General features: G+C 50.7%; 1 protein-coding gene across 2 annotated transcripts; it reads right to left on the bottom strand.

Moving 5' to 3' along the window:
• Positions 1-33,120: 33,120 nt before the first annotated feature.
• Positions 33,121-140,109, bottom strand: THBS1 (thrombospondin 1). 2 transcript variants are annotated; one of them, XM_085627474.1, is made up of 22 exons: positions 139,719-140,109; positions 128,930-129,023; positions 122,595-123,172; positions 117,949-118,024; positions 112,642-112,838; positions 102,633-102,758; positions 100,511-100,604; positions 81,734-81,907; positions 78,449-78,625; positions 75,212-75,385; positions 74,914-75,041; positions 65,749-65,901; positions 62,826-63,044; positions 57,105-57,212; positions 53,493-53,652; positions 49,839-49,957; positions 43,706-43,940; positions 43,013-43,240; positions 42,238-42,509; positions 39,991-40,088; positions 39,406-39,545; positions 33,121-36,208 (listed from the first exon to the last, which is right to left on the bottom strand). In XM_085627474.1, exons 2-22 carry the CDS (start codon positions 128,994-128,996, stop codon positions 36,201-36,203), a joined length of 3,531 nt encoding a protein of 1,176 aa, XP_085483600.1. In that variant the 5' UTR covers positions 128,997-129,023; positions 139,719-140,109; the 3' UTR covers positions 33,121-36,200. The 2 variants fall into 2 exon arrangements, with proteins under 2 accessions (XP_085483600.1, XP_085483601.1); XM_085627475.1 differs by having other exon boundaries at positions 128,930-129,020.
• Positions 140,110-144,179: the final 4,070 nt, after the last annotated feature.

Raw genomic sequence — 144,179 nt, 5'->3', positions numbered from 1 at the left:
TTTGTGTAGACTACAGGGGTCTCGATGCAGTCACTAGAACTGATGCCCATCCCATCCCATCCCCAGGACAGATGAGCTGATAGATACTTTGGCCTCAATCAAGTTTCTACGCACATTCGACCTAACAGCTGGCTACTGGCAGATCAGACTAGCTGATGATGCAAAGCCAAAGACAGCATTTTCTACCCCTAGTGGGCACTATCAATTTGTGGTGATGCCCTTTGGTTTGAAGAATGCACCTGCCACTTTCCAAAGGTTGGTGAATCAAGTCCTTACAGGCCTGGAAGACTTTAGTGCAGCATATCTAGATGATATTGCTGTCTTTAGCTCCACCTGGGAGGATCACCTGGTCCACCTGAGGAATGTTTTGGAGGCCCTGCAAAGGGCAGGCCTCACTCTCAAGGCTACTAAGTGCCAGATAGGGCAGAGTCAGGTTGTGTACCTGGGCCACCTTGTAGGTGGAGGCCAGGTTCAACCATTGCAGAGAAAAATCTAGACCATAATAGAATGGGTTGCTACAACTACCCAGACTTAGGTGAGAGCCTTCTTAGGCCTGACTGGGTACTACAGGAGATTTGTCAAAGGGTATGGATCAATAGTGACTCCCTTGAATGACTTAACTTCTAAAAAGATGCCCAAAAAGGTTCAGTGGAAATCTAGCTGTCAAAAGGCATTTGATGACCTGAAGCAGGCCATGTGCACTGCTCCCATTCTGCAGAGTCCTGACTACTCCAAGAAGTTAATTGTACAAACAGATGCATCTGAATTGGGGGTAGGGGCTGTACTGTCACAATTGAATGATGGTCAGGATCAGCCAGTAGCCTTCATAAGCAGAAAGCTGACCCCTAGAGAGAAACGTTGGTCAGCCATTGAGAGGGAGGCCTTTGCTGTGGTTTGGGCTCTGAAGAAGTTGAGGCCATACTTGTTTGGTACTCACATCCTTGTTCAGACAGACCATAAGCCCCTCTTATGGCTAAAGCAAATGAAGGGTGAAACCCCCAAAGTGCTTAGGTGGTCCATTTACCTACAGGGGATGGACTTTACAGTGGAACATAGACCTGGGAGCAACCATGCCAATGCAGATGGACTCTCTAGGTATTTCCACTTAGAACATGAAGACTCAACTGGTCAAGGCTAGTTTAATGTCCCTGCGTTTGGGGGGGGGGGGTTGTGTAGGAGAGTAGGATCTGCTTCACATGGGTAACCCAACTTTTTGCTGGTGCTTCACTGTTTTACGACCTTAGTCTGGCTGTGGCCCTGCTAATCAGGACCACAGCCTAGCTGCTTCCTCTCTAAAATGGTTTGCAAGTACAGTAGGTACATATCTAATTGGATTCTGGAGTGCCTTATACGCCCCTAGTATATGATATACTATGTACCTAGGGCATAGGTACCACAGAGGCCTACCAGGGGCTGAAGCATGTATTGTGCCACCCCTGGGAAGCACTCCAAAATGGCACCACAGGTCTGCTACTGCAGCCTGGGTAAGGGTGTGCTAGCACCCCTTACTGTGGTATAGGCTACCTATAGCCACATATATATATACAGACACATATAAACCTATAAGTCACTCCTATGACATGCCTTTACAATCCTGAAGGCAGAGTGCTTGGTTTTGTGTGAGAGGGTGCCCAAGCATGAGCTGAGCCCCTCTGCAGCTTTCAGAAATCCTTCCATATGGCTGTTCTGTGATACAGCCATACCATATACTCTTAAGTGCATTATAACCTCGCGGTAAATGCTAACTTTGGAATGGCTGCATCAAAACATGTTGTGTTTGGTGTCAACTGCTTTGGAATACTACCCCCCCCCCTGCCAGTTTTGGGGGGGTAGCATTCCACTCTTCTAGAGGGAGAGACATGTTCACACTGGTCAAACCCGGTAGGACTTTCCTGAGCCCTGGCATCACAAAATGGATGCCTCTGCCACAGACACGGGTCTGGCCTCCTGCTGCTGACCAAAACTCTGGCAGGGGAGGCCTGGACAATAGGTTTCCTGTTGAAGGGAGATGTAACCACCTCCCCAGACAGGCAGATGTGTATTGGGGCTGGGCAGGAGCACTTTCTGGTGCTTTGAAGTCCTGCACTGGGGGCACACTTGATGTCCCTGTGCATAGTTCAGTTCAAACCAGTTGCAGGGGCTACCTGCCCCTGCTCTGGCGCGAAACTGGACAAAGGAAATGGGTGTAACCACCCCTCTTTCCAAGCCCACCCATAGGTGGGGCCTTAGAGTTAGTCCATCCCTTAAACTCAGAATAAGTATAGCAATCCAGTCGCTAGGACTTTAGATTACCCTGGATGAAACTCTGCAACATATATCCTGGACCTTCGACTTTCTATCACGACTAGAAGATGGAAGAAATCTCCCTTGGGGTCAAGGAGTGACTCCCCTGCTTGGCAGGCACCAAAGAAGCAACTGACCGGTCTGCAACGCTGAAGCTCCCGCCGGACGCCAAAGTCTTTGCATCACCAGAGGTGGATTTCCAAACTTCCCCGAGGCTACCCTGAGTCCACAGCAAAGCTGAGGCCCGTGGCTATCGTGGGGGACGTGGAACTGTGACCTCTGGGCACCATGATCTTTTGCAGCAACAGCATCTTCCTGGGCTTCCTCGAAGTTGTGCTTGGGGCTCCCAGTAGCCCCAGCCTTGAGCACCTCCTGCACCGAAGATTGCTGGCCTCCACTCCACGAGTGACCCGTGGGCCAGTTTCAAGTGCGATCGCTCGAGGCTCCTTCGCGATCACTAGCCCGTTGGCTAACAGGTCCCCACGAAGGCAACTCCTTTTCTACTTGGGCTTTCCTGGTTGCTCCAGACGTGCCTGACTTGCTGTCACTGGGTGAGTCCCTCAGACTTTGCTAGTCTGCACCGCAGTCCTTTCTCTGAATTCCTGTGACTTGCCGTTGCCAAGGCTTGTTGGGTCCATTCTGGTCACCGACACCGCAGAACTCTACAGACTTTGTGGGACAGCTCGAATCTGGCTCGTGGACTTTGTTGACACCTCCTGGACCTCGTGGCTGAAGAGTCAAGAAACCCATCAACTCCCCTGACGCACCCGACATCTGTGGGCATTGGTCCATCCTGCCCTTGGGCATTGGCAAGTGACCCAGACTCTGTCCCCTCTGCTTTCAGGTTCCTTCCATTCTAGATCCAGGCTTGGATCTCTTCAGACACTTCTCCTCTTCAAGGCAGCAGCAGTACTTTGCAGGCTTACATTGCAATCGACGACGCGACACGACACCAAAAGACACCTATGCACCCGGCTTCGCTGGGTGAGGTAATTCGAGTACTCCGGTTTGGTCCTGACTCGATTAGAAGTGTCCCTAATCTTTAAATTTCCAACCGCGACATTGCCCATAGAAGATAACGGGAACCCGCGGTTGTGTTTACACACTACATACAGTCCCCGTGGGTCCCTTGTTCCACTACCTTGGGTGGGTCCTGGGGTCCCAGCGATTCTAGAGGCTATAGGCCCAGTGTCTATTCCAGTCGTGGTTCTTATACCACTTGGTATATGGTTTGGTTCGCCCCTAGGGTCCAAACGTGTATTTGTGCTATTACTGATAATTGCTGACTTGTAAACAAAGTACTTCGAACTCCAGTCTCATAAAGAGACTAGAGGGGTGTGTGTTAACTTAAATACATATATTTTAAATGTATACCTGGTGTGGTTGTCCTTTCATTTGATCATTCAAGAGATTATAGGCCGGTAAAACAAGCTGCTTTCCTTCAAGACTTAGCCTGAAGGCTGCTCTCCATAGCTACCACTAGGATAGCTTTCAATAAAGGTTGCCTTTTACCTATCACCATAAGGGGTTGTTTGGACTGATACAAGGTGCCCACTAGAACTATTGGACAGCATATATCAGGCCACCTTCTCACAGTGGTCTCTTAAGAAGGCACCGCTATCCAGATATCACCGATGGATGTGTGGGCCCCTCATAGATCTTTGATATCCCTGAGACCTCCGAGAGTACAGGAGACCAGCAAACTAGTCCTTGGGAGCCCACTACAGGGTGCTGCATATCAGCAGGTTGTAGGACCAACCCATCCACTATTCAGGAAGGCAAGCAGTCCTTTCCACAGGGAGTTATCTTCCATTTGCATAACAGAGTCCTCTGGCAATGTGCACTATGCAGACCAGGTACTCCGGTCCTGCATCCCCACACACAAATCTCTCTTCTTAGTGGGGTGGCACTGGATAGTTATACTCCATTGGGCATTTGAAGTTGGGGGAAGGTTCCAAGGGTATTCCTTTGAACCACATAATCCAAAGTGCTCTATTTGTGGTAGTGTGGTCTGTAGGAAAATGGGTCTGTTGCAGTACCCCCCACCTTTTGCCCGGTACGTGATGCAACCTTGACAAAAAATGTACTGGGTCTCTGCTAACCAGGTTCCCAGTACCCGTGTGCACAAATTCAGCCCCCTTGTAATTCCCTAGTAAACAGTACCCCTGGTAACTAGGGCATTGAAACTGAAGAAGAAACACCAGGGCAGCAACACAAATTGTGCCACCCTTGGGACCCCTCACCAAGGCCATGCACTCGGTCATTACAGCCTGCATGTTTGGTGCAGACAAATCCGAAGAGTCGACATGGCACACAGCCGTGTGCCCTGTCTCCCATACACTGCTTGAGATATATGCAAGACACCTCTAGTGCAGGCCTTACAGCCCTAAGGCAGGGTGGACTATATCCCATATTAGGACATATCGTCATGAGCAAATGTGACCCTGCCATATCAAAGTCTATTCTTTTTTTAATTTTATTTATTTATTTATTTTTTTCAACTGAACAATTGGCGAAATACAGTCATGGCAGGATATGTCCACAAAAATTAAACGTCTGTGACAGGAAACAATCTCTTTTATTACATAGCCACTCTCCCTTCCCCTTGCTGATACATGAAACAGTATAAACACCACCCTTGTTTCCAACTGACCACCATGCAAGTGTATTAGAGGTCTAGAGGTGGCCTCATATATCCATTCATGATTTTCCTAACATTAGGTCTCATCCTGACCCTGCCATGGGAGTTCCTTGTGTGGAATGCATTGCGGACCGTTGTGTGTCGTCCCCAATATCGAGCCCAAAGTAACGTCTCCATGGGTCCAAATATCCTATGACATTTTTTGGGACATCCCCTGCAGTGATATGTGACACGTTCAGCCGCCATATATAAGTCCATTCCTCTCGTCCATTCCTGTATGGTAGGTTTGTCTGCCACCCCCCATTCTATCGCCACGTCCCGTTTAGCAACCACTAACCCCAAGAAAGCGAAAATCAGTTGCGCTCTGGTGATATCTATGTTGTTTGGTATCCCCAGTATCACAAAATGGGGCTCCATGGGTAGCGTCACTCCCAAAACGTCTCCCATTAATTTGAGTATCTGCGTCCAGTATATCTGCAATTCAGGGCATAGCCAAACCAAGTGGAAAAAGTCATTATTAACCCCGGAGCAAGTCAGGCAGGATGATGAGTCAGCCCTCCCCATTCTGTGCAGCCAATTTCGATCGTAATATATGCGATGTAGGGGCATATCATCAAGGACCGGCGATAATTATCTCTAAGCGCACTTAGCGCTAGGATAATTATCGCAGGGTAACGTGGAATTTTATCGCTGAGATAGCGTGCTATTAGCAACGCTTATCTCAAAAGCGATAAAATTCCAAGCGCTAACTGCCAAATGTGAGATTATCGCTGGAAATCCAGCGATAATCTCACAAAGTTTGGCGATAGCTTGATGATAGGGCAAGTCACACTTAGCCATGATATCCACCTTCCTTAGGATATCACGGCTAAGTCAGTCTTCAAACAGGCGTAAGGAAAGTAGCGATAACAGAGGTTATCACTACTTTGCTTGTCGCTCTGCAGGTTAGCGTGCCCATTGATAATTGGAGAAATGTCGCTTAGCTACATTTCTCCAGTTATGTCAGGGCAGGAACGCCCACTTTGTATCTCATTAGAGATGCAAAGCTGGGCGTTCAGAATACAGGTGCTAATGCAAGGTTTCACGCGATAGGTTTAGTCCGAAAACAGACGCAAAAGCGGCGATAATTTTTTATCGCCTTGTTGATGATATGCCCCGTAGTATCTTAAACTGGATAAGACGAAGTCTCGCCTTTATGGCTACTTCTCTGGGGTGCATTAACGCCGCGTCCCAGTCTATGTCCTCCAGGGGTCCCACCTCTCCTTCCCATCTTGCTCTAAGCCCCACCAATCCATCCGGGATGTTGTTGTTAATAGTTTTATAAGTAAAAGAGACCTCCTTGCACATTAGCTCCTCTTGCAGAAGCCTAGAAGCCTGCCCTCGAAAGGAGCATAATCCGGAAGTTGATCGTTTGGAAAAGTCTCTTTCTGCCAGGCATAGTACAATTGCACTTATTTAAGAAATTGAGAGTCATTCAACTCATACTCCTGTCTGAGCTTTGTCCATGTTATTAGGTCGCCATTTTCTATGACATCTCCTACTGTGGAGATCCCATGATCCAAATCCTCTGAGCTTCCCTAACTCTTTAAACCATGCCCACTCCCAGAGCGGCGTGCTACTCGTGACCCCAGCCGTCCAACCCATAATTGTAGTCGCCCTTGCCCGTGCCGATAGTCACTCGAGTTGCTGGTAGCAGTCGGGAGCTGCCCTTTCCTCCATAAAGATAATGTAAATGCGTGTGCAGCAGCATCTCTGCCCTTTCCAGACGATAAGTGGGGTGGAGTCTATTCTTATGGATCCACTCATTTATGGGTATCAGGTGTGAGGCCCAATAATAGGCTTCTATATCTGGGAGTGCAATCCCTCTGTTATATGGATTGCTTTGTAGTGTCTTAAGCGCTATTCTAGGGTGTCCACCCTGCCATAATAAGGTGCGGGTTTTACTAGCAATTTCAGTAAAGGTGCCTGTAGATAGGGGATGGTACGAGTTTTGAAGAACACAACGCAGTTGAGGTAGGGTAATCATTTTCAAGAGTGCCGCCCGCCCAAGTAAGGTGAGGGGGAGGTCTCTCCATCTTTCAATGTCCGATTTGAAATTAGTCAGGATAGTCTCCAGGTTCTTCTTCCTGCATATTTCGGGATGGAGCGTAACAAAGATACCCGAGTATTTAAAACCTGGCTGTGCGACTTGCAGTTCCCCGGGCAGTGGCCAGCCCGTCTGGGAGTCATTTGGGCAATAGAACGTCGACTTATTCCAGTTGGTTTTGTAACCCGAGTAGAAGCCATATTCGACTATTGTTTTGAACAAGGCCGGCAAGGTCGTGAACGGGTGAGAGATGTATAATAAAATGTTGTCGGCATACAAAGACATTTTTTCTTCTTCGGTGTCTGTGGAAGTACCGCAGAATCCCCTAATGGAGGGAGGGGATCTGATTTTACATGCCAGGTATTCGAGGGTCAGCATAAAGAGTAAAGGTGAGAGGGGCAACCCTGTCGTGTCCTTCTCTCAATTGGGAAAGACGCCAAGCCTGTACCATTAACACGCACCGTGGCCACTGGTTGATTATAGAAAAGTGTCGCCCAGCTTCGAAATTTCGGTCCGGACTCAAATGTAGTCAAAGCGGCATCTAGAAACATCCAGTCTACGGCATCAAACTCCTTTTCTGCGTCCAAGTACAGGAACGCCTGTGGATTTGTTTGGGACTGTGTTTTCATAAGCCAATTATGAGTTCATTGAAGATTGAGTCGAGTAGAACGATCCGGCATGAATCCCGACTGGTCTTCATGAACCAGGGTTGTAACAACCCTAAGGAGTTGGGTGGCCAAGACGGTGGCTAATATTTTGGCTTCCGAGTTAAGGAGTGATATGGGCCTGTAGGAGCCGCTGTGATCACGGGGCTTACCCTCTTTATAAATAACGACAATAGTAGCTATCCTAAGATCTGGTGGCAAAATGCCCTCTTTACCGGAGTCAATAAAAAGCCTAAGCAGATGGGGGCTCAGGATACTGGAGTACCTCTTGTAGAATTCCGCTGGCAGTCCTTTGGCGCCAGGGCTCTTCCCAGGGCGAAATTTTGCCACTGCGTCTTGGATTTCTTTTGAGGACAGGTCACCCTCCAAGTCCCGGGCGTCATCCTCTCCTAAAACTGGAGTGGGAATCTTCACCAGGTAGTCCCCAATCTCATCAAAGGACTTAGATATCCGGGCTCGGTACAAGTCTTTGTAGTATTAGGCGAAGGCATGTGCTATTCCCTCATCTGTGGAGTGGGTGATTCCCTGAGGGTCCATCACCTCCCTCACCCATCTATCCTGGACCTACCGTCTACTAATCCAGGCCAGGAGCTTACCTGCCTTATCCCCAACCTCGTAAAGTCGGTGCAGAGTCGCCAAATGTTGCTTTTCAGCACTCTCCGTACCCATCTCCTTATATTCAATCCTGAGGGCATCCAGCCTACGCATGGAGTCTAGGTCGCTGCCATGGGCGATGTTAACTTCCAGCGCCTCTATTTTACGTTCCAGCACCACCATATTTCTATCCCACTCTTTTTTGTCCCAGGCTACACGACTTTGGGCCCTATCCTGCAGCACAGTCTTGTATGCCTCCCAGACTGTCCCCCCAGAAGGGACCGAGTCCTTATTTTCTTCAAAGTACACCTTCGTGTCTGCCCATCGAAGTCCATTCTTGGTTATTGTAAGTGCACAGTGCAGCCATAGAGTACATGGGCTGTATACTCGACATTAAGTTCCATGATTAATCCATTGAAAATACAGACGTTTGGTACCAAACATCTTGTCTAGGTAAATCTACACTGATGCCGGTGCTGGATTTAATAATAGATGCACAGAGAGGGCCCCTTAGAGCGGTCCCTTGAAAACCTACCAACTACTTATGTGTTTCTGACTGGCCTCCACCAGCCTGCCACCACTGGACACCCTTCTGGCCTCATTGGGTGAGAGGCTTTTGCACTCAGAGGTCGACAACAATACCTGCTCTGGGCGGAGGTGTTTCACTCCTCCTCCAGGCCAGAACAACATTCCAGGGTTGAAAACTTCAAAAGCAACGCTGCCTTTGTAATGCGACCCAAGCCACTCCTGCTAGCAGCAGATGGCAACACCCCTGTCCTGCCCTCACTTTTGGCAGGAGGACAGGTGGGAAAAATAGTGAGAATAGGAGGTGGGCCCACACTCAGCAAGCACCACCCCAAAGATGGAGCCGGTGATGTGGACCCCACTTTTCACTTCCCTCCATCTTGAAATGGAGAGAACTAATGTGTCAGGATTATGCCCACTCCCCGCATTGGATGAGCATATAGAGGGTGTCATCACCCTAAAGATAGGCGGCAAATTGGCTACTACCTGGCACTCCTTTTAAAGCCCCTAAATGTATTATTTAGGTGGCACCCCTGAGCCCTGAACATTCAGATCCTGATGACCTAAGAAAAAACGAAGTCTGCAGAGCTGCCACAGCAAGAACAGAAGATCCAGTGGCTGACTTGGTGCCAACCCTGCTGGCCTGCCTGCTGCCTTTGAAAATTGCACCAAAATGTGACTTGTCCTGCAGTCCAGCAACCTCCAAATCCCTGGGAGGACTGCCTGCCTTCGACAAAGACCAAGCCCTTACGAGAACAGCGGAGCTGTTCAAAAGCAACAACATCCAAGCAAGGACTCCGGGATCTGAAAAACCATGAAACTCAACTCCTGGATCCACATCTACGCCCGTCGCCTCCGGCCTGAGTCGAAGTGGTCCACCTGCACCAACAAGATTCCCCAGTGCTCCAGAGCCCGAGTAGCTCATGGGCTGACCCCTCCTGGACTCCCTGACGTTGTCTGCAGCCTCTGTACGGAGACCCCTTTAATCATGACCTGCTCTGGTAAGCTATTTCAGATGCCAAAAGACACTCCTGCACTAGTTGGCCCTGGGCCTTGGTGGAGTGGACCAAGAGTGTCCTTATGTCCCCAGGCTATGTACCATGCCTCTCCAGCTCTTGGTTTTCTCCGACCGGTCTCCTAGCCTTTCTCCATTGGTTTGCATTGGGTGCCCGACGCTGTATTTCCCCCCTGCACCCAGCCGCCCCATGCCGCTAGGAGTGTTCTGTCTGCGGTATGCTGAATGTTTCCTCCTCCCATAGGCTAACATTGCCGAGCTCAGGAAGTGTCCACTCTTTGTATTGAGAAATATTTACCTGAAACAAAGTTCTTTGGTTCTACAAAATGAATATAACCAAGTGCTATTTTTATAAATTGGTCTTGGATTTATTAATTGAGTGCGTCTCATTTATTGCCACTGCGTGTACAACAAATGCTCAACACGACCAATAAACATGAGACACATTCAAGAGGATGATCCAAGACCAGTTTGGAAAAATAACAGATTTTTATTTAATTTTAGACACCAGAGCATAGGAATCAGGGAAGTACTTTCGGAGTTATAGATTTTTGTAGAAATTGAAAATACAGTTGAATAATGGTTTTGAGGTATGTGCCTGGAATGCAGTCATGTTATCCTGTGGCAGAAACATACACTGCATACATATACTTGCAAATGTTTGGGGAGGGTGCCTTTTAGGACTTAGGGTGCTTAGGGGCCAAGGTCCAAGAAACCACCAACAGCTTGATTTTACCTTCCCTGATTTGTCGGGGTGCAGAGGTGCAGAGGTGCTGGTCGTGTTGGTAGCCCCGAGCGCCATGCATTAAAGTCAATAGCAGAAGTAGTTGCGAAAGAATGGCTACAAGTGATGACTTAGGAACCCAAAGGGGGGCTAAGCTCTTGAGGGTCTCTGGAGAACAGGGACACAGTCGGTTTAGGTGGACCCAAGCTGGGGGCTCATGTGCAGATGGGCTTTGAAGCAGATTGCTGCAGTTACATTCTCTCACTTGGCTTTGGCAACCTGGAGAGAGAGAAAACAGGGAAGCAGGGAAGCCGGGCCACTCTTGCTGAATTCCCCAGACAAGTCATTCCATATATACATTACAGAAATTGTGTGGATTATGGCTGAACAAAACCCAGAGTCATTTTGGGCTCAGGGGCTAATCTAAAGGGGCATGTGTTCTTCGGTTTTACTTTCAATGTTGAATTTTTCAGTTAGGCTTTATTGAGACCACATTGTCCAGAAATCTGTGCTGCCTCACAGGGCACACAGTTTGGGCCACTGACTCAAAGCCCGAACAGTTTCCTGCCATTGTAATGGAGGACTCATAGGAAGTTACACTGTGTTGCCCCAGTGATAAATGACTCTCTGAATATGTTCTCAGTGAATGGCTTTCTGCTACAGAGAAATTATCACAGACAGTGCCCTGATGAAGGTTGTTGACATCGAATTCTAACTTCCGAAACGCGTGTCGCCACAATTCTGTTCATTTGTTCTAATACACATTACACCAGTACCATCATCATTGTACTAGAACCGTTATTACAATGAGTAACAATTTTTAGAACCTTAAGATTTTGTTTGTTTTTGATGGCTGTTATGTGAATATTGTTACGTAATTACATGGTGTGAGTTTTCTGTTTTTATTGTTCTTCAATTGGTCATGTATCTTTTCTGTGCCGTATTTGTATTTAGATCGAATATTTTTATTGTTCGTTCTTTCATGTGGTGCTCACTGATTATGTGTATATAGATGTTAATTTAATATCACAACAATATGTGCGATCATACTTTATTTTTTTTTAAAGGGATATAAAATACTTTTGTACTCAAAATGAATAAATTATAAACTCAACTGGTCTGACTTATGGTATTTGTAGATCATAAACATAGTTTTGCTACATGTAGATTTGGAGAAATATTTATTTTTGTTTGCTTTGTGTATCTTTCCCTGCTCTCTTCTCCAAATATATCCAGTTATTCAGGGACCCTCTATGTGCTTTTGAAGTTTTTGCAACATCAGGCAGGGCAATTACCGCCTTATCGGCAATACGACTGCCAGATTGACTTGATTCCCGGGTCCGTAGTACCTTGCGGAAGGATCTATGATTCATATGAAACATAGAATGTACATTTGAGACAATATTTGGATACATACTTGGCTAATGGGTTTATCCAATGATGAGGGAGTGGACTATGCGCACCTCACTTATGTATTTAATCACTGAATTATAACTTTTCACTGATCTGTGCGCACCTCCCGCACAAATGTGAACAAAACAAAGGGCCACAGCCAACTGGCCGGCTGGACACAGGTGCGCACAACCTGAATGAGATACAGTAAATCAAACATTCAATACATTACGCTCTTGATTTTTAATCTCATAACATTAAATCATAACCATGAGCATGTTCGATCTCCTGTAATGCCAATACAGACAAATCACTGTACTATTGGTGCTAAACGAACAATTCAAGCGAAATGCCAATACATCACAAAATTATCACAGAGTTAATGACTTGGCCCAATGCATTTCGGGACTGACGTCCCTTCTTCAGGGGTATTTCTGTCAAACAAAGAAATTAACATTACATTACTATAAAATGTACATAAAGAGGATCAATAAACAGCCTACACTCCCACTTACATGAAGAAATAAGTCTATTGTGTCTATGTGTATTGTGCACAATAGATATTATTGCACTACACACCTCTATAGCACATTCAGAAGGATTGGAGGCTATTGAGCGGTCGTTACTTCGACAGGACACCGTTGGAACAAATACAATCTTTTTACTTTAAATTAATACACTTTTGTCTTTACCACAGCTATTTCTTATGGAACAATAATTTCTATCTGCAACTAAGCAGGACTTCAACGGGGTTCGCGGGAACCCCTTCGTATGCCAATACTTTTATGGCAAAGTTTGAGGCAGACTACATACTTGCAGAACCAGAGTGGACTAAGCATTTTCTTTTTTTCTGTTGCTACATAGACGACATGTTACTGATTTCGTCTGGATCAGAATCTCAACTTGTGAAAAACCTCAGTCTTCTAAATTCAAGAAATCCTGGGATTCAAGTTACGTATACTGTGAGTAAGAAAGCTGTTTCATTCCTAGATGTCTGGGTAGAAATCACTGAGCACGGTTTGTGCACCAGTTTGTACCAAAAACCAACTGACCGAAACAGTGCGTTTCTATTTTAGAGTTTTCATCCTCCAACTCTACTAAAGAATCTTCCATATTCGCAATTTTTACGAGTACGGCGATTAGTTTCTGACAGCACACTATGCGATGCTACTATCCAAGATTTGAAGACGGAATACGCAAAACGGGGATACCCCAAAGAGATTCTCGATGTCCAAGCACTAAGAGCATCATCACAAACACGAGGGGATTTACTTATGAAAAAACAAAAGTCAGAAACTAAACAAATGGTGTTTGTTTCCAAATGTTCAACTAACTCATTCAAGATTCGCAAATTCATCCTAAGGAGATGGGAACTTCTTCAACAGGAGCATGATTTCATGAACATCTTTGCATCTAAACCTTTATTTGCTTACACAAGGTCGAAAAACATCAAGGAATTGCTGGTAACTAAAACCACGTGCAAAAAGGACAGTGTTAGAATACGCAAATGTCAGAGCTGCATACATTGCAATAATGTTACAGTGGTAAATATTATTACTCATCCCCACACAGGTCAAAGTATCAAGTTATCTTTCAAAGGGGATTGCAATTCTAGCAATGTAATTTACGCAATTAAATGCCCTTGCGGCATGCTTTATGTAGGCAAGACAGAACGCAAACTCAAGATTCAGATTTCTGAACACAAAAGTCTTATACGTAACAAAAGTATCACATCTAGCTTGGCTACGCATTGGGAAGAGAGTCATCATACTATCGCCCAAATGAAATTCCAGATCATAGAGATGGTAGCTGAGTACCCTGGATTGGATCTGAACCAACGGTTGCTACAAAGGGAGATTTTCTGGATGAAACGGTTGGATACAGTAAAGCCACGAGGACTCAACGATAGACTCGAAATGATTTTATAGTGTTATAGTGGTTACCAACAGCTTTACACGTTGAGCAGCTTTGTTATCCCGGGTCCTTTTTTTAGAAGACATCACTAAAACCATGTTTCGTCAGGATCATATCATATTCATGTTCTTTCCTTTTCTGACGGTAGATCTAACGTTAGTTTAGTTTTTGGGAATTTGGTTTTACTCAGTGTCTTAGGAGGTTTGATTTTGCTTGCAATTTGTTTAGACATAGAAAACTTTTTTTGCATTGATTTCAGAATATAGCACAGTTAGGAGCATACAGTGCTATGTAAGGTTGCGCATTATGGGAGGTATTCTATTTATTTGTTTATTGGATTACTTTTAGTGTGAGACAGACCTGTCTCCAGTTGATTTATATGACTTTCCGCCAACATTTCTCTGTTATCTGTAGTATACACCATTTCTAGATGTCTGCCTCCTGGCAATCATATCAGTCTAATGCTGTAGTTTAGAATGAATTAATTGTGGTATTGGATTAAATACGGGTTTTTTTGTGTTTGGGTCCCCGCGATTTGAATATTATGGATTACACTAATGAGCATGTTTTATTAATGCTGCGTTTAAGTGCGTGCAGTGCTCAGAAGGATACTCCAAGAGGGCGCTGATGGATGTACACTAATACACCCCCATCACATGATGGGGCCGGTTTCCTTCATTAACGGTATGGCGGCATTGTTGTAATCATCGCGTTTTGCTCAGGTGGAGTTGGGTTTCCGGCTAGTACGGTGAGCAAATAGTTGGGGAAGCTATCCGCTTGTATACACAGGTAATTTAGTTTTTAGGGTTATTGTTTTACTATTATTTTGTTCGTTGCTGGGAACTTATTTCATGGCGTAAAAGATTCTGGGGTATAGTCACCAGAACGTGTGATAACTACTGCAAGAGTAGTGTAACGCAACTTTCAATATTGCAGCCCATCGTGGTAAAATAACCCCTTGTCAACGTGGAATTCACAACAAGGCAGTACCATGCGATAGACACCAGATAACGCGTCAAATGACAGCGTGCAAATCAACACCATGCCGCAAAAATGCGAAACACGGACGCGTAAATTCATGCGATGAGGCCAATCGCTGCACAAATATAGCAAAAACCAGCCACAGGCCTGCAAATCCCACGCGTCTTGCGGGAAAATGCACCATAAAAACCACAGAAACAACACACCAGAAACAAGCCTAAGCACGGAGCAACATGGATGCACTCTGACCCAGCGCAGAGGACAGCGTGAACCCCACAACCCCCACAGACCACCAGCAAGGAACAACGGGCATGAGGAAGGCCAAGGAGAAAAGGGAGAGGAAGACGGGGTGCAGACCGCAGAAAAACAAAACCAGCGTCACGGAGGTGACAGAACACTACCAGCAACTGACCCATAAGCAGACTACCATGAATGCAGCCAGAGTGTCGAGGAGGCCAACTGAGGAGGCCATGAGGCGCCGGCAGGATGTGACAACCTAAACCAGGTACAAACCACCTGCCAACAGGAAGGCAGCAATGGCGACAGGAGGTGGCAGTCCAGCGCCACCGGAGACGTTGGAGGAAACCCAGGCCACAGTCATCAGTGTGGAGACGGTGCAAAGAGTAGGGAGTACGGACACAGCTCGAGAGGACCTGACAACATCAAGAGGGAAAGTAACGGACAGGGACTGGGTGGCCAGGGGGAGATGGGCACAATGACACACATGCACCACGAGGCGTAGCACACTGCACACCCACAATTACTCAGGATCATGTCCCACATCCCCTTGGCACACTGCAGCACACACATAGCAAGAACAGCACACCCACATCGACAACGTGGTACAATGCGCATAGCTGACACTGCAGAACAGAGGACACAAATGGCTCCGCACATGCACAGAAACATTCCTACCACATCTGACAGAGCAGGAAACTGTGAAATGGAAATGTACGCGAACGACCTCGTATCCATCATGTAGTCCAAATCCACACTGTCCTGCAGAAGAATCCGGCACCTCACAAACAGTCACAATGTACACTGCCAAACAGTCTGCATGTAAACCAGAACAATGCGCCAACATACATGTCAACACAATGTCAACATGCATCTCCCCTTCACATTGCAGAGGGGCACACAACTCCTCCAGCAGAGCACAGAAGACAACACATCTGTGATGCCGGAGAGGACCACCACACCTTTGACACCGATGCCCTACAACAGCCCATGGATATTAAACGCAAACCACCATGAAGACCAGGGCAGACAAGCTACTCAGAGGAGACCACAGCCCCTGCAACAGACCACACAGTAGGAAGCACACGCAAGCACAGCTGGCCCACAACACTTCACCTACCCACACATGACACCCCAATGCCATTTGTCAGCACGCCAAAAGGAGGTGGCCGAACAGGTGTGGGTGGGATCCCAACCCATGGAAGGTGAGCTAGGACACATACGTTGGTTTCTATAACCCTCAGGGACCACCCACACCCCACAAAGGGGACCCACTCTGCCATAGAGACACATGTAGATGCACATTCACAGAACACAACCACGCCCAGGGGCACGCACATAGTCAAACACCCACGTTGGCGCATCGTATGAAGGCCCTGGCCACTCCCCTTATGAATTGAGTAGGTGATGACATAGCTACATGTCCAAGCTCCAACCCGCTGCCTGCGGTGACATGTCTGCATCCGATGTACACAGCACACTGTAATGTCCTAGGGCCCAGGGCCCTCATGCATACAAGACCACAGGGACACACGTAGATATCATGTCGAACTGGCTACGGGCACATGTGTCCGGACCCTTTGTTGGCAGGGCCACATGTACAGTGACGCCTGTGCTGGATGTGTGTGGGGTGAGTGTAAGCCAGCCTTCAAGGAATGCTTGTGCTGGCAACAATTTGAACATTGGACACCAGTGCAACGGAAACAGAAAACACATGCATAACAGAGTCAACTGCACAGAAACATGGAGGAAGCCGGAGTAAGGACAGAGGTCACCCGAAATTCAGTCAGGAGGTTCCGTGAGTTGCGGTGCACTGAGGTAGGGGCACTAGAGATGAGCGCGCTCATGTGAAGGAATTGCTAGGATTGTGTCCCTTGGGGTTAGTCCTGATGCAGATGCCGTGGGGTGTGTTACACCTGCATCAACTTCCTCATCAACGTCCCGGGTCTCCCACACTGCATGAGGTGACATAGCTGCGCAACATCTCCACAGCACAAAACTCAATCACTAACGGACAATGGCTTGCGGTGCACTGAGTCACTGGCACCTGGCATGCTGAGCAGGGTATCAGGCCGATGATGGCATCCACAACAGGTCTGAGCAACTCTGTAGGTCTGTCAGTTGACTGGGGGTGAGTGTTTGATTTGCTCAAACGCTCCGTCCATCATCCCCTTTGGTATCGCTTTGTTCGCCCTAAGTTGGCAGGGTATGCCCAGACGTGGGTCCCTTGCTCACTTTGCCACTGGATTCAAGATAGCCTGGCTGATGAGGGTTATGAACCCGAAACCGGTCCCAGGATGCTTGTTTCCGGTCCAGGGCAGACATGGCTTGGCAGTTCGGGCTGGACTGTTCCCATGAGGCACAGGGTCAGACTGATTTGCATATGGCCATGTCTGAACTGGGGTAGTGGAGTGAGCTAAAGAATGATGATGGATTCAACCCAGATCAGTTGACTGGGGGTGATTTTTTGATTTGCTCAAACACTCCGTCCATCATCCTCTTTGGTATCAATCTGTCAGGACCACCGTATCAACTCTGGCAGATGGCAGTTGGAGGTGGTCCTTGAAGTGGTGGCATGTGCCTCCTTCGGTGATGCGACGTCCGGGCCGGTCAGGACCTGAATCTATGTATGGGGCCTGGTGGGCCGCAGTCGAGTCCGGAGGCTGCGGACAGCGCAGGGCCTCAGACACATGGCGTTGATGATCCCAAGGCCAACGCTTCAGGGGCCATCCAATATCTCAGAAGAAGGGGTCCCGGACCTGACAAGTATACAGTTAGTGGCCCCGGAGGCACAGCGGCTGGCACGGGCCCCCAGCCATGGGACGGTCACTTGCGGTGCAGTCAGATGGGCCATGCGACCTGAGCGGGTCACCATCAATGTCCGAGGTGTATGTTGCGGAGGGTTTCGGGGTACAGTGGAAGGTGTCCTCCAGGGCATGACGCCGAAAGGTTTGATTTTATCCGGAAGCAGCAAATGAAGGAGTGGATTGCGACAGCCTCGTTGCCACCACCAATTCGGTTTCAGCTAAATAAGGATGAAAAATGCCCCCTAGTCCATAGACTCAGACGCCACCAAAGTTCGACCAGAGAGTGTCCATGATTGTCGGGGAACAGGCTTAGCGGCACCGGGGCTGAGAGGGGATGCTGTCTGCGATGATGCCGGTACGCTGATATGAACTCAGCCATTGCAAAATGAAGAGTCTGTGACCTACTGGACCGCAGTGTAGGCCGGAGGCAGCGGTCAGCATTTGCCCACAGCCACATGTCATTGGCTGGCGAGGCACAGAGTTAATGACACAAGGGCAGTTGTCGGAAGTGTTTGATCACCTCTGTAACGATGATCTTGCTCCCTCTGGACTGCAACGCATCATCCTCTTACGCCTCTCCGTGCGTGCGATGACATGTATGCTGCCTTTTGAATAACCAATGTTCAGTTTCAAATCTGTGACCCACTCGTGCGCAGCGTAGGCCGAGGGCAGTAGTCCGCGTAGGGCCACAAACACGTGTGGTTGTGATACCATGCACAGACTTGTTGGCACCACATCGAAGTGAGTATAGTGACTTGTCCCATGCCTTAAGTGGTGTTCACTGCCATGGTGTAATCAAGACTCAGTTCCAAATGTGTGACCTACCTGACTGTGGTGTAGGCCTGAGGCAGCGGTTAGCACGGGCCATTCACAGAGTGTCGCCGGCATGGGTTGGATGGCCCCACTGGCCTGAGTTGTTCAGGTTCAGTGGCAACACGTGTCGCCGGTTGGCGTTGAACAGGGTTAGTGGCACCCGGTGTCACTGGCTGGCGTTGAACAGGATTAGTGGCACCAGGTGTCGCCGGATGGTGTTGAACAGGGTTAGTGGCACCACGTGTCGCCGGCTGGTGTTGAACAGGGTTAGTGACAACAGGTGTCACCGGCTGGCGTTGAACAGGGTTAGTGGCACCAGGTGTCACCGGCTGGCGTTGAACACGGTTAGTGGCACCACGTGTCGCAAGAAGCCCATATGGAACTATGCCTCACTGAGTGGGTGGGGCCTGGTGCTGTTGCCGCTGGCCCGGTTTTGGGGTCACTGCCATTCATGACTCAGGACACAGTTTCACACATGGAACCTACTGGGCCGAGGAGTAGGCCTGAGGTGGCACTAGAGTACGTCAACGTAAAAGGACTAAAGCGGGCCCGTGTCGTGGAGGCCGTGATGGTCTGAGGAGGCTGCCAAGGTCGCGGGACTCGGGCCTGGAGCTTGCGCCGGAACGTGGTGGGCCCTCCTTGACACACGCCGGTGTTGGCAGGTGATCAGTGAGGCCTGGCTGCGCAGGGGCGGGCCTGACAGGTTCATGGTCCAGTGTGCCGGAGTCCAGCAGCAGCAGCCCAGCGTCGCAGGCAACTCCGCTCTAGAGGATGCCGTCTGCCTCGTGGCGGGGTGAGAGGCGCTGCCCTGGCAGAGATGTTGGGCTTTCCGGAAGAGGACCATGCCCAGGGCTACTTGCTTCTTATTCACACCCTTACGCTGGCGTGGCGTACGCCGGGCCATCCCACTCCGGTCACGCTTGGGGGGCGTAACAGGAAAGATTTCCGCAAGGTCCCCCACTGGCTGTGGTGACATGGTTGTGTCCACTGTCCACTACACTCCATTCACCAGCGGTGTATGTCGCCATGGATATGGGTGTGTGCTGCATACTGCGGTCTGTCCAGCACATCCCTGCCACTCTTGGCATTGTGTACTTTCCCAATCATGGTACTACTGCATCCTTCACACATGCCTGTTTGCTACCTCTCCCCACCTTCGGCTGTTGTGTGGCTGAGGTGTCGTGCTACTGATGCCTCAAATTCATTGCTTGGCCAGGTAACCATTGTGAGTTGTTCTGTCGTGTCTGGTGGGTGGGCATGTTGTTGTGCATGTTGGTTGTGATTTTGTGACGTGTGCATTGCCAAAGTTGTGAGATGCTTGGTTGTGGAGTTGAGGTTTGTGGGATGTTCTTTTGGAACTTGCCAAGGGGCTGTGGATATCCTTTGTTGCCATCCTGGGTGCGCTGGTTGGTGATGGACTCTCGGAGGATGGAGGAATCATGCACACTGGCTGTGTATTTGAAGGCGACATTGTTGGAGGTTCCACGGTGTTCTGTTGTTGTCTGCACATTGGGGTGGGACGTGTGCTTTCTGTTGATGTGATTGTGTGCTGTGTCACCAGGGGGCACAGGTGCGATATGTGTGCTGTGGATTGCCCCCAACACATGCTTGCATCCTTCTATGGCGTATGGTCCTTGCTTGGTCTCCAGCGTGACCTGCGTATTGTGTTGGACGTATGGGGACTGGGGTACCAGGGTGATGGTAATGTCAGGACAGGTGTGAGGGACTTGGATGTGGCTGGCAGTGAGACTCCTCCGACTCTGGCGGGTGTTGGTTGGGGAGTGCCAGGGGCCAACAGGTGCAGCCAAGCCAGCAGCTTGGTGTGGGGTGAGATGTTGGTTGTCCGCTGTGTTGGTGCCGTAGGCCTGTTGGGCGATGATGGTCAGGATGCGTGGGATGGTTGTCCCTTTCAGTCTGTGGTGGACAGTGACATTGTCAGAGGTTGGGTCTGTGCAGCTGGTACGCTTCCTGGGGGTCCGCTGTCTTTGTTCTGCGTCTGTGGTGGTCCAGGGGGATGGGGGGTGTCGTTGGTTGTTGTGGCCCCCTTGGGTGTCCAGGCCACATGATAAGTGGCTCAATGCCATCTGTTGCCCGACCGATGTGGCCCTGGGCTGGGCTCCCTTTTGTGGTGCAGGCTGCCGTCTGACTTTACACCAGGTCAGAGCAGGTGTAGATTTCCTAGTGCTAACGCGCCTTATCACCTGTTTTGTGTTTTTATCGCAGTTCTATCTGGTCGTTGAGAATGTGGAGGTGTGATGTTGTCACGGCTTTTGGCAAGGGAACGCCCACTCTGCATCTCATTAGCAATAGTTGCGAGGGGCCTCTGTGGCGATGTTTTTCGTGGCTGCTATCGCCGGTAAACTGGTGCTGTGGGCTGTTTACACCAGCTTGGGATTGGGGCGCTAGATTTATTGCAACTTTGGCTGCGATAAAGTGCCGTTGACTCGGCGATAGCTCCTTGTGAATATGCCCCTCTGTTTTTGGGTAAGTCAGAGTTAGTTATTTATTAACACTATGCCGTTTTTTTGGTCTAAGGGTTCGTCTTTAATAGAGTTTGGTTTGATAGTAGCAGTGAACACGCGGTGATTGGTATCTTAATTTGATTTCTTTGCAGAGGAAAAGTGTGTCTTGGTTACAGAAACTGACAAATGTTTTTACGTCAGGAATTGGATATATCTTTTCTGTTTTTGAGGAGATATGAGTTCTTCTTATTTTCGTTTGGAATGGGCAGATCTTTGTGCATAAACCAATATAAGGTTCATTTGTTTTTTAGTTCATGTCATCAGAGTGGACCGGTTCGACTTTTTAATCCAAATAATCACAATAAATAATCCATCAAGTGAGTATGGTTTGCAGCATATGGCAGTGACTTGACTCAGCAAGGGGACTGGTTTTTTTTTCGCAAGTTCGGTTCTATCTCTTACTTTCACTTTCTGGATATTTTTGCGAACATAGGGGCAGATTTATGTTAACTGGCGCATCCCTGCATATCAGCAGGGATGCGCCAATTATTATGCGCCACAGCTGCGCCACCATGGATGCGCCGCATTTATAATGCGGCGCACCATGGGGCAAAAACGGCACAGATGCGTCACGCATCTGTGCCGTAAAAGTGGCGCATTGCTGGAGTTGCGTCGCAAGCGCGATGCAGCTCCAGCAATGTTCTGGGGGGCCCTATCTGTACAATGCTGCGTCAATCCTTACGCCTGCTTCAAGCAGGCGCAGGGTTTTGACGCAGCATGGGCCTAAAAGTGACTAAGTGAAATCTTGTAGATTTCACTCAGCCACTTTTAGGAGGCGTTCCTGCGCCGGAACGCCCCCACCTGCCCTGGAACGCCTACATGTGGCGCAGGGCTTTACAACGTGACGCATTTCCCAGATGCGTCACGTTGTAAATACCCCGCACCATGGCGCAGGATTTGCGCCGCTGCTGCGTCACAAAAGTGACGCAACGGCCGCGCAAAAGTGGCGCAAGTGCAACATAAATCTGCCCCATGGTTTCCATATCAGTCAAATGAGGGTTAGATGTCTCAGAAAAAGATGACTTATTTCTTCATGTAAGTGGGAGTGTAAGCTGTTTATTGATCCTCTTTATGTACATTTTATAGTAATGTAATTTTATTTCTTTGTTTTACAGAAATCCCCCTGAAGAAGGAATGTCAGTCCCGAAATGCATTGGGCTATGTCATTAACTCTGTGATAATTTTGTGATGTATTGGCATTTCGCTTGAATTGTTTGTTTAGTATCAATAGTACAGTGATTTGTATGTATTAGCATTACAAGAGATCCAAAATGTTCATGGTTATGATTTAATGTTATGAGATTAAAAATCAAGAGAGTAATGTATTGAATGTTATGTTTTCATGTTCGATTTACTGCACATCATTTAATGGGTTTATTCAGCTATCTAAATCTCTAGCAGCGTCACCCCTGTTTTTCATCTCTAGGGCCAATGGTGAACTTAGAACTTGCATTGATTATCACGCCTTAAATAATGTGACTGTAAAAAATCGTTATCCTTTGCCATTAATACCTTTGCTTCTGGATCAAGTCAAAAAGGCAGTCTTTTATACAAAGTAGATCTAAAAGGAGCTTACCATCTGGTTCGTATTCGAGAAGGCGACAAGTGGAAAACCGCCTTACGAACTTGCTATGGATTTTTTTAATATAGGGTTATGCCTTTTGGATTATGTAACACTCCAGCTGTGTTTCAATTCTTCCTAAACAATGTCTTATGTGAATTCGTAGGTTTATTAGTCATAGTTTAAATAAATTACATTTTAATCTTTACCCCTTTTGTAAATGAACATTACCAACATGTCTGTACTGAGTTACAAACACTTTGAAACCACCATTTGCTCTGTAAGATCACAAAATGTGACTTTCACATGACCAAGGTAGAGTTTCTGGGAGTAATTCTGCCAGCAAGCAGCAGTTGGGAAGATTGGGAGTTGTACCCACTTGAGTGTCGCCTTCATCCTGAGGAGTTCATCTGGCTGACACCTGAAGTCCTTCGATGGCAGGTTTGTGTTCGCATCAGTGGTGTCCAGACTGGAGACGCAACAATCCTTGGTAGTTGCAAGGGTGCCGGTACCCAGGGTATTGGTGCCAAGAGGCTCCTGGAGGGGTCAGCATTTCAAGACTTTGTGAAAGCAATGGGGCTGACCTTCTGGACTCACGACATCCTCTTCTTGGCGAGCTGCTCCCTTGGTGGGCCCGATGGTCAGCAAGACGAAGTACTGGGTCAATGCGGTTGGTACCTGCAGATGCAGGGGGATGGGCCCTCCACCTCAATAGAGAGGCTGCTTGATTGTTGAAGGGTAGAAATGTCCTCCGAGGGTTTGGGGAGGCAGTTCAGCTTTTGGACGAGTCAGTCTTTGTGATTGTCCCTGGGCAAGCAGCCAGGCAGGGTTTGGCGCCAATTTCAGTGTAGGGCCTCTGTTCTCACGACCATGGCTCTTCTTTCTCTTTCCTTCAGTTCTCAGTAGATGATGAGCTACTTACCCCTGGGGTGACTACATCTCCTCTATGACCACTTTCTGGGGGAGTGGGAATAAACCTGACCCAGAGTTCCTAGCTTCACCAAAAAGACGATGGTGATACCCTTTCTTGACTGTCCACCTCCGGTGGTCCACTTTAGGGGTGTGCCTAGTTGAAAGTGTGACCCGCCTTCTGATCATCTAATTTTCCCACCTGCTGTGGTGCCAAATGGTCTTCAGGCCAGGGGTTGGCATTCCCCAGGCCTGACGGAAGCCAGGGTGGCATATCAAAGTCAGCAGAGGCTTTGAAACCTCTGACCCAGATATGCTAAGTCACTAGCGCTCTGGCTGGAGGTGTTACCACATTCCTCCAAAGCAGGAATTGTTGCTGGCCTCTGAGAGCATGGGCTCTCACCTAAAGGGGGTCAGAAACTTGTCTGTGGTGGCAGGATGGACAATACCAGTCAGCCAGCACACTAGAGGACTAGTAGTTTTTTAGGGGGCACATCTAAGGAGCCCTCTAGGTGTATTGTCACAATAAATCCAATACTGGCATTGGTATAGATTTACTGAGACAAGGTACTTAATACCAAACACTATTATTTTTAGAGCAGCCATAATGTAGCTGGGTAGCTAGTAAAGGCCAGTGCCCAGGTTTACAAGGACTTGTAAACCTAGGTTTGTGTTAAGATGGTGTGCTTACCCAGCAAAAGTGTAACAAGACGAAATAGCTTTCTCCTCGTTACTTCCTTGTTCCATGTGTGCTGCATTCTGCAGCACTTATACAAAGAGAAATAATCCTCTAAGGATTGTTTTTGTGCAGGAAGGTCTTTCTTCCTGCACAAAAACATTCCTGTCTGTAATGCAGCCACCCAGCCACCCTTGCACTATTGTGCACAGGTGCCTGTGTTGCCACTATGCCATTTATGCCAGTGTGGCAGTGCAAGGAGGGAGCAGAAGTGATCCATAGCCTTGTAAATATGGAGCATTTCTGCTCTCTCCCTTTCATGCAACACAGCGCAGCAAGTTCCCTTGCTGCGACTTGTTTCCATTCAATAATAGTAAATGTCTTCAGACATGTGCCCCAGAAGCCTTTGGGTCTCAAAGCAAAAGCTGAAGCTTCATGGATTCTAAAGGTTATTCGTTTATGGATGACGCTTCACCCTTTCACGGAAGGACAATGCTATCTACCCAGTATGCATCTGTTCTTGGCAAATGGAGCTGTAGATTCATATGCGTTTGTATAGATTGCCATCTGGTGTTGGGCCTGGATGTTTGCACTTTGTTTTTCTTCGAGGAAGTCTTTGTAGTCCTGAGGTAGGTGACTCCTTTTGGTGATAGTGTACCTAGGCATCGTCTCCATCCTTAGATTGTTTTGCCATAACGGTGATGATGGAGTTAGTGAGAGTAGTAAAGAGATGTCCATGTAGAATGTACCTAAAAAGATATTACTGCAACAGATTGAGGTCCCCGGGAAGGCGGGTGGGTGCATATGAATCTACAGCTCTATATGCCAACAACAGATGCATACTGGGTAAGTAGCATTTTCCGTTCGAGGCATATGAGCTGTAGATCATATGCGTTAGCATAGACTACTCAGCAGTTATTCCCCAAGCGATAGTTAACCTCTATCTGTTGCAGTGGTTTGAAATAGTGTTCTCAAAACTACTTGGCCCACACTAGCTTGTTGTTTTGCTAACACATCTACACAATAGTGCTTTGTGAATGTGTTGGTGTGGACCATGTTGCTGCCTTGCAGATGTCATCCAAGGGTATGTTCCCTAAGATTGCCATAAAAGCCCCTAGTGTGCGTGTAGAATGTGCTTTAGGGGGAATTGTTAAGGTGCGTTTAGCTTTAAGATAGCATATTTGGATCCACTGTGCAATACCTGCTTTTGAAATGCAATTGCCTTTATGTGGTGGTGAAAAAGCAATGAAGAGTTGTTTAGTTTTCCTGAAAGATTTGGTTCTTTCAATGTAATAAAGTATTGCTCTTTTCACATCTAAAGTGTGAAGAGTATGCTCTGCTACCGAGTCTGGTTGAGGAAAAAGGTGTTATTTTCCTGGTGCTAACGTGCCTTATCACCTGTTTTGTGTTCTTATCGCAGTTCTGGCTGGTCGTTGTGAATGTTTTGGAGTGGTGTTGTCGCAGCTTTTTGGCACGGGAACGCCTACTCTGCATCTCATTAGCGATAGTTGCGGGGGTCATCTATGGCGATGTTTTTTGCGGCTGCTATCGCCAGTAAACTGGTGCTGTGGGCTGTTAACACCAGATTGTGATTGGGCGATAAGTTTATCGCAACTTTGGCTGCAATAAAATGGCGTTAACTCGGGATGGATTATGCAATAAAAGAGGGACCCCTGAAGGGACTACAGAACTCCTAGGGCAGGGTAAATAACAAATATGAATTTAAACACCTAGCCAGTCAAAAATGATGAGCAGCTATGTAATACATTAGACATTTTCAATATTGCAGAAAGAAACACAGTGTACATAATATTAATAAAAAAATATATTCAATTTTTGATGTGTGTAGATTGCACAAAAATATAAATTGATAATAAGCAATTCTACATTGAAATATATGATTTAACAGATATCAAACAATATAGACAATGCAATACATATAGTGAAACAAATCGTATGTATAGTGCAATAGACAACAGATACAAATACAAAAAGGCGAGCAAAGTGGCTGAGGCTGAGATGTTCTCAACGCGCGTTTCGACGCTAGCAGAGCGTCTTCATCAGGAGAGCCACAGTCTTTTGTATCATAAATGGTTGTCAGGAGAAAAAGGATAAATAAATAGGGTCCAGCCAGGACCTAATGCCAATAAAAGTACTCCAAATATAATGAGATGAAGTAGTCAAAGAGGAAATGCCTTGAGGTCCAATAAAGACTCTTGGATTCACAATGAGTTCAGAGAATTACTGCAGCATAGTTCCGGCAGATACATGGAATGATTAATGACGTCAAACCAATGAAAATCGTTCGAATGCAACACAACGGAGGCAAGGAGCAGTACTAGAACTCGGGACGAGCATAGACGTAGTTTGATATATTAAGGTTGCAAACATTGGATGATTAGAAAATCCGACATGGTGACCGATGTGAACCACAGGCAATATTGAAAATGTCTAATGTATTACATAACTGCTCATCATTTTTGACTGCCTAGGTGTTTAAATTCATGTTAACTCGGGATGAATCCTTGTGAACATCCCCCTCTGGGTGCTGTAGTTATCCGAACAGGAGAACTTTGAATTGGTAGTGATGTCCGTCCACCACCAACCTGAGATATTTCCTGTGAGCCGGGTGAATGGAAATATGTAAGTAGGCGTCCTTTAAATCTAGAGTGGAAAGGAACTTGTCTTGTTGAAGCAGTGGGATCCAGTGGGCACTTATATTGACACTATGCACTGACAGTCTATTTACATTTAAGTTTTACTGTCCTTCTTTCCCTTTATTTCATTGGGTTACAGATTTTCACGATGAAATACACACTTCTTTTTAGGTCTCGCCTTGCTATCGCGTAAGCGATCGCAAGGCGAGACTATTGTAAGCGGGATTTAAAACTGCTCCCAAAAAGCGGATTGCATGGCTAGCACGCGCACAATCACGCGCATCGTGCCGCCATGCAATCTGCTTTTTGGGAGCACTTCAAAGGGTCCGCTCCCCCGCCTGGAATGTGTTCCCCGCCCCCAAGCGCGCGCGCGCCACGCTCCGCGGGGCTTGTCTTGTTTACCATCTCCTGTTCTATTTTCTCTTTCGTCTTTCTTGTTTTTGTTTTATACTCAGTCTTTGGAAGGGCATGGAGAATGGAGTATTTCATCATTCACTGAGAGGCCAAGTATCAAATGGGCAAGAGTTCTGTACTCTTTACTCCACCTGAATGCCACGTAAATTCCATAAGAGCTAAATTAGAGGCGCCTTCGCACTTATGTGGTTAATGTTGACATCTCGCTTAATAGGATTCCGGTTTTTGGATCCATATAATTTTGCCACACTACAACAACATACACAAAACCTGTCAGAAACGTCATGCGTTCCTCCATCATTAAAGTAGTCCAATTTGGTTCAGATTGCTAACACCAATCAAAATGTATAAGGGAGGGGCACAAAAACGTGACTTTCTAAAATAACTTGTTTCGTCCAGTGCTTTTTTTTTTTTTTTTTGTAGGTGTAAGCGAATGTGCGGCCGGTCAATGAGCCATGCACAAGTCTCAATCGCTGCCATCACTCCTCGCTCAAATTATTGAGCTTTGTCAAAGCCCCGTAACTAATCCTTAGCCGGACTTCCCCGCAACAATAATTTGTCATTTAACCACACTGCTTGCGGATCCCAACCAAAAGCTGTACTATACACCCCGTAACTACTACACAGATAATCGAGTTTTCCCACCACATACCAGCCTCACGCTCAATTTACCCATCAGTACTCCTTCGCTTGCTGCCCCTCAAAATGTCATCTAAGTCTTCCAAATACCTCACCTCTACTCGCCCCTATTGTCTTACTTAAACCTTAATCCATGTTGTCTCAGACATCGCTGTCACGTCTATCCCGCTGATTAAGGACCCGATTTTACCAGAACCCGTCACAGATATTTCCCTTTCCCTACTAAACTACCTTTTTACGATCCTCTCGTTCTCCCAGATATTCACGCTTTTCTGTGTCCAGTCACATACCCCTTAAGCTCCGATCCCCACCGGCCCCTCTCGCAGAACCCGACCAGCCCACGGCTCCCACTTCTGACGTTCATTGGCTGAGTATGCCTCGTGTCAGCAACATCATAGGCCGAAGATCCTGTCACTCAACCCTCTGTGTCCCACAACAAACAGTGTAAGCCAGCGTCCAATGGCAGCAGTACATCAGCCATTGGACGCTGGCGACGCAATGTTTGTTGTGCTTTTTTTACAGGCCCTGCCCAACACTCTCCACCATTGGTCCATTTTACGCCATTCCTCCTATTCCCTTGGTCCGTTTGGCTGAGAAGTGACGGCTGACAGTTTCCTTTTGCGCTCTCCTGATTGGCCCGTCTACTACAACGGCTATCTCGGTTCCTCATTGGACGTGGTATTTGCTATTTTAAACTTCCATGGCAGGTTGTGCCCGTAACTGATTGGCAGCGGAAGTGCAGAGACTTAAGTTGATGCCGTGGGCAAGTTCATTCAGGACTTTACTTGGCTACTTTATCCAAAGTAAAAAATCTGAACCGGAAATGTTAGTGTGACTAAGCCACTTCCGGGTGCATGGGTGTAGTAGTTGTGTTTTTTTCCTTACTATCACACAGTAGTTGACCTTTGCCGGCAATCCTATAGTACAATACAGCACTGGCTTGTTTGCCTAGTGTTTGCCCAGAGGTGTTAGAGCGCGTTACAGTAGTATTCTAGCGTTACATAAGGCACATTTATTGCAGTATTATACCTCTACTTGTACTTTGTACGTTTTTGTAACATGCACTCGTGTCACTTTTTCCTTTTGTAACGTATCGTTTGCTACCTCTTGTATGTTGTTTGCTCTTGATACTTGCACAATTGTCACTATTGCCTCATGTAACGTAACGTTTGCTTTTGTAACATGCTCACTTGTAATTTTCTCCTCATGTATCAGTACTGTTCCTATTGTGAAGCGCTCTTACACCTTCGGGTAAAGTCCGCGCTATATAAAAACGCATAAAAAAAAAAAAAAAACGATTAACTGATGCGTAGCTGAACGAAAGTGCAAGCCTAGGAGGTTGCCAAATAGTATCAAGGTAGACCCAAAGCTCACAGGGAACAGATGATCATTGCAGGCATTTCCACTTGTTCGAGGGCTTTATGTGGCAAGTACAGCTTTGCATTTTTCACATACATTGCATAGTCAGCAATATTGAATGATAGACCTAAAGTCTGCAGTGTTAGGAGGGAGGCTTCATATCGAGATAGACAGTTAATACTCTGGGCTTGTAACAGTGTGGAACGTCGGGCGAGGCGAGGAGGGAAGAGTAACATTAGCCAGCCCTGCCAAGTACCACGCATCACGGGTTAGACAAATGGATTTTAGTGTTGGTGGCCGCATCACCACACTAAAATGCATTAGTGACGCATATCAAAGCTCCTGGGACCAACACGTGCCCTTGGGCACTGCAGCATTCTTTTGAACAGTGCAATTTGTTTTGGATAGCTCTATGCTGCTGGTTGCACAGCCGCAATGTCATCGTAAGCCAGGCCACGAGGGGTGAGCATTGCTGGGCTATGGTCTCGCATTTTCAAGAGTTTGAGCTATTAGCATTGTAAATGACAATGCCTTTTATTTGTTTTGAAAACCTGCAAGCGGTGCGTTAACGCGCACTTTGGGTTTATAGTCCTTGCTTACGAGAAGCAAGGCTGGCAGTAAAAGAGGCGCAGTTACTGCCAGCCTTGCTTCTCATAAACAATGACTAGAAGTACAAAGTGTGTGCTTACGCTACGCTTGCAGGTTTTCAAAACACATTAATAAAAGGTATTGTCATTTATAATGCCAATAGCTCAAACTCTAGCAAATGCGAGACCTATTGCATTGCAAATGCTTGTTTCTAGTTGGGGAGAAAGTAACCTATGATGATACGTGGGTGTGCTGGTGAGTACCATCCAGCAACCCCCTAGTTGTTACGACCGTGAGGTGCTTTCTCTCCTTCCTCACACTTTATCTTTGGGTGGGAGAATGATGGTATTTTGACGTTTTTGGTTATAAATTGACACACCACGACACTTTGACTATCAATAGGGAGTACACGTGTGAGAGGGTTGAAAAGTATGGGAAACCCCTCCAGTGTCAAAGGAGTAGTATAAGGTGTGTTCCCGTCAGGCCATTTATAGTTGATCGAAGCAGTGGGAGCACCTGTTGAAGAGTGACCATGTGGAAGTGACCTGATTGAATATGGAGGTTTAGCTTTCTGAGGTCTAATGTAGGCCTGAGAGAGCCGTCCTTTTTTAGAATCAAAAAGTATAGGGAGTACACCCCCGTCCCCCGAAGCTGTAATGGAACTGGTTCTATTGCATGTTTTTGTAACAGGGAGAGAACCTCTTGTTTTAAGAGGGTGAAATGTTCTGGTGACATTGCACGCTCTTTTGGAAGGAGAGTTGGGGGAGTTTATGTAAGTTCCAGGCAATAACCATACTGCATAATCTGTAAGACACACGTCTGTGGTGATTGAATTCCAGACAGGTAGGAACTGTGAGAGACGTCCCCCGCCAGGTGTTAAATGATCAGGGGGTAGTGGAGGGAAGTCACTGCTTATTGGCAGGGAAAGTGCGGGTGGAGTTACCTCTGCCTCGTCCTTTGTTATTATTTCCCCAGTAGCCTCAGCGAAAATAACCTCTGGAGGTGGATTGGTTGTTTTTATAAGAGGAGGAGGGAGACTCCGACGCCATTGTTTTTGAGCCACCTCTATACAAGGAGCGGTGAAAGGAACCCCTGCTGGAGAACAATTGTAAGGCAACCATGGACTTAGCAGTTTCGGTGTCCTTTTTCATCTTTTCAAGTGAAGCGTCGACTGTTGGCCCAAAAAGATGCTCTTTCTCAAAGGGCTGATTGAGTGTGTAGGATTGGACCTCCAGCTTGAATCCAGAGATTCGAAGCCAAGTGTGCTTGACGTGATGCTGTCTGCTGCATCCAGTGCACATTTTATGGAAGTATTGGTGATAAGCTTCCCTTCTTGTATGAGGTTGTTTGCCTTTGTCTTGTATTCATCCGGCAAGTGTTGGATGAGTTTTTCTAACTCATCATGGTGAGCTCTGTCGTAGTGTGCTAACAGGGCCTGAGCATTGGCGATTCTCCAATGGTTAGCAGCATGTGAGGCCAATCGTTTGCCTGATGCATCTATCAATTTAGACTCCTTATCAGGAGGAGGGGCGTCGCCTGTAGTTTGAGAATTAGCTCTCTTGCGGGCATTAGATACGACAAGAGAGTCTAAAGGCAACTGTCCCCCAATATATGCAGGGTCTGTAGGAGCGGGCTTGTACTTCTTATCCACTCTAGGGGTCAGTATTCTGGCTCAGACTGTGTCCTTAAATACCTCATCTATGTGTTTTATCATGCCCTTGAGTATGGACAAAGTATTAGTGGACTTTTGTGAATGAGTAAATGTCTCCACAGGTAATCCTCCTCTATTGGGTCTGAGTGTCGCTCCACCCGTGGTATTGAGCAGCCCTGTTAATAAGCTGTGCAAAGCCTATATTGTCATCAGGTGGGGAGGGTCTGGGGGGATACAGGTCAGAATCATTGTTGTGATCTGGTTTCTTATTGTAATCTCCCCATGGATCAGCGTCATGTGGAATGTCCTGGTCTTGTGGTATGTCCTGATCCTCGTCCCCATCCCCATAATCGTCATCATATTGTAGTTCAGGTGAAAATGTGGGTGGCGGTGAATTTGATGGTGTAATTAGAAAATTTGGGTTAGGTGGAGAAGAAGGAGGTATGTAAGGGGAAAAAGGGTTAGTATCAATGTCCTTCTTCAGAGGAATAGAAGAGTCCTCTGAGAAATCCAACTTCCGTTTTTGGGGAAGAGTGGCTGTAAGGTGTCCAGTATTGGGATCAATACTGCGTCTCTTCTGTTTTGGGTCCAAAACTGTGTCTTCGGATGGAAGTTCCTTGAAAGGAGTGTCTTTCTCCTTAGGAGCGGGTTTCGGCATGGAAGACTTATGAGGGTCTTTGTGCGCCGACTGTTCCGAGTCCGAATATTTACTTTTGGTGTGTTTAGAATCTGAATCTTTCATAGCGGGATGTTTCAGCCCCGAATGTTTCGGTGCGGAGTGTGTCGGCTCCAAGCTTTTATGTGCCGAGGATTTCAGTGTGGACGATTTCGGCTCTGAAGCCTTTTTCGGATCCGCGGTCTGCGTTGCCAAAGGTGTCTTCTATGCCGGCGGATTAGGGGGTGGCACATGAGGCGATTTATGTTTTGGTACTGAAGGTGTTGTTTCGGTACCGGAATGGAGAAGAGTCTTCTTCGATCTGAACGATCGACACACTTTGCAGTCCTTCTCGTCGTGTTACGGGTGCAGGTCAGTGCGTGGGAACTTAGCACGACACTGGAGACATAGTTTAAATGGAGTCCGTTCCATCGACTGCTGGCGTGGTCGGCACGGGTAGGCCCACCGGCCTGCCTCGAAGTTCCTGATCGAAGGTTTTCACAAATTATATGATGCGCGTTGAATGGAAAACCACGATCAAAAGACAATACCGTCGAGGGTAGAGGATTGCGCATCAAAGGGGTTCGGAAATGATACCGAACCGGAACGCAGCAATACACATCCGAACCGGATGGCAGAAGCCTTTGAGTCTCAAAGCAAAAGCAGGAGCTTCATGGATTCCAAAGGTTATTCATTTATGGATGGAGCTTCACCCTTTGCACGGAAATTATATTCTCTACCCTTATTCACCATGGATTTGCTTTTTTAGATGTTATCAATTTGACTCAAGTCACATTTAGAAAGCTGAAAAATTGTACAATTTCCTTATTGGTTTATTGTTGATTTTTGTACTTAAACTTCACTGTACAATTTGCATCACTTTCAAAACTGAAAAGGTTAAAAATGCATGTATATAAAAAAGGCACATCTCTTAATTTCTCTTACAAAAAGTATATGCTAAAAACATGGAAAAGGCAAATAGCCATTCGGTGTGCAAACATTTTCTACAAACAGAAATGCCCTGTGTGCAGCATCTCAAGATAAATTATTTAAATAGCAACATTTACTCCAGTCTGAGTGAACGTAATGCAGGAAGGAGAAAAACACAACCATTTATGAAAAATACAAAAGAATTATGTTTATAAGATGACCACAAAAGTATCAAAACAACTTGGAAAACGGTGCAACGTCTTTCACAAGCAGTGTCCGTTGTTGCGAGTCGCGGCTGTTCAGCGTCAGTAACACAACAGCACGTGGACGTGTCGAAGGCTTCCCGGAATCTCTGCTTCTTTCAAAGGCCTCCTTTTGTCTCACTCACACAACAATGAGGTAATATTTGTACATTTAACTTTCACCTTTGTCCTGGTCTCTGTCGGTGGGACAGGGCAGTGACAGGGCTATTCACTGGGCAGAGTGAGGGTCTCTGCACAGGCAGTGTTTGCTGAGGCCAATGATCAATAGCTTTCGTAATCTGTTAGCCACTTGCAGTGGCCAAACTGACTAACTGCTATTTGGCCGTATACTGTGTTGATTTAAACCCAGGGAAACTAGAACAGAAATAGTATGCAGACTAGCTAGATAGAAATTTGACTTGTTCACCTCACCTAGAGAGACCTTTTGAGTTTTCCCCTTGCAGTACACCGGCTGTTTAACCACAATTAAACACTGTGGTCTTCATCTACTATCACTGCCTGTGTGCACTCTTAGTCAGACTGGTCTAACCCCCTGTCTTCCTGTGTGCACTCTCAGTCAGTCTGGTCTAACCCTCTGTCTTCCTGTGTTTATTCTCAGCCTTCTTTGTCTAACCCAGTCTTCCTGTGCACTGTCTCAGTCTGCTGGGTCTAACCCCTCTCTTCCTGTGTTCGCTCTCAGTCTACCGGGTCTAACCGCTTGTCTTCCTGTGCGCTGTCTCAGTCTGCTGGGTCTAAACCCTCCCTTCCTGTGTGCAGTCTCAGTCTGTCTGTTCTGACCCTCTCTTCCTGTGTACAGTCTCAGTCTGCCTGTTCTGACCCTCTCTGATCTGCTGTGTTTGCTCTTCCAGTCTGCCGGGTCTAATACGCTGTGATTTTATGTGTTATTACAGTGAGCTGGGTCTAATCCTGTGACTTCCTTACGTAAGTACAGTCAGCAGGGTCTAATACGCTGTGACTTACTGTGTTCTGTTACAGTGTGCCGGATCTTATCCTGTGACTTTCAGTCCGCTAGTACAGTGTGCCAGGTCTAATTGCTGTGACTTCCTGTGTTCTGTTACAGTGTGCCGAGTCTAATCCTGTGACTTCCTGTATGCTGTAACAGTCTGCAGGGTCTAATCGCTGTGACTTCTTGTGTTCTGTTACAGTGAGCTGGGTCAAATCCTGTGACCTCCTGTACGCTAGTACAGTCTGCCGGGTCTAATCGCTGTGACTTCCTGTGTTCTGTTACAGTGTGCCTGGTCTAATCCTGTGACTTCCTGTACATTAGTACAGTCTGCCGGGTCTAATCGCTGTGACTTCCTGTGTTCTGTTACAGTGTGCCGGGTCTAATCCTGTGACTTTCTGTATGCTATTGCAGTCTGCCGGGTCTAATCCCCTGACTTCTGGTGTGGTTGTACAGTCTGACAGATCTTAATCAGTGACATCCTGTGCTTTCTTAATGCTTGCTGGGTTTATCTCCTGGCCAAATCTTGTGAATTGATGAAGTCCCTTAGATCTTCCACTTTGCACAGAGACCCCCTAACAACATCCTTCCTGCTTGCATTGCCCTGGCAGTTTTCTGTAACTTCCTTCTGCACTTCCTGCCTGGCCAGGTGACCAATGGAAGGCCCTTGTGACGTCACCCACCCCCCACTTACAGCAGAGGTCCTGCTAGCCTCTCCACCAGCTGGCCGATTAAAGAAAAATACTATTATGAACGAAATCTCACTGCTGGATAAAAGCAGGTTAATAAATAATGTGTATTTACAATCTTCCAGTCGCAGACCGGACTTGGGTTTCTGCTCTGTATTTGGCCCATTGGCTCTTGGGTAGCTCTCTGTGTGCCATGACGCCGGAGTGCAGGTCTCAATGCGCTACCTTGCCTCTCTCTGCTTCACAATGGACTCTTCTGGGGAGGTGCAGGAAGGGAGTGATTGTCCAGGTTAAATTTCATCTTTCAAGTTTTTATATTTAGCCACAAAGAAATTTGTTGACAAGTGCTACCTAGGAAGGTCCGGGTTCCACACCTGCCTCTTCCGGCTGCGTCACGGCCAACACAAACCTGGAAGTCAGCCAGGTGTAGCGAAAGCTAGACTGATGCAGCTAGCCTGTCCTAAGCCGTGTAAACATCTGTCCTAGGGCGGCCGTGGCGGTCCACCCGCTCTCAAGAGAAGCAGTGGTCCCAGCGCAGCCATTCAATAACACACAGTGTGACAAACTTTACATCTGAAAAGAGTCTGGATGTTTGACTCCCTAGAGACACAGCATGCCATCACCAATGAGTCTCCAAGAGGCTTCGGGGTCAGGAGGACGAGCCCAGGGGCTTCAGACATCTGTCACTTCAGCTCGCCCTTCCCCACTGGGTGAGTGTCTTTTTCCCTCTGATCGCCCCCATTGTGTTCGGTGTCTGGGTGTCTGTCGGACAGCGGGACGGGGGGAGGTAGGTGTCTGTCTCTCCAAGACAGCACTTCTGCCTGAGCTTTACCATTCCAGGATGTCCCGCCAAGGAAAATAAAAACACCGGTTTCAGTTGAGGTACAAATACTGCTGAAGCGTCGTCCCAGCCCTTCCGAGCTCTCCCTGGGGCTGGGCCTGGGGGCGTGTCCTGCTGACAGAAGAGAAGAGGGAAAGAGGGCTCCCAGGGTGGCAATAAAAACAAGAAACTGTTCTGAAGGTGCAAAATCAGCTAGGTAACCACCTCTGCATCACTGCAGCTCCGATTATGTATCTGGAAAAGAAAGAGGAAGCATGTGAGATCTCCTGTCGTGATCACTACAGGGAGTGACTCAATGAGTGCCGGCTCACTCGCCCCCTCCACAGACACCTCACCCACCTGTCTCCCACCACAGACACCACACCCACCTGGCTCCCACCACAGACACACTCCTCACCCACCTGGCTCCCACCACAGACACCTCACCCACCTGGCTCCCACCACAGACACCACACCCACCGGGCACCCACCACAGACACCACACCCACCTGGCTCCCACCACAGAAACACTCCTCACCCACCAGGCTCCAACCACAGACACCACACCCACCGGGCTCCCACCACAGACACCACTCCCACTTGGCTCCCACCACAGACACCACACCCACCCGGCTCCTACCACAGACACCACATCCACCTGGCTCCCACCACAAACACCACACCCACCTGGCTCCCACCACAGACACACTCCTCATCCACATGGCTCCCTCCACAAACACCACACCCACCTGGTTCCCACCACAGCCAAACTCCTCACCAACCTGGCTCCCACCACAGCCTCACTCCTCACCCACCTGGCTCCCACCACAGCCAAACTCCTCACCCAACTGAATCTCACCACAGCCTCACTCCTCACACACCTGGCCCCCACCGCAGCCACACTTCTCACTCACCTGGCTCCCACTGCAGCCACTCTACTCACCCACCTGGCTCCCACTGCAGCCACTCTACTCACCCATCAGGCTCTCACTGCAGCCACATTCCTCACCCACTTGGCTCCCACCACAGCCGCATTCCTCACACACCTGTCTCCCACCGCAGCCACACTCCTCACCCACCTGGCTCCCACCGTAGCCACTCTACTCTCCCACTTGGCTCCCACCTCAGCCACACTCCTCACCCACCTGGCTCCCACCACAGCCACACTCACTCACCCACCTGGCTCCCACTACAGCCACTCTACTCACCCACGTTGCTCCCACCACAGCCACATTCCTCACCCACCTGGCTCCCACCACAGCCACACTCCTCACCCACCTGGCTCCCACTACAGCCACTCTACTCTCCCACCTGGCCCCCACCACAGCCACACTCCTCACCCACCTGGCTCCCACCACAGCCACACTCCTCACCCACCTGGCTCCCACTACAGCCACTCTACTCACCCACCTGGCTCCCATCATAGCTACATTACTCACCCACCTGGCTGCCACTGCAGCCACACTCCTCACCCACCTAGCTCCCACCACAGCCACACTCCTCACCCACTTGGCTCCCACCACAGTTACATTCCTCACCCACCAGGCTCCCACTGCAGCCACACTCCTCACCCACCTGGCTACCACCACAGCCACACTCCTCACCCACCTGGCTCCCACTACAGCCACACTCCCCACCCATCTGGCTCCCACCACAGCCACTCTACTCTCCCACCTCAGCCACACTCCTCACCTACCTGGCTCCCACCACAGCCACACTTGCATGGTCTACAAGTCCAAACCAGATAGCGAACCATCAGGGTAGGAAGGCGTGATGGAGCTCAGGCCAGCAACAGACTAGTGCCATCAAAGCTGAAAAGAGCAATCCTCCCTATGTTCAAGGGATAGATCAGGGCACCTAATCTTCAGTATTCTAGTAAAGAAAAGCCACATTTCTTCCTCCCAATCACACTCACCGCACCATTGTCACTCACAATCTCTTCCTTAGATCTTAGTAAGGGTCAGTGGGTCTGTGACTATGCCTTCAGGGTGAGCTATGGCAAGACTCCAGAATTGTTGTTCTTGATCTTTCCGGACAGTAGCACCACATCTGGCAGGAGTTAGGTGGATGGTCACAAGACCTGAGCCCCCACAGTGACATCCAACACAGACAACCCACAACCTACATCATTCCCGTAGGAGTTAGAGTGGTCCATGCTGGCCCCCTCCCTCCATAGATTGTACTACGGAGGACGCCCATCACTCCACAGAGCTCTGTGGTCCATCAGTTGAACAAGGGCTGCAAGAAGGACCCCCCCACATGGAACCCTTCATGGGTTTACTCTACACGCACTCTGAACTGTGACGGTTACTGGGGAGCACACACAATATCAAAGTGGATCACACCGGATCTGTGTACAACCACTGACCCTCTGCCTCTGCCTCCGCCACACAACCACATACTGAACAACCACTGACCCTCTGCTTTCACCACACAACCACATACTGAACAACCACTGACCCTCTGCCTCTGCCACACAACCACATACTGAACAACCACTGGCCCTCTGCCTCCGCCACACAACCACATACTGAACAACCACTGACCCTCTGCCTCAGCCACACAACCACATACTGAACAACCACTGACCTTCTGCCTCCTCCACACAACCACATACTGAACAACCACTAACCCTCTGCCTCCTGCACACAACCACATACTGAACAACCACTGACCCTCTGCCTCCTACACACAACCACATACTGAACAACCACTGACCCTCTGCCCTGCCACACAACCACATACTGAACAACAACTGACCCTCTGCTACCCAACCACATACTGAACAACCACTGACCCTCTGCCTCCGCAACACAACCACAAACCGAACAACCACTGACCCTCTGCCTCCACCACACATCCACATACTGCATTGACGGGTCACGCGCTGCATTGACGGTTCGCGCGCCGCATTGATGGGTCACGCGCTGCATTGACGGTTCGCGCGCTGCATTGACGGGTCACGCGCTGCATTGATGGATCACTTGCTGCATTGACGAGTTGCGTGCTGCATTGACGAGTCACACACTGCGTTGAGGGGTCGTGTGCTACGTTGAGGGGCCATGTGCTACATTGGGGGGCCTTGTGCTACGTTGAGGGGCCGTGTGCTGCGTTGCTGGGTCGCACGCTGCGTTGATGGTTCGCGAGCTGCATTGATGGGTCACGCGCTGCATTGATGGGTCGCGTGCTGCATTGATGGGTCGCGTGCTGCATTGACGGGTCGCGTGCTGCATTGACGGGTCACACACTGCGTTGAGAGGTCGTGTGCTGCGTTGAGGGGCCATGTGTCACATTGACGGGTCGCACGCTGCGCTGACGGGTCGTGTGCTGCGTTGACAGGTCGCACACTGCGTTGGTAGGCCGTGTGCTGCGTTGGTGCGCCGTGTGCTGAGTTGACTGGTCGCACGCTGTGTTGACAGGTCACACACTGCGTTGATGAGTCCCACACTTACCTCTACATTCATACTTGAGATCAGAAAAGAAGACCATCTCCTGCGAGAAGACGAAGAGCCCAAGTCGGCCCCCAGCGTAGGTTTTATCGTAGACGGGACCAGAATCTGCCATGATCTTCTTCCCCTCGTGCATCACCACCCTGGAATAATAATAATAATAATAAATAATCCATATTTGGAAAGCATAAACATATCACACCTTAAGGTTTCAAGGCGCTGGGGGCCGTGGAGGAGATTAAGTGAGCTATTGCCCGGAGTCACATGGTGCTGAGCTGAGTTGCTGCCAGCGCCGGGGATCGAATCTTGAGCCCGTGCTCTGGAGGCAGCCCTCTTGCTGATGCAGTACACCTCTCCCACAAAGTACCATCAGCGAACAACACTCAGCCATGCCCTTCCTTCTGTACTTTCCACTTCCCGACCGCACCACCCCAATCCTCCCGCATTAGAGGAGTCTCGTGAGTCGCTATGGACAAAACAAGGGGTCAATTCTGCGAGGTCACTTTCTCCACCCCTTGCATTTGGTACATTGATGTCGTTGCTGAAGGACATAGGCCTCGAGCACACCCCTAGTGCCACAGTGCTTACCGGATGAAGCCAGTCTTTGGCCTGTGGGTGAGGTGCCATCTGTAGGCAGTGAAGTCCTTCCAGCCGGTGTGCCGAGGGTCATGCCACAAGGTGCGAACCTGAGGAGCGCAAGAACTTGGTTAGTAACACGGTGTGTGCGAATCGCGAAGTCATCAGTACTCTGGATCCAGTGCTCCACGAAGGAAGAAGTTTCGCTATCTTGTGTCAGGTACTTTACTCTGCCCCTTACAAACAATAAATTGGTGATTGCAGATGACAAGGGAACGGGTGACGCTTTTAGCCACTGCCATCATAACCATAATGAGAGCTGCTTATTTTAGAGGGAAAATACATTCTCAGAAATGCCCCACTCACTACTGACCAGTGAACTTGCTCTAAAGAGAGCCCAAAAATGGGCTGCTACATTGCATTATATGAATCCCCCAAAACCCACCGTTGCTGTTGTGCCCACAGACCACCGATCTGTAGGACTGCTGTGTGGCAGACATCAGCAGGGCAGGTTAAACATGCTCTCTAGCGCAAGAGGGGAGACATAGCATGGTGAGTATTTCCTCTAAGATGGGGGTGGCTTACACCTTGTGACAAGAAACAGCCCCACTCTGGTCTCTAGCCACCACCTCATACCAGGCTCGCATGTGAAGATCGCCGGCTCGCTGAAGGAGTTGATCTCAGGAATGGTTGACAAGGGGCAGCGCACCCAACGCCTGCGAATGTATCCCTGTAACATGACGCGGCTTGTAGAGCTCCCACAATGGGACAGTTGTACTGGAAAACACTCTAGCATCAGCCACTCTGCTCACTTGTGACGACCAGAGTAAAGGTCTACACCACTAGTCATGGTCAGTTCTCCCACATCCCCAACACTTAGGAGCACATACATCAAAGGTTTTTGCGATCGCAAATGGTGCGATTCGCAAAAATCGGCCGTTTGCGATCGCAAATTAGCCTTTGGAGATGCATGAAAGTGTTTCCTATGCGCAATTTAAGAATTCGCAATTATTTGTGAATTCCTAAATTGCGATTGCATTTAAGAAATCGCAATCTGCGATTCCTTAAATGGAATGCTAGAAGCACTTTCAAATAGCAATTTCGCTATTTGAGACCGCAAATTACAGACAAATCAAACTTGTCTGTAATCTGCCAAAACTTTGAAAAATGCACTAAAATGCATTTTTTAAAGTTTTAGGTTACATACACATATGCCCTTGGGGCATGTGTGTGCGCATCATGGGTGCACCTCACAATTTCAGGGGTGCAACAGGGTGTCATTTTGACACCCTTGCACCCTTGAAATTGCATGAGCAATTTGCGAGTACCTACTGGTACTCGCAAATTGCGCATGCAATCTCCCATTCATTCCTATGGGCCTGTAGGCCCATAGGAATGAATAGGAAGGCATTCCTTAATTGTGACTCGCAATTTGCGAGTCGCAATTAAGGAATGTTTAGGAATCGCTATTTTTATAGCGATTCCTACATGCATAGGCTTTTGCGATTCCTTAATTGCGATTCCTTAATAATCGCAATTAAGGAATCGCAAAAGCCTTCCTTGATGCATGTGCCGGATAGGCCCTTATTTATGGGGATTTGCCATAGGACAGCACCGCAGTCCCCTTCCTGCGCAGGCCTGCACCGAAGTGGAAGGGCAGAGATGCACCGTATTTATGCAAAACGGTGCATTCCTGTCCTTTCTCCCTGTGCTGGCACCATTTCACCACCCAGCGCCAACACAGGCATCCTTGCAACATCGTGCAAGGGTGCCTCTGTTGCAGGCAGGATTGTCTCTGTGCAGGAAGGTGGCCCTTCCTGCACAGAAACAATCCTAAGAGGCGTTTTCCTCCTTCCGTGTGTGCTGCAGAATACAGTACACATGAAAAGAGGAAATAATTGGGAGAAATAAAGAATTTCTCCTTGTTACACCTCACCTTGGAAGGCGTAAGGATTTAGCACTTCTCCAGGTTTACATGCTCTTGTAAATCTGTGGCAGCGTAAAAATCCATGGGTGTAACACTGGGGAACACACTGCAACGCCCATGGAATGTGTCCCTGATGCAGAGTAAGCAAACCCCACGCATAGTGGCTTTGCGTAGCCTCATAAATATAATTTTTTAATTTACGCCTCCAGAGCGTAACAAAAAGTGATGCTCCGGCAATGCAGGGGGCTCATAAATATCCCCTTCATGCCTTACTAGACTCTACCTCCTCGGACCAATCATCACAATATGAAAGAGGCTTTGGCGCTCTTTACCTGGCCAGCAGTGTTGCCTGTGTGCCACAGGGCGTTGCGCAGGTGTTCGCCAGGGCCACTGGTGGAGTTCACCACTTTTATGGAGAGGCCGGAATAGCCCTGAGCCTTGGTCGGTGTGGTGTCCCAGTACGTCTGTGTGATCTGCTTCCACATCACAACGTAAAAGCGACTGCTGGACTGATAGCCAAACACGAAGCCAGCGTAGTCATCATCGCGCTCCGTGTTGATGAAGAAGGTGCCACTGAAGTCAACAGCATTGAACTCATCAAACCCTGAGGGACAAAACAATGTGTGTGAGACCGATGCTACCTGTGTTTGCTTTATTTTGCAGAAAGACACTCCGCATTCTTTAATAAGTAAATAACCACTTTTAGCTCAAATTATAATTACTAGCTGGCCTAGTTTAGTAAGATACACACTTTGCTAAAATATGGAGCTTTAGATACTACTTAACTCCATCTGTAATCTTGAGAACATTGTAAGGAATTACAAAAGATTCAGAGTCAGAAGTTACAGTAAAACTTCCAATTGAAGCATGAGCTAGTGCGGAAATCTACAGATCCACGAATTAGGCAAGCACTTCCTCGTCTCTGGTTGGTACCGATAGACACAGCGATTACTCTCTGACTCTGAAAGACACTGATAACTGGTCTCTGCTGACGTCCCAGTGTCCTGTGTGCGAGGCCAAGAGCTTCACCAAGTTCATCTTATACATTATAATGGCTCCTGCACAACCCAAGAGTCCTTCTCACATCCACCTACGGCTTCTACTCACCAACAGCAATGCCAGGATCACAGTTCACCGTCTGAACCAGCTCCTTCCCTTGGTGCCGGACAACCCAGTTGGGGTCAATCTGCGATGTTCCCTTGGGATCGAGAGGTACCATTTGGAACTTGCGGAAATCCGTCTCGCTGATTTCATAATTCTCAGGGCAGACATCATCGATATCCAGAACATTGTCCTTGTCAAAATCATCCTGGCAGACATCGCCACGACCGTCCGCTAACAAGAAAGAAATTTCACACGGAAGAACAATTGGTGAGACTGATGAAATTTAAGAGATTACATTCCTCAACCATGTGACTCTCAACTTAGGCTGAGCTTGGAGAATGTGATGAACCTCTTTGTAAACACGGCGCTACTCAACAGCCACTAACGCCACATTGTACAAGCTTTGGCGTCTGCCTTGTTCCCCACTTCTATACTTGGATGACTGCATGTAATGGATGAGTTTCTGAAAGGCGCTGCGCCACCACTCACAGCCGATGCAAAGAAAACCTTCCAAGCAACCAACCCCACTGGGGATTAAAGACAATTGTAATGTTGAAAACTATTCCACCGCCCAAATCAGAATGTGGCTCTTGGCCACTCGTTGAGTCTGTGCTTGAACGCATCTCATCCTGGAGACAGGCATGCTGGAGTGCCACGGCCTCTCAGAGTTTGTTCCAATAGAACCATCTCACTCACCATTAGTGTCCTTCTGATCGGGATTGAAGACCAGTCTACAGTTGTCCTTCTCATCTGGAATGCCGTCATTATCGTCGTCATGGTCACAGGCGTCCCCTTTGCCGTCCTTGTCATGATCAACCTGGTTGGCGTTGGGCACATAGGGACAATTGTCCAGGTTATTCTGGTGACCGTCTTCATCAATGTCTTCGTTGCTGTCGCACTTGTCGCCGATGAGATCAGAATCTGAATCCGTCTGCAGGAAAATATTTAGAATGTTATTAAAGTTGAAAGACTTCTTTCAATCTGATTTTGTACAGCAGAATATGAAATAGAAGAATATTGTGCTCTTTATACGAGGGGTGCTAGAAAACACCATTGACTTTAAGAGGAAGCTCATTTCATAAGGCACTGACTTGCTTCGGAGCTAGGTTCATGCTGTGACTTGGAGACCCCTAGACACCTGTACATCCCCCGTCTGATGTACATGTTCTTGTCGACCGTCTCCCAGTCCTCCAGGTAATGTATGGCACTCTGTTGCTTTCTAGCTATGTTCACGCTATCTAAAATACAAATATGTACATACAAGCAGGATCCATACAAACAAGCAGTATCCATACACACAAGCACGAGCCATACACACAAGCATGATCCATGCACACAAGCACGATCCATACATACAAGCAGGATCCAAACATACAATCAGGATCCAAACATACAAGCAGGATCCATACATGCAAACAAGCAAAGGGTACTATTGAGAAATGCATGCCCACCAAAATCTGACCGATGTATTGATTTCTAAAGAGCGATGGATGGTAAATAGTTGTTTCATTTTCAGGTCATAGCAGTGCAAACTCATCAGTGTACAGCAGACACTGCTCCACTCTTCAAGTTCTAACACCACATTTACTCCCGTACTAAGGCTTGTTTGTCCTGACGGACGCACTGGGTGGCAGAAGGCTCTCCTGCCCTGCTCCCAGTGCAAGTCTAGTCTCTAGGCATCTTGTTGTAGCCGTCCTACTAGTTCACGTCCTCCATGCAGGAATTTATGCCAACTAGCTAAAAGACAAGGTTTGTTTTGGCAGAACGATCTGATGCCTATGGTAAGAAATTATGGCTTCTTGATGAACGAGCTAACAGCAGAAAATTCTGACGCTCACTGGGGAAGGATATGAATCTGATTGGCTTAAGGATCTGAAGACAATTTACGGATCTGATGTTATCTGGTGGAAGTTCTTATGCTGATTGGCTGAAAGATCTGAAGTTCATTGGCTGAAGGATCTGAAGTTCATTGTCCGAAGGATCTGAAGTTCATTGGCCAAAGGATCTGAAGTTCATTGGCCAAAGGATCTGAAGTTCATTGGCTGAAGGATCTGAAGTTCATTGGCTGAAGGATCTGAAGCTCATTGGTTGAAGGATCTGAAGTTCATTGGTTGAAGGATCTGAAGTTTATTGGCCGAAGGATCTGAAGTTCATTGGCTGAAGAATCTGAAGCTCATTGGTTGAAGGATCTGAAGTTCATTGGCTGAAGGATCTGAAGCTCGTTGGTTGAAGGATCTGAAGTTCATTGGCTGAAGGATCTGAAGTTCATTGGCTGAAGAATCTGAAGCTCATTGGTTGAAGGATCTGAAGTTCATTGGCTGAAGGATCTGAAGCTCGTTCGTTGAAGGATCTGAAGTTCATTGGCTGAAGGATCTGAAATTCGTTGGCCGAAGGATCTGAAATTCGTTGGCCGAAGGATCTGAAGTTCATTTGTTGAACGATCTGAAGTTCATTGGCTGAACGATCTGAAGCTCATTGGTTGAAGGATCTGAAGTTCATTGGCTAAAGGATCCGAAGCCGATTGGCTGAAGGATCTGAAGCTCATTAGCTAAAGGATCTGAAGCTCATTGGTTGAAGGATCTGAAGTTCATTGGCTGAAGGATCTGAAGTTCATTGGCCGAAGGATCTGAAGTTCATTGGCCAAAGGATCTGAAGTTCATTGTCCGAATGATCTGAAGTTTCGTTGGTCGAAGGATCTAAAATTTATTGGCTGAAGGATCTGAAGCTGATTTGGCTAAAACCTATGAATTCCCATTGTTTTTATTTGGTGAGAAGAAATTGATCAACCGAAATATGACCAATAGGCTCAGAGTTTGCCATATTGATTAGTGGGTCTGAAAGTGTAGGTGAAGGAGAGTAGCCCTCAAGGCACGCGGATACAGAGTCTTTGAAGTCACGGTTTTACTCCTGCCCGAGGGATGATCCCACTGTAACCCACTCCACTCCGACATGAGAGACAAAGATGGGGGTATAACCTCAGCCCACTCCCAGGCAGATGCAACAGACGTGTCTTCACTGTTTATAAACCTCTGCACTTCTTCTTTTCACAATCTTTACTTCTGATTTACAAGTCTGCATTTACCAGTGCTTACTCACTGTAGCCAAAAGGCAGAGTCCCACCAGACAGACATAGTGGAGGAGAGTACCTCCAGACACGAGGCAGATGATGTAGAGTAGAGTAGAGTACCTCCAGACAACAGACAAAGTTCATCCAGGCAGAGGATGTAGAGTAGAGTAGAGTAGAGTACCTCTAGGCAAGAGGCAGGCATAGGGGAGACGGAAGGACAGAGTGAGGTGAAAGACATAGGGGAGATGGAAGGACACAGTGAGGTGGAAGGAAGGAGTGAGGTGGAAGGACAGAATGAGGTGGAAGGACAGAGTGAGGTGGAAGGACAGAGTGAGGTGGAAGGCATAGATGAGATGGAACGACAAAGTGAGGTGGAAAGACGGAGTGAGGTGGAAGGACAGAGTGAGGTGAAAGGACAGAGTGAGGTGAAAGGACAGAGTGAGGTGGAAGGCATAGGGAAGAGGGAAGGATGGAGTGAGGTGGAAGGCATAGGGGAGATGGAAGGATGGAGTGAGGTGGAAGTAGAGAGTGAGGTGAAAGGCATAGGGGAGACGGAAGGATGGAGTGAGGTGGAAGGACAGAGTGAGGTGGAAGGACAGAGTGAGGTGGAAGGATACAGTGAGGCGGAAGGACAGAGTGCGGTGGAAGGACAGAGTAAGGTAGAAGGACAGAGTGAGGTGGAAGGACAGAGTACGGTGGAAGGACAGAGTACGGTGGAAGGACAGAGTGCGGTGGAAGGACAGAGTGAGGTGGAAATACAGAGTGCGGTGGAAGGACAGAGTGCGGTGGTAGGACAGAGTGAGGTGGAAGGAATAGGGGAGATGAAAGGACGGAGTGAGGTGAAAGGACGGAGTGAGGTGAAAGGACAGAGTGAGGTGGAAGGACAGAGTGAGGTGGAAGAACAGAGTGGGGTGGAAGAACAGAGTGGGGTGGAAGAACAGAGTGGGGTGGAAGGACAGAGTGAGGTGGAAGGGATAGGGGAGATGGAAGGACAGAGTGAGGTAGAAGGACAGAGTGAGGCAGAACAACAGAGTGAGGTGGACGAACAGAGTGAGGCGGAAGGACAGAGTGAGGCGGAAGGCATAGTGGAGATGGAAGGACGGATTGATGTGAAAGGATGGAGTGAGGTGAAAGGATGGAGTGAGGTGAAAGGATGGAGTGAGGTGGATTGACAGAGTGAGATGGAAGAACAGAGTGAGGCGGAGGGACAGAGTGAGGTGGAAGGCATAGTGGAGATGGAAGGACATTGTGATGTGAATGGACAGAGTGAGTTGAAAGGATGGAGTGAGGTGAATGGACAGAGTGAGTTGAAAGGATGGAGTGCAGTGAAAGGACGGAGTGAGGTGGAAGAACGGAGTGAGGTTGATGGCATGGGGCGGTGGAAAGACACAAGAAGGTGGAAGGCACATGGGAGCCCATGGCTGGTGGCGTGTAGACTCGGCAAACAGGCCTGATGGACAGCATTGACTTACATTCATACCAGAGACGGGAACATTCCAGTGGTAATGGGCCGGGAAGCCCCTCCAGCCCTGCAGGCTGGCGCAGGCCTCCCCAAGCTACTTCTAACCTGAGAGTGGCACAGGTGGCGGGAGCCAGCTCAGGGAGGGGGTGGAATTAATGGGGAGGGCCAAGGTTAGTGAGGGAGAGGAGGGTGGTGTCTAGGATTCTGCACTCAAGTCAGACCACCCTTATGGACATAGTTACAATAAATTGGCGTAGGGCAGCGCTGCAAGTCATTTTGCTGTGCTTCCCTACACCAATTGGAAAGGACAGAAACGCAGCAGATTTACAAGATGCGGTGCATTCCTGTCCGTTCAGCCAGTGCCGGCACAAACATTGCAGCTGTGCGCCAACGCAGGCACCCTTGCACCATGGCGCGAGGGTGCCTGTGTTGGTTGCACATATATTTTTTTTGCGCAGGAAGACACCTTCGTGTACAAAAAATAATGAGAGGTACTTTCTGCTTTTCACAGGTGCTGCAATACGAGGAGAAATGTAAGCATTTCTCCATGTTACGCCTGCTCTGGGGGTGTACGTTTTTGGCGCTGCCGCAGATACATGCTATGTTGTAAATCTGGGGCAGTGTCAAAAACCATGGGTGTTGCGTGGGAACACCCACAGTAACACCTATGGCAGACCTCCCTGCCATAATGTAAAGCAAACCAACTATGTGGCCTCACACCTCACCTACAAGGCCATGTAAAGCCACGCAGGCTGGCTATGCGAGACCTCGTACAGTGTGCCACCGGAGCGTCAAAAAAAGTGAAGCTCCCATGGTGCAGGGACTTGTAAATCTGCCCCTTAGTCTTTGTACATGTGAGCTAGTGTTAGAGGTGAGCCAGCCACTGAGAGGTCAAGCCAGATGCCTGGTTCAGCTCAAGGTCTCTTGGAACCTCGAGCTAGAGGCCGGGATCAGCTCGAGGTCTCTTGGAACCTCTTCTAACCTCGAGCCAGAGCCTGGTTCAGCTCGAGGTCTCTTGGAACCTTGAGCCAGAGCCTGGTCCAGCTCGAGGTCTCTTGGAACCTTGAGCCAGAGCCTGGTTCAGCTCAAGGTCTCTTGGAACCTTGAGCCAGAGCCTGGTCCAGCTCGAGGTCGCTTGGAACCTCAAGCCAGAGCCTGGCTCAGCTCGAGGTCTCTTGGAACCTCTTGGAACCTTGAGCCAAAGCCTGGTTCAGCTGGCGATCTCTTGGAACCTTGAGCCAGAGCCTGGTTCAGCTCGAGGTCTCTTGGAACCTTGAGCCAGAGCCTGGTTCAGCTTGAGGTCTCTTGGAACCTCGAGCCAGAGCCTGGTCCAGCTCGAGGTCTCTTGGAACCTCGAGCTAGAGCCTGGTTCAGCTCGAGGTCTCTTGGAACTTCTTGGAACCTTGAGCCAGAGCCTGGTTCAGCTTGAGGTCTCTTGGAACCTCGAGCCAGAGCCTGGTCCAGCTCGAGGTCTCTTGGAACCTCAAGCCAGAGCCTGGTCCAGCTCGAGGTCTCTTGGAACCTCTTGGAACCTTGAGCCACAGCCTGGTTCAGCTCAAGGACTCTAGATACCTCGAGCCAGACCCTGGTTCAGCTCGAGGTCTCTTGGAACCTCGAGCCAGACCCTGGTTCAGCTCGAGGTCTCTTGGAACCTTGAGCAAGAGCCTGGTCCAGCTCGAGGTCTCTCGGCACCTTGAGCCAGAGCCTGGTTCAGCTCGAGGTCTCTTGGAACCTTGAGCCAGAGCCTGGTTCAGCTCGAGGTCTCTTGGAACCACTTGAAACCTTGAGCCAGAGCCTGGTTCAGCTCGAGGTCTCTTGGAACCTCGAGCCAGAGCCTGGTCCATCTCGAGGTCTCTTGGAACCTCGAGCCAGAGCCTGTTCCAGCTCGAGGTCTCTTGGAACCTCGAGCCAGAGCCTGGTTCGGCTTGAGGTCTCTTGGAACCTCTTGGTACCTCGAGCTAGAGCCTGGTTCAGCTCGAGGTCTCTTGGAACCTCGAGCCAGAGCCTGGTTCAGCTCAAGGTCTCTTGGAACCTCGAGCCAGAGCCTGGTTCAGCTCAAGGTCTCTTGGAACCTCGAGCCAGAGCCTGGTTAAGCTCAAGGTCTCTTGTAACCTCTTGGAACCTCGAGCCAGAGACCTGCCACATGATCACCCTGTGTGATCCTAAGCAAATACTTTCACGAAGCCTCTTATTGTTTCATTATAAAATTTGAGAGTAACTTCCACCGGTTCTAAACAAGACCCTTGGAAGCAGACTACATGCCCGGAAGGAACCCTACCATCGATGCATGAGCCACTCACCTGCTCCGGGTTGTGCTCTAGGGGGCAGTTGTCACACTGGTCTCCAACTCCATCGCGATCAGTGTCCTTCTGGTCCACGTTGTACACATAGGGGCAGTTGTCTCTCTCGTTGAGGATTCCTGTGGAAGGACATGAAGGGGAAGGCTGTCAGCTCAATGACTGCCACTAGTGACTGCACAACAGCCCACATCAACCACACACAGCCAGGACTGAGGCAGGCGACCACCACACATATCCATGACGCAGCCAAAACCAACCACACACAACCAGGACAGAGGCAGGCGACCACCACACACAACCAGGATGCAGTCACACACCGACCACACACAACCAGGACAGAGGCAGGCGACTACCACACACAACCAGGACGCAGTCACACTCCGACCACACACAACCAGGACAGAGGCATCCGACCACCACACACAGCCACACACAACCAAGACAGAGAGAGGCGACCACCACATACAGCCAGGATGCAGCCACACATCAACCACATACAGCCAGGACTGAGGCAGGCGACCACCACACACAACCAGGACGTGGTCACATCGACCAAACACAACCAGGACAGAGGCATGCGACCACCACACACAGCCAGGACATGGCCACACCGACCAAACACAACCAGGACAGAGGCATGCGACCACCACACACAGCCAGGACACGGCCACACTGACCACACACAACCAGGACTGAGGCAGGTGACCACCACACACAACCATGACACAGTCACACACCGACCACACACAGCCAGGACTAAGGCAGGCGACCACCACACACATCCATGACGCAGTCACACACCGACCACACACAACCAGGACGTAGCCATACCGACCACACACAACAAGGACTGAGGCAGGCGACCACCGCACACAACCAGGACGTGACCACACCGACCACACACAGCCAGGACTGAGGCAGGCGACCACCACAAACAACCAGGACGTGGCCACACCGACCACACACAACCAGGACAGAGGCAGGCGACCACCACACACATCCAGGACAGAGGCAGGCGACCACCACACACATCCATGACGCAGTAATACACCAACCGCACACAACCAGGACTGAGGCGGCGACCACCACACACAACCAGGACACAGTCACACACCGACCACACACAACCAGGACAGAGGCAGGCAACCACCACACACAGCCAAGACAGAGAGAGCCGACCACCACACACAGCCAGGATGCAGCCACACATCAACCACACACAGCCAGGACTGAGGCAGGCGACCACCACACACAACCAGGACGTGGCCACACCAGCCCCACACAACCAGGACAGAGGCAGGCGACCACCACACACAGCCACACACAGCCAAGACAGAGAGAGGCGACCACCACCCACAGCCAGGATGCAGCCACACATCAACCACACACAGCCAGGACTGAGGCAGGCGACCACCACACACAACCAGGACGCGGCCACACCAACCACACACAACCAGGACAGAGGCAGGCGACCACCACACACAGCCAGGACGCGGCCACACTGACCACACACAGACAGGACTGAGGCAGGCGACCACCACACACATCCATGACGCAGTCACACACCGACCGACCACACACAACCAGGACACAGCCACACCGACGACACACAACTAGGACTGAGGCAGGCGACCACCACACACATCCATGACACAGCCACACCGGCCACACACAGCCAGGACAGAGGCAGGTGACCACCACACACTACTAGGACGGAGGCAGGCGACCACCACACACAACCAGGACGCGCCACAGCGACCATACACAATCAGGACAAAGGCAGGCGACCACCACACACAACCAGGAAGCAGCCACACACTGACCACACACAACCAGGACAGAGGCAGGCAACCACCACACACATGCATGACGCAGCCACACCGACCACACACAACCAGGACAGAGGCAGGTGACCACCACACACAACCAGGACACAGCCACATATCGACCACACAGAGCCAGGACAGAGGCAGGTGACCACCACACACAACCAGGACGTGGCCACACCGACCACACACAACCAGGACTCGGCCACACTGACCACACACAACCAGGATGCAGCCACTTCAACCACACACAGCCAGGACTGAGGCAGGCGACCACCACACACAACCAGGACTGAGACAGGCGATCACCACACACAGCCACACACAGCCAAGACAGAGAGAGGCGACCACCACACACACCCAGGACGAGGCCACACCGACCACACACAACCAGGACTGAGGCAGGCGACCACACACACAACCAGGACGCAGTCACACACCGACCACACACAGCCAGGACTGTGGCAGGTGACCACCACACACAACCAGGACATAGCCACACCAACCACACACAACCAGGACAGAGGCAGGCGACCCCCACACACAACCAGGACGCGGCCATGCTGACCACACACAACCAGGACTGAGGGAGGCGACCACCACACACAGCCAGGTCGCAGCCACACATCGACACATAGCCAAGACAGAGAGAGGCAACCACCACACACAACCAGGACGGGGCCACACCGACCACACACAACCCGCACTGAGGCAGGCGACTACCACACACAACCAGGACGCAGTCACACACCGACCACACACAACCAGGACAGAGGCAGGTGACTACTACACACAGCCACACACAGCCAAGACAGAGAGGCGACCACCCCACACAGCCAGGATGCGGCCACACCGACCACACACAACCAGGACAGAGGCAGTCAACCACCACACACAGCCAAGACTGAGGCAGGGGACAATCACACACAACCAGGACACGGCCACACCAACCACACACAACCAGGTCAGAGGCAGGTGACCACCACACACAACCAGGACGTGGCCACACCGACCACACACAGCCAGGACTGAGGCAGGTGACCACCACACACATCCATGACACGGCCACATCAGCCACACACAAACAGGACTGAGACAGGCGACCGCCACACACAACCACACACAGCCAAGGCAGAGAGAGGTGACCACCACACAACCAGAATGCGGCCACACCGACCACACACATCCAGGACTGAGGCAGGTGACCACCACACACAGCCAAGACAGAGAGAGGCGACCACCACACACAGCCAGGACATGGCCACACCGACCACACACAACCAGGACTGAGGCAGGTGACCACCACACACAGCCACACACAGCCAAGACAGAGAGAGGCGACCACCACACACAGCCAGGACATGGCCACACCGACCACACACAACCCGGACTGAGGCAGGTGACCACCACACACAGCCACACACAGCCAAGACAGAGAGAGGCGACCACCACACACAGCCAGGACGCAGCCACACATCGACCACACAGAGCCAGGACAGAGGCAGGGGACCACCACACACAGCCAGGACGCCTCCACACATTGACCACACACAGCAAGGACTGATGCACAACATCCAGACAAAGGCATACAACAACCACACACAGCCAGTACAGGTGCACAGACACACCACACATGAGGACGTGCACACACAATCACCACATACATCAATGAAAGAGGCACAGATCCAGCACATGCACCCAGGACAGCTGCAGAGACAGAGACCACCACTAACACAGTCACGTGAACATTGCAGCAAGGATGCATGCATGTTCAGTTTTACACTGACATCCTGCTGAGCGAAAGAGAGAGGGCGCGGGCGTGGCCTACCATCGCCATCAATGTCCACGGCGCAGGCGTCGCCTTCTCCGTTGCTGTCCGTGTCCATCTGGTCTGGGTTGTGGTTGTAGGGGCAGTTGTCACAGCGGTCACCCACGTCATCGCGGTCGTAGTCGTACTGCTCAGGGTTGTAGATGAACGGGCAGTTATCCTGCAACGGGAAGGAGGGTTTGTGTTTATGTGTATTAGTGTAAGGGAGGGCTTGTGTTAATGTGTGTGGGTGCAAGGGAGGGTTTGTGTTAATGTGTACTAGTGCAAGGGAGGGCTTGTGTTAATGTGTATTAGTGCAAGGGAGGGTTTGTGTTAATGAGCGTGGGTGCAAGGGAGGGTTTGTGTTAATGTGCATGGGTGCAAGGGAGGGTTTGTGTTAATGTGTGTGGGTGCAAGGGAGGGTTTGTGTTAATGTGTGTGGGTGGAAGGGAGGGTTTGTGTTAATGTGTATTAGTGTAAGGGAGGGTTTGTGTTAATGTGCATGGGTGCAAGGGCGGGTTTGTGTTAATGTGCGTGGGAGCAAGGGAGGGCTTGTGTTAATGTGTGTGGGTGCAAGGGAGGGTTTGTGTTAATGTGTGTGGGGGCAAGGGAGGGTTTGTGTTAATGTGCGTGGGTGCAAGGGAGGGTTTGTGTTAATGTGTACTAGTGTAAGGGAGGGCTTGTGTTAATGTGTGTGGGTGCAAGGGAGGGTTTGTGTTAATGTTTATTAGTGTAAGGGAGGGTTTGTGTTAATGTGCGTGGGTGCAAGGGCGGGTTTGTGTTAATGTGCGTGGGAGCAAGGGAGGGCTTGTGTTAATGTGTGTGGGTGCAAGGGAGGGTTTGTGTTAATGTGTGTGGGGGCAAGGGAGGGTTTGTGTTAATGTGTGTGGGGGCAAGGGAGGGTTTGTGTTAATGTGCGTGGGTGCAAGGGAGGGTTTGTGTTATGTGTACTAGTGTAAGGGAGGGCTTGTGTTAATGTGTGTGGGTGCAAGGGAGGGTTTGTGTTAATGTGTATTAGTGTAAAGGAGGGTTTGTGTTAATGTGTGTGGGTACAAGGGAGGGTTTGTGTTAATGTGCGTGGGAGCAAGGGAGGGCTTGTGTTAATGTGTGTGGGTGCATGGGAGGGTTTGTGTTAATGTGCGTGGGTGCAAAGGAGGGTTTGTGTTAATGTGTGTGGGTGCATGGGAGGGTTTGTGTTAATGTGTGTGGGTGCAAGGGAGGGTTTGTGTTAATGTGTGTGGGTGCAAGGGAGGGCTTGTGTTAATGTGTGTGGGTGCATGGGAGGGTTTGTGTTAATGTGCGTGGGTGCAAAGGAGGGTTTGTGTTAATGTGTGTGGGTGCATGGGAGGGTTTGTGTTAATGTGTGTGGGTGCAAGGGAGGGTTTGTGTTAATGTGTGTGGGTGCAATGGAGGGTTTGTGTTAATGTGCATGGGGCAAGGGGCAAGGGAGGGTTTGTGTTAATGTCTATTAGTGTAAGGGAGGGTTTGTGTTAATGTGCGTGAGTGCAAGGGCGGGTTTGTGTTAATGTGCGTGGGAGCAAGGGAGGGCTTGTGTTAATGTGTGGGTGCATGGGAGGGTTTGTGTTAATGTGTGTGGGTGCAAGGGAGGGTTTGTGTTAATGTGTGTGGGTGCAAGGGAGGGTTTGTGTTAATGTGTGTGGGTGGAAGGGAGGGTTTGTGTTAATGTGTATTAGTGTAAGGGAGGGTTTGTGTTAATGTGCATGGGTGCAAGGGCGGGTTTGTGTTAATGTGCGTGGGAGCAAGGGAGGGCTTGTGTTAATGTTGTGGGTGCAAGGGAGGGTTTGTGTTAATGTGTGTGGGGGCAAGGGAGGGTTTGTGTTAATGTGTGTGGGGGCAAGGGAGGGTTTGTGTTAATGTGCGTGGGTGCAAGGGAGGGTTTGTGTTAATTGTACTAGTGTAAGGGAGGGCTTGTGTTAATGTGTGTGGGTGCAAGGGAGGGTTTGTGTTAATGTTTATTAGTGTAAGGGAGGGTTTGTGTTAATGTGCGTGGGTGCAAGGGCGGGTTTGTGTTAATGTGTGTGGGTGCAAGGGAGGGTTTGTGTTAATGTGTGTGGGGGCAAGGGAGGGTTTGTGTTAATTTGTGTGGGGGCAAGGGAGGGTTTGTGTTAATGTGCGTGGGTGCAAGGGAGGGTTTGTGTTATGTGTACTAGTGTAAGGGAGGGCTTGTGTTAATGTGTGTGGGTGCAAGGGAGGGTTTGTGTTAATGTGTATTAGTGTAAAGGAGGGTTTGTGTTAATGTGTGTGGGTGCAAGGGAGGGTTTGTGTTAATGTGCGTGGGAGCAAGGGAGGGCTTGTGTTAATGTGTGTGGGTGCATGGGAGGGTTTGTGTTAATGTGTGTGGGTGGAAGGGAGGGTTTGTGTTAATGTGTATTAGTGTAAAGGAGGGTTTGTGTTAATGTGTGTGGGTGCAAGGGAGGGTTTGTGTTAATGTGCGTGGGAGCAAGGGAGGGCTTGTGTTAATGTGTGTGGGTGCAAGGGAGGGTTTGTGTTAATGAGTATTAGTGTAAGGGAGGCTGTGTGTTAACCTGCGTGTGGGAGCAAAAGTGTGGCCTAGTGTGTGTAGGTGCAAGTGAGGCTGTGTGTTAACCTGCGTGTGGGTGCAGGCGAGAGAGGCTGCCTGGTAATTTGCCATGCGTTGGGGCATGCACACAGCAAGGGTGTGCACCACCAGACCAACCTGCTTAGAGGCCCTGTGTCCATACGGCCAGCGTGTGCACACCTGACACAGTCCCACACACACGGTGTCTGCCCATGTGTCCCAGGGGTGCGGAGTCTGTGCCCGCAGCTCTCTACCACCCTCCTGGTGCAGGGGGGCAGTGCCACCCATGTGCTAGAATGCCTTCACCGGAGCCCAGGAAGGCAATGTTTGCGTGTGTAACTCCGCACCCACCCGCCATGTCCAGCTCACACGCAGCCACGAGTCGTGAAAGGAGAGGCAAGGAATTGTTGAAAAAGTTCAAAGGTCATTCAAAGTGCCCCCAAATCCCCAGAGAAGCAACCTCTTCAACCAGCTGCGTTGGCACCATCTCAGCGAAGGATGCGCTGCGGCCGGACACACAAGCTCTCTTTTCAGACGGTGTGAGGGGCCCCAGAGCACACACAGAGCAGAGACTCGCTTCAAGGCGCTGGGAGTGGCTGAAGACCCTGCCTGAGACAGGGGCCGAGAGTCCTGGGGACAGTGGGCTCTGTCTGCCCACAGCAGCCCCGAGCAGGGGCCCCACACGTGGGGCAGGGATGAGGGGCCCCAGAGCACACACAGAGCAGAGACTCGCTTCAAGGCGCTGGGAGTGGCTGAAGACCCTGCCTGAGACAGGGGCCGAGAGTTCTGGGGACAGAGGCATCTGTCTGCGCAGAGCAGCTCCGAGCAGGGGCCCCACACCAGGAGCAGAGAGATGAGGTGTCTAGGGGGTGGCGGGGGAGCGAAGCCCCCCAAGGAGCCGTACCGTGGACGAAGCCCCCTGGGCTGCAATGTGTGTGGAAGGTCGAGAGTCTCAGGGACAGTGAACTCTGCGCAGAGGAGAGGGTGTGTGGGGGAGGATGAGAGGACCCTTGGGGAGCATGCTCAGGGTCGGGTGACTCGGGTCAGAGGTCAGGGAAGAGGTCCCGACTTACCCTGTCATCGGGAATACCGTCGTTGTCGTCATCGCTGTCGCAGGCGTCGCCGATGCCGTCTTTGTCGTAGTCCTCTTGCCCCGAGTTGGGCAGGTTGGGGCAGTTGTCCTGGAGAGAGATGGGGAGAAGTCAACAAGAGGAGCCACAAACCACGCCCCCGCGCCCCAGCACCCGCGCCCCAGCAGCGTCATAGGAGGATCTTGGCCCTGGGGACCATGGGCCAGTCTGTGGGACTCGCCCCCGGGCCAGCAGCTTGGGTTAGTGAGTGGCCACATCACACTCCATCACAGCCAGCATCACTGCACGTCACTTCCGGAGCTCAGACCACCTCTGACCCAAGCCCTCACCCCACAAAAAGCTCTCAAGCAGCTGTGGCCGAGGGGGCTTCACTGGTCTGTGGCAACAACGCCTACTGTGGCGGTGTTTACCCTCTCCTGCTCTACGTCACTTTACCCTCTCCTGCTCTACGAACCTTCATTGGGGCAGATTTACAAGACCCTAGCGCCGACTTTACGACGCCGTTGCGTCACTTCTGTGACGCAGCGGCATCCTAAACAATGCGCCACGTTGCGACATATTTACAACGTGACGTGTCTAGGGAGATGCGTCACGTTGTAAAGCCCTGCGCTACATTATACCTGCGTCAGGTATCATGTATGCAGGGTGGGCGTTCCGTCGCAAGGAAGCGTCGTATAAGTGAGATTTCACGGAGTCACTTTTATGACACCACTGCGCCAAAACCTAACGCCTGCTTGAAGCAGGCGTAAGGTGTGACGCAGCATGGTCGGAATAGGCCTGCCTGACCATTTCTGGAGTTGCGTTGTGCTTACGACATGACTCCAGCAATGCGTTGCCTTTCCGACAAAAGGTGCATCACGCATCTGTCTGTCCACGGTGCTCCGCATTGTGAATGCAACACATCCATGGTGGCGCAAGGCTATGTTTCCGTCACGCACATGAACTGGCGCATCTCTTCAAATATGCAGAGATGCGCCAGTTCTTGTAAATCTGCCCCATCGTCTCTAAGGGGCATATGTACAAGCCCTTATTGCCACAGGAACGTCACAACGTCACTTTTAGTGACGTTATGGTGGCGAAAGGGGCTTCGCCTTATTAACAAGGCAGCATTATAAGGCCCCCTTCCACGCTATACTGAGTGTGAAAGGGGAGGGCAATGGGTGCTGCGGTTGGCGTTGTGCCGCAACACCCATTGAATTTGATGCTGCCCCATATTTACAAGGGTGGCATAAATATGGGGCACCGCCAGAATTAAGACCAAAAAAAACCCAGGCTGTTTCCATGTGTGCTGCGTTGTGCAGCACATATAAAAACAGCAAATTGCCATTGATTGCTCATGTGCAGGAAGGTGACCCTTTCTGCACATAAACAATGAATACAAAAATGCAATTTTGCAACTTGTATGTGTGCTGCATTAAGCAGCACACATAGAAGTGACAAAACACCATTTAAAGATTGTTTATGTGCAGGAAGGTAGACCTTTCTGCGCATAAACAATCTTCCTGTCAACGCAGACACCCTGGCACTATGGTGCAAGGGTGCCTGCGTTGGCGCTAGGCTACTATGTTTAGTGCCAGCGCAGGGGGAAACGCAGGGCTGCACCATATTGTTGTAAATATGGTACAGCCCTGCAAGCCCTGCGTTTCTGAAGTGGCGGAGTGCGGCGGTAAGCCAGGAAGGCTAACGCCGCACTCAGTCACTTGGTTGTGAATATGCCCCAAGTGTCTTTACTGTCGCCTCTTTTAAGTGCCTTACCGTCTCCTGCTCTACGTCACTTTACCATCTCCTACTCCAAGCACCTTTACTGTCTCCTGCTCTACATGACTTTACCGTCTCCTGCTCTATGTGACTTTACTGTCTCCTGCTCTACGTCACTGTACCGTCTCCTGCTCTAAGCACCCTTACCATCTCCTGCTCTACATGATTTTACCGTCTCCTGCTCTACGTCACTTTACCGTCTTTTGTCTTACGTGTCTTTAGCGGCTCCTGCTCTAAGTGTCTTGAGAGGCTCATGCTGTTGGTGCCTTTACCAGCTCATGCTGTACTCTCTTTATGAGCGGCTGCTGTACTCTCTTTACGAGCGGCTGCTGTACTCTTTTTACCGGCTCCTGCTGTACTGACTTTACCGGCTCCTGCTGCACTGACTTTAACGGCTCTGGCTGTACTGTCCTTACCGACTCCTGCTGTACTCTCTTTACCAACTCCTGCTGTATGCGTGTTTACCAGCTCCTGCTGTACTCTCTTTACCGGCTCCTGCTGTACTGATTTTACTGGCTCCTGCTGTACTGACTTTACCGGCTCTTGCTGTACTGACGTGGCTCCTGCTGTACTGACTTTACTTGCTTCTGCTGTACTTACTTTACCGACTCCTGCTGTACTGTCTTTAACGGCTCCGGCTGTACTGTCTTTACTGACTCCTGCTGTACTTACTTTAGCGGCTCCTGCTGTACTGACTTTAGCGGCTCCTGCTTTACGTGTCATTAGCGGCTCCTGCTCTACATGTCGTTGGGGCTCCTGCTCTACTCATCTTTAGCAGCACCTGCTCTACGTGTCTTTAGCGGCTCCTGCTCTACATGTCGTTGGGGCTCCTGCCCTACTCATCTTTAGCGGATCCTGCTCTACATGTCTTTAGCGGCTCCTGCTCTACATGTCTTTAGCTGCTCCTGCTCTACTCGTCTTTAGCGGCTTCTGCTCTACTCGTCTTTGGCGGCTCCTACTCTACGTGTCTTTAATGGCTCCTGTTCTACGTGTCTTTGGCGGCTCCTGCTCTAGGTGTCTTTGGTGGCTCCTGCTCTACGTGACTTTAGCGGCCATGCTCTACGTGTTTTTGGTGGCATCTACTCTACGTGTCTTTGGCAGCTCCTGCTTTACTTATCTTAGGCGGCTCCAGCTCTACGTGTCTTTGGCGGCTCCTGCTCTACATGTCGTTGGCAGATCCTGCTCTACATGTCTTTGGCAGATCCTGCTCTACTCGTCTTTAGCGGCTCCTGCTCTACTCGTCTTTAGCGGCTCCTGCTCTACGTTTCTTTGGAGGCTCCTGCTCTACTCGTCTTTAGCAGCTCCTGTTTAGCGGCTCCTGCTCTACTCGTCTTTAGCGGATCCTGCTCGACTCGTTTTTAGCAGCTCATGCTCTACTCGTCTTTAGCAGCTCCTGCTCTACTCGTCTTTAGCGGCTCCAGTTTAGCGGCTCCTGCTCTAATTGTCTTTAGCGGCTCCTGCTCTACTAGTCTTTAGCGGTTCTTGCTCTACTTGCCTTTGGTAGCACCTACTCTACGTGTCTTTAGCGGCACCTGCTCTACATGACTTTAGTGGCTCCTGCTCTAGGTGTCTTTAGCGGCTCCTGCTCTACTCCTCTTTAGCGGCTCCTGCTCTACTCATCTTAAGCGACTCCAGTTTAGCGGATCCTGCTCTAATTGTCTTTAGGGCTCCTGCTCTACTTGTCTTTAGCGGTTCTCACTCTACTTGGCTTTGGTGGCTCCTACTCTACGTGTCTTTAGTGGCACCTGCTCTACATGACTTTAGCGACTCCTGCTCCGCATATCTTTAGCGGCTCCTGCTCTACATGTCTTTAGCGGCTACTGCTCTAAATGTGTTTGGCAGCTACTGCTCTACTAGTCTTTGGCGGCTCTTACTCTACGTGTCTTTGGCGGGTCCTGCTCTACGTGTCTTTAGTGGCTCCTACTCTACGTGCCTTTGGCGTCACTTTCTCTACTTGTCTTTACTAGCTCCTGCTCTACTCGTCTTTAGCGGCTCCTGCTCTACCTGTCTTTAGCGGCTCCTGCTCTACTCGTCTTTAGCTGCTCCTGCTCTACTCGTTTTTAGCCGCTCCTGCTCTACTTGTCTTTAGCGGCTCCTGCTCTACCCATCTTTAGCGGCTCCTACTCTACTCGTCTTTAGCAGCTTCTGCTCTACTCGTCTTTTAGTGGCTCTTACTCTACTTGTCTTTAGCGGCCCCTGCACTACTCGTATATAGCAGCTCCTGTTTAGTGGCCTCTGCTCTACTCGTCTTTAGCGGCTCCTGCTTGACTCGTCTTTAGTGCCTCATGCTCGACTCGTCTTTAGCAGCTCCTGCTCGACTCGTCTTTTGCGGCTCCAGTTTAGCGGCTCTTGCTCTAATTGTCTTTAGCGGCTCCTGATCTACTCACCTTTAGCGGTTCTTGCTCTACTTGTCTTTGGCGGCTCCTACTCTATGTGTCTTTAGCGGCACCTGCTCTACATGACTTTAGCGGCTCCTGCTCTACGTGTCTTTAGCGGCTCCTGCTCTACATGTCTTCAGCGGCAACTGCTCTACTTGCCTTTGGAGGCTCCTGCTCTACTTGTCTTTGGTGGCTCCTGCTCTACTTGTCTTTGGCGGCTCCTGCTCTATGTGTCTTTAGCGACTCCTGCTCTACGTGTCTTTGGTGGCTCCTGCTCTACGTGTCTTTGGCGGCTCCTGCTCTACGTGCCTTTGGTGGCACCTTCTCTACTTGTCTTTGGCAGCTCCTCCTCTACTTGTCTTTGGTGGCTCATGCTCTACGTGTCTTTGGCGGCTCCTGTTCTACGTGTCTTTGGCAGCTCCTGCTCTACTCATCTTTAGAAGCTCCTGGTTTACTCGTCTTTAGCGGCTCCTGTTCTACCCATCTTGTGCAGTTCTACTCTACTCGTTTTTTGCGGCACCTGCTCTACCCGTCTTCAGCGGCTCCTACTCTACTCGTCTTTAGCAGCTCCTGCTCGACTCGTCTTTAGCGGTTCCTGCTCAACTTGTCTTTAGCAGCTCCTGCTCTGTCATTAGAGGCTCCTTTGGTCCCTGTCTTTAGCATCTCCTACTGAGCTGTACTTCAGTGGCTCTGCTGTCATTTTCTTGCCCATCCGTTTTCTTTATCGACCGTATAGCTCCTGCTTCATGTCTCTGTAACACTGCGTACTGTTCATTTAATTAGGAGGCTGTGCAGGTCTCTGATTCTCCACCCCATGCTGTATCTCATTTAAGGCCCCTACTGCACGGTTCTTTAACTGCCCCTGCTGCGCGGTTCTTTAACTACGCCTGTTGCGCGGTTCTTTACCTGCCCCTGCTGCACAGTTCTTTAACCGCCCCTGCTGCAACGCTCTTCAGTTGCCCCTGCTGCACCGCTCTTCAGTTGCCCCTGCTGCACCGCTCTTCAGTTGCCCCTGCTGCACCGCTCTTCAGTTGCCCCTCTGCTGTTCTGTTGCCCCTGCTATATGTCCTCGGAGTGCTTCTGCTACAGTCTCTTACACACCTTGTTGTCCTTTGATTGAATTTACAGTATTTGTAAATGCCCAGCTGTTCTTTTCTGTAAAAGTTCCAGCTCATTGCTCACAAGGTTGTACGTTGCATCTTTCACACCAAGACAGACGTACCTTTTTGTTTTTGAGTGCTTAATTTGAGCCGGTGGTTTCCGGTGCTCAGCACTGGCACTTATGACAGTCTGCCACATGGTGGTGCTGTCTGTCTAATTTAGAGGTGAACACAACAACAGTTATTTATGACTTCAGTATACATTAAAATGACACACCTGACGCCCCAGCCATCCTTATAGCTTCGGGGGCCCAGAATGGTCTTAATTGGCACACCTGTAGCAGTGTGATAGTAGTGGTGTTGGTGCTGTCATTGGCAGCGCTGGCAGGGGTACGGCTAGCGCGAGCTGCAGTGACCTCCTGATGAAGGTCCTGGCACTTACTTTTGTTTACAAATTAAGCACTGACCTTTTTGCAGTGGTAGGTGGCATTGGCCACGCAGACGAGGTCCTCGTTTGGCCAGCCGTCCAAGTCGGTGTCCTCGCCACAAATGATGCCATTGCCAGCGTAGCCAGGCTTGCACTCGCACCGGTAGGTGGGCTCGGTGTAGGGGCCCAGGTAGTTGCAGCGGGCGTTCTTGTTGCAGTCATGGGTGCCATCCGTGCAGGGGTTGCGGGGTTTACAAAGCTAAAGAAGGAAAAATTAGAACCACTCAGTGCTTGGAGGGGTAAGACGAGGTCACTTCCTGTTTTATGGGCATCCTACAAACTAAACATACATGTTCTGGCGCTTGACAGCTTCATGGGTGGGATCAGAAGGCTACCATATGTAAACCATGGACCATTCACCGTGATTAAAATATCTACACCTAACTGTAGCAGTGACCCTTCGCGCAGCAGTGACCCCTCCCCGCAGCAGTGACCCTTCCCCACAGCATTGACCCTTCCCCGCAGCAGTGACCCCTCCCTACAGCAGTGACCCCTCCCCACAGCAGTAACCCCACTCTGCAGCAGTGACCCTTCCCCACAGCAGTAACCCCTTCCCGCAGCAGTAACCCATCCCTGCAGCAGTGACCCCTCCCCGCAGCAGTGACCCCTCTCTTCAGCAGTGACCCTTCCCCGCAGCAGTGACCCCTCCCCACAGCAGGGATCCTTCCCCGCAGCAGTGACCCCACTTTGCTGCAGTGACCCTTCCCCACAGCAGTAACCCCTCCCGGCAGCAGTGACCCCTCCCCGCAGCAGTGACCCCGCTCTTCAGCAGTGACCCTTCCCCGAGCAGTGACCCTTCCCCGCAGCAGTGACCCCTCCCCGCAGCAGGGACCCCTCCCCGCAGCAGGGACCCTTCCACGCAGAATTGACCCTTCCCCGCAGCAGTGACCCCACTCTGCAGCAGTGACCCTTCCCCATAGCAGTAACCCCTCCCTGCAGCAGTGACCCTTCCCTGCAGCAGTGACCCTTCCCTGCAGCAGTGACCCCTCCCTGCAGCAGTGACCCTTCGAGCAGTGACCCCTCCCCGCAGCAGTAACCCCTCTCTAAAGCAGTTACCCTTCCCTGCACCAGTGACCCCTCCCTGCAGCAGTGACCCCTCTCTTCAGCAGTGACCCCTCCCCGCAGCAGTAACCCCTCTCTAAAGCAGTTACCCTTCCCCGCACCAGTGACCCTTCCCTGCAGCAGTGACCCCTCCCCACAGCAGTGACCCTTCCCTACTGTGACCTGATTTGTGGTTCATGTATGCAGGGTCCATGCATGCGTGGTCCATGTATGCAGGGTCCATGTATGCAGAGTCAGTCTATTCTGGGTTAGTGAATGCAGGGTCTGTGAATTTGGGGTACGTGTGTTGGGTTCTGTCTGTGTGGGGTCCATATGTGCGGGGTCAATGTATGCAGAGTCCATGTATGCAATATGCAGAGTCATTCTATGCGGGGTGAGGGAATGCGGGGTCTGTGAGTGAGGGTACCCTGTATGCGGGGCCCGTGAATATGGGGTAGGTGTGTTGGGGACTATCTGTGCAGAGTCTATGTATGTGGGGTCCATGCATGCAGAGTCAGTCTATGTAGAGTGAGTGAATGCAGGGTCTGTGAGTGAGGGTACGTGTGTTGGGTTCTGTCTGTGTGTGGTCCATGTATGCGGGGGTACATGTGTGTAGAGTCCATGTGTGCGGCGTTCATGTATGTGGGGTACATGAATACAGAGTCAGTCTAGGCGGGGCGAGTGAATGCGGGGTCTGTGAGTGAGGGGACCCTCTATGCAGGATCTCTGTATGTGGGGGAGGTGTGTTGGGGACTATCTGTGCAGAGTCTGTGTGCGGTGGGTCCATGTGAACAGTCAGTCTATGCGGTCTGTGAGTGAAGTGACTCTGTATGCGGGGTCAAGGAATGCAGGGACACTGTATGTGGCGTCCATGAATGCGGGGACCCTCTATGCGGGTCCATGAATGCGGGGACCCTGTATGCGGGGTCCATGAATGCGGGGACCCTGTATGCGGGGTCCGTGAATGCGGGGACCCTGTATGCGGGGTCAAGGAATGCAGCGACTCTGTATGCGGGGTCCATGAATGCGGGGACCCTGTATGCGGGGTTCATGAATGCGGGGACCCTGTATGCTGGGTCCATGAATGCGGGGACCCTGTATGCGGGGTCCATGAATGCGGGGACCCTGTATGGGGGTCCATGAATGCGGGGACCCTGTATGCAGGGTCCCTGTATGCGGGGACCCTGTGTGCGGAGTCCATGAATGCGTAGACCCTGTATGGGGGGACCATGAATGCTGGGACTCTGTATGCGGGGTCCATGAATGCGGGGACCCTGTATGCGGGGTCCATGAATGCAGAGACCCTGTATGGGGGGTCCATGAATGTGGGGACCCTGTATGCGGGGACTCTGTATTCAGAGACCCTTTATTGGGAGTTGTACATGAATGCGGGGACTCTGTATGCGGGGTCCATGGATGCGGGTACTCTGTATGCGGGGTCCATGAATGCGGGTACTCTGTATGTGGGGTCCATGAATGCGGAGACCCTGTATGAGGAGACCCTGTATGTGGGGTCAGTGAATGCGGAGACCCTGTATGAGGAAACCCTGTATGCACGGTCCATGAATGCAGAGACCCTGTATGAGGAGACCCTGTATGAGGAGACGCTGTATGCGGGGTCCATGAATGCGGTGACTCTGTATGCGGGGACCCTATATGCGGGGACCCTGTATGCGGAGCCCATGAATGCGGGGACCCTGTATGCGGGGACCCTGTATGCGGGATCCATAAATGCGGGAACCCTGTATGTGGGGTTTCCGGCTCTCCTCCCTACCACCTCCACAGCTCTGACCTGCCACAGGCCTTTCATTCTGCCGGAGGCCTCCATGGGCTGGGGCACTGAGTGAGTCAAGGGTCGGTACCTGCTTATGTTCTGTCGCATACTCCACGCCTTGGCCGAAAGGCTGAGTTCCGGTGAATCGTGGGGGGCAGGGCAGGCAGTTGTACCCCGGATCCGTGTTCTCACATCGGTGGATCCCATTGAAGACGAAGCAGGCGTCGGGCACCTCTGTGCACTGCGGAGGTAAACAAGAGCCGTGAACAACAGCCACATTTCATCATCAGAATGACTGAGCCGCCATCCGCAGGAGCGCCTTGTGTGCTCTTGGCACCATCGGCCAGCACAGTCCAAGGAAGCAAGAATGTGTTGTGGCGCAGACCCAGCTGGGAGATAGGGGAGTCCTGGTGCACGTGCCCTGAGGGTACCTGTTCACACAGGGAGCCGCACACACATATGTAATGTGTGTTCTTAGAGCCCAGCCGTCCACAAGACATCAGTGCACACAGAGGAAGAGAGCAGATGTGCGGGGGGACGACGTACCCCTTATAGCTCGTTCATGCCAAAATGAAGTGAACAGAGACCCCCTGACCCCTAAGCGCCACTCACACCAGGAGAGCACACATGCACAGAGACAGCCTACTCATCAAGCCACACTCACACCAGGGCAGCACATGTGCACAAAGACAGCCTACCCATCAAGGCACACTCATAGCAGGAGAGCATACGTGCACAGAGACCACCTACCCATCAAGGCATACTCACACCAGGGGAGCACACGTGCACAGAGACCACCTACCCATCAAGGCATACTCACACCAGGGGAGCACACGTGCACAGAGACCGCCTACCCTTCAAGGCATACTCACACCAGGGGAGCACACGTGCACAGAGACCACCTACCCATCAAGGCATACTCACACCAGGGGAGCACACGTGCACAGAGACCGCCTACCCATCAAGGCATACTCACACCAGGAGAGCACACGTGCACAGAGACAGCCTACCCATCAAGGCAGACTCACACCAGGGGAGCACACGTGCACAGAGACCACCTACCCATCAAGGCAGACTCACACCAGGGGAGCACACGTGCACAGAGACAGCCTACCCATCAAGGCACACTCACACCAGGGGAGCACACGTGCACAGAGACAGCCTACCCATCAAGGCAGACTCACACCAGGAGAGCACACGTGCACAGACACTGCCTACCCATCAAGGCAGACTCACACCAGGGGAGCACACGTGCACAGAGACCGCCTACCCATCAAGGCACACTCACACCAGGAGAGCACACGTTCACAGAGACAGCCTACCCATCAAGGCAGACTCACAGCAGGAGAGCACACGTGCACAGAGACCGCCTACCCATCAAGGCAGACTCACACCAGGAGAGCACACGTGCACAGAGACCACCTACCCATCAAGGCATACTCACACCAGGGGAGCACATGTGCACAAAGACAGCCTACCCATCAAGGCATACTCACACCAGGGGAGCACACGTGCACAGAGACCGCCTACCCATCAAGGCATACTCACACCAGGGGAGCACACGTGCACAGAGACCACCTACCCATCAAGGCAGACTCACAGCAGGAGAGCACACGTGCACAGAGACCGCCTACCCATCAAGGCAGACTCACACCAGGAGAGCACACGTGCACAGAGACCTCTGAAGCCCTAAGACACACTCACCCAAAGATACCGCATCGACATGATGCGACAACCTTCAAGCTCCGCACACTCACTACAACATGTTTACACCAGTGAGACGTTAAGCGAGAGCTCATTCACTACAACACATTTAGAACATGAAGGAATTGCGAGAGTGCTCAGCGCACTCACTACAACGGGCCCGATCCACAGAAGTAACTTAAGACAAAATCCTAAACTGACTACCATTTTGGTATTCACAGAAGGCACTTACTCATTTTGGTATTCACAGAAGGCACTTACTCATTTCGGTATTCACAGAAGGCACTTACTCATTTTGGTATTCACAGAAGGCACTTACTCATTTCGGTATTATCAGAAGGCACTTACTCATTTTGGTATTCACAGAAGGCACTTACTCATTTTGGTATTCACAGAAGGCACTTACTCATTTTGGTATTCACAGAAGGCACTAACTCATGGATGAGTAAGTGCCTTCTCTGAATACCAAAATGAGTAAATGGTAGTAAGTTTAGGATTTTGTCCTAAGTTAGTTCTGTGAATCGGGCCCAACATGTTTACATCAGTAAGTCATTAAGGCGCATACTTACAAGCCCCTATCGCCATCACAAGGTCACTTTTCGTGACGTTTGATGGCAATAGGAACTTTGCTTTTTGTACAAGGCAGCGTTAAGCTGCTTAACGTGGCTCAGCGCTGCCTTGTAAATAAGGCCCCCTTTCACGCTGTACGTAGCATGAAACGCTGTGTTAGCGTAGTGCCTCACACTTGAAAACAGCAAAAGACCAATGATTGTTTTTGTGCAGGAAGGCGTCCCTTCCTGCACATAAAAAATCATTAAAACATTTTTTTTTGCAACTTCTATGTGTGCTGCATTAAGCAGCACATATAGTTACAAAACGTAATTTTAAGACTGTTTATGTGCAGGAAGGGACACCTTCCTGCACATAAACAATCTTCCCTTCAACATATGGTACAAGGGTGCCTGCGTAGGTGCTAGGCTGATGAAGTTATCACCAGCGTAGGGGGAAACGCAGGGCTGCACCATATTCTTGTGAATATGGTGCAGCCCTGCGTTTCTAAAGTGACGGAGTGTGTTGTTAGCCTTCTACGCCTTACGACACGCTACGCCACTTTCTTTGCAAATATGCCCCTAAAAGAGACATGTTTACAGCAGTAAGAAGTTAAGGGAGAGCTTAACACATTCACTATAGCACGTTTACACCAGTAACACAATAATTTGCATATTTTCAAGAAGTTAACGCCACCACAACCTCACATTTTTTTCAACGTTCTGGTGTTGTTTTTTTAATTACATTTTTTAACAGAGTTTTATATAGCGTACTTGACACGAATCGGGTATCAGATCGCTTTACAAAGCACCAGTTGCGTTACATGAGGACACATTCATTTTTTTTCTTTTGTTTGTTAGGCACGAGGAGATTAAGTGATTTGCCCAGAATCACAGGATGTTCAGCGTCATTGCCGAGACTCAAACCCAGTTCCCCAGTTTCGAAGTCGTTAACTCCTGTGCCTTATTTACAAGGCGACCTTAAGCCTCTTAACGTGGCTTAACGCCGCCGTGTAAGTAATGTCCCTATTCACGCAGCACTTAATGTGTTCCGCCACAACACCCATTGTTTTTTTATGCTGCCCCATTGTTACAAGCTATGGGGCAGCGCCAAAACTACTGCCAGGGACTACCTGGTCTTAGGCAATATGAGGAGAAATGTTTTATTTCTCCTCGTATTTTGCTTTTTTCAGGTGTGCTGCATTCTGCAGCACACATAGATGCAGCAAATCATTAAAGTTAAAGTGCAGGAAGGTGTCCATTCCTGCATATAAAAAACTGCCCCTGCAGTGCAGACACCCTAGAAAACTGGAGCTAGGGTGCCTGCGGTGGCACTAGGCAGCTTTCTTTGCATTAGTGCTAGGGGTAATGCAGGGTTGCACCGCATTCTTGTGACTACGGTGCATCCCTGCGTTTTGAAACTGTTGGAACGCAGCATTACCAATGTTGGCGTAACACCATACTCCGCCAGTTTCTGCAAATATGCCTTCAAGAGAGAGCTTAACACACTCACTACAACATGCGAACAACGTGAAGACCTGGCAAGCAAGATCAGTGCACTCACTACGACATGTTTACACCAGAAGGAGGCTACGGGAGAGCTCAGTGCACTCACTACAACACGTTTACACCAGTAGGAGGTTAAGGGAAAGCTAAGTGCACTCACTACAACACGTTTACACCAGTCAGACATTAAGGAAGAGCTCAGTGCACTCACTACAACACGTTTACACCTGTAGGAGGTTAAGGGAAAGCTAAGTGCACTCACTACAACACGTTTACACCAGTCAGACATTAAGGAGGAGCTCAGTGCACTCACTACAACACGTTTACACCTGTAGGAGGTTAAGGGAAAGCTCAGTGCACTCACTACAACATGTTTACACCTGTAGGAGGTTAAGGGAGAGCTCAGTGCACTCACTACAACATGTTTAAACCAGCGAGACGTTAAGGGAGAGCTCAGTGCACGCACTACAACACGTTTACACCTGTAGGAGGTTAAGGGAAAGCTCAGTGCACTCAGTACAACATGTTTACACCAGTCAGACATTAAGGGAGAGCTCAGTGCACGCACTACAACACGTTTACACCTGTAGGAGGTTAAGGGAAAGCTCAGTGCACTCACTACAACATGTTTACACCAGTCAGACATTAAGGGAGAGCTCAGTGCACTCACTACAACACGTTTACACCTGTAGGAGGTTAAGGGAAAGCTCAGTGCACTCACTACAACATGTTTACACCAGTCAGGCATTAAGGGAGAGCTCAGTGCACTCACTACAACAGGTTTACACCAGTAGGATGTTAAGGGAGAGCTCAGTGCACTCACTACAACACGTTTACACCAGTCAGATATTAAGGCAGACCTCAGTGCACTCCCTACAACACGTTTACACCAGTCAGACATTAAGGGAGAGCTCAGTGCACTCACTACAACATGCTTACACCAGTCAGACATTAAGGGAGAGCTCAGTGCACTTACTAAAACACGTTTACACCAGTCAGACATTAAGGGAGAGCTCAGTGCACTCACTACAACACGTTTAAATTAGTCAGATATTAAGGGAGAGCTCAGTGCACTCACTACATTATGTTTACACCAGTAGGATGTTAAGGGAGAGCTCAGTGCACTCACTACAACACGTTTACACCAGTCAGATATTAAGGCAGAGCTCAGTGCACTCAATACAACACGTTTACACCAGTCAGACATTAAGGCAGAGCTCAGTGCACTCACTACAACACGTTTACACCAGTCAGACATTAAGGGAGAGCTCAGTGCACTCACTACAACAGGTTTACACCAGTCAGACATTAAGGGAGAGCTCAGTGCACTCACTACAACACGTTTACACCTGTAGGAGGTTAAGGGAGAGCTCAGTGCACTCACTACAACACGTTTACACTAGTAGGATGTTAAGGGAGAGCTCAGTGCACTCACTACAACATGTTTACACCTGTAGGAGGTTAAGGGAGAGTTCAGTGCACTCACTACAACACGTTTACACCTGTAGGAGGTTAAGGGAGAGCTCAGTGCACTCACTACAACACATTTACACCAGTAGGATGTTAAGGGAGAACGCAGTGCACTCACTACAACACGTTTACACCAGTCAGACATTAAGGGAGAGCTCAGTGCACTCACTACAACAGGTTTACACCAGTCAGACATTAAGGGAGAGCTCAGTGCACTCACTACAACACATTTACACCTGTAGGAGGTTAAGGGAGAGCTCAGTGCACTCACTACAACACGTTTACACCCGTAGGATGTTAAGGGAGAGCTCAGTGCACTCAATGCAACACGTTTACACCTGTAGGAGGTTGGGGGAGAGCTCAGTGCACTCACTACAACACGTTTACACCTGTAGGATGTTAAGGGAGAGCTCAATGCACTCACTACAACACGTTTACACCTGTAGGAGGTAAAGGGAGAGCTCAGGGCACTCACTACAACACGTTTACACCTGTAGGATGTTAAGGGAGAGCTCAGTGCACGCACTACAACACGTTTACACCTGTAGGAGGTTAAGGGAAAGCTCAGTGCACTCACTACAACATGTTTACACCAGTCAGACATTAAGGGAGAGCTCAGTGCACTCACTACAACACGTTTACACCTGTAGGAGGTTAAGGGAAAGCTCAGTGCACTCACTACAACATGTTTACACCAGTCAGGCATTAAGGGAGAGCTCAGTGCACTCACTACAACATGTTTACACCAGTAGGATGTTAAGGGAGAGCTCAGTGCACTCACTACAACACGTTTACACCAGTCAGATATTAAGGCAGACCTCAGTGCACTCCCTACAACACGTTTACACCAGTCAGACATTAAGGGAGAGCTCAGTGCACTCACTACAACATGCTTACACCAGTCAGACATTAAGGGAGAGCTCAGTGCACTTACTAAAACACGTTTACACCAGTCAGACATTAAGGGAGAGCTCAGTGCACTCACTACAACACGTTTAAATTAGTCAGATATTAAGGGAGAGCTCAGTGCACTCACTACATTATGTTTACACCAGTAGGATGTTAAGGGAGAGCTCAGTGCACTCACTACAACACGTTTACACCAGTCAGATATTAAGGCAGAGCTCAGTGCACTCACTACAACACGTTTACACCAGTCAGACATTAAGGCAGAGCTCAGTGCACTCACTACAACACGTTTACACCAGTCAGACATTAAGGGAGAGCTCAGTGCACTCACTACAACAGGTTTACACCAGTCAGACATTAAGGGAGAGCTCAGTGCACTCACTACAACACGTTTACACCTGTAGGTGGTTAAGGGAGAGCTCAGTGCACTCACTACAACACGTTTACACTAGTAGGATGTTAAGGGAGAGCTCAGTGCACTCACTACAACATGTTTACACCTGTAGGAGGTTAAGGGAGAGTTCAGTGCACTCACTACAACACGTTTACACCTGTAGGAGGTTAAGGGAGAGCTCAGTGCACTCACTACAACACATTTACACCAGTAGGATGTTAAGGGAGAACGCAGTGCACTCACTACAACACGTTTACACCAGTCAGACATTAAGGGAGAGCTCAGTGCACTCACTACAACAGGTTTACACCAGTCAGACATTAAGGGAGAGCTCAGTGCACTCACTACAACACATTTACACCTGTAGGAGGTTAAGGGAGAGCTCAGTGCACTCACTACAACACGTTTACACCCGTAGGATGTTAAGGGAGAGCTCAGTGCACTCAATGCAACACGTTTACACCTGTAGGAGGTTGGGGGAGAGCTCAGTGCACTCACTACAACACGTTTACACCTGTAGGATGTTAAGGGAGAGCTCAGTGCACTCACTACAACACGTTTACACCTGTAGGAGGTTAAGGGAGAGCTCAGGGCACTCACTACAACACGTTTACACCTGTAGGATGTTAAGGGAGAGCTCAGTGCACTCACTACAACACGTTTACACCAGTAGGATGTTAAGGGAGAACGCAGTGCACTCGCTACAACACGTTTACACCAGTCAGACATTAAGGGAGAGCTCAGTGCACTCACTACAACAGGTTTACACCAGTCAGACATTAAGGGAGAGCTCAGTGCACTCACTATAACACGTTTACACCTGTAGGAGGTTAAGGGAGAGCTCAGTGCACTCACTACAACACGTTTACACCCGTAGGATGTTAAGGGAGAGCTCAGTGCACTCACTGCAACACGTTTACACCTGTAGGAGGTTAAGGGAGAGCTCAGTGCACTCACTACAACACGTTTACACCTGTATGATGTTAAGGGAGAGCTCAGTGCACTCACTACAACAGGTTTACACCTGTAGGAGGTTAAGGGAGCGCTCAGTGCACTCACTGCATCCTGGCAGATTTACAAGCCCCCTGCGCCACCAGTACATTACTTTTCGTGACGTACTGGTGGCGCAGGGTGCTCCTTCATATTTACAAGGACAGGAAAAGCCACCCTGCGTGACTTTTCCTCTCCTTGTAAATACGGCCTCTTCACATGCAGCACTTTGCGTGAAAGGGGCGTTCCATGGGTGTTGCTGAGGGTTACCATGCATCAACCATGGAACCAGATACATTTCCAGATTTACGAGAAATCGTAAATCTAATGATGCATCTGAATGCTACGCCACCCTAGAGGTGGCGTAGCGAGGTGCAACGAGGAGAAATGTTTTAATTTTTCCTTGTTTTTTCCTCTTCAATGCGCGCTGCATTCTACAGCGCGCATTGAAAGAGGAAAATGCCTGTAGTGATTGTTTTTGTGCAGGGAGGTCCCCCTTCCTGCACAAAAACAATCTCCCCTTGACGCAGGCATCCTTGAACCATGGTGCAAGGGTGTGTGCATTGCCGCATGACAGCAGTTTGTGCTCCAGCGCAGGGGGAAGCACAGAGATGCGACATATTCTTGTAAATATGTCGTATCCCTATGCTCTGAAAGTGCGGCAGGTTGGCGCAGCCAAAGGGCTTGCGGTGCGGCGCTGGGGCACTTCCTTGTAGATCTGCCCCTAGGACTGGGGACCTCACAGGAGCAATGATCGGGTGGATATCTATCCTCACGTCGCACTGGTGTAAACATGGTGCGGCAGATCTACAAGGAAGTGCCGCAGCGCGGCACCGCAAGCCCTCCGGCTGCGCCACGCTGCGGCACTTCCGAAGCCCAGGGATGCGACTTATTTACAAGAATATGTCGTATCCTTGTGCTTCCCCCTGCGCTGGCGCAGGCACCCTTGCACCATGGTAGAAGGATGCCGGTGTCGTGTGGAGATTGTTTTGTGCAGGAAGGGGCACCTTCCTGCACAAAAACAATCACTAGAGGCATTTTCCTCTTTTAACGCGTGCTGTAGAATGCAGCACGCACTGAAAGATAAAAAAACGAGGAGAAATGAAACATTTCTCGTAAATCTGGAAATGTGTCTGATTCCACGGGTGTTGCGAGAACACCCACAGCAACACCCATGAAACGCCCCTTCCACGCAAAGTGCTGCGTGTGAAGGGGCCGTATTTACAAGGAGAGGAAAGGTCACGCAGGGTGGCTTTTCCTGTCCTTGTAAATATGGAGGAGCCCCCTGCGCCACCAGTACGTCATGAAAAGTGACGCACAGGCGGCCCAAGGGGCTTTTAAATCTGCCCCTAGTACTTAAGACCCCTGGGAAGGAAGCAAAGCGCCCCCCTCACCCCACCTCTTGACCTCTAGAGTCCAATAAGGGAATGGGTAAACTGAGGACACAGAAGCCATGGACCCAGCCTGGGCCGACAGCGAGCTCTCAATGATGGACTCAGGCGGCCCTTGTGGTGTGAAGTTCGTACTGTTCAGCCCTGCGTTCACCACTTCCTTGGCCTCTTGGCGCTTTACCTTGTCTGCCACTGTGGGTTTGACCAGCAGAGGGTCTGTGTGGGGGAAAGCATGGCACTGCCTCCCTGCTGGTCTTAGGTTCTGAGCTGACCTCTCCCCCCCACAGGTCAAAGGTCTCATCAGTGGCGTTGGGGCTGAAGAATGAAGCGCCTCGACTCACCTCATCGATGTCGGAGCACTGGATCCCGTCGCCTCGGTAGCCGGCAGGGCAGGCCCCGCACTTCCAGGAGCCGTCGATGAAACTGGTGCACTTGGTTCCCGCGAAGCAGGGGTTTGAGAGGCATCCGTCTGAGAGGGAAGCGGGGAGAGGGTGTTTAGGGGGGGGCTGCTCCTTCCTGCAAACTCTTACAGGCTAAAGCTCGTTCAGTCTGCTCGGAGCGTTGCGAGCAGTCGCACCGTGTGCTCTGCGGCACACCAGTACAGGTGAGTCTGTGGTGGCGAAAAGCAGCCGCACTTACCGATAGGGCAGTCTTGCTTGTTGCAGAGCTGACTCTCCGAAGCGTCCCCCTGACACTCCTTGCCGCCATACTGGGGCTCCGGGTTGTTGCAGAGCCGGCCTCGCTTCTGAACGCCTCCCCCGCAGGTGACGCTGCACGTGTCCCACAGTGACCAGGGGCCCCACTGTCCATTAACTGCAAATAGAAAATGCATGTATCTTTCAGATGTGTTGGGTGTCGAGGATCACACGTGTCCGTTGATGATGCGCTGATGCGCGCCTGCACCTTTGGTGGCATGCATTGATGGGGCGCGGGACTCTAGGCTGCTGTGAACCACACGTGATCTCCAGCGGCAGCAAGGGGCAAGAGAGGGCAGAACGTGGACACACCCTCCCGACTAGACATTAATTACCAAAAGGCGTCCAGAGCCATGAAGCTCAAGGACTAAAAATAGACAAGACATTCGGTGGCGCGCAGTCTGCGGAGAGGAGGCTATGCCTAAACCTCACACACCCGATGGGTGTCACGCTTCACCATCGGGTCCACCCGGACTCCTAAAGGCCAGGGTGGTCTCCACCATATTTCAGGGAGCACTTAGAAGATGTAGGCCAGGGGGTTTAAAGATAAAAATCCTACCCTGTTCCCATTCACGGGGACGTAGCGGATATTAAAAAATTTTTTTAAAAAACGGGTCCTATGACCCTAATAATCAGCCAACATGTTTCAGCCCCCAAAAAATGGCCTGCTCGGTCCTAGGCTTTCATCAGGGCAAAACAAACATTCCCTCCCTGGTGTTGATTGAATTTTTTTTCTACATATATTTTTTTGAGGAAACAGAAAGCTTGTTAGGGTGGGAGTGACACGTGTGCAGTAATACTCAGGCACGGGTGATGTGAGAGTGGCGTGTGTGCAGTAGTATTCAGGCACAGGTTATGGTGGGAGCAACACATGTGCAGTAATACTTCGACACGGGTTAGGGTGGGAGTGACACATGTGAAGTAATACTCGGGCAGGGGCTATGATAGGAATGTCATGTGTGCAGTAATACTCATATGCGGGTTATGGTGGGAGTGTTCTGTGCAGTTATATGGGTTATGGTTGGATTGACGTGTCTTCAGTAACACACAGGCTATAGAGGGAGGCACGTGTGCACTAATACTCGAGCACAGGTAATGGTTGGAGTGACACATGTGCAGTAATACTCGGACGCGGGTTATGATTGGAGTGACGTGTGTGCAGCAAAGGTCAGGGCATAGGTTATGGAGGGATACACGTGCGCAATAATACTCAAGCACAGGTTATAGTGGAAGTGACACATGTGCATTAATACTCGGGTGAGGGTTATGATGGGAGTGATGTGTGCAGTAATGCTCAGGCACAGGTTATGGTGGGAGTGACGTATGTGCAGTAATACTCGGGCACGGGTTATGATGAGAGTGTCATGTGTGCAGTAATTCTCGGGCACGGGTTATGATGAGAGTGTCATGTGTGCATTAATACTAGGGCACGGGTTATGATGAGAGTGTCATGTGTGCATTAATACTCGGGTGAGGGTTATGATGGGAGTGATGCGTGCAGTAATGCTCAGGCACAGGTTATGGTGGGAGTGACGTATGTGCAGTAATACTCGGGCACGGGTTATGATGAGAGTGTCATGTGTGCATTAATTCTCAGGTGAGGGTTATGATGGGAGTGATGCGTGCAGTAATGCTCAGGCACAGGGGTATGGTGGGAGTGACGTTTGTGCAGTAATACTCGGGCACGGGTTACGAAGAGAGTATCATGTGTGCATTAATACTCGGGTGAGGGTTATGAAGAGAGTGTCATGTGTGCATTAATACTCAGGTGAGGGTTATGAAGAGAGTCATGTGTGCATTAATACTCGGGTGAGGGTTATGAAGAGAGTCATGTGTGCATTAATACTCGGGTGAGGGTTATGAAGAGAGTGTCATGTGTGCATTATTACTCGGGTGAGGGTTATGAAGAGAGTGTCATGTGTGCATTAATACTCGGGCACGGGTTATGAAGAGAGTGTCATGTGTGCATTAATACTCGGGCACGGGTTATGAAGAGAGTGTCATGTGTGCATTAATACTCGGGCACGGGTTATGAAGAGAATGTCATGTGTGCATTAATACTCGGGCACAGGTTATGGTGAGAGTGTCATGTGTGCATTAATACTCGGGCACGGGTTATGAAGAGAGTGTCATGTGTGCATTAATACTCAGGCACGGGTTATGAAGAGAGTGTCATGTGTACATTAATACTCGGGTGAGGGTTATGTTGGAAATTACACGTGCTGCAGTTCTCAGGCATGGGTTACAAGTGGCGTGTGCTGTGATTCTCAGACGTGGGTTTTGATGATAGTGTCATATGCAGTAATACTCACGGGCGGCTTATGGTGGGATTGACGTGTGCAGCAGTACTTGGGTACCGGTTACGAGTGACTTGTGCAGTGATACCCGGGCACGGGTTACGAGTGATGTGTGCACCAATACTTGGGTACGGGTTACGAGTGATGTGTGCAGCAATACTCGGGCACGGGTTACAAGTGATGTGTGCAGCAGTACTTAGGCACGGGTTATGAGTGACGCGGGTAGCAATACTCGGGCACAGGTTATGTGGGAGTGGCGTGTGCAGCAATACTCAGGCACAGGTTACAAGTGATGTGTGCAGCAGTACTTGGGCACGGGTTACGAGTGACATGTGCAGCAATACTCGGGTTATAAGCGACGTGTGCAGAAATACTCGGGTATGGGTTATAAGCGACGTGTGCAGCAATACTCGGGCACAGGTTACAAGTGATGTGTGCAGCAATACTTGGGCACAGGGTACAAGTGACGTGTGCAGCAATACTTGGGCATGGGTTACGAGTGACGTATGCAGCAATACTTGGGCACAGGTTACGAGTGACATGTGCAGCAATACTCGGGTACGGGTTATAAGTGACGTGTGCAGAAATACTCGGGTATGGGTTATAAGCGACGTGTGCAGCAATACTTGGGCACAGGTTACAAGAGACATGTGCAGCAATACTCGGGCACAGGTTACAAGTGACGTGTGCAGCAATACTCGGACACAGATTACAAGTGACATGTGCGTCAATACTCGGGCACGGGTTACGAGTGACGTGTGCAGCAATACTCGGGCACAGATTACAAGTGACATGTGCAGCAATACTTGGGCATGGGTTACGAGTGACGTGTGCAGCAATACTCGGGCACGGGTTACGAGTGGCATGTGTACTGTAATACTTACTCGGGCACGGGTCCTTCTGGCAGGGCTTGTTCTCTCGTGCCACGCCGTCACACTGCTTGCCGTTCATCTGTGGAGTGGGCGAGTTGCACAGCCGGATCCTGGTGATCTGACCGCTGCCGCAGGTGACAGAGCAGCTAGACCAGGGGGACCAGTGGCTCCAGCCGCCATCCTGCTTAACTGCAAGAAAAGGATGCATTGAATAAGTATGAGAGACAGCTCTGCTGTCACAGCACTCTGAGGATAGCGTTGGATATGAGATCTCTATAGAGCTAACCTCGCTAACAGGCAACTCTCGCATTAACAGCCAAGAAGAGTGAAGTAACCTGATATGTGGCCCTGCTTTTACAATGAAAGCTAGGAAGCCGGGTGCGAGGGATAGCTTTGCTATTTAGGACCTGCAATATCAGGTTTGTGAACCCTTAGGGTATCACGGGCTGAGCCTGGGACACCCCTGCCTGAGCCCGGCGCACCTCTGCCTGAGCCTGGGGCAACCCTGCCTGAGACCGAGGCACCCCTGCCTGAGCATGGGGCACCTCTGCCTGAGCCCGGAGCACCCTGCCTGAGCCCGGAGCACCCCTGCCTGATCCCTGAGCACCCCTGCCTGAGCCCGGGCCACCCCTTCCTTGAGCCCGGGGCACCCCTGCCTGAGCCTCAGCCACCCCTGCCTGAGCCCAGGCCACCCTGCCTGAGCCTGGAGCACCCCTGCCTGAGCCTGGGGCAACCCTGCCTGAGCCCAGGGCACCCTTGTCTGAGACTGGGGCACCCCTGCCTGAGCCAGGGGAACCTCTGCCTGAGCCTGTGGCACCCCTGCCCTAGCCCGAGTCACCCCTGCGTGAGCCCAGGGTACCCCCGCCTGAGTCCGGGGCACCCCTGCCTGAGCCTGGGTCACCCCTGCATGAGCCTGAGGCACCACTACACGAGCCCGGGGCACCCCCGCACTCCCCCTGAGCCTGGGACACCCCTTCCTGAGCCCAGAGCACCCCTGCCTGAGCCCGGGGCACTCCTGCCTGAGCCTGGGACAACCATTCCTGAGCCCAGAGCACTCCTGCCTGAGCCCAGGGCACCCCTGCCTGAGCCTGGGACACCCTTTCCTGAGCCTGGGACACCCCTTCCTGAGCCCAGAGCATACCTGCCTGAGCCCGGGGCACCCCTGCCTGAGCCCGGGGCACCCCTGCCTGAGCCCGGGGCACACCTGCCTGAGCCCGGGGCACACCTGCTTAAGCCCGGGACACCCCTGCATAAGCTCGGGGCACCCCTGCCTAAGCCCGGGGCACCCCTGACTGAGCCCAGGCCACCTCTTCTTTGAGCCTGGGGCACCCCTGCCTGAGCCTGGGCCAACCCTGCCTGAGCCCAGGCCACCCTGCCTGAGCCTGGAGCACCCTGCCTGAGCCCTGGCACCCCTGCCTGAGCCCGGGGCACCCCTGCCTGAGCCTGTGGCACCCCTGCCTGAGCCCTGGCACCCCTGCCTGAGCCCTGGGCACCCCTGCCTGAGCCCTGGCACCCCTGCCTGAGCCCGGGGCACCCCTGCCTGAGCCCGGGGCACCCCTGCCTGAGCCCGGGGCACTCCTGCCTTTGCCCTGGCATGCCTGCCTGAGCCCGGGGCACCCCTGCCTGAGCCTGTGGCACCCCCACCTGAGCCGCAGGCACTCATGTAATCTCTCTGTCTCTAAATGACTACACATCGAAAGCCTCTACGATCTATGTTCTATAAGGCTTGTCTCTGCTGTTCGATGTTTCAATCTTTCCGTATGTTTAACCTGAGTGACAGCGCTGCTGTGCAAGCTGACCATGTAATGTCCGTGTCATTGTCAGTGGTGTAACAAAGGTCCCCGCAGCCCCAACATTGCAGGGGGGGGGGGGGGCGAGCTCCAGGAGGTCACCTCAGCACAGTACACTCGCCAGAGAGCTCTTGAGTGAGTCCGGGGCGGGGGGGGGGGCCTGTATGCATTAGATTGTTGCCGTATTTAAAATACAGATCTCCAGATTAAGTCGACCTCTGGGATCTGAGGAACCAGAGGGATAGCTCTGCAGTCTATGGCCTGAGCCTGCTGTAAAGATATCTATCTATCTATCTATCTATCTATCTATCTATCTATCTATCTATCTATCTATCTAGCTATCATCTATCTATCTATCTATCTAGCTATCTAGCTATCTCTCATCTATCTATCTATCTATCTATCTAGCTATCTCTCATCTATCTATCTATCTATCTATCTATCTAGCTATCATCTATCTATCTATCTATCTATCTATCTATCTATCTATCTAGCTATCTCTCTATCTATCTATCTATCTATCTATCTATCTATCTAGCTATCATCTATCTATCTATCTATCTAGCTATCATCTATCTATCTATCTATCTATCTATCTATCTATCTATCGATAGACACGGGGGTATTTACTACCACCTGGCTTTAAATGACGTTGTAATTCTCTACATGGCATGCAGCTCACTAAACAAGCATTGGCATAGCCAATAGGGCTCGCTTTCGGGACCTTATAAGTATTTAGTTATGCAGCACAATATCCTTGGTGCAACAACGCCAACCATTGCATGGCTAAACACTTATAAGGTTCCAAAGGCGAGACCTATTGGCTATGCCAATGCTTGTTACTTTCAGGGGTGAGTTTCTGTGAAGGACCCGAATGTTTCTGTGGGTGAACATGACTAGCTCCGCACTCTGGAGGCTGGAGTGATGCCCTAGTCCAGGCTTTCCCTATGTAATTGCCAGGGTTGGATTGGTAAGGCGGGCCCTCGGGTAATGGCTGAGGGGCCGGTATGCGAGTTCCAGCTGTGAGCGGCGCATTGGGAGCCTGAGTAGCCTTTCTGGAGTCAGATGGGCGTCCATTGCCTCCCTTTTATTAACAGGCAGAGGTGTCACTCTCTGTCTCTGGCTGGGCCGGCCATTAATGTATTCACATTCAGATGGGGCAGGGGGTCTGTGCAGAAGTGGCCTCACTTGTGTTCACGTGTGGTGCACCAGGGTGAACTTATCCGTGCATTTTTTAAATCTAAGTGAAGTTAAGAAAACATGCCTCTGTCTGAGACACCCCGCCCCCTTCTTTTCATAAAACTTCGCCAAAGCAGTGTTTTGCGGAAAGGCAATCCGCAAATGTTGCCGCTTCTTTAGCGTGCCCGGGCCGATTTTTGATCCCAGTCCAATCCTGGTGATGCTCTGTCACCCTACAGAGCTGTGTGCGGCGGGAGTACCCCTGGCATGGCTTCACGGCGCTTCCATCTTTGGAAGGTGGCGGCTCACAGGCCGGGCGCATACTTACACCGCTTGTCACAGTCCTGCATGTGGCAGGTCCGCGTCTGCACCGAGGAGCCGTCGCAGCGGTTGTTCAGGCTGTCGCAGCTGCGACCCCTCTGCTGGATCCCGTTCCCACAGGAGGCAGAACAGGGGGTCCACTCGGACCAGGGGGACCAGCCATCTTCAGGGGAGTCACTGGCTGCAAGGGAAAAAGGCTTCTCGTTACATGGGGTCGGAGGGCATCAGTGACAGGGTCAGGTAAGGCACTGACCGACAAAGAAAGGCTGGAGAAAGGCACTGATGGACACAGACCAAGAGTAAGATAAGCCACCGATGCACACGGAAGATGGGCGCAGTCAAAGGGTGAGGGAAGGCACCGACGGACACCAAGGATGGACTGAGACAGAGTGAGGTAAGGCACTGACGGACACCGAGGATGGACTGAGACAGAGTGAGGTAAGGCACTGACGGACACCGAGGATGGACTGAGACAGAGTGAGGTAAGGCACTGACGGACACCGAGGATGGACTGAGACAGAGTGAGGTAAGGCACTGACGGACACCAAGGATGGACTGAGACAGAGTGAGGTAAGGCACTGACGGACACCGAGGATGGACTGAGACAGAGTGAGGTAAGGCACTGACGGACACCGAGGATGGACTGAGACAGAGTGAGGTAAGGCACTGACGGACACCGAGGATGGACTGAGACAGAGTGAGGTAAGGCACTGACGGACACCGAGGATGGACTGAGACAGAGTGAGGTAAGGCACTGACGGACACCGAGGATGGACTGAGACAGAGTGAGGTAAGGCACTGACTGGCACTGAGGATGGACTGAGACAGAGTGAGGTAAGGCACTGACTGGCACTGAGGATGGACTGAGACAGAGTGAGGTAAGGCACTGACGGACACCGAGGATGGACTGAGACAGAGTGAGGTAAGGCACTGACGGACACCGAGGATGGACTGAGACAGAGTGAGGTAAGGCACTGACTGCCACTGAGGATGGACTGAGACAGAGTGAGGTAAGGCACTGACGGACACCGAGGATGGACTGAGACAGAGTGAGGTAAGGCACTGACGGACACCGAGGATGGACTGAGACAGAGTGAGGTAAGGCACTGACGGACACCGAGGATGGACTGAGACAGAGTGAGGTAAGGCACTGACGGACACCGAGGATGGACTGAGACAGAGTGAGGTAAGGCACTGACGGACACCGAGGATGGACTGAGACAGAGTGAGGTAAGGCACTGACGGACACCGAGGATGGACTGAGACAGAGTGAGGTAAGGCACTGACGGACACCGAGGATGGACTGAGACAAAGTGAGGTAAGGCACTGACGGACACCGAGGATGGACTGAGACAGAGTGAGGTAAGGCACTGACGGACACCGAGGATGGACTGAGACAGAGTGAGGTAAGGCACTGACGGACACCGAGGATGGACTGAGACAGAGTGAGGTAAGGCACTGACGGACACCGAGGATGGACTGAGACAGAGTGAGGTAAGGCACTGACGGACACCGAGGATGGACTGAGACAGAGTGAGGTAAGGCACTGACGGACACCGAGGATGGACTGAGACAGAGTGAGGTAAGGCACTGACGGACACCGAGGATGGACTGAGACAGAGTGAGGTAAGGCACTGACGGACACCGAGGATGGACTGAGACAGAGTGAGGTAAGGCACTGACGGACACCGAGGATGGACTGAGACAGAGTGAGGTAAGGCACTGACGGACACCGAGGATGGACTGAGACAGAGTGAGGTAAGGCACTGACGGACACCGAGGATGGACTGAGACAGAGTGAGGTAAGGCACTGACGGACACCGAGGATGGACTGAGACAGAGTGAGGTAAGGCACTGACGGACACCGAGGATGGACTGAGACAGAGTGAGGTAAGGCACTGACGGACACCGAGGATGGACTGAGACAGAGTGAGGTAAGGCACTGACGGACACCGAGGATGGACTGAGACAGAGTGAGGTAAGGCACTGACGGACACCGAGGATGGACTGAGACAGAGTGAGGTAAGGCACTGACGGACACCGAGGATGGACTGAGACAGAGTGAGGTAAGGCACTGACGGACACCGAGGATGGACTGAGACAGAGTGAGGTAAGGCACTGACGGACACCGAGGATGGACTGAGACAGAGTGAGGTAAGGCACTGACGGACACCGAGGATGGACTGAGACAGAGTGAGGGAAGGCACTGACGGACACCGAGGATGGACTGAGACAGAGTGAGGTAAGGCACTGACGGACACCGAGGATGGACTGAGACAGAGTGAGGTAAGGCACTGACGGACACCGAGGATGGACTGAGACAGAGTGAGGTAAGGCTCTGACGGACACCGAGGATGGACTGAGACAGAGTGAGGTAAGGCTCTGACGGACACCGAGGATGGACTGAGACAGAGTGAGGTAAGGCACTGACAGACACCGAGGATGGACTGAGACAGAGTGAGGTAAGGCACTGACGGACACCGAGGATGGACTGAGACAGAGTGAGGTAAGGCACTGACGGACACCGAGGATGGACTGAGACAGAGTGAGGTGAGGCACTGACGGACACCGAGGATGGACTGAGACAGAGTGAGGTGAGGCACTGACGGACACCGAGGATGGACTGAGACAGAGTGAGGTGAGGCACTGACGGACACCGAGGATGGACTGAGACAGAGTGAGGTAAGGCACTGACGGACACCGAGGATGGACTGAGACAGAGTGAGGTAAGGCACTGACGGACACCGAGGATGGACTGAGACAGAGTGAGGTAAGGCACTGACGGACACCGAGGATGGACTGAGACAGAGTGAGGTAAGGCACTGACGGACACCGAGGATGGACTGAGACAGAGTGAGGTAAGGCACTGACGGACACCGAGGATGGACTGAGACAGAGTGAGGTAAGGCACTGACGGACACCGAGGATGGACTGAGACAGAGAGAGGTAAGGCACTGACGGACACCGAGGATGGACTGAGACAGAGAGAGGTAAGGCACTGACGGACACCGAGGATGGACTGAGACAGAGTGAGGTAAGGCACTGACGGACACCGAGGATGGACTGAGACAGAGTGAGGTAAGGCACTGACGGACACCGAGGATGGACTGAGACAGAGTGAGGTAAGGCACTGACGGACACCGAGGATGGACTGAGACAGAGTGAGGTAAGGCACTGACGGACACCGAGGATGGACTGAGACAGAGGGAGGTAAGGCACTGACAGACACCGAGGATGGACTGAGACAGAGTGAGGTAAGGCACTGACGGACACCGAGGATGGACTGAGACAGAGTGAGGTAAGGCACTGACGGACACCGAGGATGGACTGAGACAGAGTGAGGTGAGACACTGACGGACACCGAGGATGGACTGAGACAGAGTGAGGTAAGGCACTGACGGACACAGAGGATGGACTGAGACAGAGTGAGGTAAGGCACTGACGGACACAGAGGATGGACTGAGACAGAGTGAGGTAAGGCACTGACGGACACCGAGGATGGACTGAGACAGAGTGAGGTAAGGCACTGACGGACACCGAGGATGGACTGAGACAGAGTGAGGTAAGGCACTGACGGACACCGAGGATGGACTGAGACAGAGTGAGGTAAGGCACTGACGGACACCGAGGATGGACTGAGACAGAGTGAGGTAAGGCACTGACGGACACCGAGGATGGACTGAGACAGAGTGAGGTAAGGCACTGACTGGCACTGAGGATGGACTGAGACAGAGTGAGGTAAGGCACTGACGGACACCGAGGATGGACTGAGACAGAGTGAGGTAAGGCACTGACGGACACCGAGGATGGACTGAGACAGAGTGAGGTAAGGCACTGACGGACACCGAGGATGGACTGAGACAGAGTGAGGTAAGACACTGACGGACACCGAGGATGGACTGAGACAGAGTGAGGTGAGACACTGACGGACACCGAGGATGGACTGAGACAGAGTGAGGTAAGGCACTGACGGACACCGAGGATGGACTGAGACAGAGTGAGGTAAGGCACTGACGGACACCGAGGATGGACTGAGACAGAGTGAGGTAAGGCACTGACGGACACCAAGGATGGACTGAGACAGAGTGAGGTAAGGCACTGACGGACACCAAGGATGGACTGAGACAGAGTGAGGTAAGGCACTGACGGACACCGAGGATGGACTGAGACAGAGTGAGGTAAGGCACTGACGGACACCGAGGATGGACTGAGACAGAGTGAGGTAAGGCACTGACGGACACCGAGGATGGACTGAGACAGAGTGAGGTGAGACACTGACGGACACCGAGGATGGACTGAGACAGAGTGAGGTAAGGCACTGACGGACACCGAGGATGGACTGAGACAGAGTGAGGTAAGGCACTGACGGACACCGAGGATGGACTGAGACAGAGTGAGGTAAGGCACTGACGGACACCGAGGATGGACTGAGACAGAGTGAGGGAAGGCACTGACGGACACCGAGGATGGACTGAGACAGAGTGAGGGAAGGCACTGACGGACACCGAGGATGGACTGAGACAGAGTGAGGTAAGGCACTGACGGACACCGAGGATGGACTGAGACAGAGTGAGGTAAGGCACTGACGGACACCGAGGATGGACTGAGACAGAGTGAGGTAAGGCACTGACGGACACCGAGGATGGACTGAGACAGAGTGAGGTAAGGCACTGACGGACACCGAGGATGGACTGAGACAGAGTGAGGTAAGGCACTGACGGACACCGAGGATGGACTGAGACAGAGTGAGGTAAGGCACTGACGGACACCGAGGATGGACTGAGACAGAGTGAGGTAAGGCACTGACGGACACCGAGGATGGACTGAGACAGAGTGAGGTAAGGCACTGACGGACACCGAGGATGGACTGAGACAGAGTGAGGTAAGGCACTGACGGACACCGAGGATGGACTGAGACAGAGTGAGGTAAGGCACTGACGGACACCGAGGATGGACTGAGACAGAGTGAGGTAAGGCACTGACGGACACCGAGGATGGACTGAGACAGAGTGAGGTAAGGCACTGAGGGACACCGAGGATGGACTGAGACAGAGTGAGGTAAGACACTGACGGACACCGAGGATGGACTGAGACAGAGTGAGGTAAGGCACTGACGGACACCGAGGATGGACTGAGACAGAGTGAGGTAAGGCACTGACTGGCACCGAGGATGGACTGAGACAGAGTGAGGTAAGGCACTGACGGACACCGAGGATGGACTGAGACAGAGTGAGGTAAGGCACTGACGGACACCGAGGATGGACTGAGACAGAGTGAGGTAAGGCACTGACGGACACCGAGGATGGACTGAGACAGAGTGAGGTAAGACACTGACGGACACCGAGGATGGACTGAGACAGAGTGAGGTAAGGCACTGACGGACACCGAGGATGGACTGAGACAGAGTGAGGTAAGGCACTGACGGACACCGAGGATGGACTGAGACAGAGTGAGGTAAGACACTGACGGACACCGAGGATGGACTGAGACAGAGTGAGGTAAGGCACTGACGGACACCGAGGATGGACTGAGACAGAGTGAGGTAAGGCACTGACGGACACCGAGGATGGACTGAGACAGAGTGAGGTAAGACACTGACGGACACCGAGGATGGACTGAGACAGAGTGAGGTAAGGCACTGACGGACACCGAGGATGGACTGAGACAGAGTGAGGTGAGACACTGACGGACACCGAGGATGGACTGAGACAGAGTGAGGTAAGGCACTGACGGACACCGAGGATGGACTGAGACAGAGTGAGGTAAGGCACTGACGGACACCGAGGATGGACTGAGACAGAGTGAGGTAAGGCACTGACGGACACCGAGGATGGACTGAGACAGAGTGAGGTAAGGCACTGACGGACACCAAGGATGGACTGAGACAGAGTGAGGTAAGGCACTGACGGACACCGAGGATGGACTGAGACAGAGTGAGGTAAGGCACTGACGGACACCGAGGATGGACTGAGACAGAGTGAGGTGAGACACTGACGGACACCGAAGATGGACTGAGACAGATGGACTGAGACAGAGTGAGGTAAGGCACTGACGGACACCAAGGATGGACTGAGACAGAGTGAGGTAAGGCACTGACGGACACCAAGGATGGACTGAGACAGAGTGAGGGAAGGCACTGACGGACACCAAGGATGGACTGAGACAGAGTGAGGTAAGGCACTGACGGACACCAAGGATGGACTGAGACAGAGTGAGGGAAGGGACTGACGGACACCAAGGATGGACTGAGACAGAGTGAGGTAAGGCACTGACGGACACCGAGGATGGACTGAGACAGAGTGAGGTAAGGCACTGACGGACACCGAGGATGGACTGAGACAGAGTGAGGTAAGGCACTGACGGACACCAAGGATGGACTGAGACAGAGTGAGGTAAGGCAATGACGGACACCGAGGATGGACTGAGACAGAGTGAGGTAAGGCACTGACGGACACCGAGGATGGACTGAGACAGAGTGAGGTAAGGCACTGACGGACACCGAGGATGGACTGAGACAGAGTGAGGTAAGGCACTGACGGACACCAAGGATGGACTGAGACAGAGTGAGGTAAGGCACTGACGGACACCGAGGATGGACTGAGACAGAGTGAGGTAAGGCACTGACGGACACCGAGGATGGACTGAGACAGAGTGAGGTAAGGCACTGACGGACACCGAGGATGGACTGAGACAGAGTGAGGTAAGGCACTGACGGACACCGAGGATGGACTGAGACAGAGTGAGGTAAGGCACTGACGGACACCGAGGATGGACTGAGACAGAGTGAGGTAAGGCACTGACGGACACCGAGGATGGACTGAGACAGAGTGAGGTAAGACACTGACGGACACCAAGGATGGACTGAGACAGAGTGAGGTAAGGCACTGACGGACACCGAGGATGGACTGAGACAGAGTGAGGTAAGGCACTGACGGACACCGAGGATGGACTGAGACAGAGTGAGGTAAGGCACTGACGGACACCGAGGATGGACTGTGACAGAGTGAGGTAAGGCACTGACGGACACCGAGGATGGACTGAGACAGAGTGAGGTAAGGCACTGACGGACACCGAGGATGGACTGAGACAGAGTGAGGTAAGACACTGACGGACACCGAGGATGGACTGAGACAGAGTGAGGTAAGGCACTGACGGACACCGAGGATGGACTGAGACAGAGTGAGGTAAGGCACTGACGGACACCGAGGATGGACTGAGACAGAGTGAGGTAAGGCACTGACGGACACCAAGGATGGACTGAGACAGAGTGAGGTAAGGCACTGACGGACACCAAGGATGGACTGAGACAGAGTGAGGTAAGGCACTGACGGACACCGAGGATGGACTGAGACAGAGTGAGGTAAGGCACTGACGGACACCGAGGATGGACTGAGACAGAGTGAGGTAAGGCACTGACGGACACCGAGGATGGACTGAGACAGAGTGAGGTAAGGCACTGACAGACACCGAGGATGGACTGAGACAGAGTGAGGTGAGACACTGACGGACACCGAGGATGGACTGAGACAGAGTGAGGTAAGGCACTGACGGACACCGAGGATGGACTGAGACAGAGTGAGGTAAGGCACTGACGGACACCAAGGATGGACTGAGACAGAGTGAGGGAAGGCACTGACGGACACCAAGGATGGACTGAGACAGAGTGAGGTAAGGCACTGACGGACACCAAGGATGGACTGAGACAGAGTGAGGTAAGGCACTGACGGACACCGAGGATGGACTGAGACAGAGTGAGGTAAGGCACTGACAGACACCGAGGATGGACTGAGACAGAGTGAGGTAAGGCACTGACGGACACCGAGGATGGACTGAGACAGAGTGAGGTAAGGCACTGACGGACACCGAGGATGGACTGAGACAGAGTGAGGTAAGGCACTGACGGACACCGAGGATGGACTGAGACAGAGTGAGGTAAGGCACTGACGGACACCGAGGATGGACTGAGACAGAGTGAGGTAAGGCACTGACGGACACCGAGGATGGACTGAGACAGAGTGAGGTAAGGCACTGACGGACACCGAGGATGGACTGAGACAGAGTGAGGTAAGGCACTGACGGACACCGAGGATGGACTGAGACAGAGTGAGGTAAGGCACTGACGGACACCGAGGATGGACTGAGACAGAGTGAGGTAAGGCACTGACGGACACCGAGGATGGACTGAGACAGAGTGAGGTAAGGCACTGACGGACACCGAGGATGGACTGAGACAGAGTGAGGTAAGGCACTGACGGACACCGAGGATGGACTGAGACAGAGTGAGGTAAGGCACTGACGGACACCGAGGATGGACTGAGACAGAGTGAGGTAAGGCACTGACGGACACCGAGTATGGACTGAGACAGAGTGAGGTAAGGCACTGACGGACACCGAGTATGGACTGAGACAGAGTGAGGTAAGGCACTGACGGACACCGAGGATGGACTGAGACAGAGTGAGGTAAGGCACTGACGGACACCGAGGATGGACTGAGACAGAGTGAGGTAAGACACTGACGGACACCGAGGATGGACTGAGACAGAGTGAGGTAAGGCACTGACGGACACCGAGGATGGACTGAGACAGAGTGAGGTAAGGCACTGACGGACACCGAGGATGGACTGAGACAGAGTGAGGTGAGACACTGACGGACACCGAGGATGGACTGAGACAGAGTGAGGTAAGGCACTGACGGACACCGAGGATGGACTGAGACAGAGTGAGGTAAGGCACTGACGGACACCGAGGATGGACTGAGACAGAGTGAGGTAAGGCACTGACGGACACCGAGGATGGACTGAGACAGAGTGAGGTAAGGCACTGACGGACACCGAGGATGGACTGAGACAGAGTGAGGTGAGACACTGACGGACACCGAGGATGGACTGAGACAGAGTGAGGTAAGGCACTGATGAGGTAAGGCACTGACGGACACCGAGGATGGACTGAGACAGAGTGAGGTAAGGCACTGACGGACACCGAGGATGGACTGAGACAGAGTGAGGTAAGGCACTGACGGACACCGAGGATGGACTGAGACAGAGTGAGGTAAGGCACTGACGGACACCGAGGATGGACTGAGACAGAGTGAGGTAAGGCACTGACGGACACCGAGGATGGACTGAGACAGAGTGAGGTAAGGCACTGACGGACACCGAGGATGGACTGAGACAGAGTGAGGTAAGGCACTGACGGACACCGAGGATGGACTGAGACAGAGTGAGGTAAGGCACTGACGGACACCGAGGATGGACTGAGACAGAGTGAGGTAAGGCACTGACGGACACCGAGGATGGACTGAGACAGAGTGAGGTAAGGCACTGACGGACACCGAGGATGGACTGAGACAGAGTGAGGTAAGGCACTGACGGACACCGAGGATGGACTGAGACAGAGTGAGGTAAGGCACTGACGGACACCGAGGATGGACTGAGACAGAGTGAGGTAAGGCACTGACGGACACCGAGGATGGACTGAGACAGAGTGAGGTAAGGCACTGACGGACACCGAGGATGGACTGAGACAGAGTGAGGTAAGGCACTGACGGACACCGAGGATGGACTGAGACAGAGTGAGGTAAGGCACTGACGGACACCGAGGATGGACTGAGACAGAGTGAGGTAAGGCACTGACGGACACCGAGGATGGACTGAGACAGAGTGAGGTAAGGCACTGACGGACACCGAGGATGGACTGAGACAGAGTGAGGTAAGGCACTGACGGACACCGAGGATGGACTGAGACAGAGTGAGGTAAGGCACTGACGGACACCGAGGATGGACTGAGACAGAGTGAGGTAAGGCACTGACGGACACCGAGGATGGACTGAGACAGAGTGAGGTAAGGCACTGACGGACACCGAGGATGGACTGAGACAGAGTGAGGTAAGGCACTGACGGACTCCAAGGATGGACTGAGACAGAGTGAGGTAAGGCACTGACGGACTCCAAGGATGGACTGAGAGACACCGAGGATGGACTGAGACAGAGTGAGGTAAGGCACTGACGGACACCGAGGATGGACTGAGACAGAGTGAGGTAAGGCACTGACTGGCACCGAGGATGGACTGAGACAGAGTGAGGTAAGGCACTGACGGACACCGAGGATGGACTGAGACAGAGTGAGGTAAGGCACTGACGGACACCGAGGATGGACTGAGACAGAGTGAGGTAAGGCACTGACGGACACCGAGGATGGACTGAGACAGAGTGAGGTAAGGCACTGACGGACACCGAGGATGGACTGAGACAGAGTGAGGTAAGGCACTGACGGACACCGAGGATGGACTGAGACAGAGTGAGGTAAGGCACTGACGGACACCGAGGATGGACTGAGACAGAGTGAGGTAAGGCACTGACGGACACCGAGGATGGACTGAGACAGAGTGAGGTAAGGCACTGACGGACACCGAGGATGGACTGAGACAGAGTGAGGTAAGGCACTGACGGACACCGAGGATGGACTGAGACAGAGTGAGGTAAGGCACTGACGGACACCGAGGATGGACTGAGACAGAGTGAGGTAAGGCACTGACAGACACCGAGGATGGACTGAGACAGAGTGAGGTAAGGCACTGACGGACACCGAGGATGGACTGAGACAGAGTGAGGTAAGGCACTGACGGACACCGAGGATGGACTGAGACAGAGTGAGGTAAGGCACTGACGGACACCGAGGATGGACTGAGACAGAGTGAGGTAAGGCACTGACGGACACCGAGGATGGACTGAGACAGAGTGAGGTAAGGCACTGACGGACACCGAGGATGGACTGAGACAGAGTGAGGTAAGGCACTGACGGACACCGAGGATGGACTGAGACAGAGTGAGGTAAGGCACTGACGGACACCGAGGATGGACTGAGACAGAGTGAGGTAAGGCACTGACGGACACCGAGGATGGACTGAGACAGAGTGAGGTAAGGCACTGACGGACACCGAGGATGGACTGAGACAGAGTGAGGTAAGACACTGACGGACACCGAGGATGGACTGAGACAGAGTGAGGTAAGGCACTGACGGACACCGAGGATGGACTGAGACAGAGTGAGGTAAGGCACTGACGGACACCGAGGATGGACTGAGACAGAGTGAGGTAAGACACTGACGGACACCGAGGATGGACTGAGACAGAGTGAGGTAAGGCACTGACGGACACCGAGGATGGACTGAGACAGAGTGAGGTAAGGCACTGACGGACACCGAGGATGGACTGAGACAGAGTGAGGTAAGGCACTGACGGACACCGAGGATGGACTGAGACAGAGTGAGGTAAGGCACTGACGGACACCAAGGATGGACTGAGACAGAGTGAGGTAAGACACTGACGGACACCGAGGATGGACTGAGACAGAGTGAGGTAAGGCACTGACGGACACCGAGGATGGACTGAGACAGAGTGAGGTAAGACACTGACGGACACCGAGGATGGACTGAGACAGAGTGAGGTAAGGCACTGACGGACACCGAGGATGGACTGAGACAGAGTGAGGTAAGGCACTGACGGACACCGAGGATGGACTGAGACAGAGTGAGGTAAGGCACTGACGGACACCAAGGATGGACTGAGACAGAGTGAGGTAAGACACTGACGGACACCGAGGATGGACTGAGACAGAGTGAGGTAAGGCACTGACGGACACCAAGGATGGACTGAGACAGAGTGAGGTAAGGCACTGACGGACACCGAGGATGGACTGAGACAGAGTGAGGTAAGGCACTGACGGACACCGAGGATGGACTGAGACAGAGTGAGGTAAGGCACTGACGGACACCGAGGATGGACTGAGACAGAGTGAGGTAAGACACTGACGGACACCGAGGATGGACTGAGACAGAGTGAGGTAAGGCACTGACGGACACCAAGGATGGACTGAGACAGAGTGAGGTAAGGCACTGACGGACACCAAGGATGGACTGAGACAGAGTGAGGTAAGGCACTGACGGACACCAAGGATGGACTGAGACAGAGTGAGGTAAGACACTGACGGACACCGAGGATGGACTGAGACAGAGTGAGGTAAGGCACTGACGGACACCAAGGATGGACTGAGACAGAGTGAGGTAAGGCACTGACGGACACCGAGGATGGACTGAGACAGAGTGAGGTAAGGCACTGACGGACACCAAGGATGGACTGAGACAGAGTGAGGTAAGACACTGACGGACACCGAGGATGGACTGAGACAGAGTGAGGTAAGGCACTGACGGACACCAAGGATGGACTGAGACAGAGTGAGGTAAGACACTGACGGACACCGAGGATGGACTGAGACAGAGTGAGGTAAGGCACTGACGGACACCAAGGATGGACTGAGACAGAGTGAGGTAAGGCACTGACGGACACCGAGGATGGACTGAGACAGAGTGAGGTAAGGCACTGACGGACACCGAGGATGGACTGAGACAGAGTGAGGTAAGGCACTGACGGACACCGAGGATGGACTGAGACAGAGTGAGGTAAGGCACTGACGGACACCGAGGATGGACTGAGACAGAGTGAGGTAAGGCACTGACGGACACCGAGGATGGACTGAGACAGAGTGAGGTAAGGCACTGACGGACACCGAGGATGGACTGAGACAGAGTGAGGTAAGGCACTGACGGACACCAAGGATGGACTGAGACAGAGTGAGGTAAGACACTGACGGACACCGAGGATGGACTGAGACAGAGTGAGGTAAGGCACTGACGGACACCAAGGATGGACTGAGACAGAGTGAGGTAAGGCACTGACGGACACCGAGGATGGACTGAGACAGAGTGAGGTAAGGCACTGACGGACACCAAGGATGGACTGAGACAGAGTGAGGTAAGGCACTGACGGACACCGAGGATGGACTGAGACAGAGTGAGGTAAGGCACTGACGGACACCGAGGATGGACTGAGACAGAGTGAGGTAAGGCACTGACGGACACCGAGGATGGACTGAGACAGAGTGAGGTAAGACACTGACGGACACCGAGGATGGACTGAGACAGAGTGAGGTAAGGCACTGACGGACACCGAGGATGGACTGAGACAGAGTGAGGTAAGGCACTGACGGACACCGAGGATGGACTGAGACAGAGTGAGGTAAGGCACTGACGGACACCAAGGATGGACTGAGACAGAGTGAGGTAAGACACTGACGGACACCGAGGATGGACTGAGACAGAGTGAGGTAAGGCACTGACGGACACCAAGGATGGACTGAGACAGAGTGAGGTAAGGCACTGACGGACACCAAGGATGGACTGAGACAGAGTGAGGTAAGGCACTGACGGACACCAAGGATGGACTGAGACAGAGTGAGGTAAGGCACTGACGGACACCGAGGATGGACTGAGACAGAGTGAGGTAAGGCACTGACGGACACCGAGGATGGACTGAGACAGAGTGAGGTAAGGTAAGGCACTGACGGACACCAAGGATGGACTGAGACAGAGTGAGGTAAGGCACTGACGGACACCAAGGATGGACTGAGACAGAGTGAGGTAAGGCACTGACGGACACCAAGGATGGACTGAGACAGAGTGAGGTAAGGCACTGACGGACACCGAGGATGGACTGAGACAGAGTGAGGTAAGGCACTGACGGACACCGAGGATGGACTGAGACAGAGTGAGGTAAGGCACTGACGGACACCGAGGATGGACTGAGACAGAGTGAGGTAAGGCACTGACGGACACCGAGGATGGACTGAGACAGAGTGAGGTAAGGCACTGACGGACACCGAGGATGGACTGAGACAGAGTGAGGTAAGACACTGACGGACACCGAGGATGGACTGAGACAGAGTGAGGTAAGGCACTGACGGACACCAAGGATGGACTGAGACAGAGTGAGGTAAGGCACTGACGGACACCGAGGATGGACTGAGACAGAGTGAGGTAAGGCACTGACGGACACCGAGGATGGACTGAGACAGAGTGAGGTAAGACACTGACGGACACCGAGGATGGACTGAGACAGAGTGAGGTAAGGCACTGACGGACACCAAGGATGGACTGAGACAGAGTGAGGTAAGGCACTGACGGACACCAAGGATGGACTGAGACAGAGTGAGGTAAGGCACTGACGGACACCGAGGATGGACTGAGACAGAGTGAGGTAAGACACTGACGGACACCGAGGATGGACTGAGACAGAGTGAGGTAAGGCACTGACGGACACCAAGGATGGACTGAGACAGAGTGAGGTAAGGCACTGACGGACACCAAGGATGGACTGAGACAGAGTGAGGTAAGGCACTGACGGACACCGAGGATGGACTGAGACAGAGTGAGGTAAGGCACTGACGGACACCGAGGATGGACTGAGACAGAGTGAGGTAAGGCACTGACGGACACCGAGGATGGACTGAGACAGAGTGAGGTAAGGCACTGACGGACACCAAGGATGGACTGAGACAGAGTGAGGTAAGGCACTGACGGACACCGAGGATGGACTGAGACAGAGTGAGGTAAGGCACTGACTGGCACTGAGGATGGACTGAGACAGAGTGAGGTAAGGCACTGACGGACACCGAGGATGGACTGAGACAGAGTGAGGTAAGGCACTGACTGGCACTGAGGATGGACTGAGACAGAGTGAGGTAAGGCACTGACGGACACCGAGGATGGACTGAGACAGAGTGAGGTAAGGCACTGACTGGCACTGAGGATGGACTGAGACAGAGTGAGGTAAGACACTGACGGACACCGAGTCAGATAGTCAGATAGATAATGGGTGAGGTAAGGCATTGACGGACACCGAGGATGGACTGAGACAGAGTGAGGTAAGACACTGACGGACACCGAGGATGGACTGAGACAGAGTGAGGTAAGGCACTGACGGACACCGAGGATGGACTGAGACAGAGTGAGGTAAGGCACTGACGGACACCGAGGATGGACTGAGACAGAGTGAGGTAAGACACTGACGGACACAGAGGATGGACTGAGACAGAGTGAGGTAAGGCACTGACGGACACCGAGGATGGACTGAGACAGAGTGAGGTAAGGCACTGACGGACACCGAGGATGGACTGAGACAGAGTGAGGTAAGACACTGACGGTCACCGAGGATGGACTGAGACAGAGTGAGGTAAGGCACTGACGGACACCGAGGATGGACTGAGACAGAGTGAGGTAAGGCACTGACGGACACAGAGGATGGACTGAGACAGAGTGAGGTAAGGCACTGACGGACACCGAGGATGGACTGAGACAGAGTGAGGTAAGACACTGACGGTCACCGAGGATGGACTGAGACAGAGTGAGGTAAGGCACTGAAGGACACAGAAGATAGATAATGGGTGAGGTAAGGCACTGACGAACACCGAGGATGGGCGCGGACAATGGGTGAGGTAAGGCACTGACGGTCACAGACATGGGGTGAGGTTAGGCACTGATGGTTACAGAGGAGGGACGCAATATACGGGTGAGGTAAGGCACTGATAGACACAGAAGATGAACTCAGACATAGGGTGAAGGAAGGCACTGACGGACACAGACAAAGGGTGAGGGTAAAGCACTGACGGACACAGAAGATGGACGCAGACAAAGGGTGAGGTAAGGCACTGACGGACACAGAGGATGGGTGCAATCAAAGGGGGAGATAAGGCACTGATGGACGTAGAAGATAGACAAAGGGCGAGGAAAGGCATTGACGGACATAGGGAATGGGCACAGACAAAGGGTGAGGTAACACACTGACAGACACAGAAGATGAACTCAGACAGAGGGTGAAGGAAGGCACTGACGGACACAGAAGATGGACGCAGACAAAGGGTGAGGTAAGGCACTGACGGTCACAGACAAAGGGTGAGGGTACAGCACTGACGGACACAGAAGATGGATGCAGACAAAGGGTGAGGTAAGGCACTAATGGACACTGAGGATGGGTGCAGACAAAGGGGAGGTAAGGCACTGATGGGCGTAGAAGATAGACAAAGGGTGAGGAAAGGCCTTGGCGGACACAGAGGATGGGCGCAGACAAAGGGTGAGGTAAGGCACTGACGGTCACAGACAAAGGGTGAGGGTACAGCACTGACGGACACAGAAGATGGATGCAGACAAAGGGTGAGGTAAGGCACTGACGGTCACAGACAAAGGGTGAGGGTACAGCACTGACGGACACAGAAGATGGATGCAGACAAAGGGTGAGGTAAGGCACTAATGGACACTGAGGATGGGTGCAGACAAAGGGGAGGTAAGGCACTGATGGGCGTAGAAGATAGACAAAGGGTGAGGAAAGGCCTTGGCGGACACAGAGGATGGGCGCAGACAAAGGGTGAGGTAAGGCACTGATGGCCACAGACAAATGGTGATTTAAGGCACTGATGGACATAGAAGATGGGCGCAGACACGGCTGAGGTAAGGCACTGACAGACACAGAAGATGGACACAAACAAATGGAGAGGTAAGGCACTGACGGACACAGAAGATGAACTCAGACAAAGGGTGAAGGAAGGCACTGATGGACACAGACAAAGGGTGAGGGTAAAGCACTGATGGACACAGAAGATGGACGCAGACAAAGGGTGAGGTAAGATACTGACGGACACAGAAGATGGACGCAGACATGGCTGAGATAAGGCACTGATGGACAGAGAAGATGGGTGCAGACAAAGGGGAGGTAAGGCACTGATGGGCGTAGAAGATAGACAAAGGGTGAGGTAAGGCCTTGGCGGACACAGAGGATGGGCGCAGACACGGCTGAGGTAAGGCACTGACGGACACAGAGGATGGATGCAGACAAAGGGTGAGGTAAGGCACTGACGGACACCAAGGATGGACGCAGACATGGCTGAGGTAAGGCACTGACGGACACAGAAGATGAACTCAGACAAAGGGTGAAGGAAGGCACTGACGGACACAGAAGATGAACTCAGACAAAGGGTGAAGGAAGGCACTGATGGACACAGATAAAGGGTGAGGGTAAAGCACTGACGGACACAGAACATGGATGCAGACAAAGGGTGAGTTTAGGCACTGACGGACACAGAAGATGGACACAGACAAAGGGTGAGGTGAGGCACTGACGGATACAGAAGATGGACGTAGACAAAGGGTGAGGTAAGATACTGATGGACAGAGAAGATGGACGCAGACAAGGCTGAGGTAAGATACTGATGGACAGAGAAGATGGACGCAGACAAGGCTGAGGTAAGGCAGTGACGGACACAGAAGATGGAAGTTGGCACGGCTGAGGAAAGGCACTTACGAACACAGACATGGCTGAGGTAAGATACTGATGGACAGAGAAGATGGACGCAGACAAGGCTGAGGTAAGGCAGTGACGGACACAGAAGATGGACGCAGACAAGGCTGAGGTAAGGCAGTGACGGACACAGAAGATGGAAGTTGGCACGGCTGAGGAAAGGCACTTACGAACACAGACATGGCTGAGGTAAGGCACTGATGAACAGCATAGATGGGTGCAGACATGGCTGAGTCAAGGCACTAACGGATACAGAAGATTGGTGCAGACAAAGGGTGAGGTAAGGCACTGACGGTTACAGAAGACTGACGCAGCCTAAGGGTTAGGTAAGGCACTGATGGAACACAGGAGACAGATGCAAACACGGCTGAGGTAAGGCACTGATGGGCACAGAACATTGGCGCAGACAAAGGGTGAGGTAAGGAACTGATGGACACAGAAGATGGATAGACAAAGGGTGAGGTAAGGCACCGACTGCACAGAAGATGGAAGTTGACACAGCTGAGGAAAGGCACTGACAGACACAGACATGGCTGAGGTAAGGCACTGATGGACACAGAGACTGGCGCAGGCAAAGGGTGAGGTAAGGCACTGATGGACACAGAGACTGGCGCAGACAAAGGGAGAGGTAAGGCACTGATGGACACAGAGACTGGCACAGACAAAGGGTGAGGTAAGGCACTGATGGACACAGAGACTGGCGCAGGCAAAGGGTGAGGTAAGACAGTGATGCACACAGAAAGGCAGACAAAGGGTGAGGTAAGGCACTGATGGACACAGAGACTGGCGCAGACAAAGGGAGAGGTAAGACAGTGATGGACACAGAGACTGGAGCAATCAAAGGGTGAGGTAAGGAACTGATGGACACAGAAGATGGATAGACAAAGGGTGAGGTAAGGCACCGACTGCATAGAAGATGGAAGTTGACACAGCTGAGGTAAGGCACTGATGGACACAGAGACTGGTGCATACAAAGGGTGAGGTAAGGCACTGATGGACACAGAGACTGGCGCATACAAAGGGTGAGGTAAGGCACTGATGGACATAGAGACTGGCGCATACAAAGGGTGAGGTAAGGCACTGATGGACACAGAAAGGCAGACAAAGGGTGAGGTAAGGCACTGATGGACACAGAGACTGGAGCAATCAAAGGCTGAGGAAAGGCACTGACAGACACCGACATGGCTGAGGTAAGGCACTGATGGACACAGAGACTGGCGCAGGCAAAGGGAGAGGTAAGGCACTGATGGACACAGAGACTGGAGCAATCAAAGGGTGAGGTAAGGCACTGATGGACACAGAGACTGGAGCAATCAAAGGGTGAGGTAAGGCACTGATGGACACAGAGACTGGCGCATACAAAGGGTGAGGTAAGGCACTGACGGACACAGAAAGGCAGACAAAGGGTGAGGTAAGGCAGTGATGCACACAGAAAGGCAGACAAAGGTTGCAGGCAATGGAGGTGTTCAGCAGGGGAGAAGCAAACATGGATCTTCTGTTCAGAAGTCTGACCACCACGCTGTGGTGCTGCTGTTGGCCAACCATCTGGAGATTTCACAAATTAAATATTTAAGATGAAAATACATTTGAAAAAGTCTTACGCCAGCATCGAGGACAGCACTCTCCGTCAGGGATGGTAGCGTTGGTGCAGGGCATCAGAGGGCAGGACACCTTCCGGCAAATGGTGGCAGAATTCTGCAAAAAAAGAGTAAATTTACAAGGGAATGTCTAAGGCGTCTTATGCGAGCATGGCAGCCACTCATCAGAACTGAACTTTGAAGCTATGGGCCTTGAGGCGCATGCGAGCTGGAGCCCAGGTCATAGCCCTGCTCGTTCTATAGGAAGCACATGCGAGCCGAAGCTATCTGTCTCCTGTCTCCTCCTATAGGAAGCACATGTGAGCCAAAGCTCTCTGTCCCTTCTCTCCTCCTATAGGAAGCACATGCAAGCCCGAAGCTATCTGTCCCTTCTCTCCTCCTATAGGAAGCACATGCGAGCTGAAGCTATCTGTCCCTTGTCTCCTCCTATAGGAAGCACATGCGAGCCGAAGCTATCTGTCCCTTGTCTCCTCCTACAGGAAGCACATGCGAGCCCGAAGCTATCTGTCCCTTGTCTCCTCCTACAGGAAGCACATGCGAGCCCGAAGCTATCTGTCCCTTGTCTCCTCCTACAGGAAGCACATGCGAGCTTGAAGCTATCTGTCCCTTGTCTCCTCCTATAGGAAGCACATGCGAGCTTGCGGCTACCCTTACCTTGACTCCTCCTAGAGGAGGGAGAAGTGAGCTTGAGAAGATCCAGCCCATGTCTCCTTCTAGAGGAGGCACAAGCAAGCTCGAAGCAGTCCGGCCCTTGCCTCCTCCTACAGGAGGCACGTGCGAGCATGAGGCTACCCATCCCGTGCCTCCTTCTAGATGAGGGAGAAGTAGAAAGAGGCAAGGGACGGATCACCTCAGGCTCACTTCTCCCTCCTCTAAAAGGAGACAAGGGATGGAATAGCCTCGAGCTCGCTTGTGCCTCATCCAGAAGGAGACAAGCGACGGATCGCCTTGAGCTCGCTTGTGCCTCATCCAGAAGGAGACAAGGGATGGAATAGCGTCGAGCTCACTGATGTTTCCTCTAGGAGACAAGGGAAGGAATAGCCTCGAGCTCACTTATGCTTCCTCTAAAAGGAGATAAGGGTCGGAATAGCCTCAAGCTCGCTTGTGTCTCCTCCAGAAGGAGACAAGCAACGGATAGCCTCGAGCTCGCCTATGCTTCCTCTAGAAGGGGGCACGGTATGAGTAGCCTCATGTTCGCTTGTGTCTCCTCCAGAAGGAGACAAGCAACGGATAGCCTCGAGCTCGCCTATGCTTCCTCTAGAAGGGGGCATGGTATGAGTAGCCTCATGTTCGCTTGTGCTTCCTCTAGAAAGATTGCCTCGAGGTCACTTCTCCCACCTCTAAAAGGAGACAAGTGATGGATAGCATTGATCTCAACTATGCTTCCTCTAGGAGACAAGGGAAGGAATAGCCTCGAGCTCACATGTGCTTCCTCTAGAAGGAGACAAGCAACGGATCGCCTCAAGCTTGCCTATGCTTCCTCTGGAAGGCGACAGGGGAAGGAATAGTTTTGACTTCGCTTGTGCTTCCTCCAGAAGGAGACAAGCGACGGATCACCTCGCATTCGCCTATGCTTCCTCTAGAAGGAGACAAGGGAAGGAATAGTTTTGAGTTTGCTTGTGCCTCCTTCACAAGGAGACAAGCAACGGATCGCCTCGAGCTCACCTATGTTTCCTCTAGGAGACAAGGGAAGGAATAGCCTCAAGCTCGCTTGTGTCTCCTCCAGAAGGAGACAAGCAACGGATAGCCTCAAGCTCACATGTGCTTCCTCTAGGAGAAGACAAGGGATGGAATAGCCTCGAGCTCGTTGCTCCCTCCTCTAAAAGGAGACAAGCGATGGATAGCCTCGCGCTCGCCTGTGCTTCCTCTAGAAGGAGGTCAAGCCTGTCCAGTCTCTTGCCTCTACACAGAGAAGGTACATGCAAACCCGAGTCCACTGACTCGGAAGATGGGGGATTGAGGACTCCGCACTGCCCAACAGGGCAGGGCAGCTGCCCTCCTCGTAATCACCTTTATTTCCCTAATTTTTCACCATTGTCACCCCCAGTGTGATTGGCTCTCACTGTCACCTTGTCTGGTGGTTAACTCACTAAGCGGCGCATGGGCCTCTGGGCCCGGGTCTCACCTGGCAGGTACACTCTGTGCAGCTATCGATGGTCCACTCCTCACGGTTCTTGTGCAGGATGCCGTTGTGCATACAGAGCCCCGGGCTGACCTGTACCACCCGGGCGATGAGTTCATTCTCTTCAGTCTAGGAAACAAAAAGGAGGGGGTAAGTGAGGCATGTACAGGTCTGGGACACTGTTTGTGTTTTACTCTCAGTACAGACTCACTGTTTGTGTTTTACTCAGTAAAGACTCACCGTTGGTGTTTTCCTCTCAGTAAAGACTCACCCTTGGTGTTTCCTCAGTAAAGACTCTCTGTTGGTGTTTTACTCTCAGTAAAGACTCACTGTTGGTGTTTTACTCTCAGTAAAGACTCACTGTTGGTGTTTTACTCTCAGTAAAGACTCACTGTTGGTATTTTACTCTCAGTAAAGACTCACCGTTGGTGTTTTACTCTCAGTAAAGACTCACTGTTTGTATTTTACTCTCAGTAAAGTTTCACCCTTGGTGTTCTACTCTCAGTAAAGACTTACCCTTGGTGTTTTACTCTCAGTTAATACTCACTGTTTGTATTTTACTCTCAGTAAAGACTCACGTTTGGTGTTTTACTCTCAGTTAAAACTCACCCTTGGTGTTTTACTCTCAGTTAAGACTCTGTTTGTATTTTACTCTCAGTAAAGACTCACCGTTGGTGTTTTCTTCTCAGTAAAGACTCACCCTTGGTGTTTCCTCAGTAAAGACTCTCTGTTGGTGTTTTACTCTCAGTAAATACTCACTGTTGGTGTTTTACTCAGTAAAGACTCACTGTTGGTGTTTTACACAGTAAAGACTCACTGTTGGTGTTTTACACAGTAAAGACTCACTGTTGGTGTTTTACTCTCAGTAAAGATTCACTGTTGGTATTTTACTCTCAGTAAAGACTCACCGTTGGTGTTTTACTCTCAGTAAAGACTCACTGTTTGTATTTTACTCTCAGTAAAGACTTACCATTGGTGTTTTACTCTCAGTTAAGACTCACCCTTGGTGTTTTACTCTCAGTTAAGACTCACTGTTTGTATTTTACTCTCAGTAAAGACTCACCGTTGGTGTTTTACTCTCAGTAAAGACTCACTGTTTGTATTTTACTCTCAGTAAAGACTTACCATTGGTGTTTTACTCTCAGTTAAGACTCACCCTTGGTGTTTTACTCTCAGTTAAGACTCACTGTTTGTATTTTACTCTCAGTAAAGACTCACGTTTGGTGTTTTACTCTCAGTAAAGACTCACCCTTGATGTTTTACTCTCAGTAAATACTCACTGTTAGAGTTTTACTCTCAGTAAAGACTCACCGTTGGTGTTTTACTCTCAGTAAAGACTCACCGTTGGTGTTTTGCTCTCAGTAAAGATACACTTTCGGTGTTTTACTCTCAGTAAAGACTCACCCTTGGTGTTTTACTCTCAGTAAAGACTTACCCTTGGTGTTTTACTCTCAGTAAAGACTCACCGTTGGTGTTTTGCTCTCAGTAAAGATACACTTTCGGTGTTTTACTCTCAGTAAAGACTCACCGTTGGTGTTTTACTCTCAGTAAAGACTTACCCTTGGTGTTTTACTCTCAGTAAAGACTGACCGTTGGTGTTTTACTCTCAGTAAAGACTCACCGTTGGTGTTTTGCTCTCAGTAAAGATACACTTTCGGTGTTTTACTCTCAGTAAAGTCTCACCCTTGGTGTTCTACTCTCAGTAAAGACTTACCCTTGGTGTTTTACTCTCAGTTAATACTCACTGTTTGTATTTTACTCTCAGTAAAGACTCACGTTTGGTGTTTTACTCTCAGTTAAGACTCACCCTTGGTGTTTTACTCTCAGTTAATACTCACTGTTTGTATTTTACTCTCAGTAAAGACTCACGTTTGGTGTTTTACTCTCAGTAAAGACTCACTCTTGATGTTTTACTCTCAGTAAAGACTCACTGTTAGTGTTTTACTCTCAGTAAAGACTCACCGTTGGTGTTTTGCTCTCAGTAAAGATACACTTTCGGTGTTTTACTCTCAGTAAAGACTCACCCTTGGTGTTTTACTCTCAGTAAAGTCTCACCCTTGGTGTTTTACTCTCAGTAAAGACTCACTGTTTGTATTTTACTCTCAGTAAAGACTCACCATTGGTGTTTTACTCTCAGTAAAGACTCACGTTTGGTGTTTTACTCTCAGTAAAGACTCACCCTTGATGTTTTACTCTCAGTAAAGACTCACTGTTAGAGTTTTACTCTCAGTAAAGACTCACCGTTGGTGTTTTACTCTCAGTAAAGACTCACCGTTGGTGTTTTGCTCTCAGTAAAGATACACTTTCGGTGTTTTACTCTCAGTAAAGACTCACCCTTGGTGTTTTACTCTCAGTAAAGACTTACCCTTGGTGTTTTACTCTCAGTAAAGACTCACCGTTGGTGTTTTGCTCTCAGTAAAGATACACTTTCGGTGTTTTACTCTCAGTAAAGACTCACCGTTGGTGTTTTACTCTCAGTAAAGACTTACCCTTGGTGTTTTACTCTCAGTAAAGACTGACCGTTGGTGTTTTACTCTCAGTAAAGACTCACCGTTGGTGTTTTGCTCTCAGTAAAGATACACTTTCGGTGTTTTACTCTCAGTAAAGTCTCACCCTTGGTGTTCTACTCTCAGTAAAGACTTACCCTTGGTGTTTTACTCTCAGTTAATACTCACTGTTTGTATTTTACTCTCAGTAAAGACTCACGTTTGGTGTTTTACTCTCAGTTAAGACTCACCCTTGGTGTTTTACTCTCAGTTAATACTCACTGTTTGTATTTTACTCTCAGTAAAGACTCACGTTTGGTGTTTTACTCTCAGTAAAGACTCACTCTTGATGTTTTACTCTCAGTAAAGACTCACTGTTAGTGTTTTACTCTCAGTAAAGACTCACCGTTGGTGTTTTGCTCTCAGTAAAGATACACTTTCGGTGTTTTACTCTCAGTAAAGACTCACCCTTGGTGTTTTACTCTCAGTAAAGTCTCACCCTTGGTGTTTTACTCTCAGTAAAGACTCACTGTTTGTATTTTACTCTCAGTAAAGACTCACCATTGGTGTTTTACTCTCAGTAAAGACTCACCGTTGGTGTTTTACTCTCAGTAAAGACTCACTGTTTGTATTTTACTCTCAGTAAAGACTCACCATTGGTGTTTTACTCTCAGTTAAGACTCACCCTTGGTGTTTTACTCTCAGTTAAGACTCACTGTTTGTATTTTACTCTCAGTAAAGACTCACGTTTGGTGTTTTACTCTCAGTAAAGACTCACCCTTGATGTTTCACTCTCAGTAAAGACTCACTGTTAGTGTTTTACTCTCAGTAAAGACTCACCCTTGATGTTTTACTCTCAGTAAAGACTCACTGTTAGTGTTTTACTCTCAGTAAAGACTCACCGTTGGTGTTTTGCTCTCAGTAAAGATACACTTTCGGTGTTTTACTCTCAGTAAAGACTCACCCTTGGTGTTTTACTCTCAGTAAAGTCTCATCCTTGGTGTTCTACTCTCAGTAAAGACTTACCCTTGGTGTTTTACTCTCAGTTAAGACTCACTCTTGGTGTTTTACTCTCAGTTAATACTCACTGTTTGTATTTTACTCTCAGTAAAGACTCACGTTTGGTGTTTTACTCTCAGTAAAGACTCACTCTTGATGTTTTACTCTCAGTAAAGACTCACTGTTAGTGTTTTACTCTCAGTAAAGACTCACCGTTGGTGTTTTGCTCTCAGTAAAGATACACTTTCGGTGTTTTACTCTCAGTAAAGACTCACCCTTGGTGTTTTACTCTCAGTAAAGTCTCACCCTTGGTGTTTTACTCTCAGTAAAGACTCACCCTTGGTGTTCTACTCTCAGTAAAGACTTACCCTTGGTGTTTTACTCTCAGTAAAGTCTCACCCTTGGTATTTTACTCTCAGTAAAGACTCACCGTTGGTGTTTTACTCTCAGTAAAGACTCACTGTTTGTATTTTACTCTCAGTAAAGACTCACCATTGGTGTTTTACTCTCAGTTAAGACTCACCTTTGGTGTTTTACTCTCAGTTAAGACTCACTGTTTGTATTTTACTCTCAGTAAAGACTCACGTTTGGTGTTTTACTCTCAGTAAAGACTCACCCTTGATGTTTTACTCTCAGTAAAGACTCTCTGTTGGTGTTTTACTCTCAGTAAAGACTCACCCTTGATGTTTTACTCTCAGTAAAGACTCACTGTTAGTGTTTTACTCTCAGTAAAGACTCACCGTTGGTGTTTTACTCTCAGTAAAGACTCACCGTTGGTGTTTTGCTCTCAGTAAAGATACACTTTCGGTGTTTTACTCTCAGTAAAGACTCACCCTTGGTGTTCTACTCTCAGTAAAGACTTACCCTTGATGTTTTACTCTCAGTAAAGACTCACTGTTAGTGTTTTACTCTCAGTAAAGACTCACCCTTGATGTTCTACTCTCAGTAAAGACTTACCCTTGATGTTTTACTCTCAGTAAAGACTCACTGTTAGTGTTTTACTCTCAGTAAAGACTCACCGTTGGTGTTTTACTCTCAGTAAAGACTCACCGTTGGTGTTTTGCTCTCAGTAAAGATACACTTTCGGTGTTTTACTCTCAGTAAAGACTCACCCTTGATGTTTTACTCTCAGTAAAGACTCACTGTTAGTGTTTTACTCTCAGTAAAGACTCACCGTTGGTGTTTTACTCTCAGTAAAGACTCACCCTTGGTGTTTTACTCTCAGTAAAGACTCACCCTTGATGTTTTACTCTCAGTAAAGACTCACCGTTGGTGTTTTACTCTCAGTAAAGTCTCACCCTTGGTGTTTTACTCTCAGTAAAGACTCACCCTTGATGTTTTACTCTCAGTAAAGACTCACCGTTGGTGTTTTACTCTCAGTAAAGACTCACTGTTTGTATTTTACTCTCAGTAAAGACTTACCATTGGTGTTTTACTCTCAGTTAAGACTCACCCTTGGTGTTTTACTCTCAGTTAAGACTCACTGTTTGTATTTTACTCTCAGTAAAGACTCACCGTTGGTGTTTTACTCTCAGTAAAGACTCACTGTTTGTATTTTACTCTCAGTAAAGACTTACCATTGGTGTTTTACTCTCAGTTAAGACTCACCCTTGGTGTTTTACTCTCAGTTAAGACTCACTGTTTGTATTTTACTCTCAGTAAAGACTCACGTTTGGTGTTTTACTCTCAGTAAAGACTCACCCTTGATGTTTTACTCTCAGTAAATACTCACTGTTAGAGTTTTACTCTCAGTAAAGACTCACCGTTGGTGTTTTACTCTCAGTAAAGACTCACCGTTGGTGTTTTGCTCTCAGTAAAGATACACTTTCGGTGTTTTACTCTCAGTAAAGACTCACCCTTGGTGTTTTACTCTCAGTAAAGACTTACCCTTGGTGTTTTACTCTCAGTAAAGACTCACCGTTGGTGTTTTGCTCTCAGTAAAGATACACTTTCGGTGTTTTACTCTCAGTAAAGACTCACCGTTGGTGTTTTACTCTCAGTAAAGACTTACCCTTGGTGTTTTACTCTCAGTAAAGACTGACCGTTGGTGTTTTACTCTCAGTAAAGACTCACCGTTGGTGTTTTGCTCTCAGTAAAGATACACTTTCGGTGTTTTACTCTCAGTAAAGTCTCACCCTTGGTGTTCTACTCTCAGTAAAGACTTACCCTTGGTGTTTTACTCTCAGTTAATACTCACTGTTTGTATTTTACTCTCAGTAAAGACTCACGTTTGGTGTTTTACTCTCAGTTAAGACTCACCCTTGGTGTTTTACTCTCAGTTAATACTCACTGTTTGTATTTTACTCTCAGTAAAGACTCACGTTTGGTGTTTTACTCTCAGTAAAGACTCACTCTTGATGTTTTACTCTCAGTAAAGACTCACTGTTAGTGTTTTACTCTCAGTAAAGACTCACCGTTGGTGTTTTGCTCTCAGTAAAGATACACTTTCGGTGTTTTACTCTCAGTAAAGACTCACCCTTGGTGTTTTACTCTCAGTAAAGTCTCACCCTTGGTGTTTTACTCTCAGTAAAGACTCACTGTTTGTATTTTACTCTCAGTAAAGACTCACCATTGGTGTTTTACTCTCAGTAAAGACTCACGTTTGGTGTTTTACTCTCAGTAAAGACTCACCCTTGATGTTTTACTCTCAGTAAAGACTCACTGTTAGAGTTTTACTCTCAGTAAAGACTCACCGTTGGTGTTTTACTCTCAGTAAAGACTCACCGTTGGTGTTTTGCTCTCAGTAAAGATACACTTTCGGTGTTTTACTCTCAGTAAAGACTCACCCTTGGTGTTTTACTCTCAGTAAAGACTTACCCTTGGTGTTTTACTCTCAGTAAAGACTCACCGTTGGTGTTTTGCTCTCAGTAAAGATACACTTTCGGTGTTTTACTCTCAGTAAAGACTCACCGTTGGTGTTTTACTCTCAGTAAAGACTTACCCTTGGTGTTTTACTCTCAGTAAAGACTGACCGTTGGTGTTTTACTCTCAGTAAAGACTCACCGTTGGTGTTTTGCTCTCAGTAAAGATACACTTTCGGTGTTTTACTCTCAGTAAAGTCTCACCCTTGGTGTTCTACTCTCAGTAAAGACTTACCCTTGGTGTTTTACTCTCAGTTAATACTCACTGTTTGTATTTTACTCTCAGTAAAGACTCACGTTTGGTGTTTTACTCTCAGTTAAGACTCACCCTTGGTGTTTTACTCTCAGTTAATACTCACTGTTTGTATTTTACTCTCAGTAAAGACTCACGTTTGGTGTTTTACTCTCAGTAAAGACTCACTCTTGATGTTTTACTCTCAGTAAAGACTCACTGTTAGTGTTTTACTCTCAGTAAAGACTCACCGTTGGTGTTTTGCTCTCAGTAAAGATACACTTTCGGTGTTTTACTCTCAGTAAAGACTCACCCTTGGTGTTTTACTCTCAGTAAAGTCTCACCCTTGGTGTTTTACTCTCAGTAAAGACTCACTGTTTGTATTTTACTCTCAGTAAAGACTCACCATTGGTGTTTTACTCTCAGTAAAGACTCACCGTTGGTGTTTTACTCTCAGTAAAGACTCACTGTTTGTATTTTACTCTCAGTAAAGACTCACCATTGGTGTTTTACTCTCAGTTAAGACTCACCCTTGGTGTTTTACTCTCAGTTAAGACTCACTGTTTGTATTTTACTCTCAGTAAAGACTCACGTTTGGTGTTTTACTCTCAGTAAAGACTCACCCTTGATGTTTCACTCTCAGTAAAGACTCACTGTTAGTGTTTTACTCTCAGTAAAGACTCACCCTTGATGTTTTACTCTCAGTAAAGACTCACTGTTAGTGTTTTACTCTCAGTAAAGACTCACCGTTGGTGTTTTGCTCTCAGTAAAGATACACTTTCGGTGTTTTACTCTCAGTAAAGACTCACCCTTGGTGTTTTACTCTCAGTAAAGTCTCATCCTTGGTGTTCTACTCTCAGTAAAGACTTACCCTTGGTGTTTTACTCTCAGTTAAGACTCACTCTTGGTGTTTTACTCTCAGTTAATACTCACTGTTTGTATTTTACTCTCAGTAAAGACTCACGTTTGGTGTTTTACTCTCAGTAAAGACTCACTCTTGATGTTTTACTCTCAGTAAAGACTCACTGTTAGTGTTTTACTCTCAGTAAAGACTCACCGTTGGTGTTTTGCTCTCAGTAAAGATACACTTTCGGTGTTTTACTCTCAGTAAAGACTCACCCTTGGTGTTTTACTCTCAGTAAAGTCTCACCCTTGGTGTTTTACTCTCAGTAAAGACTCACCCTTGGTGTTCTACTCTCAGTAAAGACTTACCCTTGGTGTTTTACTCTCAGTAAAGTCTCACCCTTGGTATTTTACTCTCAGTAAAGACTCACCGTTGGTGTTTTACTCTCAGTAAAGACTCACTGTTTGTATTTTACTCTCAGTAAAGACTCACCATTGGTGTTTTACTCTCAGTTAAGACTCACCTTTGGTGTTTTACTCTCAGTTAAGACTCACTGTTTGTATTTTACTCTCAGTAAAGACTCACGTTTGGTGTTTTACTCTCAGTAAAGACTCACCCTTGATGTTTTACTCTCAGTAAAGACTCTCTGTTGGTGTTTTACTCTCAGTAAAGACTCACCCTTGATGTTTTACTCTCAGTAAAGACTCACTGTTAGTGTTTTACTCTCAGTAAAGACTCACCGTTGGTGTTTTACTCTCAGTAAAGACTCACCGTTGGTGTTTTGCTCTCAGTAAAGATACACTTTCGGTGTTTTACTCTCAGTAAAGACTCACCCTTGGTGTTCTACTCTCAGTAAAGACTTACCCTTGATGTTTTACTCTCAGTAAAGACTCACTGTTAGTGTTTTACTCTCAGTAAAGACTCACCCTTGATGTTCTACTCTCAGTAAAGACTTACCCTTGATGTTTTACTCTCAGTAAAGACTCACTGTTAGTGTTTTACTCTCAGTAAAGACTCACCGTTGGTGTTTTACTCTCAGTAAAGACTCACCGTTGGTGTTTTGCTCTCAGTAAAGATACACTTTCGGTGTTTTACTCTCAGTAAAGACTCACCCTTGATGTTTTACTCTCAGTAAAGACTCACTGTTAGTGTTTTACTCTCAGTAAAGACTCACCGTTGGTGTTTTACTCTCAGTAAAGACTCACCCTTGGTGTTTTACTCTCAGTAAAGACTCACCCTTGATGTTTTACTCTCAGTAAAGACTCACCGTTGGTGTTTTACTCTCAGTAAAGTCTCACCCTTGGTGTTTTACTCTCAGTAAAGACTCACCCTTGATGTTTTACTCTCAGTAAAGACTCACCGTTGGTGTTTTACTCTCAGTAAAGACTCACCGTTGGTGTTTTGCTCTCAGTAAAGATACACTTTCGGTGTTTTACTCTCAGTAAAGACTCACCCTTGGTGTTTTACTCTCAGTAAAGTCTCACCCTTGGTGTTCTACTCTCAGTAAAGACTTACCCTTGGTGTTTTACTCTGAGTAAAGACTCACCCTTGGTGTTTTACTCTTAGTAAAGTTCACTACTTGGAGGCACCATCTGCCCCGTCCAAACGCACAGCTGAAGTCGCCTGCTAAGCCATCATCTAGTCATTCCAATTTTTTCATGTAATCCATAGTAATCCATATTATAAACTTTTTTAATTAATCTTAATTTCAACCTTATTCCTCCACACGCGGAGTGATTTTGCCAATTTTCACAGTTTCTAATGTTTAAGCTGGGCCATCCGAACCTCTTGTGCAAAACACGAAAAATGCAAATTCATCTTAGGCAGTGCTGTTTATTTTAAAACTCTCAGTAAAGACTCACCCTTGGTGTTTTACTCTCAGTAAAGACTCACTGTTAGTGTTTTACTCTCAGTAAAGACTCACCGTTGGTGTTTTACTCTCAGTAACTTACCCTCGGTGTTTTACTCTTAGTAAAGACTCACCCTTGGTGTTTTACTCTCAGTAAAGACTCACTGTTAGTGTTTTACTCTCAGTAAAGACTCACCGTTGGTGTTTTACTCTCAGTAAAGACTTACCCTCAGTGTTTTACTCTCAGTAAAGACTCACTGTTAGTGTTTTACTCTCAGTAAAGACTCACCGTTGGTGTTTTACTCTCAGTAAAGACTTACCCTCAGTGTTTTACTCTCAGTAAAGACTCACTGTTAGTGTTTTACTCTCAGTAAAGACTCACCCTTGGTGTTTTACTCTCAGTAAAGACTCACCCTTGGTGTTTTACTCTCAGTAAAGACTCACTGTTAGTGTTTTACTCTCAGTAAAGACTCACCCTTGGTGTTTTACTCTCAGTAAAGACTCACTGTTAGTGTTTTACTCTCAGTAAAGACTCACCCTTGGTGTTTTACTCTCAGTAAAGACTCACCCTTGGTGTTTTACTCTCAGTAAAGACTCACTGTTAGTGTTTTACTCTCAGTAAAGACTCACCGTTGGTGTTTTACTCTCAGTAAAGACTCACCGTTGGCGTTTTACTCTCCGAACAGACCCACTGACCCGCTGTTGATGATGACCAAGCTTCTAACCCCACGAAAGACTCACCACTTTGCGAACATTGTCCTGGAGCGCCCGGACCATGGTGCGCAGTCCTTGCAGCTCCATGAACATGTTGCTGAGTTCATCGCAGGAGAAGCCGCACACCGCCTGTAGGTCCTTGGTTTTGTGCCCAATGAAGTTGGTGCGGATGGCAGGGCTCGAACCGTTCACAGGGTTGTCCAAGGTGATGACTGCACTTGTGACTGAAACAAGGGAGAGAATAAGAATTGAGGACCTGGGGTGTGAAGAAGGACCGGGCCAATACGTAGACCTCACTTCACACAATAGCGGCCTAGAAGTAGCTATAACGGGTGTACTCGTAGAGAAGGAACATAAGCAGCCCATCAGGAGGCGGATCGAGGGCCCTAGAGGAACACTTTCCTGAGGTCTGAGGGGGGCCCTCAGGGACTCCTCCGTGAAGAGTTGTTAGGGCCTAGCGTGAAAAAGAAGTACAAGGTAAACTAATTAATGGAAAAAGCATTTTACGAGATGAGACCTTAGTTGGTTAATGGGATCACTGCGGAGGTCTGTGCGTTACTAGAGTGTCACAGAACTGAATCCTGGTTGGAGCATGTGAGGAATGGTGACTTGTATATATAGTGCAATGAGGTCCCAGCCTGTGACAGAAAACACTTATTTTAAAATTGCATTACATGCAGTGTAAGATAGGCTGCCACAAAATGATTTAGAGTTAAAGAGAAAACAATTGCCTTTAAAGTATATATTTTAGCAATAGGTACTCAGACTGTACCTAGCGCAAACATTTTTATAAGTGCCCAATAAAACGATGAATTGCAGAATTTAGCTGGTAATCCCCTTACCTCAGGAAAAGAATTAATCTCTGTGGCCAGGAAGCTTTAGAGACTCAAAGTCTGGAAAGCCTTCTGAGCAGCCGTTGCGTTTGGTGATCAACCAATTGAACACATGGCCACTTCTCTTGGGCAGCGAGCACTCTCGCGATCTCGCGAGAGTTGTTTCTTTAGCTCTCTGTCCGTCTCTCGGCTTCACAGCTCAGGAGACCCAACACCTCAAGGTCTGCATTAACCATCCAGGTATGGTTGTTTTTTAACAAAAAGTATGAGAAATAAAAATCATGGGCATGTGGGTCTCATAGATCCCACCCACTTCGACCTCTGTTTACATGCAGATGTCATGTCAGGTCAGGGGGTTGTGGTTGAGGGGTGCGGGGTCGGAAGGAGGCCAGCAGAGGCACATTCAGATGCAGAGTCCTGACAGGTCAGACCCCCCGACCTCTATTGACATGCAGATGTCCTGTCAGGTGAGGGTCGAGAGGGGGGGGCTGGGAGGGGCACATTCAGATGCAGAGTCCTGACAGGTAAGATCCCCCAACCTCTGTTGACATGCAGATGTCCTGTCAGGTGGGGGTCGAGGGGGGGCTGGGAGGGGCACGTTCAGGTGTAGTGCCCTGATAGTTCAAACCCCTGGGACCACAAAGTAACCCCCGGGACAAAGAGGACATGGGCGCGATCCATGAATACCGTCAAAAGGGCAGCACAGGGGGGAGGTGCTGAGTAGGAGATACTTCACTTTACAAATGGAGAGGGCAGAGCAGACAGGGCTGCCAGTATCATGGGTGCTGAAGGTGCAGTGGTGCCGGGGCCAAGGTGTGAGGGGCTGTGTTACCATCCTTTATTGCTTGCATTAGGTTCCAGAGCACCGTTCTGTGCCCACGTAGTGTTGGGCCTCAGCACTGACTCATGGGAGGGGAGCACTGAAGCTGAGGAGGCACCTCTGCTTGGTCTCGGAGAGATGGTGGGGAGTGGGTGGAAGAGGCATAGGAGACAGCCTGCTACTCAGAGCTGGTGGTATCATTAGGGCACGAGGTGCAGCTGCATTGGGACTCGGCCTGGGCAGAAGTTCAATTACGCTGGAGAAATCGGAGTAGTTCTGTGTTACTTTTTGGTGCATAATTACCTATAATTAGGCTGTCTGGTTTTAGGTAGAAACCTATAATAACCGATAAATCCCCACCGAAAGAGAAATAGCCCTCACCAGTTTAAACATATAAGCACTGAATAAACACCTGCAAGGAAAAGAAGAGTGAAAGAGTCATTTTTTTTCCTTTCTGAAGGGGCCGATACAATATAACTTGGTTATACCAACTAGCAGCAAAAAATCCTATTCTGCTTCAGTTTTGTTTAGGGATGTCACTAAAATATTGTTTGTTCTTCCTTTTGCTTTTTCCGGTTTTGCGGTCTTTGGTCTAAAGATGTCGGGTTATGAAGCATGTGTTAGGTCTTGTTCAATTATTTTATAAACTGTACAGAATCAGGACATATCAAAATCATATTTGATATTTTGCCTGCTTTTGAGTCTTTCACTAGGTAAAATGGCTGCTTTCATTAGACTTAGACTTTTTCCCAATATGTGCCATCATATTTACCCACAGAAAATGGGTAAAAACCCTTCATACATCAGCCCCCAGTTTCTAGTGGGTCAGTATTGATAGTAGGTGAATTGCCAACACCTCAGGCTTTAAACTTTTCATGCAAGGTGCAGTGACACGTGTATGTGGAAAGAGCACTGTCACCAGGCATGTGGGATAGTGGTGAAAACACGACACCAGACTTTTGGAAAACATGGTGCGCAGAGTCACTTGAAATGTTGCTGCTATAAGATTCTTTCCAAGTTCAACGAAGATTGGAGTGATATCGTTTGTATTTGCAGTGATATCGTTTGTATTTGCAGTGATATCGTTTGTATTTGCAGCGATACCGTTTGTATTTGCAGTGATTCATTCAGCTACGTGTATGAAAAAGTTGTGTGATGACCTGACAAAATCGATACCTGAACTGAGGTGCTTGCCCGTAAGAGATCCTTGCCACTGGTGTGATGGCACGCTGAAAGCAGCTTTACTATCTTGAGAGTTAATGAGGAATTCTATTACATTTTTCGTCCATTCTGGTGCACTGTTTCGTTATGCGCGGGAACTAAAACTCAAATATTTCTCATTTCGTGCTTTGTGTGGCATCAAAGAAAGAGTCCTCCCAACTGGGCCATTTAGCTGATGGTTCTCAGTCCAAGGGGCCGTGGATGCTCTATTAGCGCTATGCCAACCGTTTACAGAACCTTGGCTGAGTGATGATGCCAAAGGCAAGAAATGTGAGGATCTTTGGTCGCACATTGATAGGGATGTGAAAAAAAGTCCACTCTACTGCATTCTTAGATTTTTACAGGAAAGCATGACTGCTGTAGTGGACATAATAAAAAAAAACTAGAGTCTGAAAACACCCTTGTCTGCCAAGTGTTCAGCATAATTGGTGTAGATGTGAAACATCTCCTTGAGAGTAGCCTGGGCAACATGCTTAGGGGCTTATTTATGAGCCCATATGTCACTTTTGCGCCGCCGGTGCGTCACTTTTTGTGACGCACCAGCGGCGTAAAAAATGTGCCTTGTTGCACCATATTTACAAAGTGATGCATCTAGGTAGATACGTCACTTTGTAAACCCCTGCGCCACATTATACCAGCAACAGGTATAATGTATGCAGGGGGGGCGTTCCAACACAAGAAAGGGTCATAGAAGTGACGCAGTGAAATCTATAAGATTTCACTGCGCCACTTCTAGGATGCAAATGCGTCAATATCTTACGCCTGCCTCATGGCAGGCGTAAGGGTGACGCAGGCAGATTTCACATGGGACTTTCCCATGTGTAATGACCCATTGCTGGAGTTGCGTCACTTTTGTGACACACTCCAGCAATGCATAACTTTTGCGCCTACAGATACGTCAGAAATACTGACGTATCTGTAACTCCTTACGACATGATGCGTCATTCTGTAAATATGACGCATCATTGGTGTCGCAAGGAGGGCGCAATGAAAAGTGATGCATCGCTGTTTTCTCACAGCGATGCGTCACTTTTCATAAATGAGGCCCAGAGTGACTTAGGAACTGCACTGTGTTCCGTGTTAGAGTGCTGGTAAGCAAAGCAATGTGGAAGAGCAATTTGGGAACTTTTATTTTATAATGTATGAGCAATGTCTTGCAATGATGCATGGAAATGTCCCTTCGCCAGCCATGGCATTTGAAGTCAATGAAACCTCACTGTGGTACTCTTACAACATCTCGATCCCTTCCATAAAGGGGAATTTCCTCCGTAGTTTCAAAAGTGCTGCTTCATTTTTGACCGCTTCAATAACTCTGAGGGCATAAGCGCCCAATTCAACACAAATGTTGCAGAACTTGCCCAGAGAATCGCAATCTTCAAGTGCACCATAATTGGCATGGAAAGCTAGGTCAGTGGCCAGAGATAGCCAATTGTGTACTGGCTATTTTGCCATTGCCCGTCTCAAAAGCCAATGTTGAGCGGGCCTTTTCAGGAAGGATAGAGCGAGCGCACAGGACCAAAGACTCACTGAAGAAGTACTGCATGGTGTACTGCAATAAGTTTGATTTGCTAAAATGTATTTGGACCTCATATACTGTCTATATTCCATGCACAATCAGTGCAGCAAGCAAGCAATAATAAAATCAAAATGTTCCATACACACCGGAAAAACACTGTTTCAGTTGTTTTTAGCTGTGTGAAAATGTGTAACCACTGATAACCACTGTTTTTTTAAGGTATTGAAATCACTTGAAAACACTGAAAAATCCCCACCAGAATTTACCAAAAATAGAAACTGAAAACAGGAAAGCCTACCTATAATTATGAGATTGCTCCTGCTAGCATAATTTGGGGGAAAAGTGGCTGCTTGTACTCGTCTTTCATGTTCTGCGCATTTAGCGCTATTTCTTTAAAAATGCTTCCTCGTCCATTTCGGATGCGAGGGTCATTTTATGCTAAAAATAGAGTTAAATGCTGGGAGTAAGTTGGTGGTCACCATTGCTGTTCTGTTGCAGTTAGCACCGTTTCTCAGCACAAAATGCGTCCATTGTGGACACGAGGGGGCATTTTTGCGCTGAGAAATAGCACTAAGCACAGAATTACTCTTCTCACGTAATTTTACGTAATCTGTCTGAATTCTTAGGTAATTTTGCATATTTACGCTACACGGAATCATGCGAGTTATGCCCACCACTAATTGGGACCCAGGCCTGTGAGGGCTCGCATCAGCCCAATTATGGGGAGCAGTGTGTCTGGGCAATTTGCACTTTTATAAGTCGCACATTTAATATGGATTATGAGCTCTAAGAATAGTATCTCTGAAATGATCTCATAGGTCCCACCCCCTGAGTTCAGACCTGCCCCTCCGGCTCCCCCAATTCCTGCCAATAAGTTTTGTAGGGTGGGAGACTTCAAAGGGGGTGGGGGGTGGCTAGGGCTCAGAGCAAAAAAGTAGACTTACTGCTGGCGCAGCCCTTGTTTCGGAGGATGGCGTCCAGTGAGGTCCCAAACACGAAGCGCAGATTCTGCAGCACCCCCTGTGGAGAGACAAATAATTACACCTTCGGGTGAACAGGCTTCAAACTGCATTACAGAGCATTTCAGAGTTATAGAGAGGGATTTATTACTCAGGCAGCCAGGCGGGATTTATTTGGTCATATTTTATGTCCAGGCAAGGCCCACCCGGACTTTCATCTTTCCAAGGTAGATACAGTGAGAAGTAGGAACACTTGTCACCTACACCGATACAAAAGGCAAAAATGCGGACCAAGCCATTGCAGGAACCAGGCAGCCAGGTCACAGTGAGTGGGGCAGTCACCAAAGTGTCCGGTGCAGAGTAAAGGACTCTAACGGACCTGGTGAGAAGGGCTGAGTGAGGGTATTACATAATGTAAAGGTAGTAAGAAAGGTACTCAGTATAAAGTGATGAGGTCACAAAGTGTGCAGTGTACAGTGAGGGCAGTCAGCAAGGTGCCCGGTGTCAAGTGAGGGAAGTCACAGAGGAATTGTTGTAGATTGAGGGAAGTCAGCTAGCTGCACAGTGTAAAGTGGGGGAAGTCACCAGGGTACTCAGTGTAAAGTGAAGGAATTCACCAAGGAACTCAGTGTAAAGTAAGGGAAGTCACCAGGGTACTCAGTGTAAAGTAAGGGAAGTCACCAGGGTGCTCAGTGTAAAGTGAGGGAAGTCAGCTAGCTGCACAGTGTAAAGTGAGGGAAGTTACCAAGGTGCCCGGTGTAAAGTGGGGGAAGTCATCAAGGTACTCAGTGTAAAGTGAAGGAATTCACCAAGGAACTCAGTGTAAAGTAAGGGAAGTCACCAGGGTACTCAGTGTAAAGTAAGGGAAGTCACCAGGGTGCTCAGTGTAAAGTCAGGGAAGTCACCAAGTGCCCGGTGTAAAGTAAGGGAAGTCACCAGGGTACTCAGTGTAAAGTGAAGGAAGTCACCATGGTACTCAGTGTAAAGTGAAGGAAATCACCAAGGTACTCATCATAGAGTGAAGGAAGTCACCAAGGTACTCAGTGTAAAGTAAGGGAAGTCACCAAGGTACTCAGTGTAAAGTGAAGGAAGTCACCATGGTATTCATCGTAGAGTGAAGGAAGTCACCAAGGTACTCGGTGTGAATTGAGGAAAGTCACCAAGGTGCCCGGAAAAGAGTGGCGGAAGTCACCAAGGTGCCCGGTGTAAAGTGAGGGAAGTCACCAAGGTGCCCGGTGTAAAGTGAGGGAAGTCACCAAGGTGCCCGGTGTAAAGTGAGGGAAAGTCACCAAGGTGCCCGGTGTAAAGTGAGGGAAGTCACCAAGGTGCCCGGTGTAAAGTGAGGGAAGTCACCAAGGTGCCCGGTGTAAAGTGAGGGAAGTCACCAAGGTGCTCAGTGTAAAGTGAGGGAAGTCAGCTAGCTGCACAGTGTAAAGTGAGGGAAGTTACCAAGGTGCCCGGTGTAAAGTGGGGGAAGTCATCAAGGTACTCAGTGTAAAGTGAAGGAATTCACCAAGGAACTCAGTGTAAAGTAAGGGAAGTCACCAAGGTACTCAGTGTAAAGTGAAGGAATTCACCAAGGAACTCAGTGTAAAGTGAAGGAAGTCACCAGGGTACTCAGTGTAAAGTAAGGGAAGTCACCAAGGTACTCAGTGTAAAGTGAGGGAAGTCATCAAGGTACTCAGTGTAAAGTGAAGGAATTCACCAAGGAACTCAGTGTAAAGTGGGGGAAGTCACCAAGGTACTCAGTGTAAAGTGAGGGAAGTCACCAGGGTACTCAGCGTAAAGTGAAGGAAGTCACCAAGGTGCTCGGTGTGAATTGAGGAAAGTCACCAAGGTGCCCGGAAAAGAGTGGCAGAAGTCACCAAGGTGCCCGGTGTAAAGTGAGGGAAGTTACCAAGGTGCCCGGTGTAAAGTGAGGGAAGTCACCAAGGTGCTCGGGACCTTATTAATGAAGGCATTACGCAGCAGTTGTGTCAGTTTTCAGTGATGCTGCGGTGGCGTAACCAATGCGCCATACTGCACCCTAACTACAAAGTGACGCATCTAGGCAGGTATAATGTACGCAGGGTGGCCGTTCCCAAGTAAATAAGGCTCATAGAAGAGGCGCAATGAATCCATGAGATGTCACTGCGCCTTTCTACGACTCGACTGCGTCAAATCCTTACGGAGTGATGCAGGGCCTTTCACATGGGACTCGCTGCATGTGTAATGACGCACTGCTGGAGTTGCGTCAGGTTACTGACACAATCCAGCAATGCTTCATTACCACGCCACCAGATTCGTCAGGATTCCTAATGTATCTGGTCAATCCATGCGACACGGAGCGCCGTAGTGTAAATACGGTGCATCCATGGTGTCGCAAGGAGGGCGCAGTGAAAAGTAAAGCATCTCTGTTTTTTCCCAACTATGCGACACGTTTCATAATTGAGGCCATGAGTGTTAAGTGAGGAAAATCACCATGGTGCCCAGTGAAAACTGATGGAAGTCAATAAGGTGCCTAGTGTAAAGTGAGGGAAGTCACCAATGTGCTCAGTGTAAAGTGAGGGAAGTCATCAAGGTGCTCAGTGTAAAGTGGCAGAAGTCACCAAGGTGCTCAGTGTAAAGTGGCGGAAGTCACCAAGATGCCTGGTGTAAAGTGAGGGAAGTCCCCAAGGTGCTCAGTGTAAAGTGAGGGAAATCACCAAGATGCCCGGTGTAAAGTGAGGGAAGTCACCAAGGTGCTCAATGTAAAGTGGCGGAAGTCACCAAGGTGCTCAGTGTAAAGTGAGGGAAGTCACCAAGGTGCTCAGTGTAAAGTGGCGGAAATCACCAAGGTGCTCAGTGTAAAGTGAGGGCAGTCACCAATGTAATCAGTGTAAAGTGAGGGAAGTCACCAAGGTGCTCAGTGTAAAGTGGCGGAAGTCACCAAGATGCCCGGTGTAAAGTGAGGGAAATCCCCAAGGTGCTCAGTGTAAAGTGAGGGAAATCACCAAGATGCCCGGTGTAAAGTGAGGGAAGTCACCAAGGTGCTCAATGTAAAGTGGCGGAAGTCACCAAGGTGCTCAGTGTAAAGTGAGGGAAGTCACCAAGGTGCTCAGTGTAAAGTGGCGGAAGTCCCCAAGGTGCTCAGTGTAAAGTGAGGGAAGTCATCAAGGTGCTCAGTGTAAAGTGAGGGAAGTCACCAAGGTGCTCAGTGTAAAGTGGCGGAAGTCCCCAAGGTGCTCAGTGTAAAGTGAGGGAAGTCACCAAGGTGCTCAGTGTAAAGTGGCGGAAGTCCCCAAGGTGCTCAGTGTAAAGTGAGGGAAGTCACCAAGGTGCTCAGTGTAAAGTGGCGGAAGTCACCAAGGTTATCAGTGTAAAATGAGGGAAGTCACCAAGGTGCTGAGTGGAAAGTGAGGGAAGTCACCAAGGTGCTCAGTGGAAAGTGAGGGAAGTCACCAAGGTGCTCAGTGTAAAGTGGCGGAAGTCACCAAGGTGCTCAGTGTAAAGTGGCGGAAGTCACCAAGGTTATCAGTGTAAAATGAGGGAAGTCACCAAGGTGCTGAGTGGAAAGTGAGGGAAGTCACCAAGGTGCTCAGTGTAAAGTGAGGGAAGTCACCAAGATGCCCAATGAGTCACTTTCAAATAGTTATAGCTCGAAATGTGTGTTAAACTGGAAACCTGCATTCTGTCCTATATGTCTTCTGCCCTGTATGTCTTCTGCCCTGTATGTCTTCTGCCCTGTATTTCTGCCCTGTATGTCTTCTGCCCTGTATGTCTTCTGCCCTGTATGTCTTCTGCCCTGTATGTCTTCTGCTCTGGATGTCTTCTGTCCTGGATATCTTCTGTCCTGTATGTCTTCTGCCCTATATGTCTTCTGCCCTGTATTTCTGCCCTGTATGTCTTCTGCCCTGTATGTCTTCTGCCCTGTATTTCTTCTGTCCTGTATGTGTTCTGCTCTGGATGTCTTCTGTCATGGATGTCTTCTGCCCTGTATGTCTTCTGCCCTGTATGTCTTCTGCCCTGTATGTCTTCTGCCCTGTATGTCTTCTGGTGTGTCTGCCTGTCGCTGAGAGGGAAGTACAGCTCAGAAAAGCTCATTCATCCACTGATGAGTCACTTATCAGGTGTAAGTTCTACTCTGTGACCTTCTTTCACACTGTCTGCTGGCTCTAGCAGTTGGGGTTATGTTATCACAACTGTAATCAGTTACCGCAGTAGAGTAGCAATGTAATCTTCTTATTACAGGTGAGTAATGATGTCAAACAAGTATGTATGTAGATAATAGAATTGATAATCCGTAAAACGTATCTGCAGGCTCTGGCAGCAGGGATTGTGCCGTCACAGCTGTAACCAATGATTGCAGTGGAGTAGCATTATAATTCTCTTATTACACGTGACTAGTGATGTCAGAATAAGGTCGTATGCACGTAATGCTATTGATATATTGTAGCACTTGTCTGCTGGCAGCTGGCAGCAGGATTGTAACATCACAGCTGTAATCAGTTGTTGCAGTAGATTACCAATGTGATTTTCTTATTACAGGGGAACATTGCAACACTACAACTATGCGTGTAGGTAATGCTCTTGGTGTATCCCAACCCTAGCTAGAAAGCAGGAGATCTCTGAGGAGTGGGCACTGAGGGACCTGTCGCCCACCCTCGCCTCACCTGGAAGTTGTCCTTCACGCCGCCCTTGGCCACCCTGAGCTGGGCGGAGGTGGCCAGGTCCCTTTTGAAGATGTCTTGGATGGGGATGTCCAGCTCCGCGTTCTCCATCTTGTCGCAGCCCACGTAGAGCTGGGCGCGGTCCTCCTGCACGAAGAGGGTGATGTTCTTCCAGTGGCCCGTGGCCAGCAGCGCGTCCTCCATGGACACCACCTGCTGCTTGCCCTCGGCGCTGAGGCTGAGGTCCAGGGTACCTGCCCGGCCGTTGGACACCAGGCTGAAGACGTGCCCAGAGCCATCCTTGCGCTCCACGGCCATGAGGGTCCCACGCGTCTTCTTGCTCTGACGCAGGGTGGCCAGCAGGATGAAGCCCCGGTCACTGCTGATGGCGTCCAGGAGGTCCTGGAACTTCTCCTCAGGGACCGGTGGGATCCGCTCGGCGTCCTCGATCCGGTAGGCTGGACTGGAAGGGTCTGGACCCTTCACCAGGTGGACTGCCCCAGCACGGCGCGACACCGCCTTCCGCGTGAAGCCCACCAGCTCAAAGAGGTCAAAGACGCTGTTATCATCTGAGACAGGATCTAGAGTGGACCAAAGAGAGAGGAACGGAGAGGTTACAGGGGGGAGATGGAGGGGAAGAAACAAGGAAGAGAGAGCAAGCGAGAGGGGACATCAGGGAAGAGGAAGCCACGCTGGCGAGGAAGTGGAGACACTTCAGTGAAGACACCGGACATTAGAAGGGGGAAAGGAAGGGTGGATCAGAGAGAACGTGAGAGGTTGAGGGAAGCAACGAGACGAAGAAAGAACTAAGAGAAAGCAAGCGAGAGGGGACATCAGGGAAGAGGAAGCCACGCTGGAGCAGAAGTGGAGACACCAGAGAAGAAATAAAAACTTACAAGGGGAAAAGGAAGGGTGGATCAAGACATTAGAAGGGGGGAAAGGAAGGGGGGTGAATCCATTAGAAGGGGGGACAAGGAGGGGTGGATCAAGACATTAGAAGGGGGGAAAAGGAAGGGTGGATCAAGACATTAGAAGGGGGAAAGGAAGGGGGGTGAATCCATTAGAAGGGGGGACAAGGAGGGGTGGATCAAGACATTAGAAGGAGGGAAAGGAACGGGAGGTGAATCCATTAGAAGGGGGGACAAGGAGGGGTGGATCAAGACATTAGAAGGGGGGAAAGGAAGGGGGGATCAATCCATTAAAAAGGGGGGGAAAGGAGGGGTGGATCAAGACATTAGAAGGAGGGAAAGGAAGGGGGAATCAGAGATAAAATGAGAGGTGGGGGAGGAGTGAAGGATAACAACTGAAGAGGAGAAAGAAGCGCCGAGGTGAAGAAGTGAGGGGACAGGAAAATAATGAAACTAAGATCTGAAAGGCGGAAGGAGAGGCAGAAACGGCGAGAGCTGCAGACACAGGGCTTGAGAGGGGGAGAGCCGAGAGCCAGGGAGAGTGAGGGGAGACACGATTCTTGAAGTGGGCCAGGAAGGCAGAGGGGGGGGGGGCGGCTGCAGCGCCTGGAGACCCTCTGGGGCGAGTAGCAGCGCTGTGCATATCGACTGATTGATCGACTGACTGCTCACAGCGGGGCTCACAGACAGGCGCCATCTCCGGCTCTGTCACATTTACTGTTTGAACTCATTTCGGTTTCCTGTACTCTGCTTCATGTGACAGTTGTTATATTTATTTATTGATTCGAGTTTTATTTTACTTTTTTTGTTTCCTGTAACCTTCTAGTCCACCATGACCCCTAACCCTGGCGTTCCCGCCCTCCCCCAGGCCTGCGTGATTGGCTGCCTGGGCCTTTCCGCTACAGACACCAAGAGAGCCCTTCCCTCCCCTTTTACACTTCTCTTATTCGCCCAAAGGTGGCGATTCTTACAAAAACTGTGTTGCTGTTCAATCATGTTCTTGCAAATAGTTTTCCTCCGCCATGTTTGGTACTGAAATAATTGAGGTCAAAGTGACCTCTGGCCAGCCTTGTGTGACAAAATGATCACAGCCAGGGACACGAGGGACCTATTTACGAGCCGGTTTGTGTCACTCTTGCACCACCATCAACGCAAACCTTACATGTGGTTTATGAAGCCACGCTAGGCCATTTATAAACAAAAGGGGGTTGGGTCCTAGACACACCCAAACTGGGCCACTGCAATTGTTCCAAACACCAGGGTGTCCGGGTGTCGAGATTAAAGAGATATCACTTGGTTTGGTGTTTTTGTTACGCCTGCACAGGTCACTTACTTTTTGGGATATTCATTAACATTTCAATCATGTCAGCTCTTGTTAATGTTGACTAATTGTTTTGTGTCTTATTTGGTTTTCAATTCCCCTTACAGCCCTTGCTGTGGGCTGTTGCTCCCCTTTGTCTCCCCTCCGGTTTCCTGCTGCCGCTGACCCCTCCCCCTACCGCCCCCCTCCGGCCTCCCAGCTCCTCATCCCTCCCCCTCCCCTACATTATGGCGACCCCTGTGCGGTCGCGTAGCGAACACGCACAGCGGGCACGCCGCTGGCGTGCCACTGGCTTGCCTACGGCAAGGCCCTCTGCACCCATCCACGCCTGGACCGCGCCCAGGGCCAGACACCCTGGCCCCCGTGAACACCACGACACCCAACAACGCTACGACGCCAACATCCTCCACAAACTCAACACCGGCCGATCACCCATCTTATTTGGTTTTCTGTTCCCCTTACAGCCCTTGCTGTGGGCTGTTGCTCCCCTTCGTCTCCCCTCCGGTTTCCCGCCACCACTAACCCTTCCCCCTACTGCCCTGCTCCCGCCTCCCAGCTCCTCGTCTCTCCCCCTCCCCTACATTATGGCGACCGCTGTGCGGATTCTGCAGCAACCACAGCACCGAAACTGCTCTCATCACTGCCACCGACGACATCAGGACCCTGCTGGACAATGGCGAAACCGCGGCCCTTTTCCTCCTGGACCTCTCGGCAGCCTTCGACCCCATGTGCCACCACACCCTACGCACACGCCTTCACGACGCAGGTATCCGTGACAAAGTCCTGGACTGGATCATTTCCTTCCTTACTGGAAGAACCCAGAGAGTCCACCTCCCTCCATTCCGATCCGAAGTCACCAAGATCCCCTGCGGCATACCCCAAGGATCATCCCTCAGCCCGACCCTTTTTAACATCTACATGGCACCGCTCGCCAACATCGTCCGATCACACAACCTCAACATCATTTCATACACCGATGACACCCAGCTGATCTTCTCCCTCACCAAGGACCCCGCCACCGCCAAAACCAACCTCCATGAAGGAATGAAGGCTGTCGTTGAATGGATGAAGAACAGTCGCCTGAAACTGAACTCTGACAAGACGGAGGACCTCATCCTTGGCTCCACCCCCTCCACCTGGGACGACTCCTGGTAGCCGGCCATGCTGGGAGCTGCACCGACATCCACCGACCATGCACGCAACCTGGGGTTCATCCTTGACTCATCACTATCAATGACCCCACAAGTCAACGCCGTCTCCTCCTCCTGCTTCAACACCCTCCCCATGCTTCGCAAGATCTACAGATGGATCCCCACCGGTACCAGAAGGACGGTCACCCATGCCCTCGTCAGCAGCAGGCTGGACTACGGCAGCACCCTCTACACGGGAACCACGGCCAAACTCCAGAAAAGACTTCAACGCATTCAGAATGCCTCCGCTCGCCTCATCCTCGGAATCCCTCGCCACAGCCACATCACCCCCCACCTGAAAGACCTTCACTGGCTCCCAGTCAACAAGAGGACCACCTTCAAGCTCCTCACCCACGCTCACAAGCCACTTCTCAACGTCGGACCAGCATACCTCAACAAACGACTCACCTTCTACACCCAGAACCGCCAGCTTCGCTCCGCTGACCTCGCCCTCGCCACCGTCCCACGCATCCACCGAACGACCACTGGTGGCAGATCATACTCCCACCTCGCCGCCAAGACATGGAACACCCTCCCCACCCACCTTCAACAGACTCAGGACCTGCTGACCTTCAGGAGACTTCTCAAGGCCTGGCTGTTCGAGCAGTAGCAGCCCCCCCTCTTAAGCGCCTTGAGACCCTCACGGGTGAGTAATGCGCTCTACAAATGTTTGATTGATTGAATTTCAAGAAGAACAATAAGTTGACACAAATAAGTGAATCATGAATAATAACAAAACCATTGACATTTAAGCTACTGCAGAAACAAAAAAGACACAACACATGACATTACAATGAAGAGGAATGGGCCGCCCTTCAATTATCCAAAAACAAATGGCGGCCCAGACAGTTTACAGTTTTCAAAAGCTGAACCTGCCACCAACCACTAGTCAGAGTTAAACACACAACAGGCTGATTGCCCTGACTAGTGGTTGGTGGCAGGTTCAGCTTTTGAAAATTGTAGGCTCTCTGGGCCGCCATTTGTTTTTGGATAATTGAAGGGCGGCCCATTTCTCTTCATTGTAATGTCATATGTTGTTTTTTTTGTTTGTTTCTGCAGTAGCTTAACCCCTTCAGTGCCCATGACGAGATAGTCTCGTCATGGAGCGCGGTTGCGCTGTGCCCATGACGAGACTATCTCGTCATGAACCCCGCCCGCTAATTCAACGCCCGGCACAGGGCGTGGAAAGGGCGGGGCACTGAAGAGGTTAAATGTCAATGGTTTTGTTATTATTCATGTTTCACTTATTTGTGTCAACTTATTGTTCTTCTTGAATTTGACATGATTGAAATGTTAATGAATATCCCAAAAGGTAAGTGACCCGTGCGGGTGAAACAAAAAACACCAAACCACGGTAGTAGTAGAGGTGGTTTTGTTCAAGTGATATCTCTTTAATCTAAACTAGGCCATTTATGAAGCCACGCTAGGCCATTTATGAAGCCACGCAAGGCCATTTATGAAGCCACGCTAGGCCATTTATGAAGCCACGCTGGGCCATTTATGAAGCCACGCTAGTCCATTTATGAAGCCACGCTAGGCCATTTATGAAGCCACGCTGGGCCATTTATTAAGCCACGCTAGGCCATTTATGAAGCCACGCTGGGCCATTTATGAAGCCACGCTAGGCCATATATGAAGCCACGCTGGGCCATTTATGAAGCCACGCTAGGCCATTTATGAAGCCACGCTAGTCCATTTATGAAGCCACGCTAGGCCATTTATGAAGCCACGCAAGGCCATTTATGAAGCCACGCTGGGCCTATTATTAAGCCACGCTGGGCCATTTATGAAGGCACGCTGGGCCATTTATTAAGCCACGCTAGGCCATTTATGAAGCCACGCCCAGGCCATTTATGAAGCCACGCTAGGCCATTTATGAAGCCACGCCCAGGCCATTTATGAAGCCACGCCAGGCCATTTATGAAGACACGCCAGGCGATTTATGAAGCCACGCTGGGCCTATTATTAAGCCACGCTGGGCCATTTATGAAGCCACGCTGGGCCATTTATTAAGCCACGCTAGGCCATTTATGAAGCCACACCCAGGCCATTTATGAAGCGACGCTAGGCCATTTATGAAGCCACGCCAGGCGATTTATGAAGCCACGCTGGGCCTATTATTAAGCCACGCTAGGCCATTTATGAAGCCACGCTGGGCCATTTATGAAGCCACGCTAGGCCATTTATGAAGCCACGCTGGGCCATTTATGAAGCCACGCTGGGCCATTTATGAAGCCACGCTGGGCCATTTATGAAGCCACGCTAGGCCATTAATGAAGCCATGCTGGGCCATTTATGAAGCCACGCCGGGCCATTTATGAAGCCACGCCGGGCCATTTATGAAGCCACGCTGGGCCATTTATGAAGCCACGCTAGGCCACCCTGCGTGCCCTCGTGAATCGTGTGTAAATCAACGCAGCTTTGCCTGTCTCTGTCCTAGGAAGGCTTCCCACGAGCACCCACATAACTCCCAGGGTTTTTGATGCATTCACAGATTTTTCAAAACTGGTAGACCTGGGAATGAGCCACAAAGATGCGGCTCTCAGGTTTGTTTTAAAAACAATCCTGCATGCAAAGAAGGCACCCTTGAACCATGGTGCAAGGGGGCCGGTGTTGGTGCTAGGCTACCACAGAAGCACCAGAGCAGGAGAAAAGGCAGGATTGCGCCGTATTGCCTCAAATACGTGCATTCCTGACCCTTCCCTGCATGCAAACATACATACATGCAAATAAACTCACATCTACATGCACTCTTACACACAAACACACACATACATGCACATTCACACACATACATCAACACGTACATGCACAAAATATATATACATACACACACACACAGATATATATATGTGCACATATGCACACACACACACATAACATGTCGTGCCCTGCAGCCTGTCAGAGTCAAGCCCTCACCTGAGATGTGTTTGGCTCCACAGACACTAAGCATGAGCAGCAGGAAGAGTCCTCCATACAGGGCCATCGCCACGATCCTTCTCCTCGAGACCTGCTAAAGAGGAGAAAAAGGCATCAACTGGGGTCCAGAGCAAAGGTAGAATGAGGCAACATCCTCCACCAATGAGCAGCCGCCACCTCACACTCGATGCCACCCACCTCCATGTACTCACTGCCATCCACCACTGCACCCTCAGTGCCACCCAACACTGCACGCTCAGTGCCACCCAACACTGCACACTCAGTACCACCCAACACTGCACGCTCGGTGCCACCCACCTCCATGTACTCAGTGCCTTCCACCACTGCACCCTCAGTGCCACCCAACACAGCACACTCAGTGCAACTCACCCCTGCACACTCATTACCACCTATCACTGCACACTCAGCATCACCCAACACCGTACACTCCGTGCCACCCACCCCTGCACACTCAGTACCACCCACCACTGCACCCTCAGTGCCACCCACCTCCATGTATTCACTGCCATCCACCACTGCACCCTCAGTGCCACCCAACACTGCACACTCGGTGCCACCCAACACTGCACACTCAGTGCCACCCAACACTGCACGCTCGATGCCACCCACATCCATGTACTCAGTGCCATCCACCACTGCACACTCATTGCCACCCAACACTGCACATTCAGTGCCACCCACCTCAATGTACTCAGTACCATTCACCACTGTACACTCAGTGCCACCCAACACGGTACACTCAGTACCACATATCACTGCAAACTCAGCATCACCCAACACTGTACACTCAGTGCCACTCACCCCTGCACACTCAGAACCACCTATGCCTGCACACTCAGCATCACCCAACACCGTACACTCCGTGCCACCCACCCCTGCACACTCAGTACCACCCACCACTGCACCCTCAGTGTCACCCACCTCCATGTACTCACTGCCATCCACCACTGCACCCTCAGTGCCACCCAACACTGCACACTCGGTGCCACCCAACACTACACACTCAGTGCCACCCAACACTGCACGCTCGGTGCCACCCACATCCATGTACTCAGTGCCATCCACCACTGCACACTCAGTGCCACCCAACACTGCACATTCAGTGCCACCCACCTCAATGTACTCAGTACCATTCACCACTGTACACTCAGTGCCACCCAACACGGTACACTCATTACCACCTATCCCTGCACACTCAGCATCACCCAACACTGTACACTCAGTGCCACTCACCCCTGCACACTCAGAACCACCTATCCCTGCACACTCAGCATCACCCAACATCGTACACTCAGTGCCACCCACCCCTGCACACTCAGTACCACCTATCACTGCACACTCCGTACCACCCACAACTGCACCCTCAGTGCCACCCACCTCCGTGTACTCACCTCCATTTACTCTGTGCCATCCACCACTGCACACTCGGCACCACACAACACCATGCACTCAGTGCCATCTATCACTGCACATTCAGCGACACACAACACCATGCACTCACCAGCGCACACAAGGCACTAACCACCACTCAGCACCCAGTGCCCCCTACCACTGCACACTCAGTACAACCCACCACCGTACACTCTGTGCCACTCACCCCTGCACACTCAGAACCACCTATCCCTGCACACTCAGCATCTCCCAACACCTTGCACTCAGTGCCACCCACCCCTGCACACTCAGTACAACCTATCACTGCACACTCCGTACCACCCACCACTGCACCCTCAGTGCCACCCACCTCCGTGTACTCACCTCCATTTACTCTGTGCCATCCACCACTGCACACTCGGCACCACACAACACCATGCACTCAGTGCCATCTATCACTGCACATTCAGCGACACACAACACCATGCACTCACCAGCGCACACTCGCCGCTAACCACCACTCAGCACCCAGTGCCCCCTACCACTGCACACTCAGTACAACCCACCACTGTACACTCTGTGCCATCCACCACTGCACACTCAGCACCACACAACACAATGCACTCACCAGCGCACACTCGGCGCTAACCACCACTCAGCACCCAGTGCCACCTACTAATGCACACTCGGTACCACCCACTACCACACACTCGGTGTCCTGCTGCCAAGGGAGGTGTGTCTCCTCCCTACCCCCACTGAAGACTCAATGACTTACTGGCAAGAGAGACCCTCTGAGGTTCAGTACCGCCCACCACTGCACACTCGGTGTCATCCACCACTGCACACTCGGTGTCCTCCACCACTGCACACTCGGTGTCAACCACCACTGCACGCTCGGTGTCATCCACCACTGCACGCTCGGTGTCAACCACCACTGCACGCTCGGTGTCATCCACCACTGCAAACTCGATGTCATCCACCACTGCACACTCGGTGTCATCCACCACTGCACACTCGGTTTCATCCACCACTGCACACTCGGTGTCATACACCACTGCACACTCAGTGTCAACCACCACTGCACGCTCGGTGTCATCCACCACTGCACACTCGGTGTCATCCACCACTGCACACTCGGTGTCCTCCACCACTGCACACTCGGTGTCAACCACCACTGCACGCTTGGTGTCATCCACCACTGCACACTCGGTGTCAACCACCACTGCACGCTCGGTGTCATCCACCACTGCAATCTCGGTGTCATCCACCACTGCACACTCGGTGTCATCCACCACTGCACACTCGGTTTCATCCACCACTGCACACTCGGTGTCATACACCACTGCACACTCAGTGTCAACCACCACTGCACGCTCGGTGTCATCCACCACTGCACACTCGGTGTCATCCACCACTGCACACTCGATGTCATCCACCACTGCACACTCAGTGTCATTCACCACTGCACACTCAGTGTCATTCACCACTGCACACTCAGTGTCATTCACCACTGCACACTCAGTGCCATTCACCACTGCACACTCGGTGCCATTCACCACTGCACACTCGGTGCCATTCACCACTGCACACATGGTGTCATACACCACTGCACACTCGGTGTCATTCACCACTGCACACTCGGTGTCATCCACCACTGCACACTCAGTGTCATTCACCACTGCACACTCGGTGTCATACACCACTGCACATTCGGTGTCATTTACCACTGCACACTCGGTGCCATTCACCACTGCACACTCAGTGCCATTCACCACTGCACACTCGGTGTCATACACCACTGCACACTCGGTGTCATTCACCACTGCACACTCAGTGTCATTCACCACTGCACACTCTGTGTCATTCACCACTGCACACTCGGTGTCATTCACCACTGCACACTCGGTGCCATTCACCACTGCACACTCGGTGTCATTCACCACTGCACACTCGGTGTCATACACCACTGCACACTCAGTGTCAACCACCACTGCACTCTCGGTGTCATCCACCACTGCACGCTCGGTGTCATCCACCACTGCACACTCGGTTTCATCCACCACTGCACACTCGGTGCCATTCACCACTGCACACTCGGTGTCATTCACCACTGCACACTCGGTGCCATTTACCACTGCACACCCAGCACCACCCAACACCAGATCCTCACTGCCACCCACCATTGAGCAGCCAGTGCCATCCACCAGGACACATCCATTATCCCCCAACACCAGGAACTCAGTGCCAACCACCACCACCACTCGTTGCCATCCACAACTGTCTTCAGCATCATTTAGCACCGAACACTCAGTGACATCCGTCACCTCTCACTCCCTCCATCCACAAAGTGTCCTGATACCATGAAATGCTGCACCAGTGCCCACAACGTTTAACAACAGTGACGTCACAGGCACATCACTACTGTTAGTGCAAGTCCCACATACACCCCAAAACCAACACTAAACCTACAGGGACCCAGTAATAATGGCAACAGAGAGCCCCACAAAGACCCGGCTACTACCAACACCGACCCAGAGGTACCGAGGACTACCCAGAGCACTGACCCCAGAGGTACCGAGGACTACCCAGAGCACTGACCCCAGAGGTACCGAGGACTACCCAGAGCACTGACCCCAGAGGTACCGAGGACTACCCAGAGCACTGATCCCAGAGCACTGACCCCAGAGCACTGACCCCAGAGGTACTGGGTAACACCAGCACTGACCCCAGAGCACTGACCCCGGAGGTACTGGGTAACACCAGCACTGACCCCAGAGCACTGACCCCAGAGGTACCGAGGACTACCCAGAGCACTGACCCCAGAGGTACCGAGGACTACCCAGAGCACTGACCCCAGAGCACTGACCCCAGAGCACTGACCCCAGAGGTACTGGGTAACACCAGCACTGACCCCAGAGCACTGACCCCGGAGGTACTGGGTAACACCAGCACTGACCCCAGAGGTACCGAGGACTACCCAGAGCACTGACCCCAGAGGTACCGAGGCCTACCCAGAGCACTGACCCCAGAGGTACCGAGGACTACCCAGAGCACTGACCCCAGAGGTACCGAGGACTACCCAGAGCACTGACCACAGAGCACTGACCCCAGAGCACTGACCCCAGAGGTACTGGGTAACACCAGCACTGACCCCAGAGCACTGACCCCGGAGGTACTGGGTAACACCAGCACTGACCCCAGAGCACTGACCCCAGAGGTACCGAGGACTACCCAGAACACTGACCCCAGAGGTACCGAGGACTACCCAGAGCACTGACCCCAGAGGTACCGAGGACTACCCAGAGCACTGACCCCAGAGCACTGACCCCAGAGGTACCGAGGACTACCCAGAGCACTGACCCCAGAGGTACTGGGTAACACCAGCACTGACCCCAGAGCACTGACCCCAGAGGTACCGAGGACTACCCAGAGCACTGACCCCAGAGGTACCGAGGACTACCCAGAGCACTGACCCCAGAGGTACCGAGGACTACCCAGAGCACTGACCCCAGAGGTACTGGGTAACACCAGCACTGACCCCAGAGCACTGACCCCAGAGGTACCGAGGACTACTCAGAGCACTGACCCCAGAGGTACCGAGGACTACCCAGAGCACTGACCCCAGAGGTACCGAGGACTACCCAGAGCACTGACCCCAGAGCACTGACCCCAGAGCACTGACCCCAGAGCACTGACCCCAGAGGTACTGGGTAACACCAGCACTGACCCCAGAGCACTGACCCAGAGGTACCGAGGACTACCCAGAGCACTGACCCCAGAGGTACCGAGGACTACCCAGAGCACTGACCCCAGAGGTACTGGGTAACACCAGCACTGACCCCAGAGCACTGACCCCAGAGCACTGACCCCAGAGGTACTGGGTAACACCAGCACTGACCCCAGAGCACTGACCCAGAGGTACCGAGGACTACCCAGAGCACTGACCCCAGAGCACTGACCCCAGAGGTACTGGGTAACACCAGCACTGACCCCAGAGCACTGACCCAGAGGTACCGAGGACTACTCAGAGCACTGACCCCAGAGGTACTGGGTAACACCAGCACTGACCCCAGAGCACTGACCCAGAGGTACCGAGGACTACCCAGAGCACTGACCCCAGAGGTACCGAGGACTACCCAGAGCACTGACCCCAGAGGTACTGGGTAACACCAGCACTGACCCCAGAGCACTGACCCCAGAGCACTGACCCCAGAGGTACTGGGTAACACCAGCACTGACCCCAGAGCACTGACCCCAGAGGTACCGAGGACTACCCAGAGCACTGACCCCAGAGGTACTGGGTAACCCCAGCACTGACCCCAGAGCACTGACCCCAGAGGTACCGAGGACTACCCAGAGCACTGACCCCAGAGGTACTGGGTATCACCAGCACTGACCCCAGAGCACTGAACCCAGAGGTACTGGGTAACACCAGCACTGACCCCAGAGCACTGACCCCAGAGGTACCGAGGACTACTCAGAGCACTGACCCCAGAGGTACTGGGTAACACCAGCACTGACCCCAGAGGTACTGGGTAACACCAGCACAGACCCCAGAAGTACCCGGTAACAGCAGCACTGAACCGAGAGATACTCATTAATACCAGCAGTAACCCCACAGGAATTGAGTAACACCAGCTCAGAACCAGCTTCTGTGAAAGCACAGCACCATCTTAGTGCACAGTACATCCTCAGTGCCCCTCCCAGCGCACACTACCTTTTCAGTACACACCCTCAGTGCCCTTAGCACACAGGTGCCCCTCCGTGCTCATCCCAGCACATCTGCTCAGTACACAGTACCTCCTCAGTACCCCCTCACAATGCACCACTTAGAACCGACAGGTACTCTGCAATACCAGCACTGATCCCACTGGTGCCTTCAGTAATACCAGTACTAACTCACAGATACCCACTGACACCAGTACTGGACCCAGAGGTGCCCCAGTATTACTAGCATTGAACCCAGAGGTACCTTCCGTAATACCAGTAGTAACCCCACAGGTACCCACTGACACTAGTACTGAATATAGAGGTACCCCAGTAATGTCAGAAATGAACCCACAGTTAACCAATAAAACCAGCACTGAAGCCAGAGGTGACCCAGTAATATCATTACTATACCAACAGATAACCACTAAACAGGTAAGCAGGTACCTCACTAATACTAGCGCTGAGCTCACAGGTACCTCACTAATACCAGTGGTGAGCCCACAGGTACCTCACTGCGCAGAGCCACAGGTACCTCACTAATACTAGTGCAGAGCCCACAGGTACCCCACTAATATTAGTGCGGAGCCCACAGGTACCTCACTAATACTAGTGCGAAGCCCACAGGTACCTCACTGATACTAGCACTGAGCTAACAGGTACCTCAGAAATACTAGCACAGAGCCACAGGTACCCCACTAATGCTAGTGTGGAGCCCACACGTACCTCACTGATGCTAGCGCTGAGCCCACAGGTAGCTCAGTAATACTAGCACTGAGCTCACAGGTACCTCACTAATACAAGTGCGGAGCCCACAGGTACCTCATTAATACTAGCACTGAGCCTACAGGTACCTCACTAATACTAGTGCTGAGCCCACAGGTACCTCAGAAATACTAGCACTGAGCCCACAGGTACCTCACCAATACTAGTGCGGAGCCACAGGTACCTCACTAATACCAGGGCTGAGCTCACAGGTACCCCAATAATACTGGAGCAGAGCCCACAGGTACCTCACTGATACTAGCATTGAGCTCACAGGTACCTCACTAATACAAGTGCGGAGCCCAGAGGTACCTCATTAATACTAGCACTGAGCCTACAGGTACCTCACTAATACTAGTGCTGAGCCCACAGGTACTTCAGAAATACTAGCACTGAGCCCAAAGTTACCTCACTAATACTAGGGCGGAGCCCACAGGTACCTCAGAAATACTAGCACTGAGCCCACAGATACCTCACTAATACTAGGGCGGAGTCACAGGTAACTCACTAATACCAGGGCTGAGCTCACAGGTACCCCAAATAACAATAGTGCTAAGCCCAAAAGTACCCCAATAATATTAGTGTTGAGCTCACAGGTACCCCAATAATACTAGCAATGAGCTCACAGGTACACCAATAATATAAGTGCTGAGGTCACAGGTACCCCAATAATACTAGTTGTGAGCTCACAGGTACCCCAATAATATAAGTGCTGAGCTCACAGGTACCTCACTAATACTAGTGCTGAGCTCACAGGTACCTCACTAATACTAGTGCTGAGCTCACAGGTACCTCACTAATACTAGTGCGGAGCCCACATGTACCTCACTAATACTAGCACTGAGCCCATAGGTACCTCACTAATACTAGTGTGGAGCCACAGGGACCTCACTAATACTGGAGCGGAGCCTACAGGTACATCACTAATATTAGAGCGGAGCCCACAGGTACCTCAGTAATACTAGCACAGAACCACAGGTACCTCACTAATAATAGTGCGGAGCCCACAGGTACCTCACTGATACTAGCACTGGGCCCAAAGGTACCTCACTAATACTAGTGCGGAGCCCACAGGTACCTCAGAAATACTAGCACGGAGCCCACAGATACCTGACTAATACTAGTGCAGAGCCACAGGTGCCTCACTAATATTAGTGCAGAGTCACAGGTACCTCACTAATAACAGGGCTGAGCTCCCAGGTACCCCAATAAAAATAGTGCTAAGCCCAAAAGTACCCCAATAATATTAGTGCTGAGCTCACAGGTACCCCAATAATACTAGCACTGAGCTCACAGGTACCCCAATAATATAAGTGCTGAGCTTACAGGTACCCCAATAATACTAGTGCTGAGCTCACAGGTACCCCAATAATACTAGTTCTGAGCTCACAGGTACCCCAATAATATAAGTGCTGAGGTCACAGGTACCTTACTAATACTAGTATGGAGCCCACAGGTACCTCAGAAATACTAGCACTGAGCCCACAGGTACCTCACTAATACTAGTGCGGAGCCACAGGTGCCCCACTAATACCAGGGCTGAGCTCACAGGTACCCCACTAATACTGGAGCAGAGCCCACAGGTACCTCACTAATACTAGTGCGGAGCCCACAGGTACCTCACTAATACTAGTGCGGAGCCACAGGTACCTCACAAATACTGGAGCGGAGCCCACAGGTACCTCACTGATACTAGCACTGAGCCCACAGGTACCTCACTAATACTATTGAGGAGCCCACAGGTACCTCAGAAATACTAGCACTGAGCCCACAGGTACCTCGCTAATACTAGTGCGGAGCCACAGGTGCCTCACTAATACTAGTGCAGAGTCACAGGTACCTCACTAATACCAGGGCTGAGCTCACAGGTACCCCAATAACAATAGTGCTAAGCCCAAAAGTACCCCAATAATATTAGTGCTGGGCTCACAGGTACCCCAATAATACTAGCACTGAGCTCACAGGTACCCCAATAATATAAGTGCTGAGGTCACAGGTACCTTACTAATACTAGTGCGGAGCCCACAGGTACCTCAGAAATACTAGCACTGAGCCCACAGGTACCTCACTAATACTGGAGCGGAGCCCACAGGTACCTCACTAATACTAGTGCGGAGCCCACAGGTACCTCACTAATACTGGAGCGGAGCCCACAGGTACCTCACTAATACTAGTGCGGAGCCCACAGGTACCTCACTAATACTAGCACTGAGCCCACAGGTACCCCACTAATACTAGTGCGGAGTCACAGGTACCCTAATAACAATAGTGCTAAGCCCAAAAGTACCCCATTAATATTAGTGCTGAGCTCACAGGTGACCCAATAATAGCACTGAGCTCACAGGTACCCCAATAATCCTAGTGCTGAGCTCACAGGTACCCCAATAATCCTAGTGCTGAGCTCACAGGTACCCCAATAATACTAGTTCTGAGCTCACGGGTACCCCAATAATACTAGTCCTAAGCTCACAGGTACTCTGCTAGTAGACGCCTAGGCCCATCAGATATACTTATACTAACTGCATAGACCCACAGCTACCGGCTCATAGCAGCACTGAGCCCAGTGCCTCGCTAATATCAGCGCTAAACCACGGGTACCCCACGTATACTGGTGCTGACCCACCCAGGTCCCACTCTGATAGCAGCATTACTCCAGATACCCCATTAATAGAAGCGCCAAGCCCTCGGGTACCTCAGTAGTACAAGAGCTGCGCCCCAGTGTGTCTTCTCGCTGTCCTCTATGTGAACCCCTCAGGGCACAACACCTCCTCCCTGCCCCCCTCAGTGCACAATACCTCCTCACTGCCCCCTCAGGGCACACCATCTCCTCGCTGGCCCCCTCAGTGCACAATACCTCCTCACTGCCCCCTTCAGTGCACAATACCTCCTCACTGCCCCCTCAGTGCACACTACCTCCTCACTGCCCTCTTCAGTGCACAATACCTCCTCACTGCCCCCCCTCAATTCACAGCACCTCCTCACTGCCCCCTCAGGGCACAACATCTCCTCACTGTCCCCTTCAGTGCACAATACCTCCTCACTGCCCCCTCAGTGCACAATACCTCCTCACTGCCCCCTCAGTGCACAATACCTCCTCACTGCCCCCTTCAGTGCACAATACCTCCTCACTGCCCCCTCAGTGCACAATACCTCCTCACTGCCCCATCAGTGCACAATACCTCCTCACTGCCCCCTCAGTGCATGGTACCTCGTCGGTGCTTGTCTCAATGCCTCATCAGTACACCCCCGCAGTGTCCGTAGCGCACAGTTAACCTCATAGCACCTCTCAGCGCACAGTTTCGGTGCCTTTATCAATGCCTCGTCAGTACACCTCTCAGTGTCCTTAGCACACAGTGCCCCTCTCGGAGCATCTCCTCACTGCACAATACCTCCTCAGTGCCCCTCTCGGCGCATCCCCTCAGAGCACAGTCCACCTCGGCGCCCCTCTCAGTGCACAATCATCCTCATTGCACCTCTCAGTGCACCATCAGCCTCAGTGCACCTCTCAGTGCACAATCCACCTCGGCGCCCCTCTCAGTACACAATCAGCCTCAGTGCACCTCTCAGTGCACTGTTCACCTCGGCGCCCCTCTCAGTGCACCATCAGCCTCAGTGCACCTCTCAGTGCACAGTCCACCTCGGCGCCCCTCTCAGTGCACCATCAGCCTCAGTGCACCTCTCAGTGCACAGTTCACCTCGGCGCCCCTCTAAGTGCACCATCAGCCTCAGTGCACCTCTCAGTGCACGGTTCACCTCGGCGCCCCTCTCAGTGCACCATCAGCCTCAGTGCACCTCTCAGTGCACAGTCCACCTCGGCGCCCCTCTCAGTGCACCATCAGCCTCAGTGCACCTCTCAGTGCACAGTTCACCTCGGCGCCCCTCTCAGTGCACCATCATCCTCAGTGCACATCTCGGCGCCCCGTACCTCCTCAGTCTCCACTCCGCTCTCTTGGGGTCCTCCTGTTAGGGTCCGATTCTCCTCAGCTTGTATAAAGGGTCCCCAGTTGGTTCTCGGGGTTCTGTTCGCCCCGTTTCACGTCTCTTTGTGTGGCGGTTCCTCTGCAGGTGTGAGTGCCCCCGCTCCTCTCAGGGGTCTCTCTCCTCAGGGGTCCGTTGGTTGTCCTCCCTCTCCGCGGGCTCAGTATGACCCTTCCTTTCCTTGGCCTCTCTCCCCAGGCTGCACCTGGTGGACTCTCCGCTGCGAGGGCCTCTGTAGGGTCCGGCTGGTGGCCCTCTCTCTCCGCGGGCTCAGTGTGACCCTTCCTTCCTTGGCCTCTCTCCGGCTGGGTGCTCAGTGCCGTCCCTGGGTCTCGTCTGCCTCCCAGCCCCGGGGCGGCCTCTTTAAAGCGCCCCTCACATTCCTTCGCCTCCGCTCAGCCAATCAGAGGGCAGCTGGCAGGAAACCGGGCTCCTGTTTATGCAATGACTGAACCACAACTTTCCAAAGAGAGGGAAGGTGATGGCCCCCCGGCCCCTCCCGCATGAAAGGAGCCTTGACGCATTCTGAGGAATGTGAGAATCAGACGGAGAATGCCTGGGCTCTGACCCCCCCCCCCGTACCCCTCCCCCATCCACACTGGTGACTGAGAGCCCAGAAAACTATCTGCTGGGGGCAGAGCTGTGCCCCCCAGCTCTCCAGGCCTGGTTGCCCCCCCCCCCCAGGTATCTCTCTTGCACCCCTCTGCGTCTTCTGACTCCCCCTGGCACACTAGTGACCGAGCGCCCAGAAAACTATGTTCTGGGGACAGAGCTGTGCCCCCCACTCCAGTCCGGGCTCGCTGCCCCCCAACCCCGCTCTCTGCCCCCCCCCCCCCACCCCAACACCCCTCCACACGCAGACTGCGTCCGACTCCTACCGAGCGCCCAGAAAACTATGTGCTGGGGCAGAGTTGTGCCCCGGCCCCCGGCTTGTCTGCAGCCCCCTCCCCCTTGGTCACTTTTGCCCCCCCCCCCTTTAAGGACTGACTGATTCCCCACCTCAGGTAGATCTAAGCGACCCCCGCCCCCTTGATGTGCCTGCCTGACTCCCCGCCCCTCCAGCCCAGCCTGGTCTGTCTGCCCCTCCCCCCATCCCGATGTGTCTGTCTACCCCTCCCCCATCCCGGTGGGTCTGTCTGACCCTCCCCCCGCTGACTCTATCTGCCCCCCCCCGGTCTCTCTTGCCCCCCTCGTCTGTTTGCCCCTCCCCTCCCGAGCCGACCCTATCTGTGACCCGACCTTCTGCCCACAGCCCCCCCCCCCCCCCCTTCACTGTCTCCGAGCCATGCCAGTCCGATGCGGGCCCCCTTCAGCTCGCACCTTTAGAAACCCCACCCACGTTCTTTATGCACGTGAGGCCGATTTTACTTAGAGGTCATTAAAGCACTTCTGTGCACCCCCGGAATACATTTCACCCCCACCCAAGGCCTGAACATGAGCTCGTACATGACACATGTATGTGGCGGCTCGAGTACCCCTGGGGTACGCACAGCTTGGATGGGTGGAGGGCAGCCAGAAACTCAATGAGAAGAGCCGAAAAGAGCAGGCCCGAGCCGGGGGTCTTCGAGCCTGAGGCGAGCCGAGCCGCACCCCTGTCTGTGGCCGGCGTGTCGCTGTCTCCCCCCTTCTCCACCACTGTTCCTGTCTCCCCTCTTTCCACCACTATTTATCTGTCTCACTCCTTCTCCTTCACTGTTTCTGTCTCACCCCCTTTCCATCCCTGTTTCTGTCTCACCCCCTTTCCATCCCTGTTTCTGTCTCACCCCCTTTCCATCCCTGTTTCTGTCTCACCCCCTTTCCATCACTGTTTCTGTCTCTCCCTCTTTCCATCACTGTTTCTGTCTCTCCCCCTTTCCATCACTGCTTCTCTGGCTCCCTCTTCTCCTTCACTGTTTCTGTCTCTCCCTCTTTCCATCACTGTGTTTCTGTCTCTCCCTCTTTCCATCACTGTTTCTGTCTCTCCCTCTTTCCATCACTGTTTCTGTCTCTCCCCCTTTCCATCACTGCTTCTCTGGCTCCCTCTTCTCCTTCACTGTTTCTGTCTCTCCCTCTTTCCATCACTGTGTTTCTGTCTCTCCCTCTTTCCATCACTGTGTTTCTGTCTCTCCCCCTTTCCATCACTGTTTCTGTCTCTCCCTCTTCTCCACACCTGTTGCTCTGTCTCTCACTCTCTCCTCTGTTTCCGGCTCCATCTCTCCCTTCGTGTCTTCCTCTCCCCCCAGCCCGCACGTCGTCCCGTCCTGGCAGCCTGTGCGCCCCTCAATCCCTGGGGTCACTTACCTCTCTCCTTCCCACCCCAGTTTACCAGGTCCTTTCTTCCTGCCCAAGCCTACAAGTTACTATGGACTGAGATGGGGTTCACAGGTTCATGTTTACAGGCTCTGCCCCCCTCCCCCACCCCTCTGTGCACAGAGCGGGCAGCAGGCACTGCCCGGGCAGTAATTCCAGCTGTGAGCCAGCTCTCTTGGCGGTGCAGTGAGGCCAGCCTCCACTAGGGGGCTCTGGGGGTAGTGATTTGTGGCTGGGGGCTCACAGGTTCATGTTTACAGTCTCTGCGCCCTTCCCCCCACTACCTCTGTGCACAGAGCTGGCAGCAAGCACTGCCCGGGCAGTAATTCCAGCTGTGAGCCTGCTCTCTGCCCGGGCTGGCGGTGCAGTAAGGACAGCCTCCACCAGGGGGCTCTGGGGGCCGTGAGATGTGGCTGGGGGCTCACAGGTTCATGTTTACAGGCTTCGTTCCCCCCTCTGCCAGCTGGGAGCCTGCTCTCTGCCCGGGCTGGCGGTGCAGTAAGGACAGCCTCCACCAGGGGGCTCTGGGGGCCGTGAGATGTGGCTGGGGGCTCACAGGTTCATGTTTACAGGCTTCGTTCCCCCCTCTGCCAGCTGGGAGCCTGCTCTCTGCCCGGGCTGGCGGTGCAGTAAGGACAGCCTCCACCAGGGGGCGCTGGGGGGCCGTGAAGTGCGGCTGGTGCTGCCCTGAGCACCATGTTAGTAATGCAAAAGCCAGGCTCTGTATCCAAGCGCCCGATACCTTCTCATGGAATTCAGGGCACTGGGCAAGTCATATTTATATATGCCAAGACCCCCGGGGGCCCCTCTTAACAACATCTCTGGATGCATTCCGTTTTTCAGCAGATTTAGGACATCCTTAGATCGTGTGGCTGCCTGACAAGAGGAGGCTTGGACAGGCAGCGATAAACCCGCCGATTCCAGACTTCCTGTTCCTGCAACAACACGATCTTAGGTGAACTTTCAGGGCTGCAATGTCTAGTGCATCAGGGCCTCGTGACAGCATCAGATGGACGCTACAGCGCGTGAAGTTACAGCTCTACTTGCTGAATGTTTATTCCCACAGATCAGTTCCCTTAGAACGCGTCTCCTCGCTGCAACAGGGAAACCACAGCCCGGCCCCCAGGGTCCCTGAGAGGAAACCAGGAACATCAAAGTCCTGTTCCCAGGGTCTGTGCGAGGAAACCGGGAACATCAAAGCCCTGCTCCCAGGGTCTCTGAGAGGAAACCAGGAACATCAAAGCCCTGCCCCCAGGGTCCCTGAGAGGAAACCAGGAACATCAAAGACCAGCTCCCAGGGTCTCCAAGAGGAAACCAGGAACTTCAAAGCCCTGCTCCCAGGGTCCCTGAGAGGAAACCAGGAACATCAAAGACCAGCTCCCAGGGTCTCCAAGAGGAAACCAGGAACTTCAAAGCCCTGCTCCCAGGGTCCCTGAGAGGAAACCAGGAACATCAAAGCCCTGCTCCCAGGGTCTCCAAGAGGAAACCAGGAACATCAAAGCCCTGCTCCCAGGGTCTCCAAGAGGAAACCAGGAACTTCAAAGCCCTGCTCCCAGGGTCCCTGAGAGGAAACCAGGAACATCAAAGCCCTGCTCCCAGGGTCTGTGAGAGGAAACCAGGAACATCAAAGCCCTGCTCCCAGGGTCCCTGAGAGGAAACCAGGAACATCAAAGACCAGCTCCCAGGGTCTCCAAGAGGAAACCAGGAACTTCAAAGCCCTGCTCCCAGGGTCCCTGAGAGGAAACCAGGAACATCAAAGCCCTGCTCCCAGGGTCCCTGAGAGGAAACCAGGAACATCAAAGCCCTGCTCCCAGGGTCCCTGAGAGGAAACCAGGAACATCAAAGACCAGCTCCCAGGGTCTCCAAGAGGAAACCAGGAACTTCAAAGCCCTGCTCCCAGGGTCCCTGAGAGGAAACCAGGAACATCAAAGCCCTGCTCCCAGGGTCCCTGAGAGGAAACCAGGAACATCAAAGCCCTGCTCCCAGGGTCTCCAAGAGGAAACCAGGAACATCAAAGCCCCGCTCCCAGGGTCTCCAAGAGGAAACCAGGAACTTCAAAGCCCTGCTCCCAGGATCTCTGAGAGGAAACCAGGAACATCAAAGCCCTGCTCCCAGGGTC

Source organism: Triturus cristatus, chromosome 9 (genome assembly GCF_964204655.1).
Source record: "Triturus cristatus chromosome 9, aTriCri1.1, whole genome shotgun sequence".
NCBI classification, from domain to species: domain Eukaryota; kingdom Metazoa; phylum Chordata; class Amphibia; order Caudata; family Salamandridae; genus Triturus; species Triturus cristatus.
This window is presented reverse-complemented; position numbering and strand designations above follow the sequence as displayed.

Coding starts and splice junctions, on each gene's coding strand:
- THBS1 (XM_085627474.1), bottom strand. CDS start 128,996: ATGGCCCTGTATGGAGGACTCTTCCTGCTGCTCATGCTTAGTGTCTGT. Junction 75,042..75,211: donor CAAGCAAGACTGCCCTATCG/GTAAGTGCGGCT, acceptor CTTCCCTCTCAG/ACGGATGCCTCTCAAACCCC. Junction 49,958..53,492: donor CGTGGACATTGATGGCGATG/GTAGGCCACGCC, acceptor GTCCTTCCACAG/GAATCCTCAACGAGAGAGAC.